The sequence below is a fragment of the Coloeus monedula genome (genome assembly GCF_965178545.1).
Source record: "Coloeus monedula genome assembly, chromosome: 1".
Lineage (NCBI taxonomy): Eukaryota > Metazoa > Chordata > Aves > Passeriformes > Corvidae > Coloeus > Coloeus monedula.
The window spans coordinates 20411069-20555247 of NC_138781.1; the positions used below are offsets into that span (position 1 = coordinate 20411069).

Below are 144179 nucleotides of genomic sequence, written 5' to 3' on the forward strand. Positions count from 1 at the left end.
GGATCTAGCAGTAGGAACAGAGCAAGGAAATAACTGGGAGAAAGCAAGCAGAGCCAGAGAAAAGGAGTTCCTGGACAAATCCCATTTTACCTACATATGTCTGTAATTTAAGATTTTTATTAAATCCCTCAGCTCATATTTTTGTTTTGTCTTTAAGCAGATCATCCTGGGACAGATTCAGGAAAATATGGTTAATATAATACTTGACCACAACATTTGATGGTAATATTCTCTCACAGGTATCATCTCCTTTTTCATGTTACAGTGCCTTATATAGATGAGACTTTAAGATGAAAACTTATTTTAAAAAGATACTTTTTATCAAAGATAGTTATCATTTATTTCACAGAGCAAAATCTGAAACCACAAAATCAATTCAATTCTTGCAAGTGAGGAATCATGCATGATTTATATTTTACAGGATCTACAAAAATTAGGAATACAAACTCCTTGGGGAATCTAAGATGTCCATAAATAGTAGCTGATTTAACCATTTTAGAAAGTAAATAAAATCAGTAGAAACTATTATATTGATAAAGCTAAATTGTTCTTGACTTGCAGCACACATCCCACAAAACTGTGCTACTTATTGAGAATCTGTGAAGAGCAGTGCCAACATGTGATCACCATAACAGCTATCCAGAGACCTTCTGCTCCTACAGACCTAGAGAACATGCACAGGCAACTTTCCTCCTTCTCCTCAGCAACTGTTGTCCTGATAAGAAGGAAGTTTTGCCACGACTTTCATCACCTCTCACCAACAAACCCACTTGTGGCCAGCCAAAACTGGCAGCTAATACAAACCACATTTTTCCACTCCAGAGGCCTGCCTCCAGACTTTACCTGATTAAATCCTAGAATACACAAACTACAAGAACTACATTCTTGATTTTCTGTGTTGTATGAAGCTGTGGGAACTGAAATAAAGTTCTTTTTCCCCACATGGTTCAAAGTGGATGCGCCCAAATACAAACTTATCATCTAGTAAGTATGCTTGTAGTTAAGTCCATGGGAATACTTGAAAGATGGTAGAATTAGAAGATGTTTACTGAATAGCTTTGCGTATCTGTTCAATAGCATGGTTTGAAATAAATCTGATGCAGAAACTTCAAATCTTTTGTGCATTCCTCAAGTACATTTATCTATATTTTACTTTATTGTATCCATTTCTATTGCTCCATTTAATATTTAGTCAACATTATCACTTTTCTTAAGATGCACATTCACCAGTTTGATCATCACATCCTGAGATCTGAAATCTTACACCTTATATAATGGCTACAAAGTAAAGTATCTGCAGTGCATGACAGTACACACACACAGAAACAGGCTATTACAGTAATTGCACATGAGAAAATACCTTTGGCTTAATTCTAGCTGCATAATTTTAATAAAACAAGGCACATTTTATTTTATTACATTACATTTTATATTATATATTACATTACATTTCCTTTTGTTACATTACAGTGTTGCATGTTCATTCCGTTCTATGTTGGTCACAAGATCCTTTGTGTCACTAATTCCAGGAACTGCATCACCATTGAAATACAAATTATTCTCAAAGCTGTCATTTGTTGGCAGGCAACTCTTTCTTCTTTCGTAGAAGAGATAGCCTGCAAGGCCACTTCCAACTAGGATGATGACAACAACAATAATTACAACTCCTGTTTTGCTGTGGTTCAGGGTAGAAGCCTTCTCATCTTTCGTCATTGCTGAAAACAAATAGGAAGAAATCAAGAGAATGCCACATAATCTTTATCTGATTACTGGAAACAAGTTCTTCAGAATGCATGATCTTTAAAGGAAAAGTGGTTCATTTGTTCCAAAGTAACAAGAGACAAAGGTAGCAACATAAAATAACTTGGTTTTAAATCCTAACTTTGCATCCTATATCACAAATTATTTTTTTTAGATCTGCATTTGGATACCAAATGGAGTATATTGTACACTATTAGGAAACAGTATCATCCTAGGAAACAGGTACAGTGCTTGGGTATATCAGAAAATTTAAGAGACGTAATACAGAATAGAATTTTTTGGTTTATGATCTTATGTGGGACTAGTTTTTTCTACTTGAAAGACAATATTCTTACCCATTGTAGGTATTTCAGCTGGTGGCATTTCAGATACTGGTGGCATTTCAGTTTCTGGAACTTGAAAACATTGAAAAAGAATTATGTTTTTGTATTATTACTTTATTTATTTCTACATTGTTTATTATCTATTTCTATATTTGGAAAATACTGAAAATAATGTTCAGATAAATATATGGTAACACAAACCACTAAATACTTAAAACACTTGGGTTTTGTTCATTCAAAATTATATACACTTAAGGCATAGCACAATGGTCTAGTTTTTCTGGTCTCACACGCAGTTATTTACATAAACTAGCAGAAAAGAAAAAATATCAAAAAGCTCCATGGAGACTGATCCAGACATCAGAGTGAAACCACAAGAAAATCTATACAGCATCTTGAGGATAGACATGGTAAAACATAATCCTCAATATAATTAAAATTTCTTGCAGTACTTGTTATACAAACATAGCACATGTACTAAAGTTGGCTGCCAAGAGACTTTGATGGCTTATCTGCATTGACACTTGAAAACACTCATGAACTTCAAAGTGTCCTAGCAGGTATCACATCCAAACTAGAAAGTTTGTAGCTCATTTAAATTTTAACATCTGGACCATGAAATCTGGCTTGCTGGGTAAATGGGCCATCATTTAAGATTAAGGTCTTTACTTTGCCATGTGGACATAAAATCATTGGTTTATAACTAAATCTTGAATCAATGCATCATGTTTCATTCCGAAAAAGGTGAGCTCAGAAATTTAAATTATTTTTACCAGTCCCCACTTATATCTTTTCCACAGTGCCGCTCAGTGACAGAACAGAGCCAGTGGACACCACTGTGCAACACAGGAGGTTCCCTCTGAACATCAGGGAACACTTCTTCACTGTGAGGGTGACTGGGCACTGGCACAGGCTGCCCAGGGAGGTTGTGAATTTCCATCCTTGGATTGTCACTACAGGCCCTCACAAGAAGTCCCTCTCCAGCTGTCTCGTGAGCCCTCTTTAGGTTCTGAAAGGTGCTCTAAGGCCTCCCTAGGACCTTCTCTTCTCCAGGCTGAGCACCTCCTCACTTACAAAGGTAGATACTTCATGGAATAGACCTGCTACAGAGCTCTCCAATTACTGTGGTAAAAATTACCTCAATAAACGGAACAGTAAACAGCATCTATTCTTTGGGAAGACTTCAGTCACATTTTTGTGTTTCAGTGTCTTCAGAAAACAGCAAACATAACCATCAATAGCCAGTGCAACTCAGTTAAACCATGCTTCTAACGCTCCATTAGTCTATAGCTATTTAATAGTTTGTTTAAATTCTGCACGTGGAGCATAGTCACAGTTCTGAAAAACTATGCCAAGAAAATCTGCATTTCTATGACAAAGTAGGACTAGATTGTGTCCTGTTTTGGGGTGAATGTCTATATAATCCTTGCACTGACACTGGAATTAGGCTGAATCCATGACATTCCAGATCAGGAGACCAGACTGGCTGAAGCTAATCCTAGAAAAAAGTAACTAGTCTTCATCTGCTTCAGCTCTTTGCAATGGCTCAGCATCAAAACAAGTGAATGCCAGTAGCAGCACAAATAGTTGAACTGAATGGTCAAAAAGGAACAGTGGCCATTTATTTTAACACTTGGTACCCACGCCTATGAATTTTTGTCGATGACAATGCAAAAAGATGAATAGACTCTGAAAGGGTGGTTATACTGAGATTTTGCAGTATTTCCTGTAAAAGATACACTCATCATTACAAGCATTGGAGTAAGTAAGAATAATTTTGCATGACAACAAATTTACAGAAAGGATAGCAGAATTTCTCTCATTTCCAGTATTGTAGAGGAAGTGGGTATATTGCAGCTACTACATGCATTTTCACCCTCTTAGGAAGCATAAATAAGCGACTTTAGTATCACAATACATGCTGAAAGAAATTATTATGATGACTTTTAGGAATACATATGCACTAGATGTCCTTACTGACAAATTTGCATATTCAGTTGCATCAGGACACCTTCAGTTTAACACATTCAAACTATGCTATTTGCTTTCCTTTTAGTTCATCCATCTTTTCACAACAGGAGGACGCAGAGACTGTTAAATATCCCACGCTGTTAAATAATTCACACTTCATAAATACTCAATTCATAGAACCGCTACGTCATACTCAGAAAACGTGCACGAGACTGACAGAGGGAAATAAACAACAGCTACTCCACAGGCAGAGCAGAGGGGGTACCCTAAGGAATATATTTGCATACAGATGAGACAAATTTGTGTATGCAAGACATGGTCCTTACATTGTGATTGCTCAGCAATTATCAATAGAAAACACGCACACTTGTTAAGTGTGTACACTAGGTACGGTCAAGATATGAACACAGTCTTTTAAAAGCAATTCTTGAGAGACTTGAGCACTGTCCAGAACTCCTACTTTCTGGTAAGAGTCATTCTATCTCTTTGTTGGCAAGGAAGTGTGCGTCCTTTGGCATTTATAAAAACTCAGAACCCCCAGCTAAAATGCATTGTGTGTAACAGGCACCGACTAATACTATCACACAAAGAGCATACTCCATACATAAAACTAATTCATAAATGCAGCACTTACTTTTTGGCTTTTTACAAATATATCCTTTGTAGGAAGAGCAATAGATATTATTCCAATACCCAGAGTTTGCATACATTTCAACGCAGTGCTCATTTAGTTGAGCAGAAGGTTCTCCGGCATTCCAGTTGACAAAATTCACTGCAGTGTTGTCTAGCCACAGCCAATCTCCTAGTTCAAAAAACATCAAATACGAAAAAAAGAGATAGTATTAATTTACATACTGACACCTTTACATGCTCCATATTTATTGCCTTTGTGAGAAATTTATTTGTCACCGCTTTTGGAGACACACCATCAAACTATTTACTTCTGCCACAACTTGTTACCCCTAAGTTTTTATGTAAATGATACAGTGATCTGCCATTTTTGGAAAACGGCAAATGAATCTGGCTCATGGTGTTGCAAAGGCAAGACAGTTCCAAGAAGAAACTCCCACAAGTTATAGCAATGGTGCAGTGTTGATTATTTATTCTATTTATAGAAAGAAATTATGTTAAAATATAACTTAACTTCACTAGAATGCCCTGATTTCAGTAATTTGTAGGAAGGTTTGGTGTTACTCTTTCCAAAGCCCACACTGAAGTCTTTTTAAGCCAAATTTTATTCCATTTGTTTTCCAGTTTCTGCTCCTTTCAACAAGCTTTACACAGACAATTTTTCTTTTTCCTTCCAAAATCTTGTGATCATTGTTGTTCAGCTATGCTTGGGACTTTGTGCTTCTTCCTTCCTGTTCCTTTTTTCTTTCTTTCTTTTAATAGGGCTATTTATTTAGAATAAGTGTGCCCCTTGTGACCATAAGTTGTACTCAAGCAAATTCTTAGACTCAGCAAGAAAGTTGTATTTTGGTTTCTTATAAGATTCTATATATTTTGCATTTGTTTTGGGGTTTTTTTTTATAATTCCTGACACCCTTTGTGTGAGGACATGACATCTGAATATGATTTGGATACATACATAAAGGTATGAAATTTAGTTACGCAGTTATGCTGAAATCGCTATAATCATTGTCTAGAGCTATAAAGAAGAGCTGCTCTAGAAACACTTCAAAAAACATTTTTGTGTCAATTGACCACGAGTAAACCTCAGCTTTCCTTTATGTGTCATGAATATAAATCACTACTCCCAAATTCTTTCCTTCACTCAAAATTTTCACTATTCCTGATTAAGATTCAAGCAATGTAATTGAAAAGTTTTCTTCTCCCTAAAAAGTCTATCATTCAAGTGCTTGGGTAGGCAGTTGTAAAAAAAATCCTCCAAAACTCAAAGCCCCACCTCAAGTCACCTGAACTATTTTGCAACCCTGCCACTGACAGCTATACCAGGACTTTTTACCTGAAGAGTAAAAGACTGAACTTTAAAGTCTGTCGTAAAAATAGATCTATCTAATTAAATACTGACTGTATTAATGAAAAAGAAATAGTTATCAAATTTAAGATTTAATTAAAACATTCCATTGCCTATTATGTCTTGCTTTATCTTCCTTAAAGTGAGGCAGAAAATAGAAAAACTTGTGATACACAATTCCAAAGACACAATCTTCAACTGAAGCTCTTCTGAGGGCCAGCTGTAACTAAAATGAGAGACTGGATCACCAGGATGGTGATTCCAAAGACTAAAGGTGATGTGAGCCACATTATTCTCCAGCTCAAAAGTTGAAGCATCTCAGCGAAAGACACATGGATCCCTGGCCTACTCACATTTGAGAAGAACTATTTGTCTTTGGCTCGACTCCAGACACAGTCTTCTCTGTATTCTGCTATATGCACCTTTGTACCTTACTTTGTTGTGAATTACTTTTCTTCCTGTAAGGTGAAGTTTCTGTGCCTGGTCTTTCTGTTATGTATTATTGGTTATTTCTTGATTGCAATTTACCAGCTTCCCCTATGACGATAATACAGTAAATTTTCTAATTTCGTTACATACGTATTGCAGAAGTATAATGTGAAATTTTCAACACTCATGTAAAACAACTTGCAGTAACTATTCACTGAGGAAAAAGTTGTTCAAAGTAGAGAAAGTACCATCAACATTTCTGTACATTCCTGTCCAAAATGTCGATGTTTTCCCTTCAAGTGGTTCAAGGTTGTAGGTCAGAAAGTTGGCTTCAGCTGGGTCTTCAACCGAGACCAAAGTGGCACCTGGAAGACACAGGGAAAGAAAAATCTCTTAGAAATGTTTCACAGTGGAAAGCATTCTCATTGTCCTGTCAACAAACTCATTCACGAGAGCCCAGGAACCTCTCAGGAGTGCCAGAAAAGAGAGGGAGTCTTCTCACCCAGTACCAGGTGCCTATATTTGCCATGGGTTTCACTGGCAGGTTTACTATCAGTGAAGGCCTAGGGTGCAATTCACCTGACCACGTCAGTAGGTACTTCCAGGGAAGATAAAGCTATAATCAGTTCCACTGGCCGAGTTAACGAGATCTCTGCATAATCTAATGGGACACCAGACACCATTGCCACCAAAGCTATAGACAACAATGCTACAGACATATGAAGTCCAGCATAATCAATCTTCATCCCTTTCCCAAAGAAGGAAGTTGAGAGAATGAAACTGCTCAACAGCCCGAGTTTACTCATATATTATCCAGGCTAAAGAGCTGTAACGTTCACTCCAGTGGCATAAAATTCCTATAATCAAGGGGGAAATTAGATCAAAAATACAAAAGATACAAATTCCATTAAAATAAGCTTTTGTGACTGCTGTGGATGAAGCTGTTTATGCCCTATCAGGGTCAAAGTACAAGTTTTCCACTTTTATGATCTTTACTCCAGGCCACACAGCTCCTCTCATGCCTGGTCCCATAAACGAGACACAGTGTGTACCATTGGTACAGAGCTGTTTTCCATTTCCTCCCAAATTAAGGCAATAATTGGATGCAATTGTCTTGTCCAACACTTGAACCATCCTTGAAATCACAAAAACACATAACACATGTTCAGCTTTCTACAGTTAGGAAAACAAGTCAGGAATATGTGCTCATAAAAGTAGGATACTCACCTAGTCGAAGACATTCTAAAGAGGCCTGGGCCCAGTTTCTTGAAGATGAGGATTCAATGTAGTAGCAATGACCTCGGAAAGGGATCCAAGATCTGTGTCCTTCTGATTCAGGGCACTTTCCTGGAAGCTGAGGGGGCTCGGTGGGAGCTTGAACTGATTAAACATAGTTAAAAAAACCATGTGACTACTCCCTGACATTCATTGCCTTTTGGTTTTTGAGGTTTTTGATATTGCAAGTTTATTCAATAGCAGAATAAACAGCACGTAATGGGAGTCTAAGCTTTGCAAAATTTATCTAACATTACAGATATAAAGTGATTATTCACAGTCACACTAGCCCTTTTTTACTATTTGTTTGCCCTAATTCTAAAGTACAATTCAACCTATGTAACTTCTAATGATTTCATCTATTTAGCTCTTGAAATAAAACCCAGCATCTCCAAAGAGACATTGGTTGCAATTGCAATGGTCAGATTGAAGTTCTTACCATCAGATTTTTTGCAAACAGAGAAGTAACTTTCATTGCAGAATCCTGTCTTCCAGACTCCAGTAATGTCAAGATAGACACAGCCTATTTTCTGCTTTGGCTCCCCTTCAGCCCATTTAGTGTACTTCATTCTCCAGTTATCAATCCATTCATAATGCCCATTGGTCTAAGAAAAAAACACATCAACTGGAATGATTAAACTCTATCTATCTACTCTGACTATGTAGTACTTTGTGCTAAAAGGATTGGAGCCTTTCTTAGAAACCACTAACAAATACGAATGGTTCAAACTTTGAAGTTTTTGTTGTGACAAACGGCTATTTATTGAGAAATACAGTAGTGAAACAAGTACTTTTCAGCAAAAGGAAATGCAAAGTGACATTGAGTTAATTTTTAACTTAACAATACCTGTAATGTGGGACTGATAACAATTTCATTTAAAATAATTTGTAGGAGTGAAATTCGGATGGCTAATTTTTGCACTAGCCATTTCCACAGAAGTTTCAAGACACATAGATTATTTTAGCTTGAAATGTATTTAAAACCATAATCATTTTCCACCAAAGCTGGTTAACTCAGTGATTCATCCTGGTGATTAATGTTAGAGAGTTCTTTTGACTTTTAGGAAGTGGTGTGTTATGTTCCTATATTCGGGGTTTTTTCATTTGCTCAGCCAAATGGAGTGAGTGTGGGACAACTGTCTGTGCCAAGAAGAACAAAAATTGTATATAAATATGCAGAAAGTATTTAAATACCAAACAACTGGGAAAGGGGAGACAAAAAAATTAAACTAGGTAAACTAATTTATTATTTTCTTAACTGTCCTCAACAATGTTTAAATATTTATAGTAATAGCACATTATTATATTTCTCAAAATTAGGTATTGTTATTTAGAATAAATGCTTTCTTCTCTAAATTCTAAAATATGAGGATTTTATATCACATATATATCACATTTATACCTGAGATATATATATATAGACATATTCCAAGATGCTGGCCTAAATTGTCTTATTTGAAAGTGCACAGAGTGGAATATCATAGAAAAAGTGTGAAAAGCATGTGCAATATATACAATTTAATCAGATTAACAGAAGAGGATGGATTCCTCTGACAGCACAAAAAAGTATTTAGGTCCAAGATATAAACAAATAAGCTAAAATAAAGAGAGATAATAAGACTTTTCAGTTCCTGATTTGTCCATGAGAGAAGCAGCATCATGTTCAATTAGTTTAATGTTCTTACCACATTACTGTTAAGACCAATCCACACTGGAACCCCATACTTTAATATCTTCAGCCACAGAAATGAATGACTGTAGGGGTCTAAGACACTGGAAAGGTCAAATTGATTTTGTTTGCAGTTTTTCTGTGCATCCTCCCATGTCATTTTGCTATGGATGAACAAATAACTACTGTTACCATAACGGATAATGTTCGATGGGGATGAAGTTGTAGAAGGCAGAAATTCAGCATCTGTAAAATAAAGGATGAAAAAAAGACCCATATGCTTGTTCAAAAGGTGAGTATGATTTCACTGTGGTTGCAAATAGAATTAAACAAAGGTCTTCCTTCTTTATTTCATATTCCCTGATTTATAGTCAGCATGGGTTATATGCACTATGCTTTGAGCCAGCATCAGTAGTAAAATCTAATTACAAAGCTGTAGAAGGAAAAGAGCTGCTTAAAGCAACTTCTGACAAAGAGTAAAGGAGCATTCTGTATAACTGTCAAGAACAGTATTACTGAAATTACTTAGGATTAGGTCATAATTTTTTTCATAATTTTTTTTTCATCAAATGAAATGATTTGCAGAAACTGTGTGGTTTTCCAAGGATTTTTTTACCCCAAGAAATAAAATGTTCACAACAGAGCAGTCCTTAAAAATTATTCATGTACTTAAACAGATGATAGATTTCAATATTTTAGTCTCTTTTTTGGAGGCAATTTTGCTCAAGTTCAGTGCAGATGAGTTACAGTCTCACTCCAGACAGTTCATGCTACATGTACAAACCAGTATTTTCCATAACAGGTTTTGAAAGCCAGTGTGCTCAGAAAACTAAAAAACCATGGAAGGAATGTCATATCGAGGGTCATACTAGATACAAAGATGCAGATACAAATTCCAGCTCAGGAAGATAGCAACACAGCATTTGCTGGGAAGGGTCAAGTGACAGCAGTGACTAACTGGACTTCTGACACTTTCGACCCTTTTGTTCCTGCCTGAAGAACAATTTGTGCATTTATCTTTATTGGAAGCAAAAGGATGTTTAAATCCACGTATTTAAGCAATTCCTGGAAAAAACAGGTTTGACTGTGTTTTAAATAAAAAGAGAAGTACCTGCATTAATTTGGCATATATATCCTCTGCTGTTATCACAACTCTGATCAGCCCACTTCCCTGCTTCCTTAACAGGTTTGTTTCTCATAACAACACAATCAGCCTCGAGGAAAAGAGATACAACATCAGTTAAAAATAGCTAGAAAAAGCAAATACAAAACTTTTGTCCCCCTGTCACATCTTCAGACACAAGTAATGCATTAATTTTACTCTCATATCTTTGTTACATTTAGGAGCACAAGCTTTAACTTCCACAAGTGATGTGGAAGTTCTATTCCACTTACACTTTACAAATCTCTTTATTACCTTTTATTGCACTACACTGGGGTGAGTAAGCAGACCAGAGAAATTCTAGTATTCCTAATGCTCAGGCATACAGCATGGAGAGAAGGAGTCACAGACAATATAAAGAGAAATTAGACCAATAATGGTAGAAAAGACTGGTTAACTTTGCCCCAGAAATAAAACGGGACCCTTAATGTGCAATGCAACAATAGTTTCAAGCTGTAATAGTACACAGAGCAAAGTAGAACAGCTCCTGCCCAAAGGCACTGATCTGTCAGTAGCACCCTTGCTATGACATTTCAACTTCTCTCACATGGACACAATAGCTAGAACGCAGGTTAGCACATATAAAATAAACAGTTACCAGTGCAAAAGCCTGGAGGGTTACAAGTGGCTTTGTGCAATGAAACATCCATATTTATTTCTTCTATTTACTAAGTTGCTTTTTTTTCTGTCCACGAGAAGATGTACAGATAAATACTTCATTTGTGAGTGAAAAGCATTGGGATTTAAATCTTTCAAACTAAACAGCTGCATACTAATTTGTACTACCTATGACAACATTTTTTGCTAAGATCAAGTAAACTTAAAAATAAATCTGAAATTTATAAAAGAAGGACTTCATAAGTTTTCACATAAGACTTCATAAAAATCCTATTACTTTACATAAAAAGAGACAATCATATATTATTTCTTTCAGAAGTAGCATTTTAAAATATTTTTCTTTTGAACTCCAAATTCTTCCTAATTTTCTTCCTCCTTTAGAGATAAGGACCTCACAGGTGTTACTTTCAAAAGCAGGGAAAAGGACATTATACATAGAAATAAAATTTCTACATTAAAAACCTCATTCAAGAGAAATAGAGTTAGCACTAGAAAGTGCTGTAGTTCCAGAGTACAGAACTATCTACACACACACGATCAGAAAGAAAGGAACTCTGTGACCTATCAGATCATTTTGTTTGACAGAGAGATAGAGAAAGTGATTTTTGGTGGTTTTGGAATTTTTTTCCCTTGTAAAAATTGAATGGGTGTCTTTTTGTAGACTCCCATCCTCTCTGCAACTGTGATTTGGCAGAATTTGTGTATTTGCTTCTATGTAAGGCACCAGTTTAATGGGAATGTTTGTAAATGCCCCCTTGCAAACTACATGCCAACTGAGGAACCTGCCAAGTTCCAGCACAACTGTCGACAGAGGACTAGGAGGATGTCCTCATTCTGTGCTTTGGGGAAAATGCCATGGGCAGGAAAACCACTGACCTCTTTACACAGCCCATGAGAGAACACAGGCTGAACACAGAAGCTGTGTAGCCTTCATGAACACAGAGAACTGAAAACTGAGACAAGTCTTTGTATGAGCACTCCACAGATCCTGTCAGCAGCTGATACAGCAACTGCACAAGGGCTCAAAACCATTTTCTCTACCTGGATTTATATTCAACATGTATAAAAGTAGAAAGTAGTGAGTCAAGCAGCAACATGCCTAAAATCACCACAAATGCATGAATCCAGTCTTAAGCAAAGTGGGTGTCGATCTCTTCTCCCCAGTATAACAAGTGATAGAACAAGAGGAAATGGCCTGAAGTTGTGACAAGAAACTGATACAACTTTGCATTGGATATTAGGAAAAATTTCATCACCCAAAGAGTTTTCAGGCGTTGGAATAGGCTGCTCAGGGAAAAGTGGTTGAGTCACCATCCCTCAAGGTGTTTAAAAGATGTGTATGAGGCACTCAGGGACATGGTTTAGTGGTGGCTTTGGCAGTGCTGTATTAAGAGTTGAACTAAAGGATATTAGAAGCCTTTTCCAAACTAAATGATTCTATGATTCTATAAAATCAAATTTCAGTGAACAATTTGTGATTGCTATTTACCTGGCCACTGTATGCATATAAATCCGTGTGTCCTGATGGGAAGCCTTTGGCCCAGTTTGTAAAGTAAACCCCTGTTCCATCTGTCCAGAGGAATCTCATTTCATGATTTATATCATTTAATCCAATCCATGTATCAGTAACAAAATCTTTTAAATGGAAGGTGAGGAAAGCTAGAATAAAAAAAATGCAAAGAAAAAGAGGAATAATTTTAATGTAGGATATTTAAAATATTTGGCCTCACTGAGAGTGGTGGTATTAAATACCTTTTCTGAAATACAGAACACTCCACTGCTGGCACCACAAGCAGGTAAGATGAAAAGGAGATGAATGTTGAGTTTGATGAACAGGGAACCAGATATATAACTGTGGCTTTGGGCAAAATACTTCACCTAAGTATCTAACCTGCCATAGGGATGAACCCCAAAAATGTGACAGAAATGTTTTTTATAATGTCTCAAGACACTTTTGAATCCTAGTTCAGCAATGAACCATAAACAGCCATGGGGATCACATACATTTTTGATAATCCCACAAGTGTGGTTGCTCCCCAGTGACAAAACAGCAGCACAGAGCTCCTGCCATTTGTGTATCTGCACAAGCAGTGCTATTCTAGAACCATGAGGGTGTTTTTTCCCTCCCTGGGAAGCTGGGCAATAGCCTGCACTGCCTTGGCACAGAGCAGAATGCACAAGCAATGTGCTTCAAATGAGTCTTAACAGAGCTATTAAAAACAAGCAAACCAAGTGTCCAGGTGAGTGCTGATGTGTCATACAAATAGAGCAGGCTAGGTCAGCTGATATTCATCAGTCCACTAATCCATTATACATCAAAAGCTGTAATAAAATGAACATATCATGGGGTTTTGCCATGCTCTGCAGTCATTGTTACGAATTTTTTTCCTCTGAAAAGGATAGATTAATTTCTGCCTGCTCTGTTAATCATTCACTTTCCCTTGGCATTTTTAAATGCATGCAATTTACTCCTCCAGGAATGAAACGTGTGTATTTCTTTGCCAAACATTAGCATTTCTGTTCTGCCAGAAACTGCAACAGCAACTGCAACACTTCCTCCAATGATGATAATTTTGTGCTAATACCTTCGTTGCTCATTTCTCTTTTACCTAGAATTCAAGTCCTGTGCATGAGCTAACCAGCTGAAATCCGTACTGTAGAAATTATGTAGGATAAGAATATAACTGTTTGACAAATGCAAGTTTGATTCTTCAGCTCTTCACAAGTGGAAAACACAATTAGTACTAAGTTCTTAACAGCAGTTTAAATTCAAACTATTTAATTGCTCAGACTTCAATGAATTGTTTTACAATGGTTGAGTTTTCAGTGTGCTCTCTTGAGTTCACAGACAGTATGTGTTGGGCAGCATCTGTTTTTCATCACATTTACATGAAGGATAAAACAGTATGTCTAAAAAAAAGGGTGTTATTAACATCTATCACGGTCTTCCCCTGTTTTTAGTTTGAATGTGTGCCTTGTTTATTCAAGCATGAGGTAACTTTCCCCTGCTCATCTCCCTAAGACAGGGATGCAGCTCTTAGGTTCATTACAATACGCTCTTCTACTGAAGACATGAGCTCTGGGTGTGTATATGAGCACTCAAACCTGTTTCAAGATGCCCACAGGCAAGTTCTCATCCTAAAGGTGTTCTGCTTGATTTAATAGGAAAGCCATGCAGCAAGTTAATGCCACCTAGTGAAACCACATTGTTTAGAATGGAAATTGCAGGGTCCAGTTGGCATCATGTGCAAACAGGAAAAAACAGTACTTTGGCTGCCAGGACAATATACACATATATATATCTGAGCCAACACTAAAATTTGGTAGATTCAAGTGAAGACCTCATTGCAAATTTCTAAAAATTATATGTTTTGGAATAAAAATCAGATATGCAATTGTTGTTCAAATCTGTTCATATTTAGACAAAAACCCCAGCCAGCCTGTAAGGATTAAATGTCATCTCATCTAGTTGCTACAAAACTGTGCACAGTACCTTGCACTTGTTCATTAGGGATCGAGGCCAGGTTTCCTCCTAAATTCATGCAAGCTGTCCGTGCAGCATGCCAAGTAACACGTTCGTCTTCTGTAGATCCAAATATTTTGTAACACTAAAATATGAACAAATTCTCTATATATTATCTTTACTCCAATATCCTTCAATTGATAAGTACTGCTTAAACAGAGCAGGATGGAGAAAAGGCAGTAAAAAAATGCATTTATCTGAAAAAATACATTCAACTTTAAATGAGCTTTTTATGTTGGTCCTGGTTCTATATAAAATTATAAGTCTCAATAAAGTGTTTTTCTCAACAATTAGACATGATCTGAAATCCCTAGAAAATAAGCAAATCCTGATTTTTTATAGAGAGCTAACAGTGGTAAGTTACGCATGGCTGATCTTAGTCTGATTATTAATTTTACTCTACAAAGCATACCATGTTAGTAAAGTTAAGGAAGACAAAGTATAGTCAGGAAAAGCATTATTGTTTGGTTAAAAAACACCAAGATCAAGGCATCAATACTTCAGGAATTCTGACTAGATGTGTATGAAAAGATTTGAAGAGCTGACTAGAGAATGTCTTTCTGCAACTGCTACTGAATATGCCTCATTAGAATCATCAAAAAAGCACTTTTCCTGCAAAACAGTGGGTGGGCAAAGAAAGAAAAGCATGCATGTGTCATAGCTCTCTGCATAAAAATAATAATATTTTGTTTTAATAAGGAACAGTATGATTAATAATTCCCTTGTTTTCTATTTAATGCTGTGCCAAACATCCAGCGTGCACTGTATTTGTTATGGTACCTTGTTACGAAAAGAAAGCCAAGCTGGACGACATCCTCTTGGAGTTGATAATGTTGTTGGAGGAACAGTTGAATTAATGGAACTGTTGTGCCTTTCACATATGTAGGGATTTGGATAGCCACAGTTTATATCATTCCAAAATCCTGGATGTAAGATAAATGGGGAACTGTATGACACCACATCTCAAGTGGGTTAATGGAAATCAGTTTCACTCATGCTGACATAAAGTGCTTTTAGTTGAAAGATAAGATCAAAGGTGTCCCTCAGTTTGTTTTCATTCAATATCAGTGTCTAGGGAAAAATATGTCACTTTATATACACAGTAATTACAGAATGTTAAAAGCCTTGTAGAACCAGGTACTAGAAATTTCATAGCAACACATCAGCTCAATTTTAATAAAAAATAAAATCCAGCAATCACAACCAAAGACCTCGAGCCACAGACCTCTATCAGAGCTTCTGCATGTTAAGGTAAGCACAAGGGTACAAAATTATTAAAACCTGTAAGTAATACTATGGTCTACCACAATAACTTTTTGCAAAAGATAAAAAAAAAGAGGGGGAAAGGCTGCTTCTCAGAAGAAAAAAAATGTGATGCAAACACACAAATAATGAAATTCATGCAAGAAACATACAAAACTCACCTAAATTCTTATACATAACTACACAGTTTTCATCATTATTTGCAAAGTTAGGTTCATGTGGTGCCCATGCCAAATAATTCACTGGAGTGCCATCCATCCATCTTAAGAAAAACAATCCAACAAAATGCTTCTTTAACATAAAATAGAATTTCTTCCTTGTTAAAAAAGTAACTTTGCAATATGCTTAATATAACTGTTCATAGTAAAGTGTACAAGTTTTTTTAACCAAATTGCCTCTTTACTAGTTGCACTAAACCCACTCTCTGCACAAAGACATACAAGGTAAAATACAAACATTGAAAAAGGTGAACATCCGTGTAGATTAGGCAATGTAGAACAAAATCATAACCAGGCAAATTATTAGGACACATCTTTCTAGTGGTCTTCAAGTGACAGAGGTGCCCAGGTTCATCCTTCAGGCACATGCACAACATACTTAAAAGTATATTCATCTTAGGGTCCCTACAAAACCAGAAAGGCAAAACCGCTTCATTTTCAGAGAGTGACCTGGCCCACCCAACATCCTAATTATCCTCTGGAGGTCCCTCATTGTCACTGTGGACTGTAAGGAGAACTGAGAACTACTAGGCATCTATCCAGGCACTTCAAACACAGATGGAACTGAATCCAAGCCTGAATGAACACCACATGTCAAAATCAATATGGTGCTGTATAATGAAATTCAGAAAGGCTTGCAGGAAACCTGCTGGTCCTCACAGTGCAACAGCTATCTTTGTTCTAGAAAAGGAAAATAGGTTTCATTTGTTCCTTTATTAGAGTCTGTTCTCAACAGTTAAGGACAGGGAAAAAGAACATTTTAACCTACTAGAAGTCTTACATTTGTAGTTTGGATGTCTATTTATATTTTCAATATAAACCATACAATAAAGGAAACTAGAATTCCTGGATAAAAATTCAAAATACATTATCTGCAGTGCAATTTTTCAGTCATCTTTGGGTGAATTCTATTTAGGAAACATGCAGCATTTCTTCTGAATAATCTAGAGCTAAATTAAGATGGAATTAAACCTCTTGAGAATACAATCATTTTTAAATTAAGACTCAAAATTGGGTAGGACCTACCTTGTACGTTGGTCAATACTTAGTTGTAAACCAATGAAATATGCATCCTTTTTGCCATTTTTCAATATCTAGAATGCAAAAATTAAAATTCTACAAATGTCCTCTATGGTCATATAAATCTATCATGTTACTGATGAGTAATATACCTCTAACTGAGGGAGGATATGAACTGGATATATTCTCTAGCTACAACATTTAATTTAAAGCAGCTCACAACTGACAGTCCACAGTCAAACTTCACCACTGGCCAAAGGTGTGGTCACCATATCAACACTTCCCACATTTTACTTGAAAGCCACTGAAATCAGCACCTATTACAGTATCTGCAGTGGACTTTATCTGATAAATTTCTTGCAAAGACAGGCCCCTGCCTACATTTTGGATATAAATTGATATGCGCCCTTGTGTCCTCTCACTGTCACTCTTCAGCCAGCTCAGGAAATGTTCTATGTAATTCAAATACAACTTTTAAGCACATTCCTGATTAAAAATCAGTTGGCCTCAGGCAGCATAAAAAGCAAACAACTCCAACAATATATGAAACAAGATTTCAAAGCTCTTTCTCATGGCATAATCCATGTTCCAGTTTGTACTCTCTTCATAATTATATTCTCACAACAAGAAGGAGGCAAATGAGCAAACCTGAGGACCAAAAAGAGAGAGCTAGGTAGACTGTAGCCCAGATAAATGGACAAGATCTAAAGTCAAGGTTCTGAGTGCTGCATGCACGTCAGTTGCTGGTTTGATTCTCTACTTAAGATATCCTACACAATCATAGCTCACTAGTGCAATACCTTTTGCTAAAATGAAGCCACAGATCCCTTAAAAGTTAGCATTAGTTTGTTCTTCATACTAATCTGGCTTAGTGTAACTGAAATTTCACTATCAAAATTTGTAGGGAGAACACCATGGTGAAAAGGATTTGTGCCCATGCTCACTTGTGGTTTATTCCACGGTATTAATGATTTTTCTTACATATTGCCAGAGGAACTTTCTTTCACTTTCACTCTCAATGACGGAAAGGTCTCCAAAGTTCTTTTTGCAGAACTCACGACCCTCCTCCATAGGAGCAGTCTCAGTGCTGAAATAGTATTGTTTGTCTTCATGTATAATCCATCCATCCTCAGTAGTCTTGTATTCTGTAAGATAATTGCCAAGCTAACTATACTGCTCCTGAGGTACAAGACATCCTCCTCAAAAAAATTTTAACAGTGCTTTTGAACACACACACACAAAGAGCAATAGCAGTAACACCTACTGGGTGCAGGAGATTCTGTTGGTTCAGGCTTCACACTTGCCCCTGTGAGAAAAAAAAAATGTTTATTATGATTGCATGCTTTCTGCCTGAAGAGAAAATACTTTCTGTGACTGATAGGCATGTTTTAATACTGACATTGACTTCTAGCTTAGCAATGGATTTAACACCAAAATGTAGAAGGAACTAAATAGCCTAAATCTCTTATTTTTGGTGTACTATTCAATTTTAAGTACACAGTCTTGTTCCCTGAGGTTATTCCTTACGTGCAAAGTATTAAAAATTTACCTGAATTAAGCAATTTTTTTTTATTATTCATTAAAAGCAGTAAACCTAATGTCCCAAAGCATTAACTCTGTTAAGACAGTTGTCCCGGATCTCCCTCTCTCTCTTTTCCCCTGGTCACAAACACTCGAATTCTGGCTTAAATCAGAGGCAGCAGGAATGCAGGCTGGGTTATCATCAAATAGAGTGAGGTTCTTTCCATCTTTTTCTGGTTGAGAGTAATTTCTGCCTTGATCTTACAGATTTCCCCAGATAAAATCCCACAGGAAAAGATCTCAAGAAATTAACTGGTCCTTTATGAAAGGAAAAACTTTAGACTAAATAATTCCCCTGGGTTTTTTGCTATGGCACCATGGAGATGGGATCTTTGATGTCATCATTAGTATCTCAGGAAAGCTATTTATTATACAGGAAAACTCTATCAGTTAAGGCTTACCAATTACTTTTGTGCTGAAATATAATCTCACAAATAATGACATTTATTAAGAAAATCTATGCCTAAGAAATTCTTTTACTAATATAAGGCAGAGCTGACATTTATTGTCAATAATCTAATGCAGCATCTTTAGTTTGCTCCTCCCTGTCCCACTGTAAGAATGCAGTAAAACACTTAAATGTGCACTTTCTAAAAAGCTCAAATTTAGATAGATGCCCTGCTAGTGGAACTCAAGTGTTCCCCAAATTATAAATATTGTCTTGATGTCTTCAGTAAATAAAAAGCATCCAAACACATATCTCATGAGAATTTAATGAGTAACCAACGTGATTATAGAAATAAAGTATCTCAAAAACAGGCTCCATTTTGAAACTACACATTCTTAGCAGAAAAAACAGCACCTGAGGCAAGTGAAGGAGGGATTTTTCACACATAAAAAAATCGAGTAGGTGAACTGATTTGCAAACTATTTTCTAATAACTTGAAAGTCAACTCAGAAAAAAAATCCATGATAGGATTTGTTGGAGAAGGCATGAATTTTCTAAATTAAAAGTAAAATGTGAACATGAATATTCAAAGTAACATTCCCAATTTATCAAGTATCATATTACCCTTTTTGAAATCATAGAGAGAACAGCGAGAGGTCCCAGCAAGGCACTAAAGGCTCGGCACCTTTAAATACCCCAAAGACATGGAAATCCTTATACCACTATGATGTTTCACAGTCCACGGAGAACTATTCTTTTAAAGAGGTTTGGAAATTTTTTATTTCTTAAAGTTAAGGTAGAAATCAACTGAGAATATCTTCTTATTACACTAATACACAGGAGTAAGCAATACCTTTTCTTATTTGGCAAATCCATCCATACATATAATCACAGTGCCTGTCATTCCAACGCATGCTGGAATCACCACTGATCTCTGTACAAAGTTCAACTCCTTGATAATTATTTGGTTCTCCAAAACCCCAGTTTTCATACCTCACCTATGACAGAAGAAGTTTTGTGAAGATTCTGTTATATGGAAATAAAATAAGGGAGAGAGGGAGGAGACAGCATCAAAGCACAGACCTACAACTTGTTCCTACTGTCAGTTTAAAAACTTAGATAGGAGGAAACCAGAATCCCTCTCTGCAAATGCTGACATTTCAAACCTTTTTTCAGATTTCAAATGGATTGCAGTTTAGGTAACAGTTGGTTTTGTTCACACTTGGAAGAATATCAACATTTTTAATGGGACCTAAATTCTGTAAAATACATTTAATAACAATGTTGGGGCATGCTACATCTTGATATTAAATTAATTAAATTTACAGTATGAGTAAAGTAGGATATTATTCAGATACAGTAAAAATGTTGGCATTTTTCTCAGAAGAGTTTTACTGCTATTCTAATTTTCCTATATAAAATCCAGTTTCAGGTTTCTGTACTGTAAATTGTCATCAATGTTTCTTGACCAACCTTGCATCAAGTACAACTACATTTCCAAAATAACTTTTTTATTTTTAACAGTTTTATACCTTAGTTTTAAGTGCAATAAGGCAAACTGGCATTAAAAAAATGCCTTCATTTCCATGTAATGTAAGCCATTGTAGATAATGAGCAAAGAAAAGAAATGCTAAAGAAGGACTCTTTTATCTAAAAAATCCTTGCATTTATAACATCTTTTTATTCTACATGTATTTCATTTCCTTGTTGATTCAATGTGTATCTTCTCATTGAAAATCAGTATGTTTTAGCCAAAAAAATCAAGCCATGAAATTGCTGTTCATTAGCTTTCCTAAAGAGAGCAGGATACAGAGGGTTATGATTAAGCATAAAATTACACAGAAACACATACACTACACATACTCGAGAAGCGCAGGGAATGCAAAATAACAGCTGTGGAAAATTAAATTACTCACTGGAGACCCATCACTCCAAGCAAAGCCATCGTCAGGATTCAAGTAATATAAACCCATCCAGAAATTCTGGTGGTAATAGCCATTGTTTCTAAAACAAAAAGAAAGTCCCAATACTAATAAGGGCATTGCAACATTTTTAACAATTTATCATTTACTACAGTTAAGAGAGTTCTCTAAGGATAGTCCTTAATGCTGCTAAAAACAATAACAACCAAGGCGGAAATAAATTAAAATGCAACTGCTTCTAGCTGTTATTATGCATTAACTCAGATTCAAATATAGATCAAGAAAATTACCAGATACAACTCCTATACATAAGGTGGCTTAATAGCTTTGTATAAGAGTTTACTAACTACTGCTGCTCCATTTCTCAACTCTTCATTTTCTCTGTAAAGGCACTTACGGTTTCCAAACAGAGAGTTACTTTCTGCAGTTGAATCACATTTTTAAAATATCACCTTCAACTAATCCTTGTGTGCAAGCAGACACACTTAACTGACTTATCTCAATGTATTCAATTTGTGGCAATGAAGCATCTGAGACTTCTTCCTTACTGGAAGTACACAGCTGGAATTCTAGTACGGCCATAGCATTTTGCAGGGCCATGATGTTTCAGTCTTGCTTCTTGGTTAGCCAGGGATGTACAAGATCCTTGAGCCTGGTTTATTCTGGTCATATTGCAAGTGTTAGCTTTCTAAGAATATTTCATCTTATTAAAAAATCCCACAGCTGTGTTTCGCAGTTCAGGGACTTACTAACTGTTGGGGAGGATGAAAGTTTGGTAAGGTATGTAGGCTTGGCAGAAAGGTCTGTGAATGTAGAAGCTGGGGATGAGGTAGAAATAAAAGCAAGTTTTGATATAGAATAAAAGATGTTTTGCTGAAAAAGTGATCGCTGAGTAACCGAGAAGGCAAAGGTTGGAGATGAGTTGGAAGGAGATTTTTAGGAGCAGGACAAAGGTATGTGACTACAAACAAAGACATGTTTTTCACCAAGTAAGTAAGTCTCAAGAAGAGCATAAGTCAATAGAAAACATGTCTTTACCAAAAAGAGAGATATGGCAGGCAAACAAGAAATGTTGATGTAGCAAGGAGAAGAAAGGTCTAAGCATTTTCCACTGTAAGCTTAAATTGTAACTTACTTACTCTTGTGATTGGATAATAATGACTATAACATGGTGATGGTAGTAGCTATGATAGGCTATAGGCAAATGTAAAGGTATTGTGTATGGTGCTTATTGGTTGTTATGCATTAAGATACTCTGCAAAGAAAAGTATAAAATGCTTTGTAACTTGAACAGAAAGCGGCTTCAGGTATGCCTACAGCTGGAGCTGGCAGCTGTAGGGCTGGCTCTGGATACCCACTCCCTGAAATGCTGTAACTTCGCCTATGCAATAAACAGCTTTCAAGAGAGCCGCCTGAAGTCCAGACATCCTTCGTGAAACTTTCTCCTATAACTAACCTTATTTCCACTCCTTAAGTAAGAAAAGAATTAATATGAAGTTACCTCTTCTTTCTGATTAGTTCATAAAAGTGACAAAAAAATCAACATATTATCCAGATTTATTACAACTGTTACCATCTTTGTCCACTTACTTATGTGAAAACAACTGGCATCTGTAGTAATTTTATAATATCCACAACACCACATTAAATAGCTTTACTTCAGATGATAAACGCTGCCTTAAGTAGGTATCTTGCCAAAATCATTGCAGCACTACCTTTTGAGGTTATTGCTGCTAGTCATACAACTCCTGCTATTTCATCAGCTCCACTCCTTTGCTGTGTGTTTGACACAGACACAGATATTGAATGCAGATTGGCTTATACAGAAGTAAACACATACACCTAAGAAGAACCATTTCAGAAAGACAAGGAGGCTAATTAAAGTGACCTGCTGCCCACCCTGAGGGTACTCACGCAATGGAACGCCAGATCACGTACTGCTCGTCTTTGCCATTAATGGAGGCCAGGTCTCCTCCTATGGATCGACAAAACGCCTGCGATTCCAGCCATGTTTTCTTGTGCTCTGCTCTTGAAAAAGGCTAAAGAGAGCATTCTGCCATCAGACAAACCAGACCATACAGTTCACAAGATCAAGAAATATTAGCTACCCGAAAGCAATAATTTACAATTATATTCTGTGGGGATTACAGAAACTTTGAGTACAGGGCGTAGGAGTGTTCACCTCTGTGAAACACAGGCTTGGAATGAGTGTCTTTAAGACAAGTTAGCACACTGCATTGCTGATAGGAGTGTCTACTGCAAGGCAACAACCAGACAAGAAGATTAACAGAACTGGAAATTAAGAAGGTCAAACCTGAAGATTCGTCTTTAACAGCATAAAAAAAACCATGAGCATTTCAGTAGAAAGGAAGAAGATTTCTACATAGAATCCAGAAACAAGATTATGAAACAATAGGACATTCATATGCCAATTTTTATTGGGATCACAGAATATTCTGAATTGTAAGAGACCCACAAGAACCATCAAGTCCAACTCTTAACTGGATGGCCCATAAAGGGATCACCATGCAACCTTGCTCTGGCAAACTGACCTAATTGCATGTATGTGAAGCAAATAGAAACTACCTTAATGCAGAAATGATCAGTATACTTACTTTGAAACAGAAGCTAATATGATTGCTTGAGTCCCAACCTTCTGGACACTGGGGCATAGGAGTTGTTGTAGGAACAGGTGGAAGTGTCACTCCTTCTGCCCACACTTTGCATAGGAATTTTGCCTTTTCTTCACATTTTATTACATCCCATAATCCACCCGCTATTCCAGTTCTCATGGCAACACAGCCTGGCTTTCTTCCTGATTGTAAACAGGAATGCACAAAAATGCCATTCAGGGTGTTATAAGAATTTAGAAAACTTCATATTCTATCCTGGCAGAAATAAAGTCTTTTTACAGAGTCAAAAATGTTTCTAATGTTAGAGCAGGTCCCCAGGAGGACCACAAAAATCATCAGAAGGCTGGAACACTTCTCTTATGAAGAGAGGCTTAGGGAGTCGGGTTGTTCGGGAGAAGAGGACTCTAGGGAAACATTACAATGACTACTCAATATCTGAAGAGCTCTTATAAGATGAAGAAAGACTTTTTACCAGAGCTTATAGTGACAGAACAAGGTATAACCATTTTAAAATGAAAGAAGGTAGATTCATATTGGGCATAAGGAATGAATTTTTTTATTATGAAGGTGGTGAGTAACTGGAACAAGTTGCCTGGAGAAGTTGTAGGTGCCTCATTCATGAAAGTTCTCAATGTCAGGTTGGACTAGATTTGAGCAACCTGGTCTAGCGAAGGTGTCCGTGGCAGGGGGTGGGACTAGGTGATCTTTAAATATTTTTTCAACACAAAACATTCTGTGATTCTATTATTCTAATTCATGAAGAAAAAAGAAAGGCAAAAAAATCTCTAGTTCATCCACTCTGAGACACTGAATTATGCTTCACACCAAATCATCTGCGGTGGCTGACTCTAGCTAGATCATAACTTTAGATCCAACATATTATCCCCTAAAACTGAAAATGTGATTAGAACTAGTTTCTCAAAATTTTCTAATTTGACTTACAGTTTTTGAAAACTAACTAGGTATATAGAAGCCTACTATTGGCTTTTACTGTGGTCTATGTAGCCTTATTACTTCACCTGACACATTCAAATCAGCAATTAGGCACTGAAATTAAACTGAATCAGAGGACCTCCTGAATGGCATATGCAACATACCAGAACTTTGAACACCAACAACCACCCCCTTTCTGATGTGATCATGTCAGAGATTAAATGACCTTCCATCCCTATATTTTGGCCCTCTGGTCTTACCTTACAACCCCATTTTCTCTAGGATGCAGAGATGCTTCATGCATGCTGTGATCCCACACACTCAGAACACGCAGTGAGCAAGCATGGTACAAGACATGGCTGAACAGGCAGGACTCACAAGGAGGGTGCACTACGCCTGCAGAGATTGCTCCTCCAGAGAAGTACAGACACAGACTTCCTCAGAACAGTTTCAAATCAGAAACTTGATCTCAATTAAAAGTTTCTTCCCAAACTCCTACTAAAAACTCATTTCAGCACTAAGCAGGAACTTAGCAACCACGCTGGATTCTTGGGGAAAGCAGCCAGATGTATTTGAAAGCCATTGGTCATTATGTCATCAAGAGAGGGCTAAGGATAAAACTTCAAGCAGTGAGCAACTTTTTTTGGGCCCTGGACTCATTAAGCAGCACAGAGTCATACCTACCAGGCATTTCAGAATTCCAGTGTGTAAATAAGACAGATTCACCATTAGTCCACTTGAACGTTCCCTTTTCTTCTACATCTGAAAGTCCAATCCAAAAGTATCTTTCTGTTCTCAGCCCAACCAGGCTAGTCAGATAGGCTTGTTCATATCTGTTCAAAAGAAATCAGTCATTAAATTAATAGTGTTAAATTTATGTTTAAAAGTTGTAAAAGGCTTGATATCTTGTCAGAATTACTGCCGTACATTCTTGAAAGCATAGTTTGGATATATTTTCTTTAGCAAAGAATATAACAAAACCATTAAATAATAGATATTTTGTAAGCTTTGATATCAGAGTATTTCACTGTCTTCTCAGAGGCCCAGTGAATAAGGTGGCATAATCATGGACTGACAGGAAATTGGTGGCAAAGAAGAAACCTGACATGCCTTATGTTTTGTACCACTTTATTTTGTGAGTTTCTAGTACTCTTGTATTTTATTACTTCTTGCTTCAGACAACTCCAAAACTGTAAAAGGAATCTCGGCATTACTAAGAAAGTTACAAAAAGTAGAGACTAAAGTAGTATGATACTAAATTATCAAACTAAGGAACACTGTAAATTAGATCCAATGATTAAGCAAGAAAAGTTATATTTAGCAAACAAACCTATGTAGAGGTAAAGCCTGACATAGTTCATTGTGGTGTTTAAACAAACAGTTCTTAAGAAATCAGAGAAAATAAAAAAATTCTGCCTTTAACAAGGTGTAGCCTGAAGACCATATTAATGTTAAACCGTTTTTGTGGCAGCTGCAGTGCTATCTATGTTTAGAGAGATACCACTTGTGACAGCTGGAGCTTTCACATTATAACATATCTCTTTTGATTATATAGCAACAAATAAGAGATTGTGTAAAGCATTGAGTCATCAGCAAGCAAATTTTTTTTTTCTTAAACCTTTTATTTTTCCAATTTCACATACATCATTATTTATTTTTTCCAATTTCACATACAGTAATGTGCACCACTTCTCCAGAAATTTAGCACACACTGAACCCTGGCTGAATTGTGACAGATTTTCAGGTACCAAGCACTTCACATCATTTTGATTTCTTACTTAATTTTTTTAGGTACCTCAATTCTAAGACCAGATGATTGAAAATTATATCCTCTTGCTCATTTGAACTACCTTTTGAAAGGAATTCAGAGCCATGTCTCTTCATGCAATACTCAAAATTGGATTCTGTATTCCTCACTCAAGTTAGCCACTATAACTAAGAAAGTAGAAGATATAGTTCTACTTTTTCTTTTATATAACCATCTATATCAATACTGATTTCACAGCCATGACCTACTTTCAGTATAAACCAGATTCCTGGATTTGAATATACATGTAAAAACTGTGAGAAGTTCTGTGTCTACAGATAGCTGTCCTCTGAAGCTAAATTTTGGCCCAGATCAGAGTCTCTATTTTGATATGCAGGTGCTGCTAGAAGTTCAATCCTCATCTGATTCCCTCAGACAAGTAGACATTTACATACCTGTCTTCAATAGTTGCTAAAAATGCCTGATGCCTTCCACAGGTTTGATTTGCTTGAGAAAATGTTACAAATGTATTTCCAATGAAGTAACAATAAAAACCATGTCTTTTCCAACCCTGTCAAAATAAATGTGAAGTGATAATATATGGGAAAGGGAAAGGGAAAGGGAAAGGGAAAGGGAAAGGGAAAGGGAAAGGGAAGCAACAAAACAGAAAATTGATTTATACCACTGTTACCTAACCACTAGATAAAGGAACAATGGAACTGAAAGTCAGGGCGGAAGCAGGCAGGATCAAATTTTTTTACAATTTTGTTTCATAAAACAATTTTTCATATCTATTGAATTTTTGATCAATGTATTCCAGTCACAAAGGGATGAGAGGCTTTTCTGTGCATCTTTTGTGCTCAGAACAGGATTACAACTAGCACATAGGATTCATGCAATCACAAGAATGGTCTTGAGAAGCAAATTTCAGCTTGAATTTTCAGAAAGGGAATGACACCTCATACAAGTTTGTTTACTCTTAACTAACAATAACACTTTCTCCTGAAGTCTTATTGTTCAAATATTGTTTACTCAGGAACATGCTCTCAGAGAAGTTTGCTGTGACCAGCCACAGTTTACAAAAAAATTTCTTCTGATGGTTTTTAATTTCTCACTTTTGCAAGACTTTTTTCCTACAAGCATGCACTTAGTTGTATAGGCTATGATAACATCCATAAGCATGAGAAACCCTTTATTTCCTCCAACAGTTGAATACTTTTTAGGATTCCAGGTACTCTTTTACAATTTCTGGGAATAATCGCCAAAGACTTTCTCTGAAATTGTGTAAAGCAGACTTGGAAGAAAAGGAAATTTCTTCAAGGAAGACAAATACTCAATAAGATTTCCTATGACATAATAAATTACAGTAGTTTTTTGTAATTACTGGGTGTTATGTCATTAGAAGGCAAGCAAGTAAACAATAGATCTTCTGGCAGTTCAGAAGGAGCACAATAGATGCATTTTACTTGGCCACTGGTAATAAGTTGTTCAAAGTAGAGAGCACTGACAGCGACCACACCAAAGCCCTGAGAATAGTGTTTAGACAGGGATACCCTTCCTACTATGAACAATTTTGTAGAAAACTGTAGCCAGAGCTGAAGTGCAGCTGATGGTACAGGCAAACTCTTTAGGGAAGCTTGAGTGCCAATCAAGGATAAATGGTCTGCTGCAGGGTAACAGGTTTGAGATTTGGTTTAAGTTCTGGAAAAAGAAAGGGAGTATCAAGAGCCAAATGACAGTCATAGATTAGATTTACTCATATATAACACCTACCCCATCTGCCATAGAAATGAGAAGGCAAACTCTTCTGATTATGATGACACAGAACCTATTTGTCCTGTTTTTTCTGTCACCTAGGTGACAGTTTATCTTTTTTATCATTTTTAGCAGCCTACTCAGATCAGACAGCTTTTTCTTCACTTACTCTCTGGCAGCCCACGTCAATTGTTTCTTCAGGAGGAGCATCTGACATAGGTTTCCTTTTACAGATGTAGCCAATCTTCTTTTCACAAGAATGGTCTGCCCAAAATCCATCCTGAACATACAAACAGAAACTCAATCAATTGGGATTTAATCTTCAAAAAAACTGGTTTATACTTCTAAGTATTTAAGAACTTTTTGCTAGGCTTAAATGGAGCAAACCCTTCATCTAAGTTCAATACTTAATTCCAACCTCATTCCTACCTCACTTCTTCTGGAGTTGATTTACCATTGACTTACGCTTTCTTTGATTATCCACCATTCTTAAAAGCAATCCCTTGAGGGTGACAACAATACACCATCTTTACAAAGACTACTGATTTAATAATCATGTGGGAGGAAAGGGAGATATCATCTCTCCCCACAGTAATACAACTCTAACAGAAAAAAACCAACATCAAAATACTGCATTCCTTAGTTAATACTTATACAAAATTTTGAAGATGTAAGAAGTTCTTTGTCAAAGTCAGAATTAATATTCTTATTCCTCACACTGCAGATTCTCAGAAGAAGCAATGACATTCAGTGGAAGTCATACTGAAAGCAAGGAACATCACACTACATTCCCCAAATATTTTACATATATTTTGGCTGAACAGATGAACTGTATTAGGAGAGGAAGGGAAATGTGTGTGCCTCTCACCTATGCCTTAAAGACTCCACCTTTATAACTGTAATTTCATAGCAGTTGATGGCAATTTCTTCTTTTTTCCTTCTTTTTACTCTCCCTGTTGCCCCCTCCCAAATGTAAAATAATCGTCAGACACTTCTGCCACAGTATCCCAAGCTCTCAAGAGACTCAACAAACCTTGCTTCCAGCAAAAACTCTCCCAAAGCTCAACACTTCTGCCTGCAAAAACAAAGCCTTGTATGTTCACCTGGTGCTTGTGTTTGTCCTGTGCTTACTGCAAGGCAAGTCCACTGGTGGCTGTTACACCATCCCTACCACGTCTTTCTCATTAGGTTGGTAGGCCCTTCAAATAATCACCCAAATCTCTGACCTTTGCAGACTGGAAGAAATCATCTTTGAAAGACCTTCAGACTTCTTCAACACAGGAAAACCTACTCTGAAGCTGTGTGTCTCTAGTTGCAGAAAGATAATTTGCTGCCTTTCCATAACTGCGTCTTCACTGGGAAATTCATGCAGTAATTTCTAGATACTTCTTACCATGTCTTATGAGCTGCCTTTTGAAAATATATCTCTGTTCTCTTGCTTTCTCATTAACTAAACCCAAACACTTCCTTGAGAAAGAAGGTGGTGTTACAGACAGGGCCAGGCTTTGTTCCATAAATATAACTGACGGATTCAGATGGCTTCAGCCAAGGACTGATCAACCCAAAAATATCAACAACGGAAACGTAAGTGTACTTAGGTAGGTAAATGTCAACAAACTTAGAAGATCAACTATAGTTATGCATTGCTTGGTCAGCTGACAGCTGATTGCAAGAGCTGAGCTGGTACAACTTCCACGGAATTTCTTCAGCCAAAACCTACATCGTGCTTTCTGTATTGCTTTTGGGCACTGATACAAGTGAAAGGATGGCAGCTCTTCTAAAGGAGCAGAAAGGAAGAGCATGCTGCTACTTTTATTTATTTATAGCTACAGCCATAATTATATCTATCTATTGCTGTTGGAATTAAAAGAGCCTCTGAGGTTTTGATACAAGTCTTACTTAATACATATTCAGTGCTGGAGGACCTCAAGATCCTTCTGTAGTGAATGAGTCTGTGTTCGGTGAAGGAAAAGAAGGCTTGGACTAACAGAGAACAGAGTCCTCCCTTCCTAAAGCCAAGCACCCTGAGTGAGTATTTTCAGGTGGTTGTTGACCACAGTATTAAGCATGCCAGCTTGCCATGGGAAACTGCTTCTGAGCAATGGTCATAGGTTATCTGGCTGCACTGAGTGCTGCCATTTTAGCATGGCATACAGCACATGACCAGTGGGCCCAAATCTTAATGCTTTGAGACCTTCATCATTGAATTAATTTCATTATAGTCCCCAACCAGATGTTGGATCCCTTTTAAAATCTGAGGTCATCTTCTGTCAACAGATTTGCCTCAACACATACACACCACTGCATGTATCTGTAATTATTCTTGTCTCCTTATAAATGAACTGCTCGTGTGTCCCAGCAGTTTGGTCTGAACTTCAAAATTTTAGTGACCATACAAAGTGAGAATGAGGGCATAACTAACAATTATTCCTATTTTTCTATCCATGTCTTCTCCCATGCCCAAGCAAGTTCTCTGGCCTTGACCAGTATAAAAGTTTTTGAAGCAAGTGCCATTTACATCCTTGAATGACTGACTCCCACCTCGGAGCGTTCAGCTTCTTTCCACTGTCTGACCCTATAACTCTGATAAGCAAAGCATCTACTACAACCTCAATCAGCACTGGCATAGCCACCGCACAGACAACAGAGCACAAAAATCCTCACATCCTTAAAAGATGGTTGGCTCAATTACCATGTGCATCATGGCATGCCTAACGTGGAAGAAATATACATTTACACTTCTCTCACCAGAGTATGCCCACTAATACAGCAGAGAAGATTTTTTAATAATTTTTGTAACTATAAATGAGACTCCTCTATGTCGCCTGCTACTTCTTCCTGATGCAGGGCTGGCTCAGCCCTCTCCTGCTGCTCTCAATCTTTAAACTTGAGTGTTTCTGCACCAGAATGATGGTGACACATGAGCCAGCTGCATGCATATAGGCCATGGTTGCTGTTGATGACTGCACTGAAGCAAACAAGAAAACTAAACCTACTGGAGCCTGGCTGAAAGCTCATGCTCCAAGTAGAGCTCAGTAGAGTGTTCAGGACATTGAGAAAAAAAACCTTAGTTTTCCTCTTCAGTTTAGAAGTGCACTAACCAAAAGTGTAGCAAAAGTTCAACCATTAAGTTTTAATTTTGCAAAATAAGAAAATACCTTTGGTATGTGTACGTGATTTTGTCCCTCCTGATATAATTGGCAAACTCTAAAGGAGGTGGTAAGTTCATTGGTTTTAATTATCACAAGAAGGAAAAATACAACATCAACACAGACTGATTTTTATGCCAGGTACTATCTCTTTTCCTGTAATACTCCTAGGTCACTGACCATTGACATATTCCAGAAGAACAGCCCTTTCTAAGCAGCCTTTAAATTGTAGGTGTACAGTCACTTAGGAAAGGCTTTCACTAATGCCCCTGCTAAATACTTTACTACTTTTCTCACAGCTCTTCGCGTGCAGTGCAGACACAAGCCTAACAATTAAACCATCTAGATCCAAGATTTAGAACTTTGCTTAGAAAAATAAAACTTAAGATTTCTGTTTTCTTCTAAAGAGAGTATTTCTCTCTAGCATCAATAAAAATTGCTAATGCAACTTTTTAAGGTGAGTACCATATTCAGTCAAAATAGAAAAAAGCCAAACACATCCAAAATGTCTTTTTAGTTTCCTGAAGAAAACACTTACATGTTCATCTGCTTCCCAATGTAATTATAAGATTCTTTAAAGAAGTTCATGTGCACAAACTGAAATCCTGACATATGGATGCTGGGGGGCAGTTGCTACCACTTGTCTGCTTCTCAGTGAAATTTTCTGGCAACCTCAAACAGAGATCTTTCCTCAAAAAAGTTATTACTGACTTTAAAGTAGGCTGCTTCAAGCAGTAACATACCCATTTTTTTTACTATTTTTTGTTATTTGCTCTTGCATAGGAAAAAGTTCAAATGATAAATGAAATTATAAGACAATTCAGTCAATAGCTATGTGACTTTACCTTTCCCTTCATAACGACACAGTCCTCTTGCCTGTTGTTTGCATGAGTGGGTTCTCCACGAAGCCACTTGGTGTAGCTGACAGGTGTTCCATCACTCCATTCAAAATACATCTGAACCTTGAGGTCATTCAACCCAATCCACAGCTCATCAGATGGCTCTAAAACATACAATTAACAGTTCTTTCATATAATGTGAACTTTTGTCTTCGTGGAAAACAAAAAATTTTATCCTCAGGAAGTTTAAAAGGCAGTCAGGAAATTAGGGCTCTCAGCTTCACAGAGGTGAGACTGACCATCACATATCTACTCCAGTCATCAGCAAAGGCCACCCACCAAAGTGGCAATAAAATAAGGGTGTTCAACATCATAGAAAACAACCAAAATACTCCCTTTGCCAAATTACATTGCAACACAACTAGGTTCTTCTTTTTTTCCAACTCAAAACTCTTGTAACAAGATACAAATAAACACCTAAATAAAGTATTACCTCCCCTTTTCCTCCTAGTTTTAGTAAAATGAAGAAAGAAGTGTCCTATTTTCTAATGCTCAGACACTCAGTGATGTCTTTTAGAGCTGATAACTAGAGTACTTGCAAGTTTTCCAGTTCTGTTGTTCCTATAATTTATTTCATTTCAGAGTAAAATGAAATACACATGGTTGTTGGATTTTTTTCACTTTTCAGTTAAAGGAGTTAGCTGCTGGCTTTTGGCTAGAGAAAACTGCAGGACTGATCAAGAAACTTACTTCACACTCTGTTTCTGAGAGGTTCATTTGCATGTGTTTAAATTCCTCCACTCTAACACACAACACTATAATGTTCATATTTGGTTTTTCCTCTGAATAAACTATTTGAATAAGGAGGATTGAAAATTTAGGCATTTATAATCAGTCTGAATTCCATCATTATCAAAGGGATAGATAGAACTGATATTTTGACTTTGTTCAGTGCAACTGGCATTTTTTAAGATATCATTTCATTATTTATTTCCAGTCTGTTATCCAGTATATACCATAGGCAGCAGGTACTTCCTTTTGTCCACAGCACTATGACTCACGCTGACCAACTGCATGCCCAGTCCATTCCTTGGATAGCTGTCTTTCCAAGAAAAACTACTTGGTTGCTAGACTTTCCTCATTATTAACACTTTTCATTAACAATAAGGAGACTATTTTTTAACAGTTTTTTCCTTTGCTTATAACCATTTATTTCTAATCATCACGCTCAGAGATTTTTTCCTGTTCAGCTGTCAAAGTTCTTGCACTCTTGCATAACTCTTCTTCTAACACACTCTATCCAGACTGACCACAGTCAAACTGACAATGAAATCACCCATGGATATTAAAAATATCAGCTTTTTGTGAGCCCCCACAAAAAGTCATCAGTTGCAGCAGCAGGTCTCTCAATGGTTCTTTTCTGATTCTGCCATCCCTACCAACAGAACTGCCTACAAAAAAGCTAAAAGTCATTGCCCTCAAGGAAATTCTTTCTGATTAACACATTTCGGATGGAGGTTTTCCTAGATTCCACCATAAGCTAAAACTCTTCTGTGACATTTCTGCTATCTGCTAGTTCAGGAACTAGGAGGCTTCCCATTCTGGCCAACCAAGATACTGCAAATATCACCCTCCTAGCCGGTGAATGACACTTGAATGACAGACAGAGTCACCTCTTTGTCCTTTCTCCTTCCCTCCCTCAAGTCTCCTGCCTTTATAACACCTAAGTGTGATCAGCCCTCATAACTCACCACCTCTCCCCCATGAAGAAGTGCTCAAATTCACAGGCTCTCAGGCTCCCTTTTCAAACACACACCTTTACCCCTTCTTGCAGACTGTGCTTTAAGTTCAGAAGTCCCCCAAAATTACATTTCAGTACCCTTGTTTAAACTCTCCTCTGCTAACACAATTGAAAGCTGTTCCAATTCTACTGCCCATCGTACTCTCATTCCCTCCTTGCCCACTACCATCCATGCTCTCTAATTTATTTTTTGTTTAGTTACTTCTTAAAATCTTTCTTTCTGTGTTTACTGAGCACTTTGCACAGCAGAGGCATCATCCATGGCCAGAGCTTCTACTGCAGTGGGCTCACACCATGGTAATACAAACAATAAACAAAATTCTTTAACAAAATAACTACATCAAAGTCATCTAAATAAGCCACGCAAATCTATGGAGTCTCTTCCTACATAACATTTTTTTCTTCAGTAGAAGAACTGTTACTTTTTTGCAATCATCTCTGCAGATGTATGATTAAATACCAAGAGGGTTTTTTTCCAGCAATTTTTGAAGCAGCTTCCCATTCTCAGTCATGCACATTTGTGCCATATCACATGCTGGACTTCCGTGTAAACATCCAGAATGCACTTCTTTATTCTTCATGTTCCTCTCTAAAGTTCTCCTTTGTGGGTGATGCCAACAAAAGCTCAGCTACCATGACAATATTCATCTCATTGTACCCCTTCTTCCTTTGTTTTATCATGGGACTGTGAATTGTTTGGCACAAAGATAGACTTTCGTTCTTTCTGTACAGCAGCGTCCTGATGCAGACAAGATTTTCTAGGCACTGCAATACATGGTGTTCTCCTCTCAGCGGTGAACAAGGGTAATCTGATACAGTCATAAACTCTCGTAAAAGGCTTCTTTAGTTGTTCCTATATTACTTCTCTGAAAAGAATGCTTTCAAAATAGTCTGTTGCAGCTAGTTCACCATTTGTGAAAAGCCTGGTTTCCTTCAGGACTATTTGCTATTCAGAAACACTCACTTTTACAAAAACAGAATAGCACAGTCAGTTCAGGAAAGGTCTTTGGAAGAGGTATTAAACTATGAAATAACCTACTTCTCATATGTAAGGTGAAAATAGAACTACTTTCCTTTAGAACCTAACTTCTATCAAATGTCCTAATGTCTCATCAAGAGATTCCACCTTTCCTAAGGATACCTTTTGAAAGAGTAAAAGTTTCATGTTGTTCATGAACGAGCAACAAGTCGCTCTTTCAGGAATGTGAAGAGAAGTGCAAGTTGCCATGAAGGTGGCTAGGATACAAAAATAAAACATATCAGCTGTTTTATGATTTCCACTCCAAGACTGCTTTTATGCTGCAGCTCAAAGTACATGGCTACACTTTCAGTGAAGGATAAACTAATTCACCTTTACCTGGCACTGAAAGCACACATAGGATCAGTCACTGCAAAGAAGCACACATAGGTGTGAACATGCTTCTCCCATCAAAGAGCAGTTAACTGTTCCTCCATGCAAAAGCAGGTTCATGTAAAGCAATAGCAACCATGAAATTGCCTCAGAGTCTGCATGGCTGCATTTTCTGAATGAACACATCTTCCATCTGTAGACTAACTTGCCTTGCAACAGCTCAGAAACCAAGCACCTAAGTACTGTATTTGATATGGGGCACATCTGAATCCATGTACTGGGACAGATAGATTCTGTTTCAGAAGAAACACAAGCAGCATGACTTGAAATGTAAACACATGGCAGTGCCAATAATAGGACACAGATCTTTCCAAACTGTCTTGGACTAGCAGACTTTCCTTCTCTTCATTTATTTTTACAGATCAATTGAAAAAATCCTTTTATCTTCTGGAAAAGTTTTAAATTGTTTTAACCTATATAAAAGGAGGCAGAAGCAGACCCTAAGAAATTGGAGTTTGGACATAATGCAATTTGCATCACTGACCACAGCTTTTTTGTGGCAGTAAAGTCTGTTTGGGTTTTGTGCTCCTATTCTGTGGTTTTTCTTCCTCTGATTTTTTTAATTTAAAATTTAACTCCTTCTGCACTCTGTGATCAGGGAAATTACTATTTTTAAACAGTCTCCTCATTTTATTAACAGGTAAGACATATTCAAAATACCTTCTTTACTCAGAATAAATATACGTGTATATATATGTTATTATGAAAAAATACTCACGGTACCCAAGTTGAGAAATAACAAAGCTGTATTCTTCAACATTATGGATGCTTGCCAGATCTCCATCCTCTTTTCTGCAAGATGTTAAGGCATCTTTCCATATTTTGGGGTCCCTATGAATTATGTAACAGTGACCAGCATATGACATCCATTGATCAGGACACCTAATAGGCACATTCACCTCTGAAAAGAAAAATTGCCACAAAGAGTTTCAGAATAGTGTTCTTCACTAGAGACTAAACATCACATCAGAAAATATTCAAAAAAACATTAATCATGTATTTTCTTCACGAAGAACAACAGAGGTGAAAAATACATAAAGGATAAAAGTCTGCGTGAATAATTGAAAGTTGAAATTTCCACATTGTTTTTAAGAACACTTCAGGTGCAAACAAGTGCTTGCAACTTGTGAAAAGACAATAAAACACTTTAAGTTTTGTCCTTTATATGCATGCATACTGACATACTAAAATGTAAGGTCTGCAGAGTGGTGCTTTATAATTTTTCTACACTGATGGCAGCACCTCTCTTCAATCCCCATGCTGTATGTTAAGAATCTGACTTCACAATACATACTTATGAGAGTAACTATTTTTCCCCAAAACTTAGGCACTTTATGGATTAGCCCATCTGCTAGACTACGGAAAAAAATAACTGATTATATATAATCCCAAGAGAACCCAAATAAGACTACTGCTTTTAGGAATCCTTTTCAGAAGCTTAACTGATAAAATTATGCTGTCAAAGTAAATGATTTATGCTTAAAACTTGCTTTTAGAAGCTCAGTAGAACAGCACCAGGATATTGCCAACAAACACAAAGCTGTACAGCAAACAATTCAGCCTTGGGAGGAGTGCCACCTGAACATATAATAAACAGAGTATTGCTGTTGAAGAAACAAATTAGGATTCTTGCAGCTCTTTATTTATAATGAGCAGATGGGTTTAGCAAACACCAACATATAGAGTAGAACAAGGACAGCAGGTTTTCAGAAATTCTGCTGGCAAAAACACTTCTGTGTGTCAGAAGGAGAGGAAATGTCTTTGTTTAACAGTGGGATGTATTCTCTAGGAATGTTTAAATAGGCACCCAAACTCATGACCAGTCAGGCCCATGTTGCAGGCACATATCCTGTTTCAACTGGAACATACTGATGATTAATAGATATATAGTGCCACAACGCACACTTCTGCTGGTTCAGGCCTGCCTCTGAAAAGTACTAGCATGTTCTCACAAAGTTCAAATAAAACCAAACCTTTTTTCCCCAGGACAAGGGGCTCAATACTTGGTCAGAGACCTCTCAATTCTGCCACAGGAGAGGAAGAACTGAAAAAGAGAGTGGAGGAAGCCCAGGAAAACAAACTGAATGTACGTGGTGATGTTGGGAGAAACAGGAGAGCACAGAGGTGAAAAATGCTTTTGTAGAAGTTGTCTGATGCTTCAGGCAGCCGCCTAATTTGTCCTATACCTGGTCTCCGCTCTGAGCATATGCATTTTACAGTGCTTTGCCATAAATCAGAGAACACTCAACATACCCGTCTGCAAACTGCAAACACTGAATGGAACAGAAATCAACAGTTCAGGCAGGGCTGCAGAGAGAGTCAAAAATGTATTTATGTCTCAGTGAGTCCAAGAGCATCTCTTTTTCAAGCTGATGGAAACTGTGACAATATTACTCACTGAACACTGAAGCAGCTATGGCAGGACAGGAAAACTTTTCCTTGTAGACCCAGTAACACCAGGGAACTTGTTGCAGGCCACAAAACAAAAAAAGCATTTGATGGTCTAGTTTCCTTGGTGTAAGCCTTATTGAATTACATTGCTGGGGATTTCTTAGCACAAGAAACTCTTCGTTCTTCATTTCAACTACTCAGCAAAAATGAACCCTGTGCTTCCCCATTCTACTTTTAAAGAAAATACTAGACAACTCAAAGCCATCCAGTTTACTTTTTCATCCTAATGGAAACAAGTACTACTACTCCCTGGATATCATTTCACTTAAACAAAAAAAGCAATGCAAATTATCACAAATAAAAGGTAAAAGATGATATTACATTAATGTGTAAAGAATATTATTCCAAATGTCAAGCTGATAAATTTATTAGCCTGTAACTGTAGAATTGTTATTCCTCAAAGAGAGAGCAAGTACTCTTGTAAAGTTAACTTTTTTATAAGCTTGACTTTCTGAAGTCTGAAAATCTCACAGTGGTTGACTTGGGTGTCTAAAAGGGTGAAAGCACTCGCTGAAGCCAGTCTCATGATTCAGACATGCAAATTTCTCTCTTAGACCCATCCTCTGTGGTCTGATAAGGGAGAGAGACACAGCATCCCAGCAATAACAGTAAGAGCATTTATTTCCTCTAAGTGAATATTTAAAGGAACATTTGGAAAGAGTACTTTAAGATACTGCACTTTGTTGGCTTGGGATGAAATCTGCGTTGGCAATCACTTGGTGGAGGTAGACAGACAACCTTTCCTTTCAACGTTTTTAAGCTGAAATTAATACATTTCTATTAATCTACTTAGCTATGTTACAGAACAAATTCTCTGTAGCCCTAAGACTCTACATCACTTTGATGTATAAAATGATGTGGCCCTCTGCTGGAAAAAATACTTTGTTACAAGAAATAGGAAACAAAACCTCAAAACAATCCTGCAGATGTTTGCTTTGTGAAAATCCATCTGTAATGAAAACAAACATTCTGTAAAGATCTTTCCCGACTTTGTTTTGAACACAAGCATGATTAAATTCTGTTGTAAAATGTTCCTCTGTCCCACATACTGTCCTGTTAGACAAAATTATAACTTCTAGGGTTAAAATTTCGAAGGCTTGTCTCTGTGTTTAATGTCAGGTGAACAACTACGTGCATGCATGAATTTGCAAGTAATTTATTTCTTAACTCAGGAAAACATGATCTGCCACGAGTTTTCCCTTACACCTTTAGAAGCTGAGGGCACTTAACACCTTGCACGATTCCATGCTTACGCCTTTTATTACTTCCCCCCGTGGGACATTTTGGAAAATATTTTATGAAGTGAACCACTGCCAATTGCTGGTTTATCTGTCACAGTGTTTCCTCAGCAATTTCTGTTTAATTGAAAACTTCTGTCTCTTCCTTCAAATTACTGGTAAACTGGAGGGTGGAGGTGGGGGGTAGTAACAAAAGCCAAACACAAAAGAAAGTAATGACCATTAGACACACTCCCCCACCCCAAAAAAACTGAATTTAAATCTAAATAATATAGCAGCCAGTATTAAACTGATACTGTATTTACAGGCATCAGTGTTTCAGAACTGATGTGTGAAACCTGAAAGCTGAGCAGCAGCTAGTTGAATAACCTAAAACAACCTATATATAAATGGAACTATTTGGGTATCACTGGTATAAAAATACTAACGAAACTTTACATCTTAAATTAAGAAGTGATTTAAACATGCACTGAATTCTTTCTCAGCTAAGGCAATGAATGTGCTTGATTTCAACACTGAGGAATTAATTAAATTCATTAATTAATATGTATTTTAATGTCTAATTAATGATACACCAGCTCATTCTTGTGGTTTTTTCTCTTAGCAATAAAGCAAAACAAATGAGGCAGAATCCTCTGTCTTAAGTGTTTTTAACAGGACTGATTCTATATTGACAAACACAGAAAAATTATTTAAAAACACCAACTGTTTTTTAAGCCAAGTATCAAACAATGATTTTTCAAAACATCTGTTTCACAAATAGTGATGCATATTAATAAATGAACTGGAACTCTAGTAATAGCTTAGTGTTCTACTTCTAAAGCTACACAAAATAATATTTGTGGATTTAGGAGATACAGGTATGTCCTGGATAAAGAAAGGGACTTGGAAAGAACAGCAAGAAGGAGTGATGAAACAAAGGAATAAGTTACAATGTGTTTATAATATACAGATAATAAGGAAACAGGTCTAAATAAATCTTATCCCTGTTCTGTCTTATGTACATTAGGCAAGTTCCAGAATCACATTTCCTCTGAAAAAGTATCTTTACACATCTAATTTAAATAATATAATAAAGAATTGTATATGATTATTTATGTATACAAGTAAGTATTTCTATATTTCTATATAAATATTTCTATATTTATAGACATATAAATACACTAAAATATCTAATTCAAAATAATTTTTAGAAATTCCTCTAGCCCACTACTGACTTGCAATGACTCATAAGCACTAAAAATTACAGGAAGAAGAAGTGAATTCGTCTAATTTTGTACATGGGGCTTCAGAAAATTACATCATTTTAAAAATATTAAATTCATGTTTTATTATTTTATAATCAGAATCTGACAATTCTGCATGGTTTTGGAAAAGAGAACACAGTTTTGCAATTTGGAACTCAGGACTATTGAAGAAAGATTATTACACAGGAAATAGGGAGGCCAGAACAAAAAGGAAGTACACACTGTTCACTTTTAGAGGGAATCTTGGACAAACCACAGTCTGCAGTGTCCTTTGCTTGGTTTTACCAAGTGCAATAACACCTATTCCAATTAAAGATAAAAATCACTGCTCATTTAGGATTTGTTGAGGGTATATTACCAAACCTACCTGTAGGAATAATGAAAGATTCTAAAGTAGCATTTCCTCGTTTACAAATATAGCCAAGTTTCTTATCACATTCCCAGTTCTCCCACTTAGCACCTTTGCTAGGATTTAATGCACCACAGATTTTTCCAGGTTCTGGAGAAGGATGGCCTAAAAAAAAAAAAAAACAAAAAAACAAAAATCCACCACCACAAACCTCAACAACAACAGTGTATAAGCACAACATGGTTACCCTCCCAGCTCTCACATTCTCTTCTGGTCCATGCTTCAACCATAAAATGAATTACCACACTGAAAGCTGTGGTACTCTACAGTCCTTTAGACTGAAGGGGGAAGTCCAGTCCCTTAAGAGATAATTTTTCCACAGAAGCCACAAGTCACAAATTCATAGTTTAACAGCCTCTTTACATGTTCAAAGTCTTGGTGAAAGGTATTAGAGTGCATATGTTTATTTTCTTTGGGATTTTTCCTCTTCTAAACAGAGAATGTCTAACCTCCAGAGGACAGTCTTCAGGTAAAAAAACTGTTCAGTAAGCTAGTCAAATTCTGTACTTGGTGTAAGAAAAATAATAAGTAATTATTTTGCTGATGTGAAGTTCTTGCCTATTTGTCTAAACAATATGACGATATCAGGATATTTGGATATTCTTGGATATAGTTGATTAGCATTAGCACTAACAAAAACACCTAGAAGAAAAATAGAAGCTATAGAACAGAAGAAATTTCTGCAATAAACCAGGTGAACTTCTCAAGATCTGACCTACTGTTATTAAACTTAGCATGTTTTTACTGTAATTTCTGACCATATGTCACTATATTACATATAAGCATTTGTACTACAAAGTGCAATATTTTTAGTGCCCAAGATTGTTCACTGAAATTTTCTTATATCCTTATGATTTCATTACTTTAGATTAAATACAGTCTTATATTTTCAGTCACGTTCTCTCTTATTCCCATAGGAGAAATAGATATGCTAACTTCAAAAATATAATCTTAAATTGTTTTAATGCACAAAGAAGTTCAGCTGTTGGCAGCTAGAACTCAAAAATTTCTAAGCAAAATAATTTTTTTTAAACATTGATAACAGTTCCAATTTTTTTCTGTCATTTATTTAGGGCTAGTGAAATGGAAAAATATGAAGTTTCCGCAAATTCCCTTCAAATGTACCAGTAGAAAAGCAGCCAGTTCTTGAACATCCAGTGTAATGGAGATGAGACAGAGGTAGGCTGACCAACATAAAGTCATGAAGGAGATAGCACAAATATAAAATATGTTATATGGACATTGGAGTAAGAGTACCTTTGAATGAAATTAAGGAACATAATGAGTTAAAGATAAATGGAACCCATTTTTGTTAGATCAAAACCCATCTAATTCTTTACAGTACAACTGAGAGTTGTCTGCAGTTTTAACAACCATGAACAGCTCCTCTGGCTGCTTTGGCTCCATCTCACAACTGTGTTTCCCCCACTCCTTCTTGCATCCAGATTCTCATCAGTGCACTCGGATGACAGATCTATAAATACCTTCACAGCAACTTGCAGTTCATCTGTTTGCCTGTGTGCTCACTCCACTGGAGAGCTGTTCATAAAGTAGTTCAATTCACTCTTCAGGGTTTACTACTTAAGAAGTTTGTCCACCTAAAACATGCTTTTGGGCTTATCTACACAAGGGAGGCCCTGGGTGATACGCTGGAGCATGCAGGTGTGGTTACTGGTCATTAAATACATCTGAAATTCTCAGTGAAGATAAAGAGCATTTACACTGCAGACATCTACTTTAAATCAGTCTCCAAAAGCTTCCTGAATAGCCAGTGCAAAGGAACAAGGCAAGGACCCTGAGAAAAGAGACCTTTACACCGGCACTCTGTGTAGTCAACCAGAGATACAGCCCATCACCATGTGCACAGATGGCATAGAAACAGGCTTTTTAATGATGGTACCAGAGCTCAACACTGCAGCTACAGCTGTCAAGTAGCTGGGCTTCCATCAAAATAGACTAGCCTCAAATGTTTGGTTTCATACGTGTTACTGTTGTAAGTAGGTTAATCCCAAACGAAAAAGAAAATCTATTCTTTAAACAAATAAAAAAAATTGAACAAAAAACAAATTGGAAAGGAATTTTTAAAAAAGGAAAAAGAAAAATAAAATAAAATTTTAAAAAACAAAACGGACAAACAAATCCACCCCCCACAAAAAAGCACTGATCAGTCTAATTTCACAAATGAAGACATCTACAGCACCTGATTTCTTCTGTATTCAGAAATAAAATAAACTAAGAAGATATGCAAATGAAGTGTCAACAGATGACTTAAAACTTTCCTATGGATTTTGAGGCTACTTTTTCCATTATGAATAATAAATTAAGCCCCATGTATATCCCTAGCATAAGGGCCATTACTCACAGTGTTTATAATCTCTATCAGAATCTTTCAACATCAAAACAAGGTCAATAATTGCAGGAGAATAGACTGCCAGAAAAGATATCTGTTACACAATGACCAAATTTTTGCCTTCTGAACTGAGTAGCAATGTATGTAACCTTACCTGGAACCCAGTTTAAGTACCGAAGAGGAGCACCACCAACCCATTGCCATCCACTGTTGAAATTCAAACTGTTAAGACCAAACCAGAGAGCTGAACTCAGTGTGCGAGTCAGACCTAGGTAACAGAGACACAGAGAGATATTGGAAGTCCACAGCAAGAGCAAGAACCTCCTAAAGACTTGAGGGTTGAATTCTAGTGGCACCGTCTCCTTCTCCTTTTTCCTAGTAAAAGTTTTAACAATTTTTAATGTTCTAGTTAAGGTGGTTAAGCTAAACCTGCAAAACAGGTCATTGGTTAGTTACATACAGTTACATTGGTCAGTTTAGTTTTAGGTTTGGAGAATTTTATTACAACAGGGAACAAAATGACTCTGTTACCATTGATCACAAACACAAAACTTTTTTTTCAGAACTATAAAATATTAAATGGATAAAGTTGCAGAAAAGGTCACGAAACCAAAAATCAGTTTTCTAAAATGAAAGATATAGTTTTCCAGTGTGTATTTTCTCTTCCATAAAATTAACAAGTGCTAATTTCACAGTGTATAAAACCTGTTCTCATTTATCAAAATACACGAAAATTCAATCATTGCAAACATCATCTTTTTAACAGAATTACTTGTGCATTTTTCAGACTGATCTGATTTTAGTTCTTTAGCCAATGATAAGTCAGGCTTCTAAAAAACAATTCAAATTTATTCCTCTAGATCTGAAAAGCAATCAGAAATACGGTCCTGCTGAACATTATTCATAGTCATTACTAATCAATTGTCTATCTGTGCCATTAGCATAAGGAATCACAGCTGGATGACTGCTGATTTTTTAAATTTAAGTGCATTTCTGCATAGTTCACAGAAAATCATTGTGCAATGTATAACATTTGTTTCTGCTTCTACTGAAGGCATCATGCCAAGATGTTGCAATTTGTAGTTTTCTTTGACACCACAAGGATGGGCAGCACTCGAAGCATGGCAAAGTTAAAAGGAGAGGTAGTTAACTACTGGAAAGGACTGGAACCTCATACCTGGTTTTGCACCAACATGTTAACATGTTCTATTACTTCTTCTGGACAAACACGTTGAGGTTCTGAGAACTGAGCCTGACAGGAAATCCTGGTACTGCCAGTGCAGTTGTATAATGAAAAACTGATCTTCACATGCATTTAGCAACCATATCTATTAGTTTGCAATTAAAACACATCAAGTAATAACTAACTTCTGTGTCAGTGACAGTTTGCTCCCTTGAGCGTTAATTTCAACAATAATTTTGTCACAGTCATTAAAAAAACAACCTATGTTTTGGCCACATCTTAAAATTGAAAACAGAAATCTAGACAGAACAAATTGTTCATAGCATTAAAAATACATTTCTCATTTCTCTTAAGTGGAGAAATGTGGATTTGATTGATAGACTACCAGATGGATAAGGAATTGGCTGGGTGTCTGCATCCAAAGAGTTACAGTCAGTGGCTTAGAATCCAAATGGAAACCAGTAACAAGTGGTGTTTCTCTAGGGTCTATATTGAGACCAGTATTCTTAACATCTATGTCAGTCACATAGACAGTGGGATTGCGTGCACCCTCAGCAAGTCTGCAGATGACACCCAGCTGAATGGTGCGTTTGACTCACTTGAGGGAAACAATGGCAACCAGATGGCTTCTGACAGGCTTGAGGAGTAAGCCCATATCAGCCACATGAAGTCCAACAAGGCCAAGCACCAGGTCCTGCCCCTGGATCATGGAAATTCACCATATCAATATGGACTAGGGGATGAATGGATTGACAGCAGCCCTGCAGAGAAGGAGTTTGGGGTGCTCATGAATGAAAAGCTGGACATGACCCAGTCACGTGCACTTGCAGCCCAGAAAGCCAGATATGTCCTGGGCTGCATTCAAAGCAGTGTGGCCAGTAGGGCAAGGGAGGGGATTCTGACCCTCAAAACCCTGCTCTAGTGAGACCTACTTGGAGCTCTGCATTCAGCTCTGGGGTCCCCAGTACAAGAAAGCCATGGATCAAGTCCAGAGGAGGAAAGAAAAATCATCAGAGGGCTGGAACATCCCTCTTGTGAAGAATGGCTCAGAGAGCTGGGGTTGCTCAGCCTGGAGAGGAGAAGGCTCTGGGGAGACCTTGTCATGGCTTTTCAGTAAATAAAAAGGACTTCTAAGAAATTTGGAGGAAGCCTTTTTACCAGGGCTTGTAGTGACAGGACAAGGGACAACAGTTTAAAAATGAAAGAGGGGAGATTTACATTGGATACAATGAAGACATTTCTTACAATGTTGATGGTGAGGCCCTGGAACAGGTTGTCCCGAGAAATTGTTGATCCTTGTCATTGAAGTGTTCAAGGTAAGGTTAGATGGGACTTTGAGCAACCTAGTCTAATCCATGATAACCTATACCATGGCAGAGAGGTTGGACTAGATGATGTTTTAAATGCTCCTTCCAACCCAAACTATTCTCTAATTCTTTGATTCTATGAATTTAGAGAGTACAACTCATAGCTTATAGTATAGAATATTTTATCATTCAGCTGATGTAACATATTCAAAATATTTTCTCATCTACTTAATAGATGAATTAGTGGACTATTTCATGTGTGTACACAGGCTGAGAAGGTAATAAAGAGGACTTTCTCAATGCAGAATGTAAATATATTCAAGTACAAATTTAAGAATTTTCTCATAGAAGTTTGGAAACTCCTTCCAAAAACATTGAAGGAGATTGAAACTGAGACCATTTGTGAGTCATTTTGTTTATTAGTTCTTTTTCTTCTCATATTGTAGGATATACTGAAGATTCAATGGCTTTAGTGAAATAGGTAAAACTGCTGACTAATACACACTGCAAAAAGAGTGCAAAAAGGATGCAATCTTGGTATCTACATCTTCAGTTTACAAACTACGTTGCATTTTTCTGCATTCCAACATTCATTCTTTGTTGCCTGCATTACTTAATTGTATATTTTATGTTACTCTTAACTTATGGCAATATTTAATCATGATAAAATAAATATTATCTGTCCTATATTTGCAGCTGAATCATTCAATATAACTATTTCAATTTACTAACTACCAGAATTGAACAAATATAAATTTTTAAGATGGAACATGCCATATTAGTGTCACTGTTGCAATAATATGCTTTGTAAAAAACATGATGGATGATATTAACCTACCTGTCAGGTATGTTTGTTCATGTAATTCTGTGATGCTTAATAACTCTGCCCTCTGCTGTTGACAGCTTTTTCTTGCCTGATGCCATTTCAAAGCTGTCTCAGAGTTTATCTGGTACTGGACATTTGTTAAAGGATCTGTGTTCCAGAAATCATTAGTAGTAACTGTAGAAAGAAAAGAAAATGCTGTAACTCATCATGAAACCAGATAAAATATAGAAAAAAAAATTGCATGGCAAAAGCCACAAAATGCCTGAACACTGCTATAGACAAATGGCTTGAAAGGAATCCTGAAGTTCTCTAATGTAATAGTAGATCCAGGGCAGCAGACAGGGAATGAAACAAGGTCACCATTTTCTCTGGTACAACAAATCTTCTGTTTAAGGTAAACAATGAGTGGATAAAACCATGCCAAAATAGTTGACTTGTGAATGTGGAGAAAAAGACTAAAAACTTTCAGGGTGATGCTAGCTAAGGTGTATATCAAGTTGACCTTTTTTCTGAGATAAACCCGAAATTTTCTTACTAATTTGGGTTACTATGTAAAGTGGCTATGTATTATCTTACTGTGGTAGTGGTAATCAGACCCAAGTGCTGAATGAAAAGCTGACATCATCACCATCCAGCTCACACTTCCCTGCAATTCCTGATTTCTTAAGCATGTGTCTGACATAGCATGACTTTCTCCTCCACCACACAGCCTGACTGAACTCCCTAAATACCTGAACTTGGCACTTTTAGGCAATGTTGGTGAAAGCATCATCCAAAAGGACCCAACACTAGAAGTTACCCCAGAAGGTACCACACTCTTTACACTGCTGCAGTCACTTCTGTCTCATCTCAATTGTATCTCCACCAACAAGCAACAGAAAACAGTGTGATCTTGATCTGCCAAAAATGGAACCTACATGAGGTCCCAACACTGAGCTAAATATCACATAAAGGGAATAAAGTTGCGTGACAAAAGCAGAACACAGCAGAAATCGCTGCATGTCTGCCAGCAATGAGAAAACAACTGAAATTCCTGAAGCCTTTATCAGCTTGTCAAGTTGTCATCTCAGAAAAAATTGAGAGAAAGAGGTTTCTTTTGAATTCAGAGCACTCAGAAAACCTCAGTGTGCAAACAGAGGGAAACAGTACAATAAGCAAAACTCAAGACAAAGCATGGTACCTGTAAAATATCAGGAGGTCACTTAACAGTTCCACTTTTTCTGTATTAAATCTGATTATCTGTAGGTAATAGGAAGCGTTTCTTTTCAAATTATCTTTATTTTTTAAAAGAAATCAAACATAACCTACTGTAAAATAATGACACTTCAATAAAAATGGGGACTTTCATCTGATTATCTTTATCCACAAATCAGCTTCTGTCAAAAATATTTTGTAACTATCAGAATCAAAACTTCTTTGCTATACTATGTTCTAAAAGACCATAAATCCCTGTGCACAAGGTTGGGATAAAATGAATATTGCAAAAGTAGCAAAATCTATAATTCAATAAAGAAAATTGGCTCTGACTTGATAGTAAGTGGTTTATAAATCTCATGCAGTTATTACAAAGAAGAGGTAAACAAGTCTTGGGCATTCATCCAACCTTCCACCTCAGTTCCCCAGTCTCATAATTTATAGCTGAATTCCATATGGTGCTCGCCGGTGGAATTTTGGCCTTTCATAAAAATAAAACTCATTTCTAAATCTCAGAAAATCTGCTTTTACAACACTTGAGTTTTAAGATATCACATGTCTTTTCAGTGCAGAATCTTGGAAAATCTATATGCTGTTGTTTAAAGCTTAGTTCCCCAGGGAAAGAAAAAGATGAATCACTTTTCTGGAATACTATATTTTAGTATCTAAGCTAAATTAATGTTCAATCACAACTGTCCTTAGTACAGAAGTAGAAAATTAATAAAAATCTGAACTCTATCCCTACACAGACGAATTCACCATGCATTTATTCTCTGCAGTTTTTGTTTCTGTTCTAGTCACCTGCATTTTTATGCATGGCTTAGAAGGCTTTCTGAATCCTTCGTTAAAACTATGGCTCTTTCATCTGTCAAGAAAGAGGCCTCCATGGACTTCTTCCCACTGGAATAGAGCTATAGGTACACACTGAGTCACTCTCCTAATGGTCGTACACAGTGCAACCTGTTTGCTTCCCCAACACCTTCTCTGCAGTGCAGCACACAATTCAAAAAGTCATGGTGTAACCTATAAAGAAGCAGAATTTTCTAGGCTACTAAAAATTGTTTGTTGTAGCAGCAGCACTTCTTAGCTCCTTTCCTAAAGGAGATTTAAGCTTAAGATTTAACCTCAGATTTAAGCTTCTGCTGTTACTGTGTGAGCATCTCTTTCTAAATCACCAAATAAAGGGTCATAATCACAATTATGGCGCCACCACTGATAAAATTTCTCTACCTCTGTTGATTGTAATAACTGTTCCAAGTATAGCTTCATGCCCTCTTCATTTCGGAGAACATTTGAGGTGGATTTGGTCACAATGAAAAGGGACTGGGTCAGCCACAGCCATTTCACTGAAGGTCCTGGCCCCCATATGAGCAGCTTTAATAGTTTGCATCACATATTTTCATGCTGGCATTCTTGGTCCCCCGGACAGTTTAAGAAACAGCAAACACTTTATTCGTAGTAAGTAAACTTTTACACATACAGACTTAAACATTCTATTTTTAAAGGTGTTGCTGAAGTTTATTAACTTACCACTCTCTCATATCTCACTCTTTTTTTTTCATAGGGATGACTAAAAGTTCTTCCACCATGGAAAATATATGACCCACACTTGAATATTTTATAGCCAGTACTGAAGAATCAGGAAGGAAACATGCAGGCAATCAGCATAAAGCAGCTTTTTCCAAACACAATCACTGCCATCTGAATGGATTTCCTTGAATTATGCCGAAGAATTAAACAAAATTTTAATGATGCCTCCTACTTTTTGTACTCAAATAATACTAGGCAGGGAGCATTCTTAAGTCAACTTTGCTTGTGCTTTATTAATGGGATTGACATTCCCAACATGTTTTTATTGTCTTGAAAATGATACTGGCATAGGAGAAAAAAAAAAGTGCTGTTTTTATTCATCTGAAATACTGAATGCAACATTCATGAAAACCAGGCAAGGACATCAGTATTTTGTCATCAAACCAGTTAAGATCAACCCAAACACTTTTCTTAACATCAAAGGAAAGGCGTATTTTTCTCCTTAGCTCTGATTGCAACCAGCTGGAGCTTTACACAAAAACACAATAATAAAGAAGAAGGGAGGAAGAAGTGCTACCCTTCTCAGCATGACAGAAGAAGCAGCTTGCAGACAAAATGTTAAGTACGTATTTTACAGAGGCCCAGAGTAAATTCATTCAAATTTAGAAGAATTCAAATACATGCAGGCATAAATGACTCCCATTTACTTAACATAAGATCAACATTTCTAAATAAAGCTCTGCATATTCATAATACTGCATTTTAAACTCCAAGTATACTCAAACCAGGAAATTTAGAACACAAATGCTTCTAACTGAGTTAAAAGACAGAACTAAAATACAGTACACAGATTTGGGAAACACTGGGATGTAGTAAAGAGTTTATGAAAGCTCTTTTGTGTCTAGAAGGCAACTCATTCTCCAAAGTAACTTTAATTTTCAATTAAACTGTATTCTAGCTTCCAGGTTTCTATTTATTGGCCTCCTGCATGTACTATTTATGCTAATGTAATATCTTTACATTGAATTTACTTTCTCTTTAAGTAAATGGTGTAGGTAGAGATTCCGGCACATGATTAACGTACTTTCACCCAGAAATAACTGGGCAATGTTTTTTATGCTGGGTGCTGTATTTGGATATTTAGGTAGCTCTTAAGTGGAAAGCCAGCTAAACAGAGACAGAAACTGAACCATTTCAAACTGTAAAGCACGTTATGGACATATTTCCAGGCAGCTGTGTAACAGCACAGCAGAATCATGAACGGAAAAAGCTTACATTTTGTTGGGCAAAATCCATACTTCTTGTCGACATCATAGTCGGAAGTGGTTCCACACCAGAACCATCCATCTGACCTGCCAGCATCTGTGCAGTCAGCATACCATTTACCACCAAACTTAAAAGGAAATACACAAGGGGCTCCGTTGTCATTTCCTTTCACTGTGTAGGTATCTAAGGAGACACAACAATTCAAAAATGTACGAACATTAATAAGCATGGGATATATAAGTGTTCATCTTTATGATCCTATTACAAAAGCAACTGTAGCAACTGTACTAGAAATGGGACATTGATCATCTTACTCTAGGTCTAAGCTAATATTCCTGTTCACAATGAGACAAATTGTTGTTGCTAAGGGAGACAAGTGACCACAACTGACTGAGCCAAAATAAGTACATTCCTGTGCTAAATTTCCCATGCATAACAACCAAAAGTACAAAATCCACACAATTAAGCAATTTTTTAAAGCGCAAAAAAATGTTGAGTGTTCCGTCAATAACTCAGTCAACTGCTGATCATTTTAGACATGGAAGAACATGTACACGTAAACTTGAAAGATATATACCACTGAGTGACTCCAATATATTATGCCCAAATAAATTTTATATTTGTATCTAAAGATAATTCTTGTTTTATCAGAAACCCGACTCAATGAAACTTAACAAAGTGGCTATGATGCCTTTTCTTGGTCATAAAATCAAGACTCAAACACGGTTAGAAGGGAAAAAGGGATTTTACCTTGGTATTTATTTTAAGGATCCTTAGGTGCACTACGTCCAGGTGGAATGCACCCCAATGCCCACCGCAATGCACACCCCCCAAAAGATCTGGTATAACATTATAGGTTTTATTAATTAGCATATCTATCAAAGATTCCCTGGTGAAAGGCTCGAGTGAGCCCCCCTCCCCAAGGAACCTTCCCCTGGATGGCTCTATCTTAGTTTACAGAATGTGTTCTGGGGAGGACCTTGGGGTCTGGGGCACACTAACCCCTACCTACGAAGCTTCTAGAATGTTTACTCTCTTAGCTGAACAAACAAGTCCAAGAATGTAGGCAGAAAGCACAAAGAATACAGAAAAGGCAAAAAATCATCATGGCATCAGCTAAAGCAGCTTTCTGTGTGTGCACATGTAATGTACATGCATTGACGGAAGGACATACGGGGGAACTGTACTTGACAAGGACTTTTGGAGAGGTGACATGCTATGGTCACTGTCTCAGAGCTGCTAGAAAACAGAGGAGGAGGAAATAGCAGGACATTATTACATCTCCCTCCTGCCTTCTTTCACATAATTTGCTTTGCTAGGGTTCTTCTATTCTGGCTTTTGGCCAAGGACTAGTACTGTAATCAGCCAAGCTGTAAACCACAGAAACTGCACCCATACCTCCCTCTGTGACCATTTCTGTTTATCAAAGAATACTAAATGGGAAGTCAAATGTATTCCCAGATACCCATCATGAATATATATAGAGATGTATTATACACAACTTTTTCAAATTTAACTGTTTAAAATATCTTATTTCTTTGTCTAACATTTTAGCACCAACTCTGAGACTCCCTTCAAACACCTAGGAAGACATATATTGGAAGTGAATATATCAAGAGCTAACTAATATCTTACAGATAGTTAATATTTGCACCCAAAGGAAAAAAAATATAACCAACAGACTATACATTTACACTACATCTTTCTGTACACACATAGTAAATAGTAAAAGCTATCATCAACTGTTGTGTAATAGTTATACACATGTTTTGAATAACCATAGAATTTTCTATTCTCTCCAAATGAATCACTACCATGCATGGTTAATCATCTATCAGCACTCTGACAAATTTGACAAAAAACTAAATTAACCCCTCAAAAAACAAAAAGCACACACTCAATCGTGTATTGTTGATTGCATCTGAATTCACATCCATTGATCATTAATAAGATTAAGCAAATTCTCCTACACATAAAAATATTTTAATTAACTACACATAAAAATGAGTTTTAAATACAGAAGTGAATTTACAGAACTTTACCTTCATAGCCTCGAGAACACAGATCGTCTGTGGTTCCGTAGACTTTCCACCTACTCCATAAACCAGATCCCTTGTACAGCATAATATTCCTTTCCTGTTTGTTTCCATAGTTGAAAAACAAATCTTCCCCTTGGATTGCAAAGAGAGTCTCATTTCTGCATTCCCATCGCTGAAGTTCACTAGCCTTGTCACAAGGATACAGAGTGATCGGAACCCAGTCTTTCTTCGAAGGCACTCCCAAGCACAATTTGAACGCTATGCTCATAAGCTGGTGATCTGAGACCCACCTGAATTTTTGTGACTCATTTTCTTGAACGCAAGGAGCAACAGTCACTGAATTAGAACTTTGAGCCAGTACACAGCGTTTGTGATCTTCATTATATATTAAGAAGATGCTAGTATCTGTAAGAAAAATAACACTGGAATCATTTGGGTTGAAGTAATCTTACCTACTATCTAAATGAAATATGAATCTGGACCCTCCCCTTAAAATCTCATCATCTGTTCAGCAAAAGAAGATGTGGAGTACACCTGTTAAAGTGGCTCTACAATGCAACTAGTTCAGATGTGAGGACATTTCAACTATTTTGTGTCAGTGAAAGCATCTACACACAAAAGCCCAAGGCAGCAGAGGTGTAGATTAGTGTCTCCTTTAGGTTTAAAGCACGGGTTAAACTGAAGAGAGAAAACACACTCATGGTATTAATCCAAGCTGCACCCATGGGAGTTACTGAAAAGAGGGAGAACGGACACCGTAGAGAGCAGATCCTGACACTGAACTGTTCAGCAGCACTGGCTCCCAGGCATGGGGAGATGACAATAGTCACTAAGGGCTTCAGGCTCCATTTCCTTGCAGTGGGGAGCTCTGCTCTCAAAAGCCCTGTTAAAATCTTTAAAGTATTAACTGAGTGGGAGGATATGTTTTTAAGCTTTATACACAAGCTACTTGTAGAGCATATTTATTTTTCACTTCAGTCATCGGTGACTTTTTCTTACATCTCTTCCTTATGAATGAAATACTAACAGCAGTGGGATTTGCCATCACAAGGTATGCCTCTTCATGACTTATGAAAATATACAAAGCTCTTCATAGCTTCCCAAGTTATTTTTCCCTCTTAGTAAACAGTGATTCTCAGCATGCATTTTTACGTATTCAAGGTTGATTTCAAAATTGTAGCCACTTGAAAAGTTTTTAGTGTTTTTACACTTGGATGTGCTATGAAGTGTAATATTTCTGAGCTGATCTTGCTGAAAGACTTAAAATTCTCCTCTCTGATCCACCTGAGATGCATTTTAGCACAGTAACTTAATCATGTTCTTTCGTATAAGGTAACAGGATGCACAACATTTTAAAACTATATTTTAACCGGGCTATGAGCTAGGAAGGAGAAACATTAATTTATTTGACTCTGGGGATTGAAGCTAATTAAAACACTATTTATTTTAGTGTATTACTACCAAACTAAACAAATTCTATAAAGGAGAAATATTTAAGGGGAAAACAGGTTAACCACAGAAAAATTTCCCTTCTCTGCTGAGTCTCTAATGTGGAAATTATCATACTTTTCTGCAGAAGAACAACCTGGGAACAAATAACCTCTCTCTCAGAAAAAGAGCTGACCTAGACTTATCTCATCTATAGTTCAGCTTCCTTCTCTTGTCCTTTGGCTTCCAACTCACTGGGAAGTAATGTAAAACTGATGAGCACTGGAGGCAGAAATTGTTGTCTTTTGCCAATCTGTTTTACTCACAGACAATACAAGGAAATGTATAATTATCACTGCTGGTGACAACTTCTTTTTATTCTGCTTTTCTACTAGCATTTAGCACAATGTTACTGTAAACTGATATATGCAGTGCTTGCAACTCCTCTTTTCCTGAAATAGTGTTTAAAGCTTCTGGATAAAAGAGATGTCAGACAATTTCACATGTGTAGAAAACACTACCAGATTTTTCAAACTGCTAAAATTGTATTTGTGGCCTAAAATAACATTGCTTATTTTCTGGTTCTTGTGGTGTTAAAGAGAAGATGCTATGCACATGAAAAAGGTATCCCTAAGATACTGGATTGCTGCATCCAGCAATGAAGGGGTGCAGAGTTCTGACTTCAGAAACAAAATTAAAAATCTGAACAAAGAGGTCTGGCCGGTGGGGATGGAGAGGGGGACAAAACTTAGGCTCTCTACTATTCTGACAGTGCCTTTTACAAAGCTTTAGAAGGGTGTACACCCAACACACCTGCTTATACAAGGGCCCCATTGCACATTCCCAGTGCAGGGTGTAGTACGTATGTAAGCAGCTAAAGGTCAACACAGCCAAGCAGGCAAAGAAAAGAAGTTGACACCAAAACAGGAGAACAGGAGGTAGCAGGATGCTGGAGCAAGTGTGGCTGAGGCTGTGATTGCAGGATTTCATTTCCCTCAGTATTATTCCTCTCTAGTCCATGGCCATCAAGCAGACTTGTAACTTAGTCCCGTATTGCTCCAGTTTACAGCTTTATTTCTGTTTGTTCTGCTTTCTTGGTCACCGAAAGGGGATTCCCATAAAACAGTATCCATGTGAGTATTTAGATAGTCTAGGAGAAACAAGCCAGGTATTTGTGCAGCACTTCCTCTGCCCTGCCAACTCCTCTCTGTAAACACTTGATAACACTCTTGCCAACATGATGAGCCATATCTGTAAAATGGGCTGAGAAATACACATATCACCATTAGCTGTGTTTCACTGTTCTGTAGCAACACTTGCTACAGAGCTCTGTAACAGGTGCTGCTCTTCACTACAGATGAACCGTGGGTGGAACACTTTAAGGTCCACCACAGTGTGCTCATGAGTACCACAGTGTTAGTACTTTGAATTAAGCCTATTTCTAACAGTAATTCATATTTTGAAAGTTACAGCTGGAAGGAAGTTCTTTAAAATGCATAAGAACATGCCAGGCTTGGGAAACAACTTCACCATTACCACAACCAGCCATTCAGGGACATCTAGCATCTTTTCCCTCAAACGTCCCAAGTAGGTCCCAGTAGAATTTTTCTCACAGGTTTTCATTTTTCTTTACCCACCACTCTGTGACTATTTGCTTATCCATCTCTGGCCCCAAGTTGTATCTTAAGAATTGTGCCAAGCACTTCAGAATCTCACCAGTGTCATTTCCACAGTAGAGATTTCCAGTGTGCCAAAGTGGCTCCACACTCTGCAGCACTTGCAAACCATTACAGATTATGTGAGTGTAAATAAAGAAGTAACCCATGAAGCCAGTGAAGTGCTGCCAGTGTTAAACACTAACGGAGAGCACCAGAAGAGCACCCCAAAAGCCAGGAGCAAAAGAGGAGGGAGCAAGGAGGCAGCAAGCAGGTAGGATAACTATCTTCTCTACACAGACTCTAGCTTACCAGTCAGCCTAAACTGATTGTTGCTAATTACATAAATGAAGAAAGATTACAAGGCCGTGTTGTGAAGTTTTGCATCAGTAGATCTTAATCTAGAGAGCAGAGGATGCTGAGAGGTTTTCAGGAAGGTCAGGTGAAAAACTTTCACTGAAAAACAGTTGTGAGCTGGAAATCATGGTAAGTCTCAGAGCAAGTGGGTACAAACTCCAGGTATCACCGAGCAGCACAACTTCCCCGTTTCCACACCTCTATCCATACCAGCACCTCAGCTACCTTGAAATCCCCCCATGAAAGCCATCTGCCAAAAGCAGGGCCCAGCAAAGAGGAGGGCAGGCAGAGCCCCAGTACCAGGCACGTCCGCAAACCTCTGCGTGAGCAGGTCTCTGAGAGAAAGCTGGGCGATGGTATTAAATCAATCGGGGACCTAGCAGAGCAGTGGGGGAAACTGAGGCAGCGCCAGTGACAGCCCTGTTCGGCACCCTCAGCGCCACGGGTACCCAAAAGTCCGCCCTGCCGGGCAGCTTTGCCGACCGGGCACCTCTGGATGCGGGAAGCCGCCTCCATCAGCGCGCCCGCCGCAGTGAGGGTTAAAATGGTCCTGGGCTTCACCTGCGCTCTTTCCCCACGCCCCCCGCAAGCCCCAGGTCAGGCTCGGCTCTGTGCCTGCCGTGACCCCTCATTTTTCGGCTCGCCTCACCCCGCACAGCCCCTGCGGGCACTTACCCAGCAGCGGAAAAACCCGGGGGAGAAGCCCGAGGAGAAGCAGGAGCAGGGACGGAGCCATGGCCGCGGCTCCGCCCGTGGCGCCCCGCGGCTCAGAGGAGAGGGCGTCCCGCCGGGCAGGTCCTCCGCACTTGTGAAGGGCTGGTGGATCAGGGGAAAACTCTGCGCTCCAAATGATAAGGAAATATCCTGTCACATGGGGCGTTTTGAAATAACAGGAATTCGCTGTTCAAACTTTGCTTTCCTAAGCTGATTTTTTTTCCCGTAGCGAAGGAAAGAGCCTCCTTCAGGCATGTGCAGGTGATAAAGCGGTGATAGCTGAGAGGAGCGCTGCTTTTTTTGTTGTTGCCGTTGTGCGTGGTGTTTGTTTTTTTCTTTTATCCCCCAAGCGACTCTGTCAGCGTTGCATCTGGGTCAGTGGTTTGTCTTCCAAGAAAATTAACCAAACCCGCTGCGAGGGAGGAGGACATCCCTCTCCTTTCCTTCTAGGATAAGGAAAGGCGAAGGATGAGGGGTAAGAAACCCAAGTCTCAGAGAAAACCCCTGCTCGAACGACCAGGTTGCTCCCCAGAGCAAGGACTGCAGAAGGAGCAGCGACCTAGTTTTGGGAACCCGGGATCTGGGTTGCGCCCCCGTCCCCATCACTCCTCCCCCAGGCGCTAGCAGGTCGCTCCGCCGGGAGCGGGGCGCGGCCGGCGCTCGGGGCTGCCAAGGAGGAGCCCGAGAGGACGAGGGAGCTTAAGAACCCTAAGAGGCATTGCTGAGCTCCAATAAATGAACTTCAGCCGATTTGTTTGTTTGTTTATTCTACTGACAGTGATAGCTCTATTTGCTGTTAACAGGACTGAAATCTTGCTCGTGAATCAGTGTAAGATAGAACCTTGCCTGCTAGCTGGGTTTCACAAGCTGAAGCACCTGCCTGGAATTAAATGGTCTTTCTGAAAAGGTGTTTTTAGAGCACAGTCTGCCTTCAGGTTATTATGGCTTCTTGCTATGCTGGATACAAGACCTTCCCCATGTGATTTTTGTGGAGAGCAGTGTATTATTTCTTCGAGATCACTATCAATATACAGTCTGAAGAGTCCCAAATGGATTGAAAACATCAGTCTTACTGTTGTTTTACATAGAGAGGCTTTTATAACATCTAGGACTTACTGGGTATTTTGATGGGGCATACATGAGGATCAGGGGGCACCTTATTGCTCTCTACAACACCCTGAAAGGAGGTCGTAGTGAGGTGGGGGTCAATCTCTTCTCCCAGGTAACAAGTGACAGGACAAGAGGAAGTGGTCTGAAGTTGCACCAGGGAAGGTTTAGACTGGATATTAGGAAAAATTTCTTTGCTGAAAGAGTAGTCAAGCACTGCAACAGGCTGCCCATGGAAATGGTTGAATAACCATCCCTGGAAGTGTTTAAAGATGTGGAGATGTGGTGCTTAGAGGCATGATTTATTGGTAGGCTTGGAAGTGCTGGATTAATGGTTGGACTCAATGATCTAAGAGGTCTTTTCCAACTTTAAGATTCTATAATTCTATGAATCTGCAAAGCAACAAACCTACCATGCGTATGAAGAACTGTCATGCAGCAGCTGTCCCTGTGCTGTCATGCACTTGGAAATCTCTGATAAGTATTAAAAAATCTTCAAAAGCCTCCTTGATGGAAGTTCTGGGTGGAAAAGTACAGCACATGCAGGGAAACACCAATATGAGATTAGTATGGAAAGAGGCGGAGCAGAGTAAGAAGGTACTTTGACACTATTGTAAGAGGAGAAGAAACAATGGAGATGAAAACCAAGCTCATTTGAAGTCAATGAAATTCCTTCAAATACTGGAAAGGATTCCAGACAGGCACTTCAGCTGTGTTGGGTCCTCTTGGGGGCTACATAAGGGGAGTAAAGAAGAAGTGGTTCATAATTTCTCTCAACATCTGTATAACCACATAAAGGTCAGGAACAGCCTGGCCCAGGGACAGGAGGTGGGAAGTATTTCAGCCATAATCAGCAATGTTCTGTATTGTTGTGTTGATGAATTGTCATGTGGGAAACTTAATCTCTTGCTGTAGTGTATGGCAGATATTTATTTTTCCCTAATTATGTGCAAAACCTAAAAGCCCAGGAAAACATCCAGTGCTAAAAGGAACAAGTCAGAAGACTCAACAATGCTGCTGCCCTAACAGAACACTGCTATTTCTAAGACCAGCACTGAAATTTTGGGCATTTGTGGTATTCTTTTGGCTCAAGATAAACAGAGAAGGGAGACACTTCAGTCTCAGTGTTCAGTCTCAATGTAAGCAGATAAAACTGCCACCAGAGTCTTAACATGGTTTTGTAGAGACTGCTTATGTGATGGTTATGTGCAGCAAAGGCTGCATGTAACTTGAATATATGTGTTGCACAAATAGGCAGAAAAAGGGAATTAAGGAGAAGAGTAGTGATAACTCTTTGGCTGTCAGTGTCTGTACCAGGAATGAGCTATACTCTGAAGTGACAGAAGAAACTGTATTAGGCTATTCCTGGAGTTTCTCAAAACTGAACTGGCCAAGCTGCTGAGCAACTTGATCCAACTCAGCCCTTCTTTAGAGAGGAGGTCATGCTAGATGACTTCCCAAGGTCTCTTCCAACCAAAATGAGACTTCAGAAGAGCTACTTCCAAGAGAAGTATTCCAGCCTCCCTTCCTGATCTGAAAGCTGCCTTTTTCTCATTGTCCCTTAACACTCACTGGAGATACTGGAGATAGTACCCGTCCAAAGCCATTTTGACACAGACGTGTGATCCATACATATATATGTCTATGTGTGTATACTTATGCCTACACAAAGCCCCTGTCTAGAGCAGCACAGGTTTTGATGAGGTTATTCACGTATGCTCTGTGTCTCATCTGCAGCACACTCATCACTAATTATATCTGGATCTGTCTTCCTCTTTCATCATGCAAATACATGACTCGTATATTCTGATCTGATACAGTCAAAGGGAAAGATTTTCTCTCTTTTGAGACAAAAGGGGACAGCAAAGTCTCAGGCTGTAGTGATTTGTAGGCAAAAAGTTAGCAAAAGCTCAATCTGCTGAATAACTAATGACAGGGTACATGTCCTAGATAGACATATGTTTTCATCTCTCCCGTGGGTAGAAAGCCAGCTGACATTTACACAGAACAGAAGGGCTTGAATTCTCTGAGACAGGTTACACCCTCTCTTCTTCTGGCACATCCAGTTCTTGCAACTGGTCATTCTTCCTGGCAAAATACTCTGAAATCCTGAGGCCACAGTGGCCCTTGACTTTTACAGCTAACTGGAAAATGGGAAGTTCAGTCCTAAATGAAATCATATCCAGACCTGAAACATAATATGCCTGTATTGCATGTGTGGAAGAAAAACAAATTGATTACTATCCATGCTTTTACATTTGCATTCAAGATGTTTTGTGATGCTTCATGTGGGAGCCTGTATCTCTCAGATGGTGTTCCATAGTTATCTACACATTACTAATATTTGCACGGGTGCTGCAGTGGGTTACCTGCAATGGAAGCCTAAAACCCTTTCTGTATTTCATTAGTCATCCTGGAGTATTTAAATAAAGTATTTAAACATTCTCACACTATTGAATGATTTTGGAAAGAGAGCTTTCTAGAAGATTGTACTGTTGCAAAGAGATAATTAAAGTTAGACATTGTACTGGTTTTGACTGGGATGGAGTTAATTTTCTTTGTAGCAGCTGAGATGGTGATATGTCTTGGGTTTATGACCAAAACAGTGTTGATAACACAGGGATGTTTTAGTTATTAGTGAACAGTTTTGCACAGCCTCAAAGCCTTTTCTGCTTCTCATGCTACCCCATCAGTGAGCAGGCTAGGGTGGGCAAGAAGCTGGGAGGGCACACAGCCAGGACAGTTGATCCCAATGGACCAAAGAGGTATTCCACACTCTATGATGTCCTGCTCAGCCATAAAAGCTGGGGGAATGAGAAGGGAGGGCAGACATTCAGAGTAATGGTGTCTGTCTTCCCAAGGCTCTGATTTCCTTGGGAATTAGCTGAACACCTGTCTGCCACCGGAATGTAGTGAAATAATTCCTTTTTTCGTTTGGTACATGCAGCTTTTTGCTTTTGTTATTAAAACATCTTTATTTCACCCTCAAGTTTTCTCACTTTCACCCTGCTGTTCTCTCCCCCATCCTGCTGCAGGAGAGTGAGCGAGCAGCTGTGTGGGGTTGAGCTGCCAGCTGGGGTCAAACTACAACAGACACAGACTAAAACATTATTTATTAAGATAATTTCAAGAACTTTACCGTTCTGTACATTCTAATTAGTATTTAGGAGTGAGAGAATTTTTGTTCGTTTAAACCAGAATCTTTTTTAGAGTCAAAAGGAGTTAAAAGCTAAGAGGAAAATCACAGAAAACGGACAGAAATCTTGAATTTTCTCAAAGAATTTTCAATGACTGTCAGACTAAATGTATCTATCAAGTTGAGGAAAAATTACAGCACTGTTGTGTATGAACTAAAAGAGCAAGGACACAAACCTGTGAATGCTGGGTGTGGATCAACAGCCACCACAGTTTATTTCAAGTGTAGCAAAAGCTGAAGCAGACACATTTCTTCCATACAGGAGCTAGTAGAAAGAAGGGTTATGAACACTTTCAGCATTTTTTCATCTCATCTCTTGCTTTGCAAGGCTTAAGCTCATCTTGTTGATTTCTGCAAGCACACAACACAGCTAATAGGAACAGCGAACAAAACAACATGTAAGTAGGACACAGTCCAGCACTGGTTTGACAGTACCATTATCTCAACAACAAATTGTGCCCACTGGTGAGAAAACGAAAGGAAAAATAATGCAGTAATACACTGCCAAGAAATTAAATTCATTGCTCTGTAATTACTTGAAATCCCACCAGAAGAAAAGCTCCTCTAAATACACAAATGTATTCAGCCCCTACACATCCTAAAACAGCAGTACAGTCATCCTAACCTCCCTTTGCTGTCAGTGGACAGAGCAAAGGAGGAGCAAGAAATAGAGGACCAATTTAAGTGTCATACTCTTATGCTTGGTCTTACTTAAGTTGAGCCTGGGCCTGAATTCCTGAACATCATTGTGCTAAGCAGTACAATAGAATAAATATTAAATCAGAATGACTTTTTTTTCCTCAAGATAACACCTCAAGCCTTTATTGTGACACCCTACGTGTATTTCTTTTTTTAAAAATACCTTTTTTAAATTACATTAAATCCATGCTACAAATCCCCTGCAGCCAGAAGGCAGAAAGGGAGTTCTACTGTGGATGCATTTGTTGATCTTTGTGGTCTATTCCACTTTCTTTCTCATTCTGTAGTAATAAATCACTCCTAACTAACACTGTGGGAATTTTGCTTTAATTACAGTGTTCTACATGGCAAAGAGCTGTACACACCCAGAGCAGTGGGACCCATGGCTCTGTTATCTACACAACAGACAATTACTGGATTGCCATTTCTTATTTATCTAGGTACAATAATCCCTTTGATAAGACTACTTCTCTTAACAAAATGAATACACATCTTTAATCCTGGTCATAACTTTATGAGTACACCTGTGGTCTGTAAGATTTCTCCAAGCTTAATAATCACAGAGAATCATCAAGTTTGGAAGAGACCTTCAAGATCATCAAGTCCAACAATCAAAGTAACACCGCTATAATCTCCCCTAAACCAAATCCCCAACATCCAGACATCTCTTGAACTCTTCCAGAGGCAGTGATTCCATCACCTCCTTGGCCAATTTATACCCATGCCTAACCACTCTTCCAGTGAAATAAAAATTTGTAGTATCTAAAATTTGGAACTCAGTGGGAGTAGAGCAGAACACACTTTAATATAAACCCATAGCCTACTTATAACAGTTACCACCTTTGAGCTGTATGTTCATTTCCAGTTATTTATCATGGTTAACAGGAGATGTAGAAGAAGTACGGCAGTAAATATATGAAATAGTGTTTAATAAAGGATGAAGAGAAATAGTTATTTTAAGAAATGTGTGGCAAAAGATGATACATAACAGGAAAAAGTATCAGATGACAGGAAAAGATACAGAGCTGATTTGTACTTTCTACTTGCCATATCAAAATACATGTGCCAAAGAAAATCCAGGTTAATTCAGAAACAACAGTCTTCATATCCATTGTCATTATCAACTCAAAATATAGCCATGGCAGGAGCACAGGGTTCCTTCAAGAACTATCCTCCTTTAGGACAGAAATAAATCAGTAGGAGAAAGCATTTAAGAAGAAACTTCCAAGAAGGCAGTTAAGGGATCAATGGGTAAATGCCAGGTAGAGAGTCTGGGTTGGCTTTGTTAGCAGAGAAGAGGATTACTTACGGGTTTTTTGGCTGGACTTTTCTTAACTTTACTTCAAATAATCAAATTTTGGATGCAATCATAGGCCACACTCCTTAACCACAGATTCGATCCTGTGTCTCTGGAATAGGAAACTATGGCATCCCTGTAAGTATTAAGAGGATACTGAGAAATCTTTAAATCATTCTTTTGGCAAATCTTATGTTGAGATGTTGTTGAGCAATGTTTTAATACCCTGTACTGTAAATAAAAGTCTACAATGATGAGCATGCCAGTAAATCTATGCCTTCCTGAATACTCATTCATGATGGTTGCAGTAGCAAAATACCACACAGGACGTAAGAAAGGAAAGAGGTTTCAGTGCAATTTCCCAAAGAAATATGAAATTGAGCAATAATATTAATTTTAAACAGCATATATTTTTAAAACAGATTATAGTATCCCTAATGTCAGTCAGATAATTTTTAAAAATTACTGCTAGCCCCAAATTTATGAAATGTCACCCATGGTATAGGGTTTACCCATGGGTAGAATATTACATTTTTAAATGGAAATATACCTAATTTCAGTAAAGGCACTGAGAACTGCAGTTTCCTATCTGATTTAATGTTCAAACCTTCTGTCTGATTCAAAAATTCTTTAAGCTTACACTGTTAAAACATTTTTTAACCATTTTTTGCAGAATTAAAATTTTTTTTCAGAAAATTAATTCAGCAAAGACTGAAATATTATGAAGCATTATGTAAACTAAACAGTTATTGAGTAAACAATATCGAATCTTCAATATAGTAGGGGGGCAAATTAAATTTTATTTCAAAGATCATGTTTCTATTTTATTCTAATTTCAACAACAGGATTTTTATTTTGACAATATTTCCTGCAGAACAGGATAGAGTTTCCATGCCTCAATGCTGTCTGTGTCAGAACAGACTGAGCATCCCACTGAGTGACTGCCCTTTAGGCCAGCTCCAGCACCATGAGATGGCCCCTGTCCCACTACAGCTCGCCTTCTGTTTTGCTTGTAAACGTGCTGGCTTTGTCGCTCCTACGACCAAGACTGACAATGATTTTTTTAATTTGCTATTGTTTAGTCACTAAATAATGTCGTTTCCTTTAGTCCAAATTTGTTTATGCCTTCAGATGCAGCTCATCAGGTTTGTTTGAAGAGTGATTGTCGTTCTGGCTTCACAAGCAGCGGTGACTCCCCAGACCACAGCAGGCTGCACTGGCCCGGGCCCCTGCAGAGCCAGGGATGCCTCCCACAGCGCATTTCAGACCTGCAGCACGAGTCCTGTCACTGCAGTGTCACCCATGAACACCCACAGCTGGGCATAAAGCCAGTTCCAGGTACCCAGCCTCGTGATCCCATGTTTCACTCACCCTTACAAGGATGTAGTTACTACCTCCCTCCACTTGCTAGAGAAGCATATAGGGTGAAATGTATATTGAGTACTCAATATAATGAAATTTATGAGACAAAAAGTAGCTGAGATAATCTCAAAACTGTTCTACCCCCCAGCCTACTTCCAGTGAAATAAAGGCCATGTAACAAATTTATAGATTGTAACCTAAAGGGGTATGTGTGAAGGAGGGTGACCTGTGAGACAGGGGTAGAGGGAGGGAGGCTGGTACTACCCGGTGTGTGGGAGCAGCTCTGATAGAGGGAGCAGACCTGCTGGGGGGGAGGCGGAGCTGGGGTGTTGCTGAGTGCTGAGTGCAGGCGTGTTGCCTTCGCACATGCTGAAACACAAAGACAGGACTGGTGTAAAGCATATTTACTTATCCTTAATCCTTCTCTGGATCTCAGGAGCCTGCTGGAGTGGCAATAATGAACCTTTTCACTTTTTCCTCCATCTGCTCATCTGTAACTGAACTTCAGGGCAGCTTGGCTCCAAGAGATGAAGAGTTCACCACCTCTTCTTGATGCAGTGTCTCCTGCACAAGGCCTTAGTGGAACAACCATAAAGAGAAAACAGAAGTTTAAATTGCTCTCTTCCCCTTTTGAAGTTTTGATAACATAAAAGGGGTGAGTCAAAGTCTGTAGATAATAATTTCTGTGAAATTCAACAGTCTTGCCTTGAATTTTAAGAAGTTTGACAAGAGCTCCAAAGTTAATAAAATACGTAGCAACATGTTAAATACATGAACAGCACTATACCACCCCAAAGAACCTGCCACCTGAAAAGTGCTGGGTGAACCAGTACTGAAATGACTCAGGCCAGAAGCAGCTAAGTAAGGGACTCAGACTCCATTCCTCTGCATGTGCATGGTACATGGCACAGTCACCTGTGCCCCATTTCTCTGGTTTAAGACATGCTGATGTAGTGTCCTGAGTAGGTCTTTTAATCCTTGCAAGACAATGACGACTCCTAGGTGAGATAGTTACATCACGATAAAACTTGTTTGCAGATGGAGTGACTAAGTACAATCATGAAAGCTTTCCTCAGAAGAGCAGGGAGCCAGGTGGGCCTGAAAACCACATCAAAGACCAAAACAGAAGGCAGCAGCACCTGGGTCCTAGCAGAAAAATGTCCTGTCCAAGAAAACTATTCAGGGTACAGTACTTTCACAGTATTTTCTGTGATTATTATACCCCTTTTTTGCACCAGCAGTGTGGGTCAGCCCTCAGGCATATGGATATTGACAGCACTACAGGGCTGAGGAGCCTCATACTCTCTCCCCATCTCCCCTACAAAATAGTCCTGTACCTCCGCCCTGACCAGATAGCAGCAGTCCTGTTACCAGGAGCGCTTCATCTCCTGTATTCATACAGATACAAGTTGTCTATGGGTGACCTGGACTCCAACTTTTGTTGGTATTTCCATAGATGAACATTTCTTATGTAAGTTAAAAAAAAAGTAAAAAGTAAAACCAAACCAAACCCTGAACAAATTAAAACCTCAAAACATAACAGGGAAAGAGTGTCCTGTAAAAGGTACCTAGAGGAAAGGCATAATAATCCCAAACCAGAGAGAGTTTGGGAGAGCCTTGGCTAGCAGCAAGAGATCAGCCACAGTTGTGGCTGATTTATTTTGATGCCTCTTTTCAGTGGGAGTTAGGCATAATAATAACTTTAAAAATATCAATCATAGATGTTAGGTTAATCCTGAATGCGAAGTTGCAAGACTGATTAAATGGCAGTTAAACAAGAAAAAAAAACACAAATGGAAATAATTTCTCTGATAGGTTAAGAACAGTTTAGTGACAGGGTAGGTATGTGCCTTTTTTGAGACTTGTTTTGTCACTATCTTTTCTACAATTTTCCATCTCCACTATTTCATATAAGAAGCTTTTAAATACTTCAAATCACTTCTGTTATTTCAAGCACTGTGAGAGTCCTTAGATAAAACAAACTGATTTTTCACTGACTAGTAGCTAGCTATGCTATTCACATTTAAACCCATGTTAGGTTACCTCCACCAGCAATCCCAGAAATTAGATATCTGCAGCATTCAGTTCAGTACAAGAGAATCTTAGAGTCTGTTTCTGAAGGTACAGCAGCAATTGTGCTATTTGGTATTTCCCCCAGTACAGTGCATAGCTGCTCAGGCAGCCCCACTGTGGCAGCCTGCCAAGCAACCCAGACAGCAGTGAGACAACAGCTTCATCCTCTCTGTGTTTCATTCTGACATTGTCACCTTATCTAAGCTTTCTGTAGAGTAATGGGTTTGAAATCCTGAACAACTCAAAATATCTGCATTTCTGAGAACAGCTTCCTTCTGCAGTATCAAAACATGCCATTTGCTTTTTCTTCCTAAAATAAAAATACTCACTTCAGCTCTGTTCTGCATGCAGGATTTTAATGGACTATTCTTCTTAGGAGTCCTGGCAGCTCTTCCTGCCTGTTATCTATGGCCAGAAGTGAGCTGATCCATCAGTTTTCACAGGAAACCAAATCAGCAAATGTCACACAGGAAGTGAAGCAGGATATAGTAAAACATGCTCCACATACACATCCCGTGCTTCCTTTACACTTTTAAGGCTGAGACCCAAGCGGCAAACAGCAAACAGGGGTATGGGGGGGAAAGAAAGCTGAAGAGCTTCATAAATCTTAAAACTTGATTCTCCCTACAAACCAATCAGTGCAAATGTAAGCAACTGAAGGTGAACATTAAGTGCTCAAGGTAACGCGTGCCACGGGAGTCAGAACATGGTCCAAAGAGGCTTGCCTTATACATCCTTAAATTTTGGTTGTTTTAATAATTCTCCTGGGTGAGGTATTTAACTATTGCACCAAAAGCAGAAAACTTCTGTAAATCCCTTGAAATTACAGAACATGTAATTTCACTCAGACCCCTGGTTTACTTTCCATGTTTTATAACATAAAGTAGTTACTTTTGACACAGACTTACAATACTTCTTGATTTACAGAAATTGAGGGTTTCTATGGATGAATCCTCTCTATACAAAGCATGTGTCCTCCTAGAAACAAAGCTTTATTATTAAAGAATCATTTATTTGCATGAAGTCATCTTTGACTCTCCGAATTGCATTATTCACCTCAAGTTATCACTTTTTTTTCTTTCAATCTCTCCACCTTTTTCAATTCCTTGAGACCCTGCCCCACTTGTCATGCTCAATCAAAATGAAGCCATATTTGGCAGTAAAGCACTAAGAATAAGAATTAAAAGCATTTCATGATGGTCTCTTGCTTGTCATTGCTATTACAGAGTAGAACATTACCCAAAAATATTGACTACTATATTCCATGTTTTGCCAGAGATACCTTCAACAGCTGCCTCTTCTGTTTATCTCTGCAAGACAAACAAATATTACAAATAAAAAAGACTGAATACCTGTAACAAGCTCTGGATAGCTTGTCAAGTCTGGTTTAGCTGAGAAATTCAGATAAAGTGTTTCTGGGTAAATATGACAGACTGAATCTGCAGTCAAGATCCACTTAACAGCTCAACATCCCTTACAGTTTTGCATTGGGAAGCACAATCACTGAAAGACTGAAAAATCGGTGAGGGAAAGATTACTATCCATACAAAGCATATTCTAGAAGGTGACATCTGTATCAATACCTGAATACAGCATTCTCCTATTAAAGAAGGCAAAGACCCTTTCTTACCAACTTTCTCAAATGAAATACAATCTCTTTAGGCTTGTGCTGCAGATACTGATCTAACGCCAAACTGATTATTATTCTTAATAGAAATTAACCCAAGACTAATGTACCTCAGGGACCAAGTCCTTTATTTTCCAAAGGACAGTCCAGAACTTTGTAACTCCAGTAGAAATAGAAGAAATAGACAACTTTGATATTCCAGTAAACTCAGTGCACAAGGCAGGCTCCAATATTCTGTGAATATGTAGACAATGCTACAGCTGTCCTGAAGGATCCCAGGGCTTAAGAGGGAATCATGAAAGGGAGACTTTTTTCTGACTTTGTTGATAAGAAAGATTTTTAAGCCTACAGGATTCACTGTTGTGGAACATGCAGTAGGGTTGCTGATAAAAACTGGTCTGGCAGTGATAAGCCAGGAGATCATATCCCTTAATGCAGCAGTAGAACATTATAAAAATAAAATTGCATATGCAGGAGGTCAACACTGTTTTTACCTGTCAGCTACGTGAAAATACGTGAAACTGTATTGCAATGTAATAACAACAGTTAAGAACAGGTTGTCCAGGGAAGTTGTGGATGACCCATCCCTGGAAGTGTTCAAGGCTAGGCTGAACGTGGTTCTGAGGAAGTGGAAGGTGTCCCTGTCCATGACAGGCGGTTCGGAACTAGATAATCTTAAGGGTTGGACCCAGACCATACTATGTTTCTGTGAATGTCAAAAGCAACACACAATGTATGGCAAACTACTCATAAAATTTTATGATGGACTTGCCACACATACTGCAGTAATTGTGTTTCTGAATCCTGCAATGAATAAAATTACCAAGTAGGGTGGAACTATCAGCATGTGTCACTAAACAACTTGGAACCAAACTTTGGTCCCCAAGAACAGAGCTGCTCCTTTCCTGGGTTGAAATCTGGCCAATTCCCTTGGTAAAACTGCACCACTGATGAAGCGAAAATAAAGTGAATAAGAAAGCAATGATCCAAAGTTAATGGCAAGGTGCTGTGTAAAGAATACCCAATAGGCCAAAGGGATATTGCAGAAACATGAAAAATACAAAGCCCAGTAACAGCAATTGTGTGACTGAACCAGTGATGAGAGACACAGTACTTCAGAGGTTAAAGATCAGGACTGTCTGCATTTCAGAAAACAAGGTAAAAGGCTCCATAAGACACCTGCATTATGTGGAAGGACAATCCACAGACTGGAAACACTGAGAAAGAGAGAGAGAGAAGGGAGAGAGAAAAAGGCCGCATGTATGTGTATATAGGAAATTACTTATATTTATGATTAACCATTAGTATTTCTAAGCATGCTTGCTATAAGGATCAAATATGAGAAAGCATATGAAAGGAGATAACCATTAGGAAATATATATAGTACATGGAACTGATTGAATATATATACAGGAGAGCTGGGATTTGGACTCTGCATTGCTCCTGCAGTACAGGATCCCACTGAATGCTGCTCAACTCAGTGCTGTTCATAGATACACAAAATTATTTCATGCTACTACTGTCTGTCTTGAATAAAGAAAGCTTGGGAACAAATCTGGTGTCAATTTGAGCCTCAGGGATGGACAAACTCAAGGAGTCTAGTTTTTGGAAGAGGCAATTAGGAACTAGTCTGAGCAACTAGGACAAATAGCTGCCCTCAGAAGTGATCAGTGGGACTCTGAAACTTTGGAAGGAACAGCCAACATTTACAGCAAGCCTTGATTATCCAGAAGAGAAGAAGTGCTCAAGAGTAGAAAGCATGTCTGTTTTGAGAGAACAAGCTTAGTAAAATAAACTACTAAATTAAAATCACCTACTTTACAGTTAAGTGAGCAGGAAGAGCTTTAAAAATTACTAATGCTATGTCCTAGTGGATATAGTGGAGTGTCATTAGCCACACAATCAGATAATATAAATCATGATTCCACAGAAGTTGCCAGAAATCAACTACAAAGCGAGGTTGTGGACTTGAATAAAGCAAAAAATTCTTCACTATCTATTTTGCCTCACCCCACCAGAAGGAAAGAGCTCTCTGAACAAACACACCCCAAACAAGAGTCTTTTAGACAGCACCCATGATTTCTCTGAAAAAACCCCACCCAACTTATTTGAAAGTTTCAATAGCACATTTCAGTGAGATGCTTGGTACTGACCCTGTGTTCAAACTCAGGATCAGAGAACCATGACTTCTCTGCCATTCACTGAGACAAGACTTCCATTTGTTCTTATGTAAACCAACATATTTTTATGAAAATCATTGTATTACCTATGCTTATCAGGTCACATGATTTTTGCTGAATGATTTGCCTAACCATTCTGCAGCATCAGCTATGACAGGCAAAGAAAAGACTAATTTGGGGAAATTTCCACAAGTCTAAAAGCCATTAAAACCAAGGGATCTAAACATTCACACTCCTTTGAGAAGCACAGTAAATTGGGACAGTCTGACACATAGACTGCAAAATAAAACACATCTGCATAATCCACAAATACCTGAGGATGCATGAGTCAACAGGGGCAAGCCATCACAACTGGCTAGAAATAGATTGCAGTGTGATTTCAGTAGCAGAGCCTTGTTAGTAAATCAAGCTTCAAAACTGTTGTAGTATAAAATTGAGTGGTCCAGGTATGTATATATTGAAGGGTTCCATTCCTTGATATGTGTGCTTCCTGTAGCCAGGAAGTGGTAAACAGAGGCAGTGACCAGTCAAAGAGTGTGTGTGCTATTGAGCAGTGTCCCACTGATGACAGGCTCCACCAAGCACCCGCCACGTTCCTGCTGGATCCTGCACCTCTACAAGGCACAGAAGCACAACTGCCAAGGTGGTAGATGTCACCAAGCCTGGGAACAAGGGAACAAGGGGTGTAGGCACCGAGCTGCACTGTTGTTAGCAATCAAAGGTGCATATGTGAGGACTCAAAGCCCAGGCTTAACACGGTTAAGCAAAGTCAAAGCAAAATATTAGGGGCAACGATGACCATGTTCCTTATATTTTGTATCAGGAGATTGTATACTGAAGATGCTCTAAACCTGTAATTCAAAATACATATTTGCCTTTTTTAGCCCTATGTGATTATCGCATTACCACGTGCTGCCCATGTACACTCCCAGGGTTGATGGGAACTTTTAAAAACACAGATCAGCCTTAATCAGAAGTTCTCCCACATGTTCTCTCATAATGGCTTAATTCTCATTTCCCACATAAAACATAGATCACAATCAGTATCAACAAAACCACACTTCACTTAAAATAGAAACTTAAATTTACAAACACTGTGAGAAAGAAAAATCTTTATCCTGCAACAGAGTAGAATAAGATTTTAAAAACCAGCTACAGTAGTAAGACAATTCATTAAGGTCTCCAGCTTCATAAATGTGACATGAAGTGAGTGCTATGAGGAGAGATTATATATGAACTAGTTCTTCAAAAGTTTAAGAGTTGGTTTCACCCCCTTAAATACAGACTGATGCTTATATTACCTCTTGCCCAGATTCATGGCAACAGATTTTGCAATAAACTTTAAATACTACAAAAAAACCAAACTGTATTTTCATCATAGGCATCTCAACAGAAATACTTTCCATCTAAGAGACAGGCAGTAAAGCAAACTCAATATTAATTCCCCCTCCCTGCTCCAAAACAGAACAAGTTTCATTTCTACACAATCTGCAGGACTTTTAATTCTGTCAGCTGAATAGATATTCTCTTGAAAGACACAAGTTATCCTACTGAACTAACCTACAATCCACATAACCTTTGTCCTAAGGGGTTTAGCTCACATTTTTAGGAAGAGACCCGAAGAACAGGCCGAACAGATACTGCTGCCCACTGTTCCCAAAGTCCCATGGTGTCTACACTGGTTTACACTAGAAATTTATGCATAACGTTGTTTTAAGAACACAGCATAAAGCTGTCAGTTTTATTAAGTTTCAATTCTGACAGCATTTTAAGGTTCATAAGCCAGGTGTTAGCCTGATCTTCAACTCCTTTCACATCGATCAAACCACCAGGTGGTTCTACTACAATACTACTTTGTACTGCTGTCATCAGAAATGGAATTAACTGTGAAATGACTGTGTAAATTAACCATCAAGCTACCACAGTATCTGCTTATTCATCTGAAACCAAATATGTACATTAGACAGTACAGACACAGTTGTTTCCATTTGTTCTTTAAAATCCCTTGAAAATATTCATGCTGTATTTACCAAAAGATAGACGACATGCAGCATACTTGAAATAAGATCTACAATCTATTAATTGGGTTTAGCTGAATGAAATTAATGACAGATTTTTATAAAAAATAATGTAATTTATATGTAAGCATCAAACAAAAACAAAAAACCACAAATCACCCCCAACCAGAACAACCAAAACCCCACCTCCACCCCACCTGAAATCAGAAAATTTGAGTTAAGTAGCAGCAAAAGTCCTTTCCAAATTATTCTTTCATAAAATTTATAAATTGACTTTGCAACATAATGCACTAAATACTCCAACTTTAATATTTTGCACTCATACCAAAAACAATTAACAGTTTTTACAAATAGTGTTATTTACTAAAACAATTGTTGTACAACAGTGCAGTATATCTAAATATATACATGTGCCAACATCAAAGGGAGTATTAAAACAAACAAAGCCAAACAAAAATGCTACTGTGTACACTTTATTAAAACCAAAGCAGACTGCAGCAGGTTTTTCTTTTTCATGACAAAGACAAAAATTTTTTGGATTCCAGAAGAACATGCAGGATAGAACAAAAACTCCTACCACCTTTTTGCCAAGGCAGCAGCATGAAAAGGGAACTTTAGATCTGCAATTTACATAGTAGCAAATGGAATGTTTTTAAACACAACCATCCTAATTTAAGAAACAATTTTCAATTTAAGAATTCAAACATGTACATAGTGTTTTTTACATATTGAGGCAAAAAGTTCAAATGTCAAGGCCTTCTCCATGTTTTCCTATGGTGTTGGACATTGTATGTATCAGGTCAATATTCTTCACTGGAGCTGAAAATGAGAAAGGAGTAGCTGTAGTGTGGAGTTGATCAGCTTTACTAAGACTGAATAACAGAGTAAAAAATGATTCTGCCTGCTGTTGGCAATGGAGGCTTTTTGTAACTTTTATTCTACTTTTTTCTTTTAAAATATCTCCTTCCAGTTTTTAACCAGAAAAATTATGTTCCCTTGTTCTTCAAAACAGATACTTACATGTTCTCCAAAGGTGCAGTTGTGTAATTCAAAGTGCCAGTGTAGCTGCTCTAACTAGAAATGTCCTTTTTCATTCTGTGAACCCCAGCAGAGAAGGAATAAGGTTAAGACCTTTGTATATAAAGACTGCAGATATCTTTGAAATATGAGTGAAAAATAAAGTGATATTAGAGAAAATACTAAAAAAAAAGGAGAATGAGGTATTAAGCAGTTCTCCACTGTAAATCTGATGTTCCTGCCATCTAGACTAAATCAGAGAACTACAGTAGCAGCCTAGATTTGATCAGCAAAATATGTACATGGCATTAAAAGCAAATCTTTCTCTTTTACATCTAACCATTTGCAATCTGGCAGAATTTTCTGAAGTTCAACTTTATTTCAGTTCCCCCTGCCTCAAAATTCATGAGCAGTAACTGTACCATGAGGGCAGTATGCTGCTCCACACCTGTTGAGAAGCATGCAGGAATTCTTATGTTTTGCTCCTTTTTACTGCTGTCTCTATGTGGTTTGGCCAGTGACACTACAGACACATCTCCACAGCACCAGTTACTAAACAGAGGTGGGCAAAAACGTTGTGACTGCTTCTGCAGCTGCACACTCTAGAACACACTGCCGTGACATCAGTACAGAAAATTTTAACATACTGCCCCTGTATATTTCCTGGGATGTTTTACAGTAAATCTTGACACCTTTGTTATGCCCACATCAATAGAGATGACACACATGGCTAAAAAATTTTGCTTATAGAAGTGAAATGCACAGAAGGCACTTTCCAGAGTTTACTCCAGCTCATGCTAACCAAGCCACTGAAATACCCCTTCTGAAGTTAATTAGTATTTTTGTATTCTTTAAAGACATGGTTAAGTAAAAAAGGGTTATACAAAATATCTTGAACATATTTTAGCCTTAAATCAATAATTTACATGTAAAGAAACAAGACATTCATAAATCAGGTCTTCTATTGGAACATGAATAACATTTCCAAAGATTCCTTACTTTCAAACAGTTTACATTCTGACACTTTATTTAATTGCTAAAAGCTTTTCCCCACAGTAGCTGTACGTGTACTTTCCCGTTACTAACATTTCAGTGTTCAATACCATAGTAAGGTAGAACGTAAATGAACTTGGTCCAAACAATGCATAAACAAGGAATCTGAGAATAAATCATGGCAGAGAAGCACCAGCAATGGCATCTCCAGATTCATGATACCAAACCAGCAGAGAGGAGGTGAACTGAAGTATAATTTCTAAGGTATCAAAGACAGTATGAGAGGTTGACTGAAGGAATTCATGCAATGACAGCATCTAGCAAAGTAGGAGAAGGCATCACTTCAGAGTATTGAGCATACAGAGCACACCAAGCAGGAAGATATTTTCTAATAAGAGAAATCAACATGAGGTAATACAGCTCCAAATTCAATTTAATCTGAAAATTGCACATGAAATGGAAAATGTAGGTTGCAACAGAAACACTAAGACTCAGAACCTAAAATTATAGTGACCTACTCCACCAGTTGTAGACACTGAATTCTGATTCAATTCAACTAAAATTCCCAGTCTGGTACAGGACATACCTTAAGAGTAGTGACTTTAATAAAGGTATGAAGGAAAATAGAAAGTGTCCATCTTTCTTCACAACTTTCATTATATTGAATTTAGAGGGGCATTGAACTTTAGCAAGTGGTATTTCTTCTCATAATGAATATAAATGGAAGGTGATTTAAATTTTCATAAAAATGGATGAATGGCCAAAATAAGCAAGTTGGAGAGCAGAAAAATTACAATACACATAAGGTTTCATTGTTCAAATGAGAAACCAGGAACTAGCATTTCTGTATATCAAGAAAAGACTTCAAAAATTTTAAAAACAATGACAAATTACTAACAAAATGTATTTTTCTGGGTCATTTCTGTACAGAAGTTCCACAGAAACCTTATTAGGGAACATGTGACACAATATGTGACAATCTAAGAACACAACAGCCAATATCAGCAAGACTATCTTGATGCTTCAAGTTTCTCCTTGAATCAGGGACTAAGAACTATGGAATAAAAAATTATTTTCACTTTTGTGTATAAATTATACATTTCTATACACATTGTATATCTGATTTTGGAATAAGATACCTAATGCATACAGAGAACACTATATTATACTAAAAGTCCTTTCTAAAAACATCACTTCTTCAATCCATAAAAAGTTATCTATGACACAGTATGTCGGATTATTATTTTTTCTTTAGCATTTCCTTTCAAATTCCACAGGCTTTTGTGATGACACCAAGTACTGCAATAATTAATGACAGTTTGCGAGGATGCTTCAAAATTTTAGAGAAAACAAATATGCGAAAATACTGGCATTAGATCAACCAGCTGGCTAGAACATCCCCCAACTGGAATAGATCAACCATGGGCATGTTTTGTAACCACCCCAGTCAGATGTTATGCAAAGTAGTCAGCTGACATTATCTGGCAAAACACTGATGTCAATTAAAATAGTGAAACAAAGGCATGTTAGGTAACTGTGAACAGATGCAGGAGTATATGGGATAACAGAGCTCATTTTATAGTATAATGTACAATTGCAACATTTAATTCACACTAAAATATAGTACAAAAAACAAACAACTTCTGACATACACACAAGACTAAAAACAGATCTGATGTTGAAGCCATCTAGTATTGCTCTAGTGGAATTAGAGTTGCTGGAAAAGATGAAACCAGGATGAATTACCAGATGGAATACAAGTGCAAAGTAACAACAGTCTTTGTACAAGAAACTCCGCCCAAGCACACCTGAAATGCTGCCTTCCATTACCATGTTTCTTTTGCAGCACCTCATCCACAGAAAGAAAATATCAGGCTTTACAGAGCCACGTGGCTAAGTTACCGAGTTACACAAGGGTTTAAAACAGGCTAATGCAGGTTGCTGCAGAAGAGAATTAAAAGTAACCTAAAAGTGGATTTAAATGAGATGCTTCATAAACTATTCAAACTACAGAAGGGCTAATAAACTCACATGGTACAACTGGAAATTGAAACAGACATTTAAGGCAGAAGTGTTTGTGTTAGAACAGTAAACAGAACAAATTGCTAAGCAAGGCCACAAGAGAGAAAACGAAGCCCTGAAGGTTTGTTCAGCAAAGTGATTTACATGTCCATAATTCTCCATGTTCTAATTAAGAAGACTTAAATAAAATAGTGTAATTCATGTTGTGTGTTCCAGTTTAAAACTCCATTGTTTCTCTTTCAAATCAATTCCTCTGTCTTTGGTGTAATCTCTACCAACACACAGAATACAGTTCTTGTTCTCATTTTAAAAAACAACTTGGAAAAATAAATTACATGCTTCTCATGATAAAATGCAAGATCCTGATCTGTTTCATGGTCCCGTGATATGTTTAGCAGCCTCTGAATAGTAGTTTTAAGTTATTAATTATGTCTGAAGCAGAATCATAATTTGCTGTTATCCCCCCAAATAATTTACCAGTTAACAAGTTTACTTTGGTAGATAAGCTATCTAATAGTCATGATACACATGTGTTCAATTCAAGAAGTAGTGAAACTTAGGAAGTTTGTAAATTTATATATAGACCTTAGCTTGTAATTGTAACCATGATATGCAGAATTACTGTTTTTCCTGCATTGGAAAAAGACATTGCATCTGTCTTAAAATTAGACAAAACTATGAAATATGGGGTTGTCAGTTCATGATTAAAATAAAACAGTAAAGAAATTATTTTTAAACATTGTGTTAAATATATTCACATGACCACCATAGTTATACAAAATGGGCACTACTGCAATCACACACTATATGTACATAACATATATGCCACAACAGTTTGCAATGGTTGAGTTTTCACAAACTAGCCAATTTAACCATACATAAATAATCTTGTACCAATTTTTAGGCATTTTAAAAGGAATTAAATTTCCTAAATATATCCGTTCCTCCGCAAAATTAAAGAAAAAAAACCCTAAAAAGTCAGTGCAAATTGAACTTGTTCATCAAGAGAGATTCCTAAGCTGAGGATAAACAAAGTTTAAGAGATTAAATGAACAAACTCATAGAATCGCCAACTGCCTTTAGCAGAGGTTAAAGAAGATTAGGAATCAGAAGTCCTGGATCCTATAGCAGAGCCTTCTGTGAGTAACTATGCTGTGGTTGTTGAGGTGGTGGAGGCTGTGGCTGTTGTGGAGGTGCTTGCTGACTGCCTGCTGTCTGTGGCAGAGCTGTAGGTGCTAAGTTATAGTTTGGCACCTGGGACATATTAGTTCCAGCATTTTGATAAGCAGCAACATCAACAGTACCAGGTGGTGGACTATACACTGAAGCCTGGTTAGAGTAGGTACTTCCAGCAACAGAACCAACCATTGCACTGAAAAAAAACAAGAAGAGAGAAAAAATGTTTAAAGTTGAATTGCCAGACAATTTACCAACAGAACAGCAAAACTTTATTGTTTCTTCAGTTGTTCTATTTATACACACAAAAACCTTCTAACCCCGGACACATTGCATATTTAAAACTGTAGCCAAAGAGTATTCCCATTAAAACTCAAACAATCAAATAAAAAAGATTTAAACATGCAATAGACACCTCCCATGGATTTAAAATTAGACCATGATTCTGTACTTATGTTCTATTTTAAGCTGCAACATGGAATACCATCTTCCATTCTGTTCATGATGAAAACCAAAACCCAACAAACTGTTTTAAAAAGCAAAACAAGTCTGGTGAATATGCAGAAACTCGCTTTATCATGCTTTACCACCCCAAATAAGTAACTTTGGGGACAAAGACTAACAAACATATTAATGACTCAAGATGGATGTCTCTCCCAACTTTTTAGAATAAAATTACTTTCCACAGAGAGTAAACAAAAACAAGATAAAACAAAAAAACCAGACAAAAACCAACTAACAAAAACCCACAAACTTTTTCACAATACAGGTAAGCTTAACCAAAACTTAGCATCTTCAGCCCTCTAGCCCATGTAGAATGCCCCTTTTAGCTTCTTTATTTGTGCAAGCTGTATAAGCTTTAGTAAGTATTCATAGCCCATTCACTTCTTTCCCAAAATGAGTAAAATTCTCCTCATTCTTCTGTGGTAAGATATTTGACAAAGGAACAGTAGAACATACACTCTCAGAAATTATGCAGAGCCAGCCAGAGCAGCAGATAATCTTCATCATTAAAAGTATATTAAAAGTTACTACTACTACTACTAAATCATGTCTGTATAATTTTCTCTATTTTTTATACAAAAAGCATAGACCTATATAAATTACGTATTTTGTATATAGAAAATTAAAGACAAAATAAAATTTTAAAAATGATAGAAGACTTAGAAGTTTGTCAGGAATTTTTACCAAATACACGACACCAATAAAAAGCACTCTGGAAATGATTGCACTGAAGTATCTTTCAGTTGTGTTTATAGTTATAGATCTGTAATTAAAAAAAATAAGTCTCCTTTAAATATTATCTGTATTCCTTTCTGTTTAAATTGATTTAAATTTGAATAGAAAAATATTTAAAATTACTTTGTGTAAGACGTCTGTGCAGGCTGACCAGGCAGTACTGAGCTGGCAGATGGAGTAACTGTGCCTTGGCTGAGAGAAGGGAGCTGTTCTGGAGGAAGATTGTAACCTTGAATATGGCCCATCTGTGCACTCCCTGCCACCAGATACGCATTACCTTGAGTTTGCCCCGGATAAACCTAGGAAATTAAATAAAGCAATATTAGAATTAAAATACAAGAAGATTTGTTATTTAGTATCTGACTTCAGAACTTAAAGACATCCTCTCAAATCTTTTAGTTTCCTTTTTTTTTTTTTTATATCAGTGAAGAGCATTTAGCATTTAAATTACTGAAGTTAAAGATGGTAATTCTTTCATAGCAGCATATTTACGTTGACTTATCTATGAGTAGATAGAGGAGACATTTTACTCCTTTGGTTGTTTATTTTCTTTGACCCACTATACAAAACCCTGGCAGTTTTACTTTTGCATTTTATGTGCAACTTAAAGCCCAGGATGGGCTTTTTCCTTGATCAAAAGGGACCGAACAGAAAAAAACTAGAAGTGTTAAAATCCACAAAAGGAGAGTATCCAAAGCTTGTAACTGAAAACAAACACTTTTATTTTTTTCACATACTGTGCAAAAAACTGAGAGAAAACACTGCTCAGTCAGTGTGAACTTGATAAGGTCAATGGATATTAAAGTTTACATCCATACCTGTGAGCCAGAAACACCAGATGACTGCATGTAATACTGCTGGTTTTGTAGTTTTGCGTACATGGAATACATTGGGTCCTCATTCATCAATTTGTTATACAAAGAAAGAGCCTCCATTGCTTTAACATTGAGCTCTGAAAGTTCTGAATGTTTCCTAGAAAATATATTTTACAGTTCATTCTACAATTTAAATAACTTTAGTACAGGACAGATAATACAGAGAAATTTCATGACGTGTGTTAAGTAACATATTCTTATTGTGAAGTGATGCCTGACAAGTGCCAAAGAATTAAATGGTACAACACTATAAATTATTATGTGACTATGGGAAAAAAGTCTTCAGACCTCTTCTCAGAGAAACTACTAATAAATACAACTATTTTCTTTGCCAGTATTCAAAGAAATTAGGATATTACCAGGTAACAACTCTGGTATTTCTAAGAATGAATTTTAATTTGGGTCAAAGCACATGTTTTGTTTTTTTTTTTTTACCTGTCTATATCCTCCAATTTTTCATCTATGAGAGGTCCCATCTGGTGGCACATTGCTAGAATAGAAAGAAGTTAAAATATATCAGAGTAATAAACACTTCCATCCTGCAAAGTTGGAGATTAATTTAAAAAAAATCAGACAGAAATAGATGCTAGTCCAATTTGGTTTTAGTTCGTTACTATAATCTGTATGTCAAAAAATTTTTAGTAACAGAGGTAGTGTCATTAACAATTTAAGACAGCTGAAGTTTTCAGCAATTTTAAAAGCATATTTTAAAATAAAAATAAATAAAGTGAAACAAAACACATTTAACAGGCAGGAAGTACAAAACTGAAACAATTTTGCATAAAAAGATTCAAGTAAATTGAAAACTGATCTTGTCTTCAAGGAAGAAGATTTGCAACTGCAACCTAGACCATGTGCTCATCTAACTTTACTACAAAAAGACTATGAAAACAATGAAGGAGAAAACCGGTTGCAATGATTCAATCATCTGCACATCAAAGACATTAACAGCACATGGCTCTCACTAGAATCCCAACTGGGGGAAGGGGGCTTTTTCAAACCACTAATGTGCAAAAAGCAACACAAAAGCTTACCAGAAGCAGAATGCAAAGGCATTAAAATAACCAAAAAATGCACCCCATGCCTCCTTTCAGCACAAGGACACGGGGCTCATCTAACTGCCAAGCAAACCATGGTTAATTAGCAGAAAGGCAGAGTTTGTCAAACGTAAAATAAACAGATATGGAAGCCAAAAGGGAAATTTTGGATATTAGAAATGCAGAAGGCCCTGAAAATGTCTGAGCCATGATGCATGAAAGGACATCATTATTGAGTTCCTTGAAGGCAACTCGAGGTGAAAGAGGAGTTGTAGGAGAGGTATCCATCTGCTTCTTTGAACCTGGGATCAGTAATACGTTGGCAGAAATGCTGGGGGAAGATGTAAAACCTGTCAAAGTTCTGCCTACTTTTATGTATAGCATGAAGTGTGGCAAAAGGCATGACAAGGATTGTTTAGATGTCTGTTAACATGATGACTGCTCTGCTGCCAACCACAAACCCTGGGCTCCTGAACATGTTAGGATGAGCTCTCCAATTCAAAGACATTTGTGACTGGACATGAGGATGGCAGAAGAAAATGAAGTGGTTTTTCTGTCAAATGTTGATCAGCATCTGCCACCACTGGTAGGAACCAAGGATTTAAAACACATCTATAGCAAAATTTTCAGAACCTATGCCAAAAACAGTAGTTCACCAAAGCCTACTTAAGTGTAGAGCAGGTAATCTTGAATTGGCATTGTAGAACTATATGTAGCCATATGTTTGGCATGTGCTGTTGCAGGTAGCTGGGGAGCAACCATCTGACCACATTACTGCTTTCAGATTCTAAGAGCAGTCTCATGGTTTGATATAAAATTGAGCATTGCTTTTATGATCTCACAATGCATTTTGAAGCAACTCCTAAAGTAAGCCATATCTGTAGGCTGGTTGACAAGCATACCTTTAGTTTCTCTGCCTCTGTCCTGGACCAGATACAGGCAATCTGCTTCTTAGACAACAGCCTCTATAGCTATATTTGGGACTTGAAAGAATAAAACCGGTCATGTTTCTTTTCGCCTCTCTTTAGTTTCAGTGGAACTAGAATATGTGCAGGCATGTCACTGATATGAGTTTTCCTAAAACAGGTTTCATTTACAGGCATGGTAAACCAGATGGGTGTGGAAATATGAGAGACATCTAAAAGTTTACAAACCTACACATTTTTTAATTATTAACTTCTAGATAGATGTAGAAACTGCCATTTTCTTACCAAAGTCTGGTACCCTCTGAATTGTCAGTTTAAGCCTATGTTCTGTCTCATAATCAGGAAGTTTCCTTTCTTCCTTTTCCAAATTCCATTCCAAAAATTTTGGTGCATCTGTCAACCTAGGTAAAATGATCTATAATGCCTCTGTGAAGAGGCAGTCTGAACAATTTGACTCTTTCAGAGTAGGGTAAATTCTCTCTGTAAGGTATTGTTAATACACAACTCCTACAGAAATACACATGCAAGTGAAAAGCACGTGGGACACCCACAGGTCTATTCTAAACCTTGGCAGTATTTCTGCTTCCTCTCATGGAATCTTCCTGACACTCCTTTCGCCACCCATGCGTGCTACTCTATGAAGGAAAAAAATAGTGGATGAATATGATTGAATTAAGTATTCATGTGTCTTGAAAAGGAAAATAAAATAGGAAACAGCTTTCTTTAGAGGAAAGTAGGCTTGTTTTAAGTTAATGTTTTGCACTTTGGTCTCTTAGATGTGGGAAACAAGAAGTGAGAAGATAATTATGGCTCAAGCACTTTTCTCAGGCATGCTTCTTGCATGCACATGAAGCTGAAGTAACTTCAGCTTAGTTTCAATTTGTGTTGATACAGAAAATTACCAGAGAGGAAAACAACAATGAAAAAACTCTTTCTTTTTTGTTACCCTCAAGATGAAGCAATTCTGGGAGGTCTGGCTGGTCATCAGATGGATCAGCACTTTGTAACATCTGCAAGAGTTGGTCCATTTTATCCTAGAACACAAATGACATAATTAGGGCAAATGTGGCAGCAAAGGAATTAGCACTTTCAGGATAGTAAACTAAAGCAGTTGTTTACAACAGCCATTTTGATCTCTTGGCACATGAGGATCATCTAGACTAACTTAAAGAAAATACAAATGATACATGCTACTCTACAGAAATGAAAATGCTTGAACAAGGAAAAGCCAAATGAGAAAAATTAGTGGAAGCAAGTGGAACGTGCAGAATACCCTTTATTCCTAAAAGTCCTTCTAAACAGTATTTTCTGAGCAGTTCCTACTTTTCCAGCCTAGTTATTACATATGCAATACCACCACCTAGTGGGATTAGTGGAAATGTTTTGACAGAATACATTGAGAGAGTACTTCAAATTCATTGAAAAGCATTTTTTAAGTGCATGAGGCCTATTCAGTACATGAGCCATGTCATTACCAATGTGTATGGAAGTGTTTTAAGATGATGTTTGGAGGCATTTCAGGGCTGATTTCAGAGGAAGTCAAGCCCAAGAAAGGAGTTTAAGTGCAACCCTTTTATAATAAAAATATCAAAGGTTAGAAAATAAACAGGCATAAAGTCTTTGAAAAATGTGTCTTGGAGTGAACTATAGTGGTTAATGAAAAATTGCACATAAATTATTTTTAATCCTTTTTTAGCTGAGCACTGTCAAATAAATAGCCTTTATCAGACTGAGATATATAGGTTGTATAAAAGTAGAAAATAAAACCATGTTTTGTCCTCCTTAAACCACGGAAAGGTGGGGACAAGTCAAATTAACTACCTCCTTAAAAATTATACTGTGGCAAATTCAAAAACAAAAGAAGACACTAAACCAAAAATCAGCAATGAACTCACAGAAAACAAAAGCTGGAAGGCACCTCAAGGCAGGCCTGAAATAATCTGTTTCAGCAGATTACAAAGTAGTATCTCCTGGGAAGAAGAGTTTTTGAGGTGGGACTTAAATGGGACTTTAAGAAGGCAGTAACTGATTTCTCATTTCAAAAACAATGACAGAACCCAAGTCAAGGTAAAAAAAATAAAAGGCAGGGGAAAAACTTCTTGGACTGAATGTGTCTAGAAACCCTACAGAATCACTGTGGTAAGATTGTAAATATCTTACTAAATATTAATTAGAGCAACAGAATCTCAGACTTTTCAGACAGAAAGAGATCTTTAAGTCTGAGGGTAGAGAGTGGTGGTTATACTGGAAATAAATCTAAGACAGCAGTCACGATGGATATCTTTGAAAGTAGATGTGCCACTCAACACTAAGATTCTAGCTTGGAGGTAAACAGATGTACAATCCCGGAGTAGGGCCCTAAATGGAATGCAGTTCCAAATTCAGTTTCAGAAATTCCTAAGAACTTCAAGACTCTTGAACAAATTAGAATATTGCAGATTTTTTAAATTATTACTTTAAAGAAGCCTCTCTTCCCATTCTTTTTATTGTATTTTTGAAGTACAGGATGAAAGGGTTAAACATCACATATTTAAATGTCCCATCAGTGCATTTAGTACCAATCAGTACTTCTACCATGCTTACTTCATCAATATAAACTGGTTCTGGCTCAGGTTCTATTGTCTCTACTTGAACTTCATCACTGAACTGCACAGTTTTCTTCTCAGCTTTCACTGTAAGATAAACAGCCAGATTTAATTTTCTAAAAGAAAAAATAAGCAATGACATAAATATTATATAGCTAGTATATTGCCTAGGTTCCTTGCATTTGAAACTACTACTGTGAAAATTTTAAAAATTAGTATTTTGTTGACACTTGAAAGCCACAGACTTAAATAATTTTATCTGTAAATCACATTTTTAAAAAAAACCCACATGAGTTCACATAAAATCAACAGAAACACATTTCAGCAAGTAAATGCTTTATCATAGTCTCCCTGCACATAACATATGTATTAAAAAGTCATCAGGATAAAAGACTCAGAAAGAGTGATTGGAAGCAATAGGGCTAGCAAGTCAAGTTTAAGATAAAACTGGTAAAATCATCTATGACAAACAGCCTTCTTTTCTCCAGAGCAAAGTACAGAATCGAAGGGTCTCAAGTTTCTCTATTCGTTATTCAGCAAACCCTATCTGCAAAGTAGCTCATTCCTCTGTAGTGGAGACTAGAACAAAAAAGCTCTATATTTAGCAAAAAAGCCAAATATGACTTATCATATACTCTTATTAGATAGTCTTAACATATCACAAATGACTGCTACAGCATGTAATTCTGCTCACCTGCTCATACTCCTAGTACCCCCAAGTTAAGATCATAGGAGATTAATCTTGCAAGCCCACGAGATTTACAGAAATCAGTTCTAGAATCTTGAAGTCTTGTCTAATATGTAATACTTTTATTAAATGTTTAAAGTAGGTTAGATGGATATAAATGGATACAGGTAAATAAGTAGTATACAGAAAATCCCTCTGTCCACTATGCACATGTATGTACACACAGTATGTAGGTTTCTTGGACTATTGAACACTGGTAATCTGTCTCCAAGTCCTATCTGCCATGAGGCCTTCAGTTTCATCTCGATTAAATGTGCACTACTTCAACTGGACAAAAAGTCAATTTAGGAAAAAAGCTGCTATCTCCCACATTTATCTAGATGTCAATTGAGTGATTCCATGAGTCTCAAAGAAGCTGCTGACAAAGCAGTAGACAGCAGCATTTTTCAGCAGAAGACAGCTTGGGCACCCTTGGTCTGACTGTTGTGAGAGCATAGCAAGGGCTCCTCAGTTTTACTTCAACTATCACATTAACTTGCAACTGAACTCCATCATAAGGGAAAGGAAATCACCCCTGGGCCATGGCAGGGCTTAACATATATACATAAATGTAATGTTACTTACTCATTTCAGGCTCAGCAGAAAGATCAGCTGTTACAAAATTAGATGGGAATAATCCTATACCCTGATGAGTTTCACCTTTCCACCAATTTGGATCACTGAAGATAAAAAAATAAATAAAGCCCCCATACATTAAAAACCCCATACTCACATGGAACTTTCCTAGAAATAGTACAGTAAAGGCTTTTATATTACTAGCACATAATTTGTATATATGCTGAAATCTTGGTACAAGAATTTTTATGCAAATACATTTGTTTGTAAAAAACCTAGGAGATAACAAAATAAAGTAACACAAAAATATATTTCCATTTATTGCATTCCAAGGTATGCTTCTACATAGAAGATACAATTATTTCTAATTCATTTTTACAGTTTAACATAGGTGTAAGTAGGCATTCTATACAACTTACCTGTCATCAAGGATAGTTATAAGTTCCCCAGCTTTAAAAGTTAGTTCGTTATCTTCAGCAGCCTCAAAATCGTAGATTGCACGAACCTTTCGGCCCTCGTGTTTGTGGTTTGTTAAAAGGCTTGAGGTGCTTGGATACAAACTGGAAAGTGTTGTTTGCTGTTGCCTTTGTTCTTTTAGTGACAGCTCAATAGCTACAAAAGAAGAGTTATTCAGATGAAAATTCCCTATAAAAATGGGTTGATGGGTATGAAAATTTAATTCTGTGAAAACTTTTAGTGTAATTCTATTCCTGTTGCATTTTAATGACTTTCTGTCTTTCTCTTAGAATTAATGATAAATAACAAAGAGAGAGCAGAATTCTGCCTATGGATTTACTGAGGGTTCTAACATGGACAAGATGAATAAATAGCCTTTAAGCACAAATGGAATAACTCTGTAAAGTCATCCATTTTTTACTATTATATTAATGTTACAACCTTGAACTGATCTAAAATATTTACATTCCTGACTTACATCTTACACAGTGTTGAACTTTTCCATATTGCTTGAAACATTAAAAAGATACAGCTGTTCCAGTGCACACTGGTTCTCCATTAGACAGGAGCCTTTAGCTGGATTCACAGAATCAGATTTACATGGATTGGCTGAGGTTGGAAGGCACCTCTGGAAGTCATCTTGTCCAATCCACTGTTCAAGCAGGGTCACTACAGCTGACTGCCAAGGATAATGTTTTAATATCTTCAGGAATAAGAAGACACCAGATGACATTAGTCATCTTCACAGTAAAGTCCCTCCTTAATTCATAATTAACAAAATTATTTTTGCTGAAACAAGCAAAAATTTGACCCTTCATTTTTTTTTTCTCCCTATCATTCCTTGAATAATTTCACATTTCTGGGTCATTTTCAATTAAGTTTGACCAGGCAGAGAAGTTTCACTCATATTTAACTCAGCTCAAGTTTGCAGAAAAAAAATGGATCATATTTAAGAAGGGACAGGGTGGACACACAAACAAACATTATGAAACTCATGAAGAATATGCTTTTGAGACACAGATCTCTTTCAAAATAGACTTTGGTGAGTTAAGTGTTGAAGAAACGGTTAGTAACACATACAGATTGGCTAATGGTCATTTAAATAAATCAATATGCATCATGTCAGCAAACAAATGCACTCACCTTTAGCTAAATCCTCCTCTTCCTTTTTGGTGGCTACTGTACCAGGATCTTTGGCAACCAGAGCTGGACTTGCTTTTGCCTGTTCAGCAGCCTAGCCAAAAGTAAAAGATGTAAAAATGAATCCAACAAAAAACTGAGAATGCATGAAGTTCACCATTTTGATTTGTATTCATCTGCTATATAAAAAATATATGCTATATAAAATATAATCTGCTATATAAAAATCTAAAGTAATTGAGAGCATTTCATCCCTCAAAGAAAAATTTTATTAAGATAAAGTAGTTTTCATTTTGTTTGCCAAACATTCTAGAATTCAAAAGTACAAACTGTTAAACACAGAGCTGAGGATAAAAAGAATTTGTGACACACTTTGAGAACAACCACAAAACTCTAATATACCTGTGAACCAATAGCTGGGAAAGTAACTCCTTGCTCCTTAAGATTTTTTATCATAGCAGATATTAAACTGAGCTGTGGGTCATTCTTGAATTCATCAGTCCATTCCACCATAAGGGCTTTCAGCTTTTCACAGACTTTTGGATGACCCTGCATGAACAGTAGAAACTAGTTAAATAATGTAGGAATATGACCTTAATTTCAAGTAATTGCATGTTACTGTCTATATAAAATATATATACTTTATTTTGTAGTCAAGTTTTGCACTCAATTCGATTAGAAAGGGAGAATAGTACATCAGCGTTGTATTTGTACCACTACAGTGTGTGCTAGGCCCAAAATAAAGTAAAATAAGGTTGCATAGAAGCCCTGCATTATCTCCATTTCACCATATTTGTATTTAGTGTTTCACTGCTGTTATTTAAAGTAAAAATCAAGTAGTTTATTTGTAAATTAACACACCACACAGAATACCTATGTTAACTAGTACGAAGTGGCATTCAGGAAGTTCTGCGAGCCACAGTCTTTACAGTAATCTTCTCTCCTTCCCTTCCCCCTCCTTTCCAGTCCTCCAAAAGTAGATTCCATTCCACTTTCAGATTACTCCAGTTCTCTGTCTGATTTCCCTTACAGATTAAATGTATAAATCAATGCAATACATTACCTTATTCAACACATTGCTTACTTCACTGGCAAAATCTCTTGAACAGACTTCTAAATGAAAGATTTTGCCACAGTTTGATACACATGCTCCTAGAAGCTAATGAAAGAAAGATTAAAACTCAGATTTTTTTGCAATATAACTTTTTAGCAAGAAAAATCACTACATTAAAAAGAACTTACTGTTAACGCTTGCATAGCAACGTGGGGATCTTTATGGTTCACTCTCTTCATAATAGAGCGGAGGCAGTCTTTAGGCCTAAAAAACACAAGACATTTAAAAATATGTAATGGAATGAACATTTCCTATTGCACACATTACAATGCTGGCAACATTAACAGAGAGCAAGATCTCCTGAACATTGTGAGTAAATTACTTAGTAGCTTGTAAGTGCAACATTTAAAAAATAAATCAACACCATAAACAGTTGTAGCCATTTCTACATGTAGGATTTGTAGCTCTCTTAATTATCAAAACCTCTCAGTAATTTATACTACCTTTTGTATTTAGAGCGAATTAGCGTAAATACTCCAGAAATGCATCAAATCCCTTACAGTTAGAGAACTGGAATTCTCTGTAGTCCATGCACCTACTCCTCTATATTTCACATATATATGTAAGAACACTTCCTTACATACTGATTTACCAACACCCTTCTGCTACTTTTATTTTGAATTACCACCACATTCCTCAAAGTCTCTTTTAATCTACAGAATAACATTTATAAAGAAGACATGTAATGAACCAATAATTTCTAAAAAAACCTATTAGACAACCTTACATCAAAGCTTCAAAACAGTTAAATACAGAATTAAAGTCTTACGTATGTTGTGGTAGATAGAAATAACATGAAAAGCAACTTCAACAAAGAATTTGAAAGGGGATTTCAGAAAGTTTAGCATATTAAAATCTGTGTGACTTTCTGTTACTTTGTTCTGTCTATAAAAGTAGTGGAAAGGTAAGCGAGGCTGAGGTAGGCATTATCATGGGCATACAGTCATTATCTGTTGAAGAGACCTGAAAAGATAACCCTGGAAGAGAGTACGTAGAGAAAGAGGAAAAGAGAAGGTAAATGTAAACTAAGGGGTTTTACACTTTTATAGCATGGTTGTCTTTGGAAGCAAAAGTATTTTTCTGTTGAACTGGTATCCAAAAACTAACATGAAACTCAGGTATAAGTTACACCACTGCTTGGCTATACTATATTTGGCAGTCTACATTTTACAGAAATGTCCACCTCATATTTAGTGGTTCTAATTATAGAAAGTGCTGTCACACAAGTGACAAGCACAAGTACATATCATTCAGTGTATACCTTCATATAATCAATTATTACAGATGAAGGCTTTAAGGCAAGTACTACCTTTTATCTATTAATTATCCAGGACTTCTCATATGTTCATTTTAACTGAAAAAGAATACAGGCTAAAATTTTCAGAAATAACTGCTTTCTTTAACCATTAATTTATGAGCAGAATTAACAATGTGGTATGAATGCAAGCTCAAAAAGGTGCTTGCCCGTTGTTAAGCTAGTATTTACAAAGGCAGGGTGAAGGATCAAGAGCTTAGCAGTTTAGGAACAGGACCACCAGCTTAAGATTTTTTTTTTACAAAGGAATCCGAAGTCTTATTAAAAGTAATAAAGTAGTAAGAAAGCCTCAAAGCCAAATGATCAGCCACATGTCTCAAGTACAATCTACTTGCTCATATAGTTAACAGAAATGATCAATACTTGAGTGTTAAATGTTCTAACATGCTCACATGTTTAAAATAAGAAATCTTTTGATTACACATACATAAAAAAAAATAATCCAGGTGTACCAATCTTTAGTCACACAGAGTAAGAAAACCTATTCTAGACAGGACTGTAATTCTTATTTTTACTTCTAATTAATTCATCATACAATTTAGTGTGTAAATTACGAGAAGCACTATGCAGACACCAGAGGGAAGCACGCACCCTATGAGTGTAGAATTCTATCCACTTATTAGGCATCTCTCCAAATCATACTATACAAATATTTGGCCACAGTTCTGCTCCAAGCATGCTATGATCAGAATTTCAGAGGCACCACAATGAGTAGTAATAACAAATAAGTAGGGTGAAAATATGGCAAGATACAATAGAAGCTATGTAGCATATATGGCATCATATGGTATCATACACCAATATACCCAGAAAATATTCACAATAGATTTCAGGTTTAGCTGAAAGTAAAAAATAAATTCTGATATATTTTATTTAGCAAATACACAATTAGCAGCATTTGCAGTCTAAAATGCTATTGTGCACAAACATTTCAGATATGTTCAGGAATTTATTGTTCATTTACAGTCTAAGGTAACTCTGTGGGACTCAGCTTTCCTCCTTGCTCCTTCAGAAAAAGGCTGGTCATAAAGCTTCCTGGCCAGCTTGCTAGACATACACTACAATGACAATGTAAAATGCTACTGAGATTGCGTAATTTGAGGGGGAAAAAAATAGAAGACACATCGGAAAACTATCAAGTAAGCAATTTTGCTGTTCTCTCTTGCATGAACAGGCACAAAAACAACCAAAGAAGAAACAGCTAACCAGAACACTGACTTGCTGAGGCAGTGATTAATCCTTAAGGAATCAAGACAAAGTTAGGCAAGCAGCAATACGGACAAACCATTTCTCAATGACAATTTTCCAATACCCACCCCCAAACAGAGAGTGTTGCAATGAACGTTTCTATTTTCTCAGCCATTGGTGTATTCTCTCAGCCACTGTCTTAATTTTTTTTCAGCCATCATTTTTTGATTAGGCAACTTTTCTGGTCAAAAATTGAAGTTGTAATAGTTTCAATGTAGATTGGTATGGCTCATGAAATAAACAGCACAACTATCTGAAAGCCAAATGCAAACACGATTAGAGTTAGGAACTGGCTAGCACTGAAACGACTGAAGAAGGCGGGGCATCTTTGCTAAAATATACCATACCCATCCCTTAATTTTTCCTTTCATTTTTCCTTCTATTCTGTTTAATGAACCATTCAGATTTTTTAATATTATTCTGAGATGATAAACTATAGATTCAGTTTTGCAAGCACTTTCATTGCAGAAAAGCAACACTATGCAAAACTCTATACACTTCCTGTAGTCAGATTTAAAATGCCAGTCAAATATACAATCATAGAATATCCTGAGTTGGAAGGGACCCACAAAGATCATTGAAGTCCAGCTCCTGGCCTTGCACAGGCAGCCTCAAGAATCACACCATGTGATTAAAGTGTTTAAAACAAACAAGTTTTTAAGAATGCTGTACAAAAACAGGGGACAGAAAAGATTGCCTCTAACAGGAAAATCTTTGTTTTAATCATGTTTCCATGTTGAAAAGGCAACTTGCTCACTGAGCTAATATTGGCAAAAAACAAGATGCAAACAATGACATGTGCAACTGCTGAGTTGTATGAGTTCCTACAACAAATTCAGAGAGTAAAAAAGTATGTTGTCTGATCATTAGGCAAATTTTAGATCATCTTAAGAATATGATATGCAAAACGAGCAGAAAGTATTAAGTTAATTCTATACTACATAGAGCAGTATTTCATATAGGCTATTGTAAACAAATCATATTGTTTAAAATATTGACCTATTTTCTGTCTTTCCTATGTTTTCTACAAAAATTCTAATAACTAATTTTGAAATTCACAAAAAACAGAGAAAGTAGTCAAAGAGAGGGATTCAGTGGAAGTCTAACTTGCTAAAAATCTTAGTTGTTTGGATTAAAGGAAGCAAGATAACATTTTCAGCAATTTGTGATTCTCAGTACGGAAAGTATTACAATGTAAAAAATAACAGTAGCAATTATGTTAGGGAACTGTAACTAGTTTATCTTAAGAGAAAATGCAGCACCTTTGTAGCATAACAGGTTTCCAACAATTAATCTGGATACAAACAAGTTGGCAGACAATGCGCTATACCAAAAGTGCTACTGAATGAGTGTTTTCCAGGCTGCTGTGACCTCAGGTGGAAGACAATCCACATCTAGAATGCTGCAGGCATGCAATGGAGCTTACAGACTGGTAAAAAGAAAATCCCTAAAGGACAGATTTTGTAATCTAAACTTCTGCCAAGAACAGTAACAGACAACTTGTACTGGAGCAGAATTGGTTAAAAGATTAAAGCTGATCCCAGTTAAGAAGACTTGCATCCTTGTCAGAGGAACCTAAACTGCAGGAGAATTTCAAACAGCTAAGCATATCTCACACAAACTTCTTAATGGGAAACTGTCTTGCTTTACCTTGCTACTGCATGACATAATCCATCAAAAACAAAAAAAAAAACCCACTATCAGCAAGTTTTAACAGAATCCAAATGAAAGCAACAAGTCAGCTGGCAGCCTGTTAAAAGCAGGATAAATATTACAAAGGTTAAAGTTCTACTTTTCTTTTAAAAAACAGTTTTATTAAGAAAAAATATTAAAATACAAACACACAAAAGAAGAAGACCGAAACCAACACAAACAAACCTCACAAATCCTAACTGGAATTTAGATGCACATTACCAAAGACCTCTAGCTTTGTCTGTACTGCTGTATCTCGCAGCTACATATATTCGAGCACTCTTGAGGCTGTGTTGCTGTGACACTAAATTTCATCTGTGGAAAGGCTTTCAGTGATTAAATAGAGTACTGAAGCATTCAATAATACAGTTACTGTTACAGGCTGGGCATCAACATCCTCACAGAATAGAAATGCAGTTTTACATATAAAGGCTAATATGAAACATAAACAACAACTTGTCAGCTGTTATCTTAACTACAGTTATACACAACAGCACAGAAGTCTCAATATACCATGCTATTTTTAAGTACTCCTCCAGAGACCATCTCTAACCCTAAGGAATAAGCTTATTTGCAAACCTGTCCTTTGGAACAAAAGTCCCAGATGGGACTTTGCTGCCTGGCATCTCATACTGTTTCTGGCAGTTTTACAAGCCAATCCAAGTCATTCTCAGAAAAGCTTTTCATAGCATCAGTGGAAAAACTCTCTTCTTGAGTCTGTTCCTTACCTGAATTGTTACAGGGAATGCTTCAAGAAGGTATATTTAAAATGTTTCCAAATCCTAATACTACACTGACTGAAAGCACTATAAATACACTGAAATTATGTTTTTAAACTGTATTTTTTAGATGCTAGTTCAAATTAAACTTTATCTTTTCTTGTCCAAAAAGTAAGTTCATGCATAAATTCTATGAAAGGGCTCAGTAAATAATCAATAATGGAAACATTAGCAGCCCATATTAAGATGAGTTTAATTTAGTATCACACCTTCAAAATGCATCTTATCAAAGCCCTGATGACAGAGAATAGCTTCTGAAAACAAGGGGAAGAAACACAAAGCCTTGTTGTATTCTGTGACACACTGGTGGTCTGATAGGGAGAACAATGGAGGGTAGCAGATGCTTCATACCTTGGTTTTAGCAAAGTTTTTACATACAGTTGAAGCCCTTATAGCCTCCTTATCACACAGCTGGTGAAATATGGATAAAAGGATGACAAGGTGGGTGAAAAACTGGTATCCTAGGCTCAAAGAGTTCTCACCTGTAGTGCAAATTCCAGCTAGCAGGCACTATCTAGTGGAATCCTTCAGCGATTTCTGCTGGGAACAACAGTGCTCTCAGTAACTTAACTGACCAGAGCAAGTTGAAGGGGAACAATCAATATACTGGAGGCCATGGCTAATATTCAGAGGAACCTGGACAGGCTGGAAAAATGGGCAGACTGGGAGTTCAACAACAACAAGGGTAAGGTATTGCATTTTAAATGAGGCCAGGAGCTGACCACATGAAAAGGAGGAAAGGACCTGCAGGTCTTATTGGGTGAGAGGTGTCAGTAGTGCAGCCTGGCAGCAAAGACAACCACCTACATCCTGGCTCAAACAACCGGTCAGCACAAGCAACAAAGTCAGGAAAGCAACCCTTCCCCTCCATTCTGCACGTGCAATATTGCATCTGGAGCACTTTGTCCAGTTTGGGACTCCCCAGTGCAAGAAGGCTATTCACACACTGCCCTAACTCCAATGGATAGCTGCCAGGATGGTCAGGGAGGGTCACATACAAGGAAAGATAGGAGAGATGCTTTCAGCTTTGAGAAGAGCAGACAAAAAGTGGGCCTTACTGCTTTCTACAACCAATTAATCAGAGAATACACAGAAGATGCAGCCAGACTCTCTTAGAGCTGCACAGTCATAGGACAAGATGCAACAGACAAGCTGGAACAGGAAAAATTGTAATCAGATTGCAGGATTATGTGGGGTTTTTTTTACTTACTTAGTAAGTAGTAGTAGTTAAATACTGAAACATGTTGCCCACAGAAGTTACGGAACCTTTGACCTTGGAGGCATTCAAGACTTGACACGGTCCTGAGCAACCTGATCTAATTAGACCTGTTTGAAGCTGGGGGGGGGTTGGACTAGATGACCTCCGGAGGTCACTTCCAACTTAGATTATGATTCTGTTAAGAAAAATGCCTCATGAAGCCTCCTGGGTTTACAGTGATACTGCTAAAACATATCAATTTATTTATTCTGTTACACTGGTGAAAAGCTGCTGTACACGAGTCCTAATTTTAACAGATCAGCCAGTATCTCCAAAAGAAGGACTGCAAAAGATTTCAGCAGAAACCCCACACATTTTCCTTTTACTTGTAATCAATTTAAGTTAAATTCAGCTGTTGCAGAAGTTTATAAAAGACAGCAAAAAATTCATTCCTCTCACCTGCGTATGAGACTGAAATAATAGAATTAAAAAGGTTTGGGGAGGAAATTCCTAAAGTCACTTACCCTGTGCGTGACTGTCCAACTTTATCACAGATGTCTAAGATGAGGCCCCAGTCCTCTGCAGTGTTCATCTCACTGGTTGCTTTCTCTAAGAAATAAAATATAAGTAAATGAAAATACAAATTGAAAAAAAATCAAAATTGTCAACAAAGATGTTGAAATATTACCTCTTTTTATACTCCTAAATGTATGGCAAGTCCCCATATGTTGTTTTCCCCCATAATAAAGATGCAGCCAGAACACGAGACAACTAGTATAGCTAGGGTTTTTTTCCCATTTGAAACTATAAAGTTTGATATGAATACCCAAAGCATTAGTTCACTTTTTGCAGAGTCAGATACAACTGAATTTATCACCTTCCCAGACACTAAACTGCTGTGTCTTGCATTTCCTTTCTATTTATTACATCTCAACAAGAAGGATTTAAAAAGTCATCATAATCACTTAACTTTTATCTTCCCATTATTTTTTCTGCTTTGTTTCACTGTTTCCTTTCAGCTATAAAGATTGCTAAACTAAAGCTAATCTCAAAGAAGACATTGGGACTCTTTCTTCCAAATTTTTTGAATAGGACAAGAGTCCCTGGTGAAGACTAAAGAAATAGAGAGAGGAGGTGGAGAAGAAATAGGTTCAATGTCAGAAGAAAAAATAAAGACTCCCTCCCTATTTCTCCCCCAAAAAAGCTGTTATACTAAGGATAACAATAAATAAAAGCATTAAAGGAAACTGAGCCTTACACTGCAGCTCAATAGAAGATTATCTAAATACTTATAGATCAGATCAGGACTAGAGAGCATAAGGAAATGCACAAGTATTTTCAACTAGTACCCAAACAGAAGGAGAATGGGCACAGAATAATACAGAAACTTTGTTTCCCATCCTGGCTTCATATAATGTCTACAGCTTAATCTACAAAACACAAAATATGCCTCAGCAATGAGTACCATTCTTCAGGGAATGTCTCAGACTACTTAGTTTTATGAAAGGAACCAAAGATTTCTTATAAAAACTTATCTGCCAGGAAAGATTCATTATCTAGATTAGCACTGGCAAAATTGCAAAGAGAAAGACAAAGCAAAACATCTAATCTCCAAAAATTAAAAGGAATTATTCATATCAAAGTTGATAGCTTTTCTTATGAATGAGTTTCTTGTCCTACAAATTGACATAGGTTACAGTTAATTAGTTTCTTAATTCAGAACAAAAATGCAGAAAAGCAAAACTCTAGGGTTATGTGTTCCCAAAGTATTTCTGAGGAAAAATTCAACACTGCCATATATACAGCTGAAATGATAACACATCAGCTGTACTGCCTGATGCAAAGGAAAGAGCAAAACAGTATAGGGAAATCCTAAATGGAAGTTAGAATTCTGTATGTTCTCTCAGAATAAAAGGGCACTGCCTCTTCTGTCTAAACCCTATCAGAAAACTTGTTTGACTAGAAAAAGCAGTCATAATCAACAGAAATGTCAAAAATTATGGGTAGACACCATGCTAACATCTAGCACTAAGATATACCAGCTAATCAACCAACCACTTTATTTTCCTTTCAGTCTACTCTTGTTCCAAATCCTGCTTATGACTAACAACCATAGAAATTTGTGATTTTCAGGTAAGACACTTGAACTCAAGGCCTTGCATGAACCATCACAGGCCAAGGCAGTCTTCTGAAATTGCAGTCTAAGCACACAGCAGCTGTTCTGCTACCAAAGACAGCCTCAACTCTGCAGTACCAGAACTGCTTTTTTGAAACACAGAGCCTGAGTTGTCTACACTGCATTCCCCAAAACAGCTGATAGGCACAGTCCAGAGACACACAGACCAGACCACATGGAGGCAGTTTACTTCCAGGACTCCACTGTTTCAGTTCATTGCCAGTTCTACTGGCGCTGGACCAGCTCCAGTCAAAATGTGCCTGCACAGTTCTCTCCTAAGCCTTAAGTTCCCACCAGGCTCTAAGCTCACACATGGAGCTCACAAACCCAGACTGGTCACTCATGCCCAATGCTGCACTTCAGTTAGCACGTCCTTCTGCAGAGAGATGAGCAATCCAATAGAACTGAAACCTTGGTCTTTTCCATTGTTCTACATAACAGACAGTTGTCTGTATTTTTGACAACAATTGATCCTTCTTTCCTCATAATGGCCACAAAGAGAAATGGCATGGCAATCGGTTATGTCTTCTACACACCAAGGACTAAACTAATGCATGCTTAATGTTTTAATATAACAGCAAACTGTGCTTTATGCTAATTTAAATACTTTGGCTAAAACTACTAGTAAGATAGTGATTGATGAAATCCCTGACCCACATTAACCACACCGATTACATCCTTTATTTTAATTCTCGAATGAGAACATTTTGCGAATTTATCCATGAGTACAATTACAAGTTTTCTGATATGGCCACATTCCTTCTTGGCAGTTGAAGTTAGTCCTATATAAAAACTACCATTTGCTTGTCATGCCTTCCCCCTTGTTACTCAGGGTATTTCTTCCACCAACAAACACTAGATAGTTTCTTACTAAATTTCAGCCTGAAACCAAGTTTCACTGTATACTTTCAATCTTCAGTAGTAACTGTCATCTAATAAATCCATTGGATAATAAAATTAATGGTAAGACACGAGAAAAAGAATTGCCTCTAGAGTTTTACTTAAATTCTGTCTCAAAAGGTGAGTTAAGAGCATACTGAGAATGTTAGCAGCACACTGTCTGAGCTGATGGTCCACAAAAAAGGCCTCTATATCTGTCAGAGCATTAGCAAATGACTATCACCTTTCACCACTCTGGGAACAGGAGCAACAAAGACACTTTGATAAAATTTCTATGTTGCATCAAAATTTTTACTTAAATCTATTTAAGTTAAATTACTTACACTACTATCACTTAAAATCAGTGAATACTCTCTCTTCTAACATGAGGCACACATTCACAGGCAAAAAAAAAGTTTATGTGCATTCAGCAGCTGCCTACCCTGCCTAACAGCTGGCACCAACCCAGCCCTCAGGTACAATTGGTATGTCACTGGCAGACACTATCTTAGTACTGGAACAGGCTCGTACAGGGAAGGAAAAACAGACATTGTGTTTAAAGTCTTAGGACAGGTTACCATAACACATAGAAGATAACTTTAAAAAGAAATGTTCTTCCATTCCTGATTGAAAATAATTCTACCGTAACAATAATAATGTTTAGTTCAGACCCTATCCCTCCACCTCATCATTGCTTCAAAACCTTACTCAACTTAGTGAATGCCAAGCCAGGATCAGATAACATTTCAAACTTTAAAATAAACAGCTTTAAAAGACAGCACTGGCTCCTTCATGAAATCAGCATACTTCAAAACTTACTAATACTATGCCAAACACAAAGGAAACAGGACTACATCACAGCTCTCTTCCATTAAACTGCACCACTCACATTCAAGGCATTGTTTTCTGAGCACAAGCAAGGCCTACAAATGAACACAGTAATTTTAACCAGTGCAAGACTGTACAATCTTATGTTGCATCAGGTTAATTTGTAGTAATTAATAGTTATTATTAATCCTAATTACTATTAATAGTAGGTAGTAAAATAGTAGTTTTAAATTTTTTAAACTGGCTTTTTTACTTGGCTTTTTTTCCATTACATGCCTACATCTCTCACCTTTATTTTTTAGGAGTTATTTAATATTCTTTTCTTACCAGCAGTTCCATAAAGACAGACACAGAAATTGGTAAGTGCCATCATTTCAGAGGAAAAAATATTTTTATCTATGGGTTCTTTGGTCAAAAACAACAATGGTCTGCCACAATATAAGAATACCTTTCTAAATTACTTCAACAATTTTTTTAGTTCCTAAAATAAATGCAAAAGAGACAAAACCAATATATCAAAATTTTCAGCCACTTTGCAGAGCAGAGAGTGTGGAATCACTAGGCCTCTCTCCTTATACTTCTGTATTCAGAACAGTAACCATACTGGGCCACACCAATTCCATCTTGCTCAACATTCAGTCTCTAATACATATATTAAACCTAAACCAGATACCAAGGAAAACATAAAAGAGAATAATGTAAGCATTAATTGTACTTCCCTACCAACATACCTTGCAGTGACCAACAATTTACAGCTTCATAACTCCTGAGTCAGAAATGGTGCTCCAACCACACAAACATTGTCATAAATCACACATAGAACAAATGAAGTATTCTGAAGCAAAATGCATCTCCTATGACAGAAATCTCAGCTATGTTTGTATCTTCAGCTTCTCAATAAGTTGTAGAATATAATGTCCTCCAAATAAAGCAGCTAGATGTTGAAATCATTCTTCCAAACATATACTGTATCTTTTTGCAAGTATACCTCTGAATAAAATTTATACAAAACTGAATAGCACCCGGCTTCTAAAGAAAACACCATTCCTCATTACAAATGCCATAGACTCTCACTGAAATACTGTACCTAAAACCCAGAAGACAGCATTACACCCTATTGAATGAGAAGCCAGGCCAGAAAGATCTAAATATATGAGTTTAATTACTTATACTTTGGTTGCAGTGAAAGTACACAGGCTCTTGCATGGGCTCTTTTGGATACCTAAATTAGTCTGCCTCTCCTTGTGTCGTGAAGTTCATTAAGCGTCTTGAGGCCCCGTTTCCCTGTAATTTACACAAACCTGAATGCTTGGAGCATTGATAAAATTCTGTTTAATCCTTTGGTTTTGTGCATTATTTACCAATTATAAGCATATATATTTTTTACAATTATTTACAATTTAAATTTACAATTTATAATTTAAATTTACAATTTACAAATTATAAGCATATTTGCACTGAGATTCTATTTGAAGTCCCGTATAATATACAAAACACAATTGCAGTTGATCACTTTAGGACAGAAGAAAAAAAAAACCAAAACCCTCTTCTCAGAAGAAAAAAAAAAAATTCCCAAAATTCACACCATCATATTTATAAAGTATTATTAGACAGAAGAAAGGCAGTGCATGGTGAAAAAAATTCATTGCCAGATTTAGTGGTTGATGCTTTAGGCGCTGGTAAAAGGAATATAAATATTGCTGCAGATTTTCCATGGAAATATGTGCTAGTCACTTGACTTCTCTGCCTTAGTTCTGCATCATAACAATAGCATTTTACTGCCTTATTAGAAATTTGCAAGAGTAAATACTCTCATCACTGTTTGGATACTGCACTGAACCATACGATGCTTTTCTCAGAGCAGAAAACTTAGTGACTACCCATCGCTAACATCATTTTCAGAGGGAGGTCTTGGGCAGGCTTGAGCTTCCCAAGCTTTAGATTTTACTGAAGTTTATTTTGAAAGAAAAACCACGGTCTTAAAACTGAGCTATTTTTCTGCAAGGAAGTCTCAAAGATGCTAGAACTAGCAGAATTTCAAGAAATAACAAATCTAGATCAAAATACCCTCAAATCTAACACTTATAATGTACATGATTAGAAGCAGTCAAAACAAGTATCAGTAAAAACTGTCAGAAAATTCTACCAATCTAAGGGTTTTCACCATCCTACTTATTATTTGCTCTTACTCTATTCATGGATGTAACATCATTTTCATAATTGGACATCATTAAAATGAAATAATGAAGTTGTAACTTCGATTACAAAGAGAAGAATGGATACAGAAACTCTTCAACAGAATAGTTAAAGAAAGTCTTCAACTCACAGACTCATGCTGCCACCAGTTTCTAGCATGATAAAAAAACCATCAAAAAATCTGTTATGTCATTGCAAATAACACAGATTTAATGAAAAAGTCAATACTCCCCTCAGCCTTCTCTCCGCCTCTTCTGCTCAAAGTTTTGTTTTCTTCACAAGGTTAAATAAATAATTTCCCCGTCTCTGTAAAATTGCAAACACTAAAATTCCAAAGCAATATAGTTTAAATAGTCCTTAAAGACTGAAAGTGACTGCAAATTTTTCTTTCTTTTTGCAGGCACTTGCTGAGAAATTTGGATTGCATACCATTCCACATCACTGAAGTTAAATACAATTAAATTTTGTTCTTTTTGTCTGTCAAAAAGAACAAATACATTTGTTGGCCCATTCTACAAAAACCACCACTTGACTATTAACCACTTTACATTTCGCTAACAGGCTCAAAACTGCACAAGAAGAATATGTCCAACCAGATTCCATTTAGACAAGATTGAAAATAACCTCCAAAAGGCAATGACACCACAGAGAGAAACTAGAATTCCATGTACCATTAACTTTGGTAAAGCTATTAACCAACTTCTGCAGTTTAACTGTATCCCCATTTAGAGTGCTCCCAGGTCCTTATGGAAGCAGCTGTGGAAGGTGTCCCCTATGACAGCACTGCAGCTGATCCGAGGCAAAGCAAGCAGCAGTGACTGCGGCCACCTCAACTCATTCCTTCAGAAGACCTTGTAGGATTGCACTGTGCATGAGGCAGCCCAGCCAAAATGGACATCGCTCAGCTCAATGAACTGAGCAGAACGAAGACAAAAGGATTCAAGACCTGGTTAGAAAAGGCTGAAATCGTAAGACAAGCTGAGCAAAAATAATTTAGATGTTTAGATCTCTCATGCAAACCCTAGCAAATCCACAGAACTCAAACTACCTTTCGCCCAAAAATATTACAACACAACAGGAAGGTGAGCACATTAGAGATATATGAGAAGGATGAATAGCCCATAAACAAGGTGTATCACAGGCATGTCATACTAACAAATGGTGCCAGGATGTATTTGCAGAACCCCATTAAGCCAAGCCACAGCAGACAAAGCATTTCAGAAGGAAGATCAGCAAGAAACTTAACTTTCCACATCAGGTATGCAGTGTGATTTTTATCAGTTAGAGGAACAGATTTTACATGTTGGAGATCTACTTTGATTCTTCTAAATTTTGGTATTATAATGCACATTGTCACAGCTGAAATGAGGAGACGCACTTGAAGTGACAGTTCTTCCCTGGCAGGAAAGAAAGAGAATTACCTGAAAAGTACTGTCTTTCACTATGGAACATACCATGTTGGCTTCAAAGTGCCCAGCTGAACTCAGAGTCTGGTAATTGATAGCGAAAAAGACTTTTTTTTTTTTTGTTGGCTGATACACTGAAGGGGTATTCCACTCAGTCTTATCCTGTCAGCATTGCCATTTTAAACTGAGAACATAACACCAAAGGTATCTTTAAGTAAGAAGGTCTTGTTTTTTATAAATATTTATAAATAACTGAAAAAGGGGGTGGCTATAACTCCTTTTCCACACATCTTCTACTCAGTCTCCCTGTTAGCTCACAGTTAATGTCCTTTTTAAAAACAACACTGAGAGAAACAGTAGGCCAACTCCAGAATAAAAGTGCCACTTTCATAACAAGCTGAGCCAATCCTTGGAATTCATCTTCCCTTACAGCCAGATGTTAATGTCTGCAGTCTCCACAATGATCTGGGGTCAAGAAACTGTGACAATTTTCCCTTCTTTTGGCAAACCTGGCCTAACACAGAAAGTCCAGCTCAGAGAGACATGTAATTGGATGTTTTAAAGATGTTGATTAACCGAGGGCATAAATCTAAAGAACAATGAGCTTAAATAGCAAGATGGTTTTATTTCAAGAAATTGCACCATGGGAATCAGTCAAACCATTTCTTACATTCTAATAGCATCAAACTACAGGCTGATCATATATAATTCAAGCATTATTAAATATCTCAAGAGTCGTTAGCATAAAATTATCAACAACTGCAAGAGTTAATAAAACACAGGGAAAATGACTGCAAGTCACATCAAGTTCTACTACCTTACTAAACTACCTGCTTAATTTCCTATTATTGTAAATAGTAAGCCTGAATTTCTTCCCACTCCTGTGCTGCCTCAAACCATCACAGTAAGAACTGGAGTAACATCCAAAGCAAATGCAAATACCTTCATCCTTTACTGTAAGAAAGAAACCCCAAACGAATCCAAAACCCCTGTGTTTTTTAAATACCTCCTCTTAATATCATGTGTGATTTTTATGACGACTTATACCAGAACCCGAGTCGCAGATTTTATTCTTGAGATAATATCTAAATGACACTTGAGAACTGCTTTAGCAGTAAGTTCTTCATCAAACCTAGCCTAAGCACTGCTACATTACTAATTAGCCTGTCATGACAGACTAGCAGACAGTCTTTTGGTTCTTAAAGCACATTTCACCATTATTTTACCGGAGTCAAACTTACAGATAAATCTGCATTTCTGAGATGACCCATGAACCTAATAAGAACATTTTTAATTCTAGTCTCTTAAATGGAGGATTAGAGTTTCTTAATTATACTCTCAATAGGCCCAGTGTCTTGAAGATTTTTTTTTAAATTCCATTATTATGTTCTTTACTTGGACACACCATCAAAGGCTCCCTTACTTGATTGTGAAAACTTGTGTCACCACTGATTAGCATCCCTTCCTCTTGAAATATTCCTAAATATGGTAAAAAGAAACTTCAGAAAATGGAAAATATTTGGGCTTCATCCAGAGATTTGGACCCTTGAGGATGACAATAGTTAGCCTCCTCAAATCTCTGGGCATTATTGAATATTAATTTAATAGCAGCCTTAAACAACATTCTTTTGCCAACTACACCTAAAAAAACCAGGTGTACCAAGTTGACACTAAATGGTAAACTATTACAGATGACCAGGTTGCAGTGCAGCAGCATGCTAATGGGACTAGTCAAATGCTGCTAACTGGCCAAACAAACTGAAAAATTTGTCCTGAGCGTAAGACATACTTATGCTCCTCAAAATGATGGAAAACAATTTCGTTCCAGATACATTATCTGCAATCCATTATCCTAAATGGTTCCAAAATAATTTCCAACTACTCCACAGTACTGATCAGCTGCTCAGTAGAAAAGAATGCAGAGCTATTGCAACAATACTATCAACTACACCAATGTCCAAATTCATATGAAATTAAGAATAGCTGCTGACTGACTTTCTGCTTCAGGAATCTAATTTTCAAAAGAAAACTTTCTTGCTGCATAAGAACAAATGCAGAGCACTCAACTTTCACTCAGAGAAAATAAATGAAAAATAGCACTACGGCTTGACAACTTTTGGAAGTTTCCTGAGAACATGAGACTTACTCTACAGCTGATGCTATCTTATGAAGCCTGCCAAAAAATTAATCCAGATAATAGCACATTCCCAAGGGGCCTTGGAGAAGAAGAGCCCAGGGATGCTTTCCGGGAGACTTCATCAATCCCATCTCCCTGGCACAAATCCAGTTAAGTGACGGATAAAGGCAGCAGGCTTCTGAAAGTAGGCTGTCACCAACTGAACAGCCTGCTGCTCCTTCAGTCTCCCTCAGGACACCATGAAAGGGGCCAAAAGAAAGAGGCTGTTTACCAGTGAAAATTAGCCCATTGCCCACTATCTGCTTTTCCAAGAACAATTTGGGACTGAGTGGTTATTTCTACCTCCTCATACAGAATACAAAATAATGCTTTTGAAAATTATTTACTGGTGATCATATTAGGCAAGTACAATTGGCAAGGCATCAGCATCCTCTGCAGCTAGAAAAGAGCAAATGAGCCACTGAGGTAATTGCTGGGTACTACTGCCCTGCATTGAGATTTGCAGTGCTGAGGGGCACATCCACTGGACTGAGCTCTAGAGAGACCAACTCAAGCAGTCAGCTTCCCTGCCTGCCAGAGGCACTAGGAAGAAAAAAAGTGAACACCTGCCAGAACCTGAGCCTATCACTTTTTAATCTTACTAGCTCAAATCATTCTCTAATAGTCCATGGGAAACTGGCAAGCAGTACAATCTCTTCCTCACTTTCAACTGTCAAATTACACTAGAAGACAGCAGAACAACTAAGAAAAATCTACTACTTTCCAAAATAAGTCAGTCAAGTTTGCCACCAACAAAATCATTAACTGAAGTGCAGTCTTCAGCTTAAAAGTGCTAACAATTCAAAATGAGAAGACCGAGCTATGTCGTGTTTTGATGAAACAGACTAAGAATTTCTGGTAACATACATACAGAATTTATGTATCAGTACTTTGTTTATGCCCTAATCCTTTCCCCTGAAAACATACATACTTTTCAAATGATTTTGACTTGGGTCTTTCTTTGAAGAGCAGGAAGAAATAAATCGGAGCCCAAATGTCTAAAGTTTGATAAACATTATGAAACAATGTATCTGTAGTTGAAAGTTACAGCAAGTATAAGGATATTAAAGAAACTGGTTTCAAGAGACTTATACAGTGTTAAACTGTTGTCAGAAAATAATCACGCAGAAGGGATGTTCTTATCCACGTATGACATAAAGTCCCTTTATATTATGGGATTCTGCAAAGCTTTTATCACTCAAAGTAAAAAAGATGTCAGCAGCAGGCCAAAAATAAACCATTTCACACAATCTCAAATCACACATACAAAACTAATTATTAGCTGTTTATATGTTATTTTACCTTCAGTTTCGACACATGAGCGTTAAGCACAATCTTTGTGAAGTAAAAGCCAGATATTTCCTCTCCATCTAGTCTGGCCTTGGAACAAGCAAGATTGGGATGACACCTGATCCCAGCACGTCAAGTTTTACTTGAAAGGAAAAGAGAAAACTCCCACAGGAATCCCCTTTAAAGCACTAAACGCAAAACGCTTTGACGATTTTCTCATGCCTGACTGCGAAGCAACTGTAGATAGTGCTTTTTACTGTTCATCCTTTCAACAACACTCCAGCGCGGACCTTTCTCACTACTTGTTTTGCTGTGCTACAGCGTTACTCGTGCTGAGCAGGCCAGCTCGTCCCCCACGAGCATCCCCGCGCTCGTTCCCCGGCCCGCCAGGCCAGAAGGGCCACAGGGGGCCCCGCGCTGTCACCGGCCAGGCCGCAGCCCCGCCGCCCCCGCCGGGACGCGTCCCCGGCCCGACCCGGCCCGGCCGCACCGTGACCGCCGGCCCGCCCGGGCCGCCACCGCTCCCGCCTCCCGGCCGGGTGCCAGCGAGCCCAGCAGCGCGGGGCCGGGACAGCGGGCCGGCTGCCCGCGGGGGATGGAGCGGGAGCGGGTCGGAGGGCCGGCCGCCGGCGGGGTTCCCTCGGGGAGAGGCCGGGCCGCGGCGCCGCGGGAGCCACTCACCCACATCCTGATCGAAGGGGTTGGTGGCGAAAAGCGGCATCGCGGGGCTGGGGGCGCGGGGCGGCCGCCCCTCCCGGCAGCGCGGCGGCAGCGGCGGCGAGACAGAGCAGCCCTCGGCGGCAGCAGCGGCGGCGGCGGCGGCGGCGGCGGCGGCAGCTCCTCCTCCCGCCCCGGGCAGCTCCGCCGCCACCTCCTCCCAGCGCCGGGGCGCCGCCTCCCGCGCAGCACGACGGGAACCGGGGCCGGGCCCGTTCCGCGGGAGCTCCGGCAGCGACACCCGGGCCCGCCCCGCCGCCCCAGACAGGCGTCCTAGCGCCGGCACGGATGCCCGAGGCCGAGGTTTGTACTATATAGTTGTGCGGAGTTCTTTTGTCCCCCCCGCTTAGGAGGCGAGACGGCTTTGTGCCCAGACACGTTTGCTTCCTATGGAAGATTTTTGGAGCTTCCCTATACGTTGGGCTGACAGAATATTTTCATTGGTAACGCCATCGTGCTTGTGACATGGATAGTCTGACGGCAAAGTGCAGATTGGTCGTTATGCCAGCATCTCTCACAGCATAGCACGGGAACATGACCAGTTCTCTGCAGTCACATCCCATGGAGATCAGTAGCTATCAGTTGGTAACAGGGCCTCGAATATCCCATGGCCTTTGGTTGCCTGTCTTGCTGCTCCACTTTGTAATGTTGCTGGCTTCAGTGGGGTGTGCCCCACATTAACAATATGACTCATAGGATAAGACACGTTGCCTATTCCTGCTGTCCCATAAAACTCAAGTCATTATCCTTAAGGCCTTTTAGTACTGTTCAATTACTCTGAACTAGTTGGATTGCAAATTAAGTAAAACTAGGCTCATATATACGCTTGGGGAAAGAGTCAGACACAGAGCAATAAGGGCACATCACAGGCGTGCAAACAAGAAATGAAAAGGGTACTATGACTGTTTGCAGGGCAGAAACACTAGTTGCAATCAATAGCACTAATTATGCCCAATAATGAATGTGATTGCATGCATTAGGCAGACTTCTGACACATCAAATGAAAACTGCACACCAAGCCTCTTCCCACAGGAATATACAGTCACTAGGCACTTTGTTATTCTACTCAGGTTTTTTCCCCAGACCTCTAGTTCTGCTTCTTTACCTATCCATAACAACTGTGTTCAGCAGCTAATGCAGGTCAGCGTTGATCTAATGCTTAGAACTGACTACTTGTGAGGAATTGCATGTTTTCTTTGGATTCTACCTCAATTCAACGACATCTGCTAGATATGCTCAGAGGATGCTTTACCTCCTCCCCATTCATCATCCTCCATTATGTTCACAAAAGACATATGGTAGATGTTCTCTGAGCCTGTTTTATCCCCTCCTTTCTCATCCCTTCTTTCTGATGGGTTCAAAATGAATTGAAGGAATCCTTTCAAAACAAGCAGAGTTTTATTCAGTAGCCCTGCAGGAAGAGCTAACACAACACATGTGAGTAACTGGGGTTTTAGACTACCTTCAGCCTGAAAGCATTGCAGCCCAACTTTATTTCCAAATACCCTATCCAACATTTTGAAAAAGGTAGTTTATACTCAGGAAGCATCTTAAGGCTCTGTAATCATTCCTCATATTTTGATTCTGTAATGATTTTTTTTTATTGTTGGGCACAGCGTGAAGCCCTTCCAAAACTCCATATTGTACTGTATCTCCTCCCTCTTTTCCTTGTCTCATGGCTCTAGCATGTTTCCATGACACAACAATGGGTGGTAGTTAGAGTACTCTCCCATGAAGTGTGGGGTTTGCCCTCTCAGACACAAACAGCCATGGAAACGAGCTCTTCCACCTTATGTATGAGTAGTAAAAGGAATATGCTATTAAAAACAGTTGTGTTAATCTATATGCTATTAATAAACAGGTGGGAGCTACATCTTTACTGGATGTAGTTCAAAATGTTTGTATTATTTCCTACTGCTGCCTAAGTTAGCTATCTAAAAGTAAGGAGTCTAGTTCAAATACAGTCTCAAATTGCATCTAATTTTGGGTTATCTACAGCTGAAAGAGAATGTAGCAACACTGCACTCCCTGTGCCCACAACTATGTGGTGCCACCACGTTTCTTGTATTAGATTTGGAATTTGATCCATTTCATTTGTGGCTGCACAATCAGCTGATCCAGCTGAAAAACTACTTCACTGCAGAGAAGTTTCCTGTTGGATCATGTCATCCCTCTGACTCACCTTGGAATTAGATCAGGCATGTGAAGAGGTGGGAAGGCACAGCTGGGGACAGTACTTCATCGGTCTGGGTCAGGAAAAACAGGCATGTCCAGGGGATTATTCATCTGTTCTATTTTGGACCTCATTCTGAAGACGGCCTCTGCAACAGTGACTGTGTTGATTTCACAGATGAGCCTATCTGTCCAACACTTCTCTGACTTAGGGCTTGTCTCTAGACAGCCTTATAGCAAGTTTTAAGTAGGGTGTTTTTTTGAAATATGTGCTACTTTTGTTTGAAGTAAGCAGTCTCAGATGACTGATGCAGACATTTCTTTTTTCTTTGCACACTTCTCTTTTTGTATAGTACTGTTGTTCAGATACAGCTAAAAGATCACAGGGCTTGGGCTGGAATGGACCTTAGGGGTAATCTAGTTCCAATCCCCTTGCCATGGCAAGGGACACTTTCCACTATACCTGGTTGCTCGGTCCCCTCTTCAATCTGGCCTTGAACGCTGCCAGGTTTGGGGCATCCACAACTTCTCTGGGCAACATGTTCCAGAGCCTCACCACCATCACAGTGTGGAATTTCTTCCTAATATCTCATTTAAATCTACCCTGTTTCAGTTTAAAGCTATTACCCCTTGTCTCATCACTGTGTCTCTACAATGTCCTTGTTTAAAAGTCCCTCTCCAGCTTTCTTGTAGGCGCCCTTCAGATACCAGAAGGCTGCAGTGAGGTCTCCCAGAGCCTTCTCCAGGCTGCACAGCCCTGACTCTCTCAGCCTGTCTCCACAGCAGAGCTGCTCCAGCCCTCTGATCATATTCATGGCCTCCTCTGCACTTACTACAGCAGGTCCATGTCCTTCTTATGTTGGATTCCCCAGAGCTGAATGCAGTACTGCAGGTGGGGTCCCATGTATTTGGTTAATTTCCAGCGTAACGCACCTCCTGGATTTTAAAGATGTGACATACTTCTAAATTTGATTTGGTAGATGTTTTATGTTGTTTGTTTATATAATTTATGACTTATTTTTTAAATTATGACAAGAATTAATCCATATGAATGTTAGTTCTGGATTCTGATGATATACAATGACTCGTTTCCCTATACTCTTCAGTAGGAATGGATTCTTAGGAACAGGGACTTGTAAATGACCATCTGCTAGGGAAGTTCTAATGTTCTTTACAATCACTCTGTTGACACCCATCTGCATTAAACAAGCATTCTCTAAGAGGGAGGCAAAACCATTTGGGCCATGGAGGTCCACTGCAGTTCCATTTTACTTGTCACACCTATTTATTTTAGTATATATTAGTTTTATAACTGCTGCATTGTAAAATAAGGTGTATGATGCCAGGAAAAAGTCAGGCCAGTACACTTCTAGCAAGGAGACAGATATGAAGAACAATGTTTGTCTCACAAATCAGTTCCACTGACCTTTATTCTGACTACATTTTCATTATAGTCCTCTGTGTACATTGCTTTTGGAACTGGAAGCTGTGAAGAAATGATAATCAAAGGAAAAGAGAAAGGTTCAAAACAGAGCAAGTGCCAGCCATCCATTTAATCACAGCTTTTCTCTCTGACAGGGCAAGTACAAAATGTTTTGGATGGCATACAAGATGCTGTAATGCATAACCATATGATGATTTGACTAAGACAAAATTTTTCCCAGTTACAGGGTACATGTAGATGTTTTAACTGCTGGACCATAGTGATTTACTTCCCATCTATAATCTTATTGTGTATGTCCTAATATTTTGCAAGTGTCCAAGTAGCATGGCTTACAGTGTTCTTATCTATTTCGTTATGTATAGAGAAGATATATGAAATGTATCAATACAATAAGTCTGGTGTCTGCTGTTATATGGGAAATCAGGCTAAAATTATTTCTTTGTCCCTTTTTACCTTAATATTTATGAAGTATGCAAGTAGGATTATATGAAGCATATAACTGGAGTTCCTTCCAATCCATGTAATCTTAGAACTAGGCAAAGATTCTAGTAATAAATTTTATAAAATAATTCATTTTTCCCTGACCATGTTAAAAATTGTGATGTGCAACTTTCTAGTTGATATTTGCACATAGATGCCAGAAAAAAGGGTTATACTCCTCAATCCCTCTGAATTCAAAGTAGTAATTGCAAACCAACTCAAATGAAGATTTCATATGTTAACACTGCAGTTTTGTTAAATGATTTTGGATAACAAGTTCATTGAAGTGAAACACAAAAATGTGTTTATGCTATTTGCCTTCATAATCTTGTAGTAATGTATTGTGATACACCTGTAAAAAGCAGGTAACCTCTAAGGTGCTGGCTTCTGGGATCTCTGGGTGCCTGGGCTTCCCTGGGGATGCTGGCCAGAGCATCACTCTGTGCCAGCTTCCCGACACTTCTGTAGGGAACCACTTGTCCTAGTGCTTTTTTTGGCACAAACACCTGTTCTCAGGGTGGCCAAACTGACTACACCCAATATGGTCACCTCTTCATGTTGATAACTCAGACCAGTTTTCAACCAATGATAAAGTTAAAATTAATCTTTCTGTTCTCCACCACTCTTTGAAGAAGGAAATAGAAATACTTCTACTGACCATAACGGGCATCAGATTGGAGCACTACTCACTTGATAAAGAGCCCTTTTTAACTCAAGCTCTTGAAATAAAACTAACAAACAAGCTTAGATTCTGTGTGCTCTGAAACTAATGATGGCAGCGGGCTCCTCTATAGAGACTGTAGTTCTCACCCAAGCAAGCTACCATTGAAATACACAGAAAATCAGAAGGAAGTTTTAGTATTATTTAGTATTATTGTGTTTTGTGAAACCCTGTGAAAAATTTGCCTGTATCTGTTGGGCAAGGTAGCAAAGCTTCTTTATAAGAAGAATATTAGTTTTATTGCATAATATAGAAAAGGGAATTTAAGAATATATTTATGCTAGCAGTTAATTTCCAAAGTGTATTTTATTTTACTCACATGAACAGTACCATTGAAGTTAATAGTACTAATTTCAGTTTTAAACATTTTATATATATACATATGTATACACACAATTAGAATATTGGAGTGGAGTTAGCTTCTTGATACAGCCAGTCTGCAGTGTGCAAAGATGCCAACTGTGCAGATCACATCATATCTAAAATATCCCATAAAGAAAATAATTGTTGTACAGAATTCAAAGTCTACTATAGCAAAAAGTACACTGAGTTTGGGTAAACCAAAAACTCAGATAAACCAAACTCAAATGAGCATAGTCATCTCACATTAACATGTGTTTGTTCTTCAGCGTTGTAGCTTGCGTCATGGTTTTGTTCCTGGAGAGGATTAAATAGAACAGTACACAAGGGCATCCCAGGCTGGTGCTTTTCAGAACATTTAATAAACCAGTGGGTTTCGGATATGTAGAATCAATAGTTATCATACAAAAAATTCTAAATGTTCACACCAGAATTTTTGTATTTTTATAACAGAAATATAAAATTCTACGTCAGCCTGTGTTCATGACATTTCTTTTCCTTTGCTGACTACTGAGCTGTACAGTCAGAGGCTTAATATGAATAATTTATTTTGCAGTAGCAGTGCAAAACTCCAACTGCTTCAGAAGTGCCAAATGTGAGCAGATCTTGTAGTTCTTCCCACAAGATTTATGCAATCCATTCTACACCACATCTTTTGAAAGCATCTTCTATCAAATTCCTAGCATAGTAAATTAAATAATAGATAGACCTGGATGAATGCACAAAGAGACACATACACAGTGTCATTCAATTTAGACATAATTCTGTTTACTTGCATTTATCCTTGAATACCTTACTGGTTCCTACATAGCATAAACCTAGAATAGTGTGCAAGTACTATATATAAAATCTGTTATCTAAACACATTGTTCTCGCAGTGTGGTGGGAACATTAACTGAAGACAGGGCAGAAGGACAAGCAGAATTTAAGCTGTTAAATTTTGCAACAAATTCCCCTTGCCAGGATTTTAAGTTTATATCTAACATTTAACTAGTCTGAAGTATAAAGATGATTCTGCAGGGTTCATACCAAGTAGTTCTTGCAGCATTCAATAGTAGATGACCTTCCCCTATGATAGTGGAGCTGATAAGTCATTATATTATTTTGAAAGCACTACAATTTTTCATTTCATAGAAATGTTTCCATATTAAATAGATAAATTTTGTAACAAAAAACCCAAAACACTGTAGAACATTTCATTAGAAAATAATCCCATGAAAGCTTCACTTTGTATTTCTGGAAATAGATTGGGAGTAAAAACCATTCAGCTTTATAAAGTTTTGAATATATATGTGTGCAATACGAATCTAGAACTAAAATATATATTTATAATATCAATCATGAAGACAAGGAAAACCACTCATTTTTGTAGTAACAGTAGAGCAGTGTTGATGATTTGGAGCTAGAGTGAATAAAGGTAAACTGCCAGGGAAGGTTGAGAATTAATATGAAACACCATGATGCTCTCATCTACAACACAAAAGACCTTGATTTGACTGTCTTGAAATTTATTGTGAAGGTTGATTTGTGTTTGAATAACTGCAAAGTTCACCTCAATTGATAAGCCACTCATAACAGATTTTAAAACCTGATTTAGCTAATGTGATTAATGTATAAGCCTATTCACTTCCATTGATTTAATTTCTGTATGTAAAGAAAATCTGTTTTATTAATCATTTTGAGATTTTTTGGGGATTAAAAAGTTCTAGCCAAAGCTGAAATATTAGATGAAATAATTTCACTACTATAAAAGAACATTATTTCAAATTAAGTACAGATCCTGTACTTAATGCTTTGAAAATAGCTGACACTTTATCAAATTTAAATAAAGAATTCAGAAAATACAGACTAGTAACAACAAGTATATACATTGTAATTGACAGAAATCATTATTTAAAGAGTAACGATAGGAAACTTATGAAAAAGAAATTATGTTTCAACGAATTTGTTGCAAGTCCTGGAACATGTAATAATAAAAAGAAATTTGTAAAAAAATAGCCTTAACACAACCAATATGTTTTGAAAATGCTGCCAAAAATATGTCACACAGGAATCACCAAGGATATGAAGTAGCTACAGATTAAGGAAAAAAATACCTCCATGGATTAAAACATGGGAAGTGGAAACAAAGAGCAAGTTTATTACAGCAAAATTAGAGCATTGGGATGTTTATGAAAGTTCTGTAAAAAGTTTTGTGCTTAATGCATTAATAAATGGTTGGGAAACATAGACAAATGGGGATGACAAAACTTGCAAATGGAACAAAATGTTTAGTTTATTTAAATCCAAAAAAAAGATTATGGGGATATTCAGAAATTTTACATCAATTGGGTGAATGAGTAGTGTGATAGCAAGAGAAACTGTAAGCTCAATAAATAGTAACCACAATATTAGAGCAAACACATTGAGATGCTTATCCTCACCAGTAAGTTCTGAATTGACTAAATTAACCAAAGACAAGCCTGGTCATCATTACAGATAATGTGTGTATCCAAAATCAATAAATTTGAGCAAATAAATAGGGGAAGGAAAGTAATACAGAATTCTAATGAGAATTAGACAAACATTGCTTATCAAATTTGAAAAGATTCTGAGCAAAAGCAGGGAAAACATCTAAGAAGGGATTTAAAAATGGAAAATTTTTACTTCAGAAAGAAAACAGGATTTGTTGCCTCAAATCTGACGTGGAAAAATCTCAAAAGAAAAATGGCAAAGGACAGCTAAAAGCAGTAAAAAATAAAAACTGATACTAAAAATTGGGATCAAGTCATGCCTTTCTCCATGGATCATAATTTAAAATAAGAAAGTCTTCATCAGTTAATGAAGTCATAAATTGACAAAATCAAATGAGAAAAAAAACCCACTTTACTCATAGTATGTGGTTAATTTTTGATGCTCCTTTCAACACTACATTGTCAAAGCAAAAAAGTTTGAAGAGGAATTCAAGTGGAGAAAACATGTAAGTAAGATAGCAGGAATACCCAGAATTAAAACAATAAATATAGAAAGTATTTTGGAAAGCTACAGTTTAAACCAACTTATAGCTGTTACATTGAGGTGACATGTAGGCTCAGATTAACCCATATTGGCAAAAACTTCTGAGTTGCGTTGTTCAATCCTTGTGTGTAAATTCTTTGTCTTGATTTTTTAACCACAGGATTCTCAAACTGGATTATATTTATGACTTGAACAAAAAAAGTATCTGTGTATGTATAATATTGGTACCTACTGTAATCTTACTAGCATATGCAACATGCTCTTTTGCCAACTACTCATTTTGCACACATTATACATTTGCTGTTGCCAGTGGGTGTGTATTTTGAGGCTGAAAGGTGAACATCTGCTTGTGTGTTTTGGTGACGAGGGGGAGACTTAGGTTTTTTATGGCACATCTCCTTATCTTTTACATGAAGGCCCTCGACCTGAGGCATCCAGGTGTCTTCAGCATTGAGATACCTACTCCACCCTAAAGTAGATAGACTTGGACTCTTGAAATTCTACTGAACAAGTATCATTTAAGATACCCTGGCCCAGTTTTGGAATTCTTCTGTCTTTGTCCATGTCGGAGGTATTTGAGCTGAGTGGCCATGGTCACCATCCTTAGCTGTGGAAATGAGGAGCCTGCCCCAAGTAGCAAGTGGCATCCCCAGGCTAGCAGAGATGAGCCAGGTGTCAGGATAGTGGGTGCAGCCCACACTCTTGAAGGGTCATGTCACATCAACCTTGTTCAGGCTAAGGCTGTCCCCATTCCAGAGCCAGTCCCAGCAATGCTACCTATGCTGGCTTAGCTTCCCTGTGCACTTGCACAGAGAGTGAACTTTTACAAGGTAACATGAATATTCGAATGTCATCCTTCAGTCTGACAGCTGAGTGCTCTTCAGGCCCTTGGAAGAAATTTCCCCTTCTCATGTGTGGGCCTTAGTCCTCCTCGGGTATTTAGGGTGGTATTTATGGAGACCTACCAGACTCTCGAAGTCACCCTGGCAGGTGGCTGCTTGGCCTTCGAGGTGGGGGCCTGGGCATATTCCCACCAGTCGGGCTCTGGCCAGACTCCCAGGTGTTCAATCTCAGACACACATTTCTGTGTTTCCAAGAACCGCGCTATTTTTTGTCACTTTTTCTGATGTGGGCTGTGCCCGCTGCTGCTGCCTGACGGTCAGCAGCAAGGCCGGGTACCATCCCATCAGGAGCTCCCTGCCGATGGAGGCTCGCCCGCCCCCGCAGGCTCTGGCTGACCCGGGGAGCCCCGCGGCGCGGAGGGAGGAGCGCGCAGGGCCATGTGAGCCGCTGGCGGCGGCAGCAGCCCTCGGGGAAGACAGATGGGGTGAGGGACAGCGCTCGGTCCGGCTGTCAGCGCGGCCCCAGCCCCGCCGCGGAGGGAGCCCCTCCTCCCCGCCGTGTGCGCCGTGCTCCCGGCCGGGGAACCATGGCGTCCAGCGAGGAGGACGGAGGCGGCAACGGCGCGGTGGAGGAGAAGGAGAACGGCAAGAAGAAGAAGCTCGGCGCCCTGGCTACGACCTGGCTCATCTTCTACAACGTCGCCATGACCGCGGGGTGAGCGGGCGCGGGCGGCAGCGCGGCGCCTCCGCGGGGCGCAGAGCGGCAGAGCCGGGGCGGCGCGGCCGGGGCGCGGCGGGGCCGGGGGGCGGCCGGGCGGGAGAGCCGGAACGCGGGGGAGCCGCCGGGAGCGGGGCTCTCCTCGGCTGCTGGGCATTGCCTAATACGGTGCAGCGCTGCCAGCCGCCGGCGCGTCACCCCGCGCCCGCCGCGGAGGTTAAGTATAGCCGGGACCGGAATGCCGGGCGGGGGAGCCGCGTCCCGCGGCACGGCCTCGCCGGATGCGGAGGGGACTGCTGGCCGCCCGCGGGGAGCCGACAGCGCTCCTCGGTGCCGCCGGCGGCTTCACGGCCTGGGTCCCGCGGGGGGCGGCGCGCTCGGGCCGGTGCGCCCCGGCTCGGAGCTGCAGAGCCCGCCCCGGCTCCCGGCAGGCAGAGCCCGCCCCGGCTCCCGGCAGGCAGAGCTGTCCGGAGCCAGCGCGGCCCGCGGCGCCCGCGGGCGGTAGGGATGAGCGGGGACCGGTGCAGGGGGAAGAGCTGCAGTAGCCCAGCAGGTTAATTTGAGCTTGTGCTCCGTGCTGCGAGGCTTTGCTGTGAGAAAAGCGGGTATTTATTTTGAATAACAGATCGTAAGAGCTGTCAAGTTTATGATGTTAGCGCTCGAAGCACGTATTGTCACTTCTTCAAAATTTTCCCTGTTCACTAACTCTCGGGGAAAAAACCCCAACCCATTAATTTCCACATGCTTAAAAGAAAGCGAAGAACTAAACATTTTATAACTTCTAGGGCGATATTCATCATGAGAACAGTTTTACTTTGGCTATCAGTGGGTGATCTCTCTGCCCTTTGAATCCCGTAGAGTAAAACTAACACGCCGCTGTTGAGGCAGGAGCTTAAGCACTGATGGAGAAAGCCAGGAATGAGATCGTAATGGCTTTCTTCTCACTGGCAACTGTGAATCTTGAATATGTATTCAAGTCTGTTCATATATTATTGCAGCACTTCTTGAAAAGTGCTTTTACGTGAGGTTAATGTTACCTCATTGAATTACCAGTCTCGTGCTCCATGTGTGAATTTGCTAATGAACACTGACTCTTGCCACTCTCTTTTATATGTCTCTAAAAGATTATCGAACCATATTAGTTTTGACCTTAGGTGCAGCTTCAGTATCTCCCACTTCCTTCTCTCCCATTTTCCATTAATATCAAAAGGAATTAAGACATGCAAAATTGGATTTTTTTTTATGTTGAAACAGAGAAAAAAAGAGATAGGATTAAATTCTTATAATCATTTATGGGTACAATTTATATCTATTTTAGCTTATCTTTGTTTCTAAAAGAGATTTAAGAGACTCAGATGACAGATCAATACCCAATCTTGCTGAAAGTTCCAACTGGAGATGCTGCCTTTATTAGAGAAAGTGTTTTCCATTTCCTGGTGATTCGTAATACTCAGTACAAGGGCTTTCCTGAGATCCAAAGTCAAAGCCACTGACAGCTAAATAAAACCATCTACAGAAATTTATGTCCACATAAAAAATCATTTAAGAAAAATACATTTGCAGTCTTTGATTCTGAGTGTCATCCAAGATTACTTCTCTCTGCAATGCTTTGGTTGTGGAATGAGGTGCAGAAAATGCCTTGTTAGGTTAAATGTATTATGACTTCTCAGTCTAAGTCTCAGACAGAGCTGTTGCTGTCACATTTGTGCTGCCAGCTGGATGTAAACTCACTGTCACCTTCCTCTTGTCAAACACTTCACTATAAAACAGGGCAGCTTCACTGTGAAAGACTAGCAGTGATATTCCAGTAATTCCTCGTTTCCACAGTGGTGGCAGAGAACCTGAAATAAACGCGCTCATATTTAAAATCCGTTATAAAATCTTAGTAACACTTGTGGGGGAAAATTTTGGCGCGCTGACAGATTGGATTCATGGGCTTAAAGTAGAAGGGATCAAAGAGGGGAATCATTCCTGCTGTGTGGGGAAGCCTTACTAACTCTGTGAGTTTGAAATGCTGTCTTGAGGTGCTGGAATGGGGCAAACCAAGTGACTGCATAGCAGTAGCTGCCATGTGTAGGAGTTGTTAAGGGGCTGATACTGGAGTCCGTGCCATCCGAGGTGAACAGGGAGCTGACAGTATCCATGTGGCTCTCATGCTGTCACAGCAGAACGGATCTGACCAAAGATTACTATTTTCCTGGTACCCTGGTTCCAGTGCTAGCCTGTACCTTATGCTCAGGGAGGAGTATAAGAAGATGAGTTAAATATTTATCCAAATGCTTATGTAAATATTTCTCTGAATATTTATAATCTCTCTGAATCTGCCTCTGAGTATTTCTAAGACCGTTCTGCTTTGACACTTGGGCCCTTCCTTAGCCAGAGCTCATGTCACTGTAGAATATACTTGCTATGGCTTTATGGAGAATGAAAGGACTGAGTAATTGTTCCCAGCAACATCAGAGAAAAAGCTAAACTAAAATTTTTGTCATTTTTGATTTTTATTTTTACCTCTCAAAGTAGCCATCCATAGCTCTTGTTATGCCTATGTCTATATTAAAGAATTTTTATATTTTCTTAGTGGTTTTGGATTGAAACCTGAAGTTTTCAGTCTTCTTGCTAATATGATGTTTTAAGAATGAGGTATAGGTCTGAAAGGCTGAGAGAGTTGGGTTTTTTCAGTGTGGAGAATGGAAGGCTCCATGGTGACATTATTGCAACCTTTCAGTTCCTGGAGGGAGCCCACAAGAGACCTGGAGAGGGACTTTTCATAAGGGCTTATAGTGATAGAATGGCTTTAAGTTATAACGGCTTTAAACTGAAAGAGAGAAGGTTTAGATTAGATATTCGGAAGAAATTCTTTACTCGGAGGGTGATGAGGCACTTGCAGAGGTTTCCCAAAGAACCTGCAGATGCCCCATTCCTGCAAGTGTTCAAAACCGGGTTGGATGGGGCCCTGAGCAAACTCATCTAGTGGAAGGTGTCCCTCCATACAGCAGGGATGGTTGGAGCTAGATGATCTCTAAGGTCCATTCCAACCCAAACAATCCTGTGGTTAAGGAACATCTAGTACACTGTTTTGAAAATCTTAATTATATAAAAATGGGTTTATTATGTGGAGGGAATTCCTCATGCCTTGGATTATTTTACAGTCTGGGCTGGTTGTGGGATCAACTCACAGTTTAGAAGTTTATTTTTTTAATCTCAATTTCCATTCCAAATCTCAATTTAAGTTTTATATCAAATTCTACTATGATTAAAAGATATTGTTACTTTTTCTTTATTTTACATTGGAAGGGTTATTAGCTGCCATTGTTGTTCAGTTTCCTAAAAAACCCCAGAAAATATTATCCAACCCCCTCAAATGTGCTAGTTAAATATATCTGCTTCTGGAAGTCAGGAGCATAGAACACCTGTCTTGCAGCACTTGGGAGTCTGATTTTTTAATCAAGTTTTAGAACACTTTTCAACACTTTTGAAAAGATAATTGTAGTGGTAACTTCATGTGGACAATCACAAACATTGTGAAGCATAAAGATCACCAGTCAGTCCTGAAATTGGTGAGTTAAGGGGCCATGAGAAATGTAAAACTGATGTGCATAAATTCTGGTTCTTTACTTTTACAAACTTGCAACCCAGTGACTTCAGTGCCAAGCTCATCATGTGGTTTCAAATAACAGTATTTAATAGTCAAGATGCATGAGGATTTACTAGTAAAAATATGTAGTCACTAGCTAGTGAAAAGTCTTATGGATGGGTGGTTTTGGGGGGTTCCCTCAATTAAGTCAGTCCTCTGAAGGTAGTAAGTTATCCTCCATCCTTTTCCAAGTAAAGAGATGAGTGTAATGTTTACATAATATTATATAATATTTATGTTTAAAGATATTTTTGATGATCTAAGAACACCGACAAGTGAAGAATCAAAGATAATCCATGAAGAAAAATGCTCTGCTAAATTATTTACAATGGATGGATATTTTTAGAATTCTAATTTGAAATGTATCCATTCTCTTTCTTTTATAGGTGGCTGGTATTAGGTATTGCCATGGTGCGGTTTTATATACAGAAAGGAACACATAGAGGCTTATTCAGAAGCGTTCAAAAGACGCTTAAATTTTTCCAGACATTTGCTTTGCTTGAGGTAAATTTTTAACATTAGTTTGCTTTACTGGATGCTGCATATCACAGGCAAAACACATTATTATCCTGAATTTAAAATAAAAATATTATATTAGTACTAAAAGCCTTTTTTACTTTATTATTTAATGAAGATTTGGGGGTGGGAAAGATGATTACTTGAAACAAACGGGCACATGTTTTTCAAACTTAATTCTAATATTTCTTTAAATCAGACAGTGCCTGGTAACTGCTTTGATTTGAGAGTCTTAAATGCAAAAGGCAAAATCTTGAAGGCATTACAGCCAGCAGATCAGCCCTCCAGTGTAGTAGAATCTCATGACCATCTCAGAGAGTATAGGTTACCTATAATTCTTTATACTGGACTTACTATCCTTCTGTGCCTTTCCTGCTTCTGCTTATTGCGAGACTGGATTCACATACCCCATATAATCCATTGCAACGGGGTCTGTGCCAGATGTGCAAAGTATTCTTTAAGTAATACTTTTGCAAACTATGCACTAGTGGTCTCAGTTCTGGTACGTCTTTGGAATGAAGCTTGGGTTTATGGAGCACTTGCAGTTCTTTCCCAGGCACAACGAAGAGTGCCTGTTGACATTTTAACTTTTTTCCTCAATCTGCCTATGACATCTCAAGTTCAAACAACTATTAAAATCATGTCACCAGCTGTATATAGGCTTTTGTGCTGTTAAACTTACACAGTAAGTAATTCTATTCAAACCTGCCAAAATAATAAAAAGTACTTCATGCACTAAACATTACTGACCAGAAAATACATTATATTTAAAGCTTCATAGCTGTCATTGACAAAAGTATAATAATGTTATTAATCTGTAATGAATGCAGGACATTTGAAAATTGCTGTGTATTTAGTGTTCCTTATATGACTTCCTCTACGCTTTTCTGTAAAATTCTTCTTTGAATAAGGTAAAGGAAGGGAAGCTTACTAGCTGAAAAAAATGCTTTGTAAGTATCTAAATGTCTAATATTTACAATCAATTTGGAAAACAAATGTCTTTCATGTATTTGCACAGCTCAGATATTGAGCCCATCCCAACACTGATTGCGAGGGCTCTGCAATGTATTTCTTTTTTAAGACTGTTAGTGGGAGACAAAAACCAGAATTGAGCCTAGGTTTATATTAATACCAAGAGGCCATGTTTCTAGGGTAGCTAGTAACATGCTGCACATAGTAACCTCTGACTTACTTTTATTTACAGGTAATCCACTGTGCAGTTGGTGAGTTCTTTGTTTTAGTTTCTCCTGTAATTAGTTAAAACATGAATTGTGGAACAGAGATAACATGTTTCTCTTTTTAAGGAATAGTTCGCACATCTGTGCTTGTGACTGGGGTCCAAGTGAGTTCAAGAATCTTCATGGTGTGGTTCATTGCACATAGTATAAAACAGGTATGTGTGTGAGCAAATTATGTTTTGATAGCTTTTAAGGAGAAGCTATTAATACAGTTCTCATTTCACTAGGAAGACCAATTTAAAAATTAATTATATTCCTACAGAGAATACTTACATACTTGAGTGCAATTTTGGAACTTAGGGTTACAAAATGGAATTTGTGTGATTCTTCCCAGGATACTGAGCCTGGGTCTTAGTTGTGAGTTGGCAGTGTCTTCAGCATCATGCCCTCTGTGGTCTGCCTAAGTGAAATCAATGACTACTCCTATTATTTATGAGTAAAACTGCCCCAGTGTTAACAGTTCCCTTTCAAAAATTTTAATAAGCACTTGCTGAATTAATCTAAAGAAATTGTAAATTTATGTCTTTAAATTTATGCCTTAAATGGAATTCACCTGGATAAACATGGTTACGATTTTGCAATTTTTTTAGAAACCTTCTCAAAATTTTAATGTTATGGTAGCATAACATTTGATGACATCCAGCATGTCACAATGGCACTTAAGGACTGTGTAAATGACAATAGTTTATTTGCCTGGCTGTAGGTGGCTACTATAAGGCTAGTGATCCATTAGCAGAATGAAACAAGCAGTTCACAGCTAGTAGGTAGGACATTAAGTGCAGCTTGTGAGGTGTGCTTTCTATGAAAGGTATGTAAAAAAATTATGTGATAGATTTTGTGCTCCTGAATTTATTCAGAACTTGAAAAGCTGAGCCATTAAACTGTCTCACCAGCAGATGGCCTTTCTGCAGATGGATTACCTTAGCACCTGCCTCAGTTATTAAATCTTCAGTTCTCTAGAGGACTTGTTTTCCACACTGCATCTTTTCCTTTACTATCAATTTTCTTAACATGGAATAAATTAAATAGGCTTTTCATAGGTTTTTTGTTGTTGTTGCTTTCTTCTTTTTTTTTTTTTTTTTTTTTTGGTAAGCTAAGTGTTTTTATCTTTTTCTGTAAAGCAAAATGTCTCAAAGATTAACTAGATTTTTATATTGAATGTCTACATGTGAGCTGGTCTATAGCACTGCATTTTGCCATTTTTTATTATCTGCAGTGGATCTTTAGCATATCCAGCAATTTCTTTTATTTCCTCTATCAACACTACTGTAGGCCAAGCTGTGTCCAAAAAAAAAATATATGCCTGAATGTATGTCTGATTGTATTTCATGCTGTTATTGCTTAGGAGGCATGAATGTTCAGGGTCACTTTAGGTGGTGAGAGGCACGTCAGTGATAATAGCAAGAGCCAGACTTCCCCTCTTGACTGCAGATTTGCAAGGCAGCAGATAGGAATTCTCTGCACACTTATTTAAAGCTCTTCTGCTTGGATTTAGCACTGTGACATGAATCCAAGTTTGAGTTATCAATGTTTGTCTCTAACTGCATGAGGCAAAGAACAGCCTAATTCTGTCTTTACCTTTGCTTGTTTGTTTGGGTGTCTTTGCACTTCAGTTGTTGCTATTTATTTGTGATTTTGGTGCTATTTTTATGTCTCCATTTTCTTTATCATGTTGCTGAAATCCTTCTGCTAAAAGTGCACCTTCTTTGACACATTGAGGGTGCGATTTTATGAGCAGTTATAGTTCTTCTTGATTTTTGACAGTTGTGGATTTTCAGCATCTTGGAGATAGATTAAGCTTTGTCTCCATGTTGCATTTTATTTTGAAAAATCATTTCCCTCTTTTGTAATTTTAACAAAACTTGTGTTGCTTTATTCTATTTCACAGACATCCCTGGAGCTTTTCAGCTTTCAGGCACAGAAGTGTATTACAAAATTCCTCCCCTCTTAAAGACAAGAAAATTACTTGTGTGTAATTCTTCCTCACAGAAGGTAGTGTTTGTAATAGATCCCCAGGTGCCTTCTTTGTGTGTGGGGACTTTTGTTTATTTGTTCACTCAGTGAAAAAGAACTCGTGTTTTGAAACAGCAGAGATGTGCTACCTACCAATGAGGCAGTTTAATGACTCAGAACTTAAATCTTAAATGGGATTGTTCAGTGAGTTTACCCAAAGATCCTGATCTACCACCTACTCTTTATTTAGTGAGCCATCTGTGCTCCAGCTCCTTAACTATCTTAGAGCTCCCTGAAGTCTGCCAAACCTGATCTTCTGTGACCAGGTTCCAGTTAGTAGGTTATATAAAGCAATTCCTTTTGTCTGATGCTTCATGGAGATGTGCATTATGCATTGAGGAAGAAGCAAATATAAAGTAAGAGAAAGTTTAGGAAATTGAGTAGTGAAATGCAGAATGATTAAAAAGTGATTATGAGAAGACATATCTTCTGTATCACTTTTGTGTTCCTTCTGTTTTGAGGAGTAAGAAGGTAAACAAGTAGGTCAACCACAAATAAAAGAAGGATAGTTAGATGTGTGGTGGAAATGCAGGTAGAGAATAAAGAGGAGGAATAAGCTTAATTATAGAGTTTTATGTTTTGATATTTGCATAATGGATAAATATTGCTCAGTTGGCAAATGTCTGTATGTTAGTAAACACACATGATAATGAAATGTACATGGTAATGGATTCAGCATATCACTTTTGTGACAAAACTTACTTTCTTTACAAGATGCTAGTTCTGCTCTATGTATCTTAGAGAAGTCTGTTGCAGTTTGCACAGAAAAGAAGCTTAAGGATGAAGAAAATGTTGGTTCTTTATAATTCTGCAGATCCAGAATGAGGAGAGCGTTATTCTTTTTCTGGTCGTATGGACTGTGACAGAGATCACTCGATATTCCTTCTACACATTCAACCTGCTCAACCATTTGCCATACTTCATTAAATGGGCCAGGTGGAGATGTCTTGCACTTGAGTTTCTCAGGATTCTGTGCATGTTGGTTTCACGCATGCTGAACTAACACACAGGAGAGCAGATGTTTGAGCTTTGGTTTTGTGTCAGCAAAGTGCAAGTCGGTTGCTTACAGTACTTGGGATCATTTTTGCTTGGTTTAAGATGTTAAAAATATTTTAGCTGAGAGCTTTGGGGTATGGTTTTTTCTTTGCTTTCTGTGCCTCACAGTTTGAACTCTGCTTTCACTTAATTTTTTTCCTTTATCTTTGGAGTCATCTTTTAATTTGCAGTGTGACGATGCTCTTGAATACCATGCCCAAAATTAAGCACATGTTCTAGTCATTGAAAACGTGGGAATCGTTGTCACTCAGTCTGTGTTATTACTACTTTACAAGAAATTCTGCTTTATCAGAGCTTCTGTAAGATTATATCCATGTAGTGAAGTTAAATACTGACTTAGTTTAGCCCACCAAAAATTGTGTTCCATATCAAAACTATTTTGATTTTGAAGCATACTTAAGGTTGTCCACCTAATCCACATACACTACAGAGATGTGTTTTTCGGAGAGTTAACTGAAATAGTATTCTGTGTAGTCATTATTTGAAAAATACATTTAAGGCAGACTTACTATGTTAGAAGAAAAATATCTAACCTACATTCAGTGCAGGCAACTCTTATTTTAAAGAGTTTGTTTGTTGTTTTTCTTTATTTTTGTTTTATAGATAATGCAGGTTTGTTGCTTCTAATGCACTTCTTTGATATGTCTGATATTTATGTCTATTCTTATAAAATATTATCTTTTTGCTAGTGCCTAAGTTAGAGACTTGTTTAAGCACTAAATGACAAATTTAAAGATAGGCAGATTGGCTATCATCAGTAGCTTTTTATACAGACTTCAGAAAGAGAAATGCATTCAGAACATATTACATTGACAGATAATTATTTTTGCCATCAGGTCAGTGTCCCCTGAATAACAGAATTTTGTTTCCTTAATATAGACAATAGGGAAAAACTGACATCTCACAGAAGAGATATATGGTGAAATATTAATAGAAACAAAACATATGAAAAGGTATTATTTTTTCATAGAGTCCAAAATATCCCATCAAGATTCATAGATAAACAAACAGCACTGGGCATAAATTCAGTACCAAGAGAGATGGAATTTCTGATCTTTACCTTATAACTGCATAGAGACAAACTATATGTAAGGCATCAGCTCCTTATCTAATCTACATTCTTCCCCTAATCTACATTCTTCTTGGTGCTCCCAAGCAATGGTACAAGGGGCAAAGGGCAGAAACTGATGCACAGGAAGTTCCACCTGAATATGAGGAAGAACTTCTTTACTGTGCAGGCGACCACACACAGGAACAGATTGTCCAGAGAGACAATCCAGTGTTTCCCTCACTGGAGATAGTCAAAAACCATCTGGACACAATCCTGTGCCATGTGCTCTAGGATAAACCTGCTTGAGCAGGGAGGTCCCTTCCAACCTGAACTATTCTGTGATTCTGTGATTCCCCTCATCTGTGAGTCTTCTAAGCCCTTCTGCTTCTAGGAGGGTTTCCTGCTTAGTTGCTGTTTTGGATCTCATTTATTTTGATCAGGGAGTGCACACTGTACCTTTCTCTCTGTGTGACAGCTCTCATTGCTGTTCCCTATATGAACTGGAGAATTGTTCCTTGGGAGAACCTGGACAGCACAAAGCCTATTAATTACAATTTTCATTTTGTCACTGCCTATGTGGCCTTTGGCATTCAAACCACATTTTCTTTAGACTGGATGCTTTGCCTTTTATTTGAACATCATCTCACTTAAAAATGGATCTGACAAGTTTCTAGCACTTTCTAGTAATTTTCCTTTCTCTTTTTATTCAAATTTCCATTAGTGGTAAATGTAGTATTCCCATGTTGCAGTGAGTAAAACAGCTTTTGATGTTTTTCAACATCTTCATTATCTTCAAGCAAATTGTAGTGCATACAGTTGACCCAGTGTGTGTGCACTGTGATGAAAATATGTAGGATCATCTGAATTTGGGATTCAGTCCTGGTCTGAATCCTGTCAGTGAAAACAGGAGTAAGATCAGTACACTTTAAAAAAATCATTATTGGAGACTAAATTTGAGGATTGTTTTATTAGAAAAACATAAAAACATTCTGATACTTCACTGTCTTCAAATAAAAGCACTGAGGAATGCATTCTCTTGTCAACCTAAGCAACTCTGTCAAAAGTAACTGAAACTGATATTCTGTGTCATCAGGATGTGGTCCTTGATTCTGGTGCAGGAGCTACTGTAATACATTGTAGTGCCACTAATAATAACAAGAGAAAATTTTAAGTTTATGGGGTGTTTCTCACAATTTTTTTTTATTTTTCAATGCAGATACAACTTTTTTATCATTTTGTATCCTGCTGGAGTTGCAGGTGAACTGCTAACCATATATGCTGCTTTACCCTATGTGAAGAAAACAGGAATGTTTTCGCTGAGACTTCCCAACAAATATAATGTCTCCTTTGACTACTATTACTTCCTTATTATTGTCATGTTCTCCTATGTGCCATGTAAGTATTATTTAACTGTAGAAACATATCAATGATATAATAATCAATCTTCAGTGATGCTATAAACACTGCCTGTATTAAAATTTGCTGAACACTTTCTACTATAAAAGCCTGCTTTCTCTTGTTCCAAGATTCAGTGTGCTTTAATTGGTTGGACTGAAATTTTCTGTCCTGTGACCTGCTTAGGAACATAAGCTGCCTTAAAAATTTCAATGAAAACGCTAAAATTATTTCTCAGACTTGGACAAAGTACGAAAACTTTTTGCTTACACACAGAAATGTCTGTAACTGTGTCGCTGAGACTTTCTAGTGCCTCTCCCACTTTGAGTAATGGCTTAAAATTGGTCCTGCAAGTTGTGCCAGAGATTTGCTGTGGCTTTTTTGCTACTAATATCCATTTACCTTGGAAAAATCACCGTCCAAGCATGCTCAGGAAAAACTTGAAGCAGTATTCTCCAAGATTTCATTTCACAGAAGTCAACCCCCCCAAAATCTCTCTGAACATCTGCAGTCCCTGGTTTTATCAGTTTGTGCTTGTACTTGCACATACCAGAAGCCATGGAGATAACAGTAGGGACAGTATCTGTCTTTTGCTTCCAGTGTTATTTCCACTGCTAACTAAGCAGTGAAGACAAGGAGAAAGCAAACTGATATACCAGATATTCCACCATGAATGGGGCTAGACCAAACTTGGCAAATATAATATTTTAGATAATATTAATAATAGAATATATAACAGATTTTTTTTTTTATGATCCGTACATTGAGGCAGCAGATTAGGGAGAGAAATTGAAAAGCAGGAAAATTGAAGTTAAAAGGTCTGTGATCTGCATTCATGAAAGGTATTCTTTTGAGAAGGTGACCTTCAATATGGACTTTTACTATATGCATGCACACTGAAATTTTTTGTCCCAAGAAATCATGAAGGCCAAGAAGAGAGATTTATGTCAGTAAAAAATATTCTAAGGTGTGATAACTTACTAACAGTTTTACATCTGTTTATGTAACAATACTTCAGGAATAAATCCAGTTTTCTCACCATTAAATATAAGGATCTACTCTGTCAGCAGGACAGTAATATAATAGATGGCCGAGAAACAGAAAAGAGGGATCTCCTTACTTCAGACTTGAACAAGTAGGGTAAATTTGTATCCTCCTCCAAATATTAATTCAAACATGCTTAGGACAGATTTGAAGGCTTCAAGCACCACCAGAATGTGGTTGAATCCTGTTTCTACAAGGAAACTGTTGGGGCGAAGTTCCTTGAACACAAGGTATTCAGGGGGCCTTGTCTGAGCTTTGAGTAATTACTGTTTTTCACATCACTGCAATGTTCATGACTTGTTATTTACCTTAATCAACTCAACCACTGTGTGCCATAATTTTTACTCAGTTCATCATTCTGTAAAATTGTGGTTTTCCATTATGTGATCTGTTGAATTTTTTCATCTAATTTGCTTTCTTCTATGCTTTGATCAAGTATTTCCACAACTCTACTTCCACATGCTGCGGCAGAGAAGAAGGGTGCTTCATGGAGAAGTGATTGTGGAAAAGGACGATTGAGTCAAGCTGTGTAACCATGGTGCTTTTAGTGGAAAGGAAAAGAAAAGAGGGTAAAAACCCAAAACTTCCTCTGATTTTTCTGAGTCCAAGTTTTAAAACATGGAACAAGAATAAACGACTGTGCCTAAAATATCATGGACTGTATTATTTTTGCAATTAATATATTTTCAGACCTACCTTTTCATCCTTGGATTCACTTTGACTTTTAATTGTTCATTTCTTCAAAGAAATTATTTTCTTATTTTCAATAGGTTGATGAGTAGCTTTAAGAATTAGAATAGTTGGCTACTGTGCCTTCTGTTCTGAAAGCTCTGTTATGACCTGTAGTCATTATCAAGAACAGAAGGAGAGTTGGTAAGTTGTACTGAAAGTGAGTCTTCTGGAAAACAGAGTTTAAATTACGTAATGATGTTTATCATAGACTAGGTAAATTTATTGTTATTTAAGCTTTATATTAAGTAATACCTTTCCAGTTATAAGTACTGTAGAATGTTGTTCGACATTTTTTGAATTACAGTATCACGCTGCAGAATTCCAGAAGAACTTTTGAAAGGAGCTGAATTCGTGATTGTCAGTGCAAATTTGGACCTCCCTGTACTTTCATTTGTTATTTAAAAGATACATAGAATAATAGATATAATATTAACTGGTTAAAAGTTTGTGCTGAGGTGTAAACATGATGTGTCTACCTTTCTCTGATCAGTGGCTGGAATGGGACTCCCTTGCAGAGCAAAGCTGATTGTCAGCATGTTTCCTATTCTACATTTAAATTAGGTATGCAGAAAAATCAGTATTGCATTGAAAAACTGTAGTTATGGTGAGATATTTGACTTCTTATAATAGCTCAGTGGGATAAAATATATTTGAAATAGCATCTTAAAATATAAATTGTGCTTTAATTCATCCCATTGGGCAACTTTAATTGCTCCCTCCCCATTAATTGTTTATACTGTGTTAACCTAATTCTATTTCATGTCTTCAGTAATCTGCAAGAAGGATCTACAGTATATTAATAAAATTCATGGGTGATATTACACCATATCATACCTGAGTGGGAGAGGTCCAACAAATTAGACACAGCCTAAGAGATTCAGAAAAAAGGTGATATATTTGAGGAAACTTGGATACTTAGTGAGAGAGAGAAGATGGAAATGTAGTAATGTGGTATGAAGCCTTGAAACTGTAGGCAACAAACCTGTCTTGCTTCTGGCTTCACTAATGTCAAAAGAAGAGTATACCTATGTGGAAGAGCTGCATCAGGCAGCTGGAAATCAGAATACTTGTGATTTCTGAGGTAATTTCTGGAGTACAGTCTTATATTTTGGCTACCTCAGGGATGAAGAATTGGATAATCTGCTAAAAGCTCAGAGAACAGTAACAAAAGTAGTTGAAGTGAGGAAGAAGTCGGAAAGATTGAATCGTTAGTATGTATAATTCTTTGTTATATGACAAATACATGGAAGAGCTTTTCTAAGTATGAAGATGTAACTAGAACTGGTTATATGAATTTGAAACAAGGTAAATAGCCAATGAATGTCAGAAGAAAGGTCCTACCAATAAGATCAATTAGGTTACAGAATGACACGGTGCTTATCAATGCATACAGTGTCTTGGAAGGTTTTCAGTTAGAACTGGCAAGAGTTTGAACTACATACTTGAATAGGCAGTTTCCATTTTTAGCTTCAATGATACTATGATAATACAGCTTTTAAAAAATTTGTAGATACAGCAGAAAAAGCTGTATCAGGTAATTCAATTTAAAAAGCAAGGATTTTCTGTATCCCTAAATTTCAAATTCCATTTTGTGCCTTAAGTTTGGGATATTTATGCATGTCTTCATTACACATAAATGAGGTTCCTTTTATATGACAGGTGCATAGTGGACTTGAGACAGAACAGTTGTATTTCTTTAAATTTTAAAAGATGTAAACTTAGTATTCCTTAAATTTCACACAAGGTGCTCTAATTTAAGTTACTATTTCTGTTTTATATGCAGCTAAAATTTTTAAAATTTTTAAATATAAATGGCATTTACAACACCGAATCACAAAATAGTTGTGTTACATGTGTTCAGACTAGCAGTTGTAGGTGTTCAACATTCTTTGAGTGCTGTTTTATAAACTCCACTTGCTTTTTGATCTATGAGGAACATACTGGCACTTTTGGGACATATATCTCAGTTAGCAAGCAGAATAGTGTGATGAAATACTAGAAACTAAGATTAAACTAAGTTCTGTGTCTCTTTTTTTAGTGTCAGGGCAGCTCACTGAAGACCATAGCTATCAATTCATTGAAAATGCATTGGATACTTAAGGATGTGATTTGGAAATCCTTGGTCAGATGAGTGTATCCCACAGATAGTATTCCTTCTAAAAGGAATACTTGTGCTGTAAAAGTTTATTGTGTTTGTTTTCATTGTGGCCTAAGGATGTTATCATATATTAATCAATGACTTATTTTTATATTCTTTTATACATGTGAAATGAAAAAAATACAACACTGCTACAATCTTGGGTTGCACTTCCATAAAGCAACAATGTACAAGGTAATGATACCATTTAAAAACTGATTTACAGCTACAAAATAGTCTTGCTAAATAATGAATTAGTAAAAGTAAAGCTAAAGTTTACTTACCGTATCGCATTCAATGTTTTATAGACCAGAGAGATTGCCATGTAGATTAGTTTACATGGCATTTACCTAAAAAAAAGTAAGCAACATGTTCTTTTCTTCCTTCTCTTTTTTGACTGAAACCTTTCACTGAAGCCTCCTTTTCACAGAATCAGTAAGGTTGGAAAAGACCTCCAAGATCACAAAGTCCAACCTTTGACTGAACACCACCACATCAGCTAGACCATAGCACTAAGTGCAATGTACAGTTGCTTCTTGAATGCTTCCAGGGATGGTGACTCCACCACCTCCCTGGGCAGCCAGTTCCAATGCCTGACCTGCCTTTCCGTGGAGAAATTCTTCCTGATGTCCAACCTGAACCTCCCCTGGCACAGCTTGAGACCTTTTCCTCTTGTCTGGTTGCTGGTTGCTATTCTGTTAACATATCTTCTGAAATGTAGTGAGAATTGCAGGTAACATTTTCTTGCTATTGATTTCAGATGAGCTAGAATTTTTATCCTAGGTATCTTATTTAAATTTCAATATAACATTGTGAAACATTTAATTAACCTGTTAATAGACATTAAAGCTTAAGTATGATTTTCATATGGTGCTCTCTTTCCAACTTCTTTTTTACATCTGTCTTTTTTGTCTTCCTCTCTGCAATATTCCTAGTTTTCTAAAGCATTTAAATCCTCCTGCTTATGTAAGATTAGGAATGTATTCAACCATCAGCATCTCTAATGTTTGCGTGTAGTCTTTAACAAATTGTCATTATAAAGGTATTTTTTTACTTGTTCAATATATGCCTTTTGAAATGAATTCATATAGAGAATGGCCTTAGGAAACTTTTTGAATGGCAGTACAGAGGAATAGGGAGATTCCTTTTAATCAGGTGATATTTCCTACTATTGGTAGAAACAGAAAAAAAACACACCATCCTTTGTATAAACTCCACCTGAAACCAGCTGGATTTCTTGAGGTTCTCTCCAGCACTCACACACTGTGAAGAGCTGTTTTGGGACAGATTGGGTTGTTTCACACCTTGGCCCAGAATGTTTGGAGGTCAGATCCTGGCTTCAGGGCATGGGCAGCAGAAAGGAATATGGTGCTGAGATATTGCATCTCCTGCACTGTGTGCCAAGGGGTCACTGAGGCCATTGTGAGCAGTAGTTGATAGATGTCATTCCTCTCACCACGCAGGATGTGAGGTGAGAGGAGGCTCAGTGTGCTCTCATTACCTTCTGCCTAGGGAGCTCAGGAGATCAGCTGGGAGGATCTCAGTGCACAAAGGGTGTTTTTCTGTGTTTCAGAAAGGGCTTTCCCACTCCACTCAGCTATCTTTTGCTATCTCTTAGCCTATATGTCTTGAGATTACTGGTCTGCCAGGATGGGTATGGCATACCGCTCTCAACAGCGCAGTTCAACATTAACTGCCTTGGAGAAATGGTGCAGGGTCCTGTTTCTAATTCCCATTGAGCATAGCATTTAGCCAGGTTCGTGTTAATGGATAGATTGCAAGGCTAGTTAACAGGGAGATGCATTGAGACCCTTTCTGTGGCCAGATGGAACCTAACTTTTCTTGCCTAGATAGAAATATGTGCATTTTAAATCTAGGTCTAGCTACTGCTCTGACTGTGGTACTTGCACTCTTCACAGTAGCTAACTTCAGTGGATATTTGGATATGTGTATAATTACTAGATAAACCAGAATGAAACCAAATCACAGCCATTATAATAATTTATAATTTTAAATTCGTTGTTACATTAACAGTTTTTTAATTCAGCTCTTGCTTAATCTGCCTTAGAAAGAAAAAAAGGAAAGTTAATACAAATAAATGTTCTGCACTAGGCAGTAGGGCTTCATAAATCAAAATTTTCAGGCAGGCAAACTGGCTGCCGTTCATAAAGGATTGTTTAAGTGGGTTTTTTTGAACAAAAAAGTTGAAAGCTTTTCTGAAAATCAAGGTTTATTTAATAATGTGTATTTTAAAATGTGCTGAGACTTACTGTATTGTTTATCACCAGTTTACAATTTAAATTCATGCTGAACCTACAGTTTTTATAGATGATTAACTGTAGCCATTAAAATGTTTCATTCTGTGTTTGTTACAATGGCTGTTTAAAAAACAAACTCCCCATTTTTCTGCAGAGCTCTGTGTTCGCTTGCTAAAGTGAGTTGCAGTATTGTTATTGCCCACGATGCTTTGCCAGGCTGCTAAAGTGGCAGGTTTCAGTTTGCCAAGGGTAGCTCCATGAACTCGCTTCCAGGAGGGCACAGCTTCACAGTGGGTGGCACTCTTGGGTCAGTGTCAGGCACCGTGTGCCGCTGGCACCGTTCTCGGGGTCTCGAGTGCCTTCAGTAGGACTGACGGCTTTACAGATGGCCCCAGGTGATTCATCCCTATGACTTCCCAGATGGAGAAGACCTGTCTGGTGAACTCTTAGGTCACAAAAGTAAATCTGACAAGTGACCTGAGAGCTGTACCAAGAGAACTGTGGAGAACCTGAATGTTGGGTGACTCCAGCCCTCTCTAGGAAGCTGCTGCCAATTTCACGCCTGCAGCTGGTAGTGGCTGGTGATGTACGGTACATTCTGTGTCATGCTGTACCACCTGAAACATGTTGTCTTTTTATTCATACCTCTCTTGCCTCTCTGTTCAGTCTTGAATGTATTTGAATGTCCTTTCAGTTTATGGCTTTGTAAAAGTGTAAGTGCAGAAAAATTTAAGTGTATAGAATATGTATGTATAGAATTGCACTTAAAGTTTCTTAATAGTGTAAATGCACTGCAACTGCTTATTATTGTTATTTCTTCTGAAATGCATTATCATTAGAAGTTTACATGGACAGGAAAACAACACAATATGATACTTCTAATAACTTATTTATTTGCAAATATTATAATATTTTTTGGGATATAGATTCAGATATTTGTTTTAGAGATTGTTAATATTGTAGCATTGTAGAAAATAATCCTCAATTAAAAGACATATTCTAAACTTTGTTCTAGTTGATTTTTAAATTTTTTTTAGCATGTAGAAGTCAGTTCATACAAGCATGCAACATATTACCCCAGACTGGTATCTGTTTACAAATGCTATATTTTTTATCTAGAATTGTTTCACAAATTAATCTTGAGGTCCCCTGTAACATATTTACTCTTACCCAGACAGCCTTTTCATATTTCTCAAAGTATATTCCATAAAAAGTGTTAGGTTTGAGTAGTAATATTGGTTTATCAAAGAAGAGCAGAAAACACAGGACATTGAAGAGAATGTCAACATGTATGAAAAAAATTTTATTACAGTGGTCCTGAAATAGATGTTCCAGTAGTAGATGTTTCAGTGTTTTGGAACAGGACTTTTTTTTGGTATTAACCTTTGGGAGGGGTGGAGGCAGAGAACATCCTCTGGCTGTCCTTTGCTATGTGACTGACAATGACATTGCAGCTGTGAGGATTTTGTTGCCATGACTGTATGATAAAGCAGTATGTGAGCATTCACACCCACTTCTTTTGAATTAGGAATCAAGTGGTTGTAACCCCAAGGAGCTTAACTGCATACAAAGCTTAAATCCTGTCAGATGTATTATAATGGAGATGTAGATCTCCTAATCTGAAAGTCACAGAAATGGTCTTCTGATCTTAATTTACAGGACAGGATTTATGTGTCCTGGCCCTCTACCAAGGTTAAGCCATTCAGATTTCTATAGAAGCTAGTGGAAGAATAGTGACTGATCTCAACAGGAGTGTCGTGGCACATAGACGTTCATGTATTCTGTTCTGTGTAATTCTGGGTTTACCAGGAAAAGAGTGAGCTGTAGCCTCCCTGTTAGTACTGTCTGGGAGAGAGCCCAAGCTTCTTGTGCATTTGCTGTTGCACAGTGCACACTTCCTCCCAGCTTTGCAGGGCACCCAGCACTGCTTTCTGAGGAATGCTCCAGAACACCTGGAAATCTCCAGTGGTACACCACTATTGCATTACACTGATTTGAACTCAGCAGAGTTGTAGAAACTCCCTTCACATATCTACAAAAGTATCTTTAATTTCTGAAATTAATCTAGCTCCAGTGACACATCCCATTAAAAATAGGCAGGATAGATCATCCCTCAGAGCTGCTTGAACATTCCTAGCTTGAAATGCTGCCATCACTGAACAACTTTGATTTTCATATATAATCTCTTGGTGGTTTCTGCTCATACCCCATTCATAAGATGGCACTTCGCCTGCCCTTAAGTGGCTGTTCCAGATTTGGAAATTGCAAGTGACAAGCAAGAAAAGATTCAAATGGGTGTCCTGTTCCACACACCAAGCACCCTCCTGCGCTCGGAAGAGAATCTTGACTCCTGGGTGTGTAGTCACATTTGCATGCCTTTTAATTTATCATGTATGAAGCTGAGTAGTATATTATAGACCTTCAACTCATGAATAAAAGAAACAAATTTCATTACTGAAGACAGAAAATTTCATTTTATTCTGTAAATTAAGTCTGGGAAGACCATTAAGATTGAGACTCATTCAGTGACAAAATGGAGACAGGATTGTGGATCTTGCAAGTAACACCTGCTGCCAACTGAAAGCAAGGATATAACATTACTTCTGTTTTCATTCAAAATGAGGTGATATTACTGAGAATAAAAAAATGGAGTTCTTGCCAGAAGAAGTCTTTTACAGTGATCATCTCTGACCGGGGCTCAATTGATTTAACCTTCCAATCTCTACATTATATCCAGGCAACTCTTCACAAAAGAGTTATGTGTCTAGAAAAAAAAAAAAAAATGGAAACAATGCCACTAGAGGTTCTTAAATAGAAAATGTATTTTAGAATTCATGAGATATAAACACTTTTGAACATTTTCATACATTTGAGAAATGTTTATTTAAATAATTTGAAGATTTATTTAGTTAGTTAGTTCTCTGTTCTAACTACAATAATACAATGCTTGAAAAGGTGTTGGAAATGTAGAGAACAATGCCCCTAAATATGCTGGTATTGAATCTTTAAAAAGATGATCATATCTCAGGGTTACCGGAAAGAAAGCAGAGGCACAAACTAACTCTGCTTAAATTGAAAGAGTAGCTGAAATAGCATACATGCATGTTCAGCTCCACTTGATCCATAGGCAGTGTCCACTGTTGTCTTTTATAAATGTCACTGTGTTCATACTTGCCACAGAAGTTTTTTGGTTTTTTAAAATCAATATACATAAGAAGTTACTGGTGGTAGAAATGTGTCATTGTTATGTGCAACTTGAGTTGGAAAAAAGAAAAAAAGAGGGCATGGTATTTCCATTTCTCAACCCTTTTAAATTGAAAGATTGTCTTAAGAGCCATATTAGACAGTGTTGCCATCATATTTTTATTTTGCCATAAAACCAAATATAAGCTACTTTTTAGATTATTATTTTCCCACAATTTCTTTGCTGTGTGAAAATAAATCTATGGTCTTGGTGATTTTCTCAGTTGTCTCAGGGCCCTGCTATTTAACAGGTTAGCAGTAGTCCACAGCTGGAAGAACACTTCATTGTGATATTCCTAAATTGGTGCAATGGCTGCAGTCTTTAGGAATAACTTTATTCTCCCAAAAATTGCAGGATGAAGATAAAATATTCTATACTAATATTTTTATGAATGCTCTTGCCTCCAGGAAATGTCTATTATGTGTGAATGGGCCTGAGTTGTTTGTTTGTTTACTTGTTTGTTTCCACCTATATAGTTACATAAAAACTAATTACAGCCTTGCCTACCAAATATGAACTCAATGGACTTTTGTGGTTTCAGATACCTGAGTCCCTTGAGTTTATGGCAAGTTTGTAGTCAACTTCATTGATCATTAGCTTCAACTCTTAGCTGCAAATATTTGTGGGAAAGATACAGTGACTTCACCTTCTGTCTGAAGTGAGCATTATACTTTAGAATATCTTATGAAGGCATTCAGTGTTTAAACATGTTTCTCTTTTAGTCCTGCTTCCTTCTGTTCTGTGCAGGATGCTGACAGAGAGGGAACAATCATGAGCTCTCTTGTAAACTATGTCAGGTTGTTGTTCTCTTTTCACTCCCCTGATTCATTTGAACACTTGCTACAGTCCTTGAGCTGTTAAACAGCACTAAATTGGAGGTAACTCAATCACCTTCGATGGTCTGTAAAGTATCCAGGGTTAGACTGTGCAGAGGGCAGAAAGCCAGCAGAGAACAACAGAACTAACACTGCCTGTTAGGTGAAGAGTGAGTGGCTTTAGCCACATGCCAAGGGTAGTATGTAGGAAATATGTTTAGGGAACTGAAAAGGAGACAGTGTGTTTCTGAGTCAGTAACCCCTGGATGGCTGCTGTGCTTGTGACTGGAACAAACTTGCTATTAACCTTTGGTATTGAGAAGACACATGAGACGTGCTTCACTGATGAGAGGTACCATTTATATATCTGCTCTTGGTTTTCAGTTCTGGGCACACTACGTGCCTGCAATTTGCATGGTTCTACATGTTGAAGGAATTAACGCCTTCCTTCAGTGTTTTAATGTAGTTTACTTCTAAGACGTTAAGAACTTCTTGGAAGAAATAGCACCTTGGACTGATCTGATTCCATCTTGAGAGCACAAATGTTTCAAGGAGCAGAAGTAAATCTATCTAGGGTTTTGGGTGCCCTCCATAAATAGTTCTGGCAGCTCATTCAGTCCAGTCTCCCATCTTTCTGACGTCATCTTCTCCAGCATAGCCTGTATCTTCTAATTCATTCTGCGCTATGAAATCTCATTAGACAGAATAAAATATGTATGAAAGAGAAATAGGAGCTGTGTAGGTGAGCCAGCATACTGAAAATCTGGGACCTCTCTTTCCTTACTGCAGTCTTTTATGACAATTGTGGGAGGAATGTCAGACCAACAATTCTGAGGAATAGCAAAACTGTTGGTCACCAACACTGGTCTAAGTTTCCAGACTGAAACTGTTTGAGGGAAGCCTGCTCAAGGATGTGTTTCTTGTAAGAGCGTGCTGAGAATTCAGTCACAAGCTCTTTTTTCCCAAGGCATGTTAGGGTGGTCTTTTTGCTTTAAGATGATTCTGTGTACTTCATTTCAGAGGTGATGCTTAAACTTTCAATGTGTCTTGTGCTAGTGCTAAGATTCCTACCTTTCCAAGGGCTTTAATCTTTCAGTTATACTCCTGTCCTAGGTTACAGTATAAGATGTAACCAATAGTATGTATTCTATTATCATCTTCACAAGCTGTTAGAGCAGGTGGGGCAGTGTTCATTACCTCCTACCATTGACTCATCCCTGATAACTCCCTCGGGGGGCTATCTCTGTTTAATGGGCCATCAAGGACCCACTGCATGGCTCACAGAATTGTATCAGCCCACTGTGAGATGCTCCGCCCAGAGGGAGGAGCCAAGCATTCCCACCTCGATATAACCTGGGGTTTGGAGCAATGCAAGTAGCTCTTTCCTACTGGATTCCCAGGGAACAAGGGCCTTCAGGTGATGACCAGACCCTTCTACAGGATCACTGCTTCAAGAAGACCACTTTATCTGGACTGCTACCACCACCCTGACTAACAGGGTGTCAGGTTGTATCCTGACTGTCAGTGTTCTTGCATTATTGCATTTATTTTAATTTTCCTATTAAATTATAATTCTGACTTGCAGTTTACCACTGGTTTGTTTTCAAACTAGTACAACTCCCATTTCGGGCCCATAGCATCCCTCCAGTGATGATCTTTCTTCATCGTGTATTTCTTATTTCCCTGAGATTGATGTATCTAAAAATACCCATGGTCCAAGTAGAATTACCTAGTATTTCCTCTGGTTGAGAAGGATATTACCCTGGATTTGGTGATTGTAAGCATGGAGGATTTTTGATCAAGGCATGCTTAGTTTCAAAGCTGTGAGATATGCAACAAACCTTTAATTGAGGGAAAGGGTTAAACTACTTCATTATTTACTAGAACCTCTGAGACTGTAACAGGTGCATATTGAATGAGATAATTAGACATGTTTAAAGTCAGCTGCAGACAAGCTATTATTTTAGCATGTCTCTCTGAGAAACCACATGTAGAGAATTACTCGTCTCATGATGATGGCCACTGCCCTGAGCACTAACCAGTGCCATCCTGTACAGCTCCTCTTCTGTGAGAAACTGAGAAATAATTACCATGGAACTACTGTGAGCTCTAAATAGCTGTTATTCTTTAGGTACACTACTTACCGAGAGGTTTCATCTGCAAATAATACCTCTTGAGACTGTGCACAAGCAGGATGTGATAATTTACAAAAGCCCTTAAGAGATTGCATTTTGAAATGTCACAGCTGGGTAGGTTTGCAGCTTACAGTAGGTTTGGAGATACAGATCCTGGGGCCAGATCCTTTGCTGCCATGCCTCAATGGAATCGTGCTGACAAACAATTTTGAAGACTTGACTTTTAAAAGAGCTTTTCTAAGAATAGTTCAAAATTTGAATAGGTAGTAAGTGTGAAATGGTGATATGTTTCTTTTCTTAATTTAAAAGAATTTTAATTTATTTTACAAGATCCTTTAACAAAGCTCGAAACCGTAAGGGATCTTTTTCTGAACCAGTTTTAGATTAAACATTTTTCTGAATATTCTAATAATGTGAAATGCAATTTCCTGTCAAAATGCATTCTTTTCCTAGGAAATTCTTGGCTAGTGCAGTCTCCAAGTCCAAAGATGGGATGGAGGAGGGTGAAAGAAGGTGAATGAAAAGCCAGGTTGCCCCCCCAGCTGTGAGCAGCCAGCAGAGGCTCCCACACCAAGACAGACAAGGAAGCTGAGAGTGGCCACAGGGGGCAAGGGACAGAAAGGAACAGTTATAACAGTGGTCATAAAATCTAGAGGAAAGATTTCCTGAGTCATCTGCCTGGCAAACAAAAGGAGATAATACTGCTGAAGGACAAGGAGGTGAAGGATTAATTAATCCCCAATTTGGGAAGAATAGTCTCATTCAATGAGATTTCATTGTATTAATTTTACCTCATTCTGTCACTGACAGAGTAATCTTTTGTTCTGAATTAATCTGTTTCTTTCCAATAAAAAGCAATGTGATGGAAACTTCTTGTATGTTGTCATGGCATCTATTTGCTTTCCTGGTGTATTTGACTTGGAATTTGGAGAACAGTGGCAGGAACTTGAATGGGGAACCAATAACTCTTTTTCCTGCATTTTTACTGCAGATCCCCAAAGGAGTGTTTGGCTTGTTCTGTGCATCAGGAGATTAACCCTGATTCACCTTAGCTCTCTACTGGGAAAATTCTCTAGGGTCCATCTGAAACACCTGCACAGCCATTCCCCTGAAGCCTTTCCATATCCCTGAGGTAGAGTTTCATTAGAATCCAGCTATTTGAGTTTCACCTCTGCCAAGGATTTGGCTTCAGACTCTGGTAGCTTCCAATCCCCTTCTGATGCAGGGGTGGATCTTCAAAAGAAACCAGCTGCAGCCATGAATCTGGACTCTAAGCAGTTGTTCATGCTTTCAGTCTGGGAGTATACATAGAGTTAAATAATCCCTGTTCTAACAGTTCACCCATCTCATTTTTTACCACTATGCCCTCTGGTAAGGATGATTGACTGAAAGAACCATATTTTGTTCTCAGGAGCTTAGAAAGAGGCTTAATGTTGTGACAGACAAGAAACTGGCTGAGAAAACAAAGCATGAAGTGACAGCAAGAACTGTTTAGAAAGTAGGAACATGGGATTTAACAGCAATGCACAGTAAAAACAAGCTAGTTCCAAAGTATAAATGCTGATCTTGCATGTCTGAGGTAAACAGAGAAGTTTTCCATGTTTCCCAGATTTTTTTTCTGACACTTAAAGTGGACCAGCGGGTCATTTGGTGGGAATTCATGTAGTGCCAAGAAAGTGAAGTTGCTGGTTTACAGCAAATGATATGTGGCCCTTTGTGTCTATAACCCACATCATGTGTAATTCTCTTTTCTATATTGCTTTAAGTTTTCTAAACTGCATCTCTCTAGATCATTCTTTGGAAAGCTGAAAGAAATCAGTGACTCTCTCATTTCATTGTACTTGGCCTTACTTGGTTTAAGGCTATAGCAAATACAATTTTTCCTCTCTTTTATATGTGAGTCCCTTCTGATACTGAGAACATTATATTGTCTTTACAAAGGATTGATGCTGTTTATTGGACATAAAACTAAAGGGGACATTAAAAACAATGATAATAATACAGTATCTGCAGACAAATGGCTTGTCTGACACAAAACAACAAAATGAGTTATTGCTGTAAGTGTCAATGCTTTTAAAATGCTTTAATTGCACAGTATCTATTTCAGATTCTTGAAAGGCAGAGGTAATTTGGGCTAAAAGAATCTATGATTCACAGTTAGTATGTAAGCTGTGACTTGACAGGGGCTTAATACCTGCCTGAGGCAGATCAGAATGTGTGATAACGAGAATCTAGCAGAAAAACACATTGTGGAACTGAACTTCAGAGTTTCCCAGGGTAAATGGTGTCAGTGACTAGTTGGTCATGCTCCTTCTACATGGCAAAAAGGCAGAAGTGGTCAGTCTTGACAGCAGTGACTGCAGGAACTCTGGAGTTAGTTACAATGTACTCATTTTTGAAGTAAATATGTGCCTTCATTCATACTCATATTCATATATATGTACATACATCCATATATAAAACCTTTTTTTTTAATGCAGTTTAGTGAAATGCATTTCTGCATGGCAGAGAAGTGGGATCATGATAAAGCCTTCAATTTACTGTGCTCTGTTGTCTACTCATGTTCCTTGCCAAGTCCTTTCTGGGAAGCTGTAAAAAGAAAATTATTTGCTGGCTTAGGTTTGGACTTAACTCTGTTCCCTTCATTGCTACTGTACTCTTCTCTGCAGAGGATCATTTTACATTTTCTTAATTGCAGAGAGAGATCATGGTGTTGGCAGTGGTTGCACAGAGAAATGGGTTTTAATGAAGTGCGGTCCACTTACTGCATGGGAACTTTAGCATTTGCAAGCTGAATGATAGCATCCTGTCACATTGATGTTGATGACTTTGTCACCAAGGGGACAGATTTATTTGCACCTATGCATTTTATAGTAAGATTGTGCTTTAAAAGGGTTTTGTCATGTTGCTTTATATCTACCTGTATTTTTCTGTTTGAGAATATTCTACTTGGAAGTAAAACAGAAGTTACTGGCTGGACATTAAGGTGAGATTCCTTTCAAGTAACTTTAGACTTTTATGCTGCAGAGGTTTGCAGCCAGGGCAGGTACATGAGCATCCCATTAGAATCAGGGGAGAGAAATGGGTGGTTCATTTAACCTTTTGTACACAACAAATTTTAATTGAGATGAATCCTGTGAGTGACCGAGACACAGACCCAGACTGGCAGGGAATCTGAATCGTTTATTCAAAAGAAACAAGCTGGTTTCATTCACTTTTTCAAGGCACAGTATTTCCTTACATGGCAGTTCTCACTACATGACCTATCCCATGTTGCCACGTCAGTAACACGCTTCCTAAATGCCCTTCTGTGGGGTGATCACTCGCTGTTCACCCGTCTGTCAGCTCCCAGCAGGCTCCTCTCCATAGGGGTCTGCAGTGTGACACCTCCTCCCCCCAGGGTCCAGTGGAGACAAGCCTCTGTGTGCTGCCATGTGCTCCTTTGTGCTGCCATGTGCCTCTGCAGGTGTGTCCCACAGCCCACAGCTCAATTCTTTTTTATCTCTCTCCACAGAATCCCACTCTAACCTCTTTGGCTATAAATACCACACTGTACCTGGCTCTGCAAACAGTATTCCTAGAGGCACACTGATAAAGGACTTCACAGTGCTCATAGGCTGCCCCATCAGGAGGACACTGGTTGTATCCCTGCTGCATAACAGCTTTCATTTGAGAAACCGTCCAAAAGAGATCACTCTCCAAAACTGATCACTTTCCAGGGCTTGTAAGTCCCACTTGGAGCAAATGAAGGAAAACATTGCAGATTATCTCTAAAGGAAAAAAATCAATCCTACCTTTTTCAGGATCTTGTCTATGAGAAAGAAGTTCTGCACCTCTTCAAGGCTTCCTAAGGAGTGACATGTATGTGACTGTACTTTCAGTTCATGTTTGTTCATGTCCTCTCTCCAATGGCTTTTCAATGCAGTTGTGAAATTCAGCCACATGAAAGAGAGACAATAATGTTTCAAAGACACCATATTCCTATTTTTTTTCTAGAAAATTTGTGCTTGAATGGAGACGAAAAAGCCAAGTGAATGTTACCATAAAAGAGAGGTGGCACCATCAGCTGATCATGAACTTGCCCCTGGCTAAACTGGGGTGCACACATCACTTCCCTGCCAGCACCAACAGGCTCTGGACAAGCCACTGCACCCTGCTCTTTCTCTAGGTGATACCTAGGGGATGCAATCAAAAGCAAGGATTTGAGAAATATAAGAGCAGAATCTCAGGTTGCTGAGAGAGAAAGGCATTAAGAAGTTTCTGGGTTTGTGATGAAATGCTGAGTAGATAAAAATCTGTAGGAATCCAGGCTTAAACTGATTGTTCTGCACATGTTATTTCTAATCACTTGTAACATTGTAAATACTGTTCACTTCTAGAGGTCAAAGAAGGATTAGGAGAATTTGAGGGAATAAAATGTACATACTCTTTAGAAACTGGAGCAAACAGCTCACTTGCCTTCACCTGCAGCATCGTTTCCTGCAATCCCCAGTTTCCTGCTATGAAATCCTCTTAGTATCCCTCTGAAACACAAGTGTAAAGAAAATTGCACTCTGTCTGCACTTCTATTTAGCTAACAGAAAAGAGGTAATCTCTGCTGCCTGGGTATCATCCAAATGTTATACTTAATGAGTCTACTTAAACACCTTAATGAGAGAAAAAGGTACAGAAATGCAGTTCCTCTGAGCAATTTATTACAGAATAAGGGAAAGCTTAACAGTGGAAATTCTGGAAGACACACAACACAAATTCAGTGTCGAAGGGAATCAACATCCAGGCTGAAACATTCGTAAGGAAGGAAGAAAAACTGTCTCCCCTCGCTTGTCAGGCCGGTTATAACCGACCCAAACAACTGCTTAAAATCAGCACGTGCCTGTCACTTTTGTGTCTAATGACTTAGGCCTCCTCAGTCTTTGAGTTTGTCTTCAGAGCATCTTGTGGGCTTTGTGATGTTCTGCCTGCGTTCCCTGTGTTGCTCTGCTCAGTCTTGATTCTCTGGCGTGTCCTGTTGACTGACTTCTTGGCCCTTCAGCTTGAGACTCCATGATTCAGGAGTTAGCATAAATAAGTTCATTTCACGCTGTATTGAACACTGTTCATAAAGCACAAGACTTTTTTTACACTTTTAATGGTAATGGTATGTTTTGTTATGTTGTTTTTGACCTTTGTTTCCTTCCTCAGAACTAAACGTTTTGTTTGCCCTTTCTAGACCTTTATTGTGTCCATCGTTCTTTTTTTCTGTGCAATTTCTTTCTGTCTTTATGGACTCTTC

General features: G+C 37.9%; 3 protein-coding genes across 6 annotated transcripts; 1 reads left to right on the forward strand and 2 right to left on the reverse strand.

Annotated features, from left to right (window-relative positions):
• Nucleotides 1-1464: 1464 nt before the first annotated feature.
• Nucleotides 1465-56585, reverse strand: LOC309572703 (macrophage mannose receptor 1-like; the record flags this gene model as incomplete). 2 transcript variants are annotated; one of them, XM_082281139.1, is made up of 30 exons in its annotated part: nucleotides 1465-1715; nucleotides 2097-2150; nucleotides 4690-4857; nucleotides 6711-6827; nucleotides 7690-7842; nucleotides 8177-8342; nucleotides 9423-9652; nucleotides 10518-10620; nucleotides 12676-12845; nucleotides 14680-14794; nucleotides 15490-15632; nucleotides 16134-16234; nucleotides 17217-17284; nucleotides 18192-18355; nucleotides 18475-18516; nucleotides 20033-20177; nucleotides 21096-21183; nucleotides 23016-23140; nucleotides 23717-23916; nucleotides 25352-25500; nucleotides 26870-26985; nucleotides 28339-28449; nucleotides 32164-32321; nucleotides 36088-36270; nucleotides 40673-40819; nucleotides 43219-43332; nucleotides 46393-46554; nucleotides 50380-50553; nucleotides 52413-52814; nucleotides 56525-56585. In XM_082281139.1, 30 exons carry the CDS (start codon nucleotides 56583-56585, stop codon nucleotides 1465-1467), a joined length of 4380 nt encoding a protein of 1459 aa, XP_082137265.1. The 2 variants fall into 2 exon arrangements, with proteins under 2 accessions (XP_082137265.1, XP_082137266.1); XM_082281140.1 differs by lacking the exon at nucleotides 56525-56585 and having other exon boundaries at nucleotides 52700-52718.
• A 19136-nt stretch (nucleotides 56586-75721) lies between these two features.
• Nucleotides 75722-106045, reverse strand: STAM (signal transducing adaptor molecule). Its single transcript, XM_082302827.1, has 14 exons — nucleotides 105870-106045; nucleotides 94762-94846; nucleotides 88134-88209; nucleotides 87955-88050; nucleotides 87294-87440; nucleotides 86895-86985; nucleotides 85715-85907; nucleotides 85305-85399; nucleotides 83991-84079; nucleotides 82354-82441; nucleotides 79880-79934; nucleotides 79388-79541; nucleotides 78693-78868; nucleotides 75722-77526 (listed from the first exon to the last, which is right to left on the reverse strand). Exons 1-14 carry the CDS (start codon nucleotides 105907-105909, stop codon nucleotides 77277-77279), a joined length of 1635 nt encoding a protein of 544 aa, XP_082158953.1. The 5' UTR covers nucleotides 105910-106045; the 3' UTR covers nucleotides 75722-77276.
• Nucleotides 106046-115398: 9353 nt separating this feature from the next.
• Nucleotides 115399-134915, forward strand: HACD1 (3-hydroxyacyl-CoA dehydratase 1). 3 transcript variants are annotated; one of them, XM_082284483.1, is made up of 7 exons: nucleotides 115399-115636; nucleotides 119660-119777; nucleotides 120994-121012; nucleotides 121094-121182; nucleotides 123855-123976; nucleotides 126364-126542; nucleotides 128023-134915. In XM_082284483.1, exons 1-7 carry the CDS (start codon nucleotides 115509-115511, stop codon nucleotides 128103-128105), a joined length of 738 nt encoding a protein of 245 aa, XP_082140609.1. In that variant the 5' UTR covers nucleotides 115399-115508; the 3' UTR covers nucleotides 128106-134915. The 3 variants fall into 3 exon arrangements, with proteins under 3 accessions (XP_082140609.1, XP_082140611.1, XP_082140610.1); XM_082284485.1 differs by having other exon boundaries at nucleotides 128058-134915; XM_082284484.1 differs by having other exon boundaries at nucleotides 121100-121182.
• Nucleotides 134916-144179: the final 9264 nt, after the last annotated feature.

Coding starts and splice junctions, on each gene's coding strand:
- STAM (XM_082302827.1), bottom strand. CDS start 105,909: ATGCCGCTTTTCGCCACCAACCCCTTCGATCAGGATGTGG. Junction 88,210..94,761: donor GTTGGACAGTCACGCACAGG/GTAAGTGACTTT, acceptor TGTGTTTTTTAG/GCCTAAAGACTGCCTCCGCT. Junction 85,908..86,894: donor AGAGGAGGATTTAGCTAAAG/GTGAGTGCATTT, acceptor CTTCTTTTGTAG/CTATTGAGCTGTCACTAAAA.
- HACD1 (XM_082284483.1), top strand. CDS start 115,509: ATGGCGTCCAGCGAGGAGGACGGAGGCGGCAACGGCGCGGTGGAGGAG. Junction 121,183..123,854: donor TTGCACATAGTATAAAACAG/GTATGTGTGTGA, acceptor ATAATTCTGCAG/ATCCAGAATGAGGAGAGCGT. Junction 123,977..126,363: donor TACTTCATTAAATGGGCCAG/GTGGAGATGTCT, acceptor TTTTCAATGCAG/ATACAACTTTTTTATCATTT.